We start from the raw sequence: 120,313 nt of genomic DNA, 5'->3' as shown, positions 1-120,313 counted from the left end.
GTATTGCGTGTACGTACACGAAAATATTGAGGTTAAATTTTGTACCGTCCAGCAAAACAAATGGCGTGCTAGTGTGCGTGAGAACGGGCTTAGATAACTCTATAGAGTTATCTAAGCCCGTTCTCACGCACACTAGCGGACCATTTGTTTTGCTAGAAGGTACACAATTTAACCTCAATCTTTTTCGTGTACGTACACGCAATACATGCGCGCATAGATAACTCCATACGCACCTCCCAAGAAAAGTGGCAATAAATGCCTTTGTGGACAGCAGCACAAAGGAGAGTCAATAGGTCTATTCCCGTACTGCAGAATTCTGCAATTCTGCACGAAATTGGCAGCAGAGCGTTCCCGTATTTTTCTGCAACAAAAGTAACTTTTCTCTCAGACAGAACTTCTGCAATGAGAGAGGTAGAAGTTGCAGCAAAACCGTTCCCGTACTTTTCTGCAAGCTCTCTCTTCTCTTTCGTGTTGAAAAGTAACTGCAAGTTGGTGTGAGTACACGCTTACATAAAATTTGCAAGTTGGGTTAAATCAAGCATCCTATTATTATGTAGTTGCAATAAATTTGATGTTGTATTATTACTAAATTTAGGTAGTCTTTTGAAGGGACGTTTGTATATTTGAAATTGATGGTTTTGGGATATTTTTTTAATGTCTGGTTTTATTGAGTACGATATTTTATGTTAACAATTTCAGGCTTAGTTCATGAATGTAATGGTATAGCAAATTTATTACTTTTTCAGTGTTAGTATTTTTACCTGATCAAAAGTTGTTAAGTTAATCCAGTATTACAGCACGGCTAATAACTCATCAAACAATTTGTTTCATAAAAACAAATTGTTTTTAAAAACTATTAAAAGACACATTGCTTTTGAGTTGAATAAATTCCAAATAAATATTTGTTTAAGGATTGATTATTGATCTTCAGTTGTTTTAGAACAGACTAAATATGTGTGTTAAAATAATAGGTAAATCTAATTGACAAATTATAAATTGTACCTGTGACGGTGCTACTAAACCAAAATATTAAAAGTATTTTGTTGAACTTTCAATGAAGGAATCAAAAAAAAAGGTATAAGACTATACCAAACAAATAATCAATATAATTGAATATATAATTGATGACCATAAAATTATTGCTGGAACATAAGTTACGTTGTTAACACATCATATTTTATATTATTTAAAATTGATATAAATTTTATTAAAAATTATACGGTAAACTCTACACCACAATTCTTAAATTCTTAAATGCCGCCATCTTAAATCATAAAAAATACACATATCAGTCATATTCTAGGTTAGAAACGCATATTTAGAAGATTTAGAGATTAGAAATTTTGAAGAGGTCGTCGGATAATAGAGTACAAACTGTTTCTATTTTATATAATTGAAACTCAATTATAATATTTTTTTTATTCACTATTTTTTAAATTTTACGTTTTTTAAATTATAATTTCTTTGAAATTTTTAACTGTGGATTTTGAGTTTTTGAAGTTCAAACTTTTGATTTTTTTTATTTCGAATTCCAAATATTTGAATTTTTGGGTCTGAGCTTTTGTATTTTTCAACCTTAATTTTTTTAATTTTAAGTTTTGATATTAAGTTTATTTAAACTTTAAACATTTTGAATTACTTAATTTTTAATTATTTGAAGTTTTGAAGCGTTGAATTTATGTTTTTTTATTTTTCTATAAATATTTGCATTTTAAATTTCTCAAGTACCTGATTTTTTTTAGTTACTCAATTTAAAAATATTAGTTTTTTTTTAATATATTTTTAGTTATGATTTCGTAATCTATGTGTTACCATATTTTTGAGCTTTGATTCAATTACTTTCTAATATTTTTCAATTTTGCTGCGTCACCATTGTTCTTCCATGTGACATCCATAATTTTGTTATGTTATGTCCTGAATTTAAAAACAACCTTCAAATGCTCTACTATCAAAACAAGTATTTATGATCTCTTCTAAATTAAACCTTTGTTTGTCATTTTTGCCACTCTCATTTCTATTTTTAACCTGATGTAAAAAAAATAATTGTTTGTAATGTTAAATGTCTACCTAATCATAAGCATCTTTAAAATAAAATGTTGAGTTGCATAAAAAATAAGTCACCGTTCTAGAGGTACACTTATTTCCATTACAAATTACAATTTTTGTCAATCCCTTTTTTTAAATAATAAAAAAACTTTAATACCCAATTGGAGTAAATCCACTCAACTGTGTACAATATTGCAGAAAAAGTACTGGAACGCGCTACCCAGGCAAAAGTTTTGTGGCTTCTCTCCTTGCAGAACTTCTGCAAAAGAGAGAGATGAAGAGAGCGAGCTGAAAAGTACGGGAACGTGCTGCTAAAAATGACTTATGCTGGCTGCAGAATTCTGCAGAAGTTGCAGAAATTCTGCAATTCTGCAGGTACGGGAATAGACCTAATGATTTCTTCGGGCTTTTCTTCACTCTCTCTCTGGCTTGCTTTCGCTACCGCTGCTGCCCATTTGAATTTTTTCTAGAGTTATCTACGTGCGCATGTATTGCGTGTACGTACACAAAAAAGATTGAGGTTAAATTTTGTCCGGCCAGCAAAATCAAATGGTGCGCTAGTGTGTGTACGCGAAACGTCATAAAGCTCTCTTGACCGGTTCCTTCCGATGTGTTTATAACGCTTTAACCCTTTCAAGCCTGAATTTTCAAAAAAATATTTTTTAAGTTAGTGATGGGAAAATGGTTCTGAGGACCATACGAAAATTATAGGCAACTTTTGAAAATTTTGATTTTTGGGTCATATATGACCCATCAGGCTTGAAAGGGTTAAGGGGTTACATACATGTAAATCGGCAAAAGAGTCATAGGTCGGTATGAGCACACACTTCAAAATTTTTTGTTAAATCTGTTTTGAAGACATTAAAATAAACATTTTCATCTATTGACAAAACAAATTTGAAGACATTTGGTTGTATCATTGTCTTTTTCAAGCAGAACATAACCAAACTTTTCCGCACCCTCAGCAAACGTCAAATCAATACAAATAGCTGCCGGATGGGTGTTATTGTGCCTCTCACAATTATGGAACACCTGAATTTAACTGATATTTTCACACAAAAAATTATCAGACTATTCATAAAACATATCTTAGCTTGAATTTCATTGGTTTCAGCGCGTGAAGTCATTATTTTGTAAAAAATATGTACTCATGGAGAGAACCAAAGTTTGTTTACATCCGTAAGAAAAAGTGTTCCGAATTTGTGGATTTCAAGGGTCAAAGTATTTTTTCAAAAAACGTGATAAAAAGTTAAAATTTGCAGATGTTCGATACAGCATTCGAAAGATCTCAAGAAAAGCTTTCACATGAAGGTAAAAGCAAATCATTATGTTCAATTATCGATTTGATATGATTTTTTGAACACTGACCGATCTGTAAACTGTTCCGAATATGAGGGATGGCTGTATATGAAATTTTGTGATTTTCTACGTGTATGTAACCCCTTAAGATGAAAACGGAATCCAAATTTGAAAAAAAATCTGTGGATGTGCATTATATTTTTTTTCTTGAAATTTCTTTTATGTTCCATCAACAACAAAATAACCGCTTCGATATTCATCAGACAAGATTTATTTCAATTCTTGAGCATAGGCTTTTTCCCTTACATTTCTCTTCGTGTGTTAAATTCTGCTGGGTTTCAATAAATTACGATTATTCGGACTATTTTCTACACGTTACACTACAATAATTCGCATTTTTGTTTATTTCTCTGTGTAACTTTTCTGTGTTTTGCTCTCTAGTTTAAGCATGAGTTGTAATTTACTTATCGGAAAGACACAAACAAAATAATCTGGTTTGACCATCAACAGCAGCTTTTCGTTGCAATCATATACGCGTGTGTGTGCACTCCTACAGTATTAAATGTCTTTTTTCTCTGTTTAAATTGTAAATAGAAGTGTTGTTTGCCTATATAGGTATACTGTGTTCTGCAAGTGCGATAAAGAGTAGGACCGTCGCCGCGCAGTTTCAAAAAGTGTAGGACCTTTCGAGGCGGAAAGTCAGCGTTCTGCGAAGATTGTTCAGAGTTTTATTTTCTTATGTTACTTTCTATGTATTGTTTTGCGTTTCCTATATTATAGTGTAGCGTTATTTTTCCTCAATTTTCGTTTTATGTCATGTGATAATTTGGTATCAATCCGTTAGCTTTTGCATCAATCCGCGTCTGATTAAAAGGCACTCTAATTACTTGGGTTTTTTAAGTAGTGTTATCAAAAATGTTATTTTATCTGTTCTGTATTGTTAGTCTAAGTTTTGTTTTTTTATCGACGATCTAACTATCTATGCCTGTTATCTTGTAGTGTGTTTAAACAAATAGTCTTTACTTACGAAGTTTACGCGACTATTTTAAGCTCCCGAGTAAGAGGGGTGACTTCTGAGTTCGGAATTTATTGTAGTTAATCATTTAAAACGTTTACGAATTCTATTAGGAGTAGGTAGGTTTGCTAAAGATTAATTAACGATATGTTGCATTTATTGTTACTACAAAGATAAAGGGGAGACACTCTGTTGGCGCGAGTCACGTGTTTGTTAGAAGAAATTTTGGATATGTACGATGAAAAAGACTGATGTTTGTGCTGCTTTATGTGTTGGAATTTCTTATATAAATTTTGGTAAAGTAAAATAGCTCATCTTTTAACTCAAAATTTGACGTTTAATGATAAATTCATATTTGGCTTTGGTTTATCCTCAATGATCTAAATTCGTTGGAGTTTAATAAAAAACTTCAAATAACTTCTATGGAAATAGATTGAATGCACATTATTCCCGTGTTACAGTGAATAATAACAAAATAAATAAAGGAAAACTAAATTGATAAGATAAGAAGTGTAAACTATACAAGGAACACTTCAAGTGTTGCTTCCACCATGAAAAAAGTGAGGTGCACTTAGGCTTCGCAAGTCGCAGGTCAGCCTATAGGCAGACCTGGCCACGTAATATTCTAGAAGTAATACTTTGTGGTACCAAATCTGATTGGACCATGTATTGTATGACGGGTGGCAAAATTGCACGACGTTCTTAACGTTTTCATTGTAAATAACCGGATTTAAATCGAGTTGTGCGAAGGTCAAAAGGTTGTTCAAAATGGCGTCAAAATTCAGCCCAAAATGCACGTGCGATTTGATAGCACGATCAGGTTGATTTGCTATTTCAACAGCATTTTTTGTCAAAAGAAAAAGAGCAGCACAAACTGAACGCGAAGTGTGCAAACTGACATGGGCGGGGAACAACCAACTTTTGCGTTTGCAACGTGCGAAATTGATTTGATCTAGTGGTGCCAGAGAAAGCGATCTGGAAAGGGGTTTGATTTTTGAGAGAGCTTCTGAAGAATTGCGTAGTATTTTCAAACTTGTGTTGGCTACTATCCAGGTTTCGGAACAAATTAATAATTAACACATTCTACAACCAATCGGTTTTCTAGTGACATCAGCAAGTGTAAAATCCACTACTAATCCGTTACCCTATTTAGTGAAGGAGTAACAAAGGACAGAGGACCGTTCTTCGAACACGTACGATAAATATTTATGTAATGATTAATAGTTATTTAATGCAGTACAGTAAAGCCCACATTACACTCATATTCACACAAACACACTATTCGATATTAGTTTTTACCTAGTTCATCACAGATGCTCTTGTTCTATATTACAAATTGTAGTCACACGGTTCGCACTTGTGTGTGTGTGTGTTCTCCGTTCACAACGAAGTACCAAGTACCATATTTATCCCCGGTCTTCCGGATTTACGATTTAAGCCGCTTCTTAGCCCGATCAGCTGAGCCGCCCGTCGTCGGCCGGCTTTCACGACAAATCGAACGTCATCAGCGGGTTAAAGTTGAGCAGATCCTGCTCGCTGGACGCGTTCCGGTAGCCCCAGGACTTCATCGCCGTCACGCAGCTGTCCTGGATGACTTTCACCTGGGTTTAAAAAGAAAGTTTTTGTTAGGTTTGTTTAGAAACTCCCCACAACGATTCATCACACCTCCTCGAAGGTAAGGTCCTTGGTCCAGTGGAACGGAGTCGACTTGGAGTCTCGGAATGTCGAGCTGACCCCGCCAATGTCCAGCTTCGTGTGCGTGTCCAGGAACTCCTCGACGGCGGGATCGAACGGCAGCCCGTAGAACTTGAGTATCTCTTTGGTGGTTTTGTACGGGTTCATCGACAGATCTTCGTAGCGGATCGCTCTGGAAATGGAATGAAAAAAAGATAAGAAATCTAATTTTCAAATTATCAAGGATCCAAACAGTTGTTTTTAATTGATTGCAATGGAGCTATTCTTAATTAAACTTAAATCGGACTGTTCCACGGTAATTTTACAATAGGGCGTAACATTGGGCGATTTCAAGTCAGGTTACGTCCTTTTGAAAAATTACTTTTGCTTCATCATGCATACGGGACATGTCTTGAGAGTCTTCACCCCGAATTTCATCCAATTTGGTTATTCCAATCTTGAGATACCGTGGCACCCGTAAATGAACTCGGTTTTTTTTTCAGAAAAACGCTCAAAAAGTTTGACAGATTGCTTTGCGCAAAAATTCAAGACCTTTTTCATATTTTTTTTTTCGAAAAATTCTATTTTTAAAATTGAAAATGAAGACTAACATTACAAAAAGTCAAATATAAGCAGTTCTCTCAGATTTCGGTCATTCGACTTTTTTTGTAATTTTTAATCCGACTGAAACTTTTTTGGTGCCTTCGGTATGCCCAAAGAAACCATTTTGCATCGTTAGTTTGTCCATATAATTTTCCATACAAATTTGGCAGCTGTCCATACAAAAATGATGTATGAAAATTCAAAAATCGATTTGGTGTCTTCGGCAAAGTTGTAGGTATAGATATGGACTACACTGAAAAAAATGATTTTTGGTAAAAACAATTTTGGTGATTTTTTATTTTACTTTTTGTCACTAAAATTTGATTTGCAAAAAACACTGTTTTTATTTTTTTTTCATTTTTTGATATGTTTTAGAGGACATTAAATGCCAGTTTTTCTGAAATTTCCAGGTTGTGTAAAAAATCATTGACCGAGTTATGATTTTTTAATCAATACTGATTTTTTCAAAAAATCGAAATATTGGTCGCAACAAGTTTTCAACTTCATTTTTCAATGTAAAATTTGATTTGCAATCATAAAATACTTTTAAGTGAAATTTTGATAAAGTGCAGCGTTTTCAAGTTAAACCCGAGCAGACGGAAAAAAACTTGGGAATAACATTTTTTGATATTTGAAAATACTAGGCCAATAACATTTTACGTTATTTATAACAAGATTTGTTATTCGTCGTTATGATTTTTTTGTTATTGGAATGTTATTGTAATAACAGACTAATAACATTTTTAGTTATTCTTCGAACAAATCTTTGTTATTAATTTTTGTTATTTTAACAACTAATCCGATCATCCCAATAACAGGTTGGAGTTATTCTTCCATAACAAAAAATGTTATTCCAAAGTTGTTTTGGCTTTCAACCAATACCAGACCAATAACAAATTTTGTTATGATAACATAAACCGTTATTAAACCATTATGCAGAAATGGATTTTACAGGAAGATTCCATAACACTTTTTGTTATTTTAACAGAATTTGTTATTGAAATGGCATGAATTTTGTTATTACCGTCTGCCCGGGAAGCCATTTTTAGGTAACTTTTTTGAAAATAGTCGCAGTTTTTATTTTTTTTATATATTAGTGCACATGTTTGCCTATTTTTGACAAAAATCTTTTGAATAGCTGAGAAAATTCTCTGTATTTTGCTTTTTTTAAATTTGTTGATACGACCCTTGGTTTCCAACTTGCCATGCAAGTGTTTAAAAACAAGAAAATTGATGTTTTCTAAGTCTCACCCAAACAACCCACCGTTTTCTAATGTCAATATCTCAATATCTAATGTTTCTATTTACAATGTTGGAATATGAAACATTCGTGAAATTTTCCGATCTCTTCGAAAAAAATATTTTAATTTTAAACCAAGACTTATATTTTAAAAGGGCATAATATTGAATGTTTGGCCCTTTTGAAATGTTAGCCTTGATTTAACAATTTTGAAAAAAGTTCAAGTTCTTACACTAAAACCCCCGATTACGCTCAGGCGTTACGCTTTGTATTTCGTCGATTTCTCTGAAACGACGCAACATTTTTGCAATCTTTTTAAAGCAATTTATACGTCTTGTGCAGATCTACAAATTGATTTTAAAAGATTGTAGAAACATTACACTGTTTTCGAGAAATCAACCTAACAAAAAGCGTAACGCCTGAGCGTAATCGGGGGTTTTAGTGTATCAAAATTTCACTAAAGTACTTTTTGAGTGAAAATTTGATTATACATCGAAAAATGAAATTGAAAAATTGTTGCGACCAATATTTCGATTTTTTTTGAAAAATCAGTATTGATTAAAAAATTCATAACTTGGTCAAAGGTTTTTTGCACAACCTGGACATTTTTGAAAAGTTGGCATTTGATATCCTCTAAAACATATCAAAAAACTTAAAAATTAAAAATAGTGTTTTTTTTGCAAATCATGTTTTAGGGACAAAAAGTAAATTAAAAAATCACCAAAAAAATTTTACCGTGTATCATTTTTTTCTCGGTGTAGTCCGTATTCATACCTACAACTTTGCCCAAGACACCAATCGATCAAAAAATTCCTTCACAAGATACAGATTTTTAAATTTTCATACATCGTTTATGTATGGGCAGCTGCCAAATTTGCATGGAAAATTATATTGACAAACTAATGATGTAAAATGGCTTCTTTGGGCATACCGGAGGCACCAAAAAAGTTTCAGTTGGATTAAAAAACACAAAAATTAAAATTCCGAAATTTACAAAAAAACGATTTCGTAGAGAATTGCTCATATTCAATATAACACCTTTTTAAAATGTGAGTCTTGATCCCAACAGAAATAAAAAGATTTAGAAAGGACCAGAACATTACACAAGTGATTCAGTTTTTAACATTGAAAATAAGACCATTGGTTGTGAGATATTGGCACTAGAAAATAAAAAGCTGTTTGCATGAGACTTACAGAATTTAAATTTTCGTGTTTCTTTTTCTTTATTCGCTGTATTTCAGAAACCAGAGGTCCAATGTTCAATACCGTTTTGGCAATTTTATTGAAAATTTCTCAACTTTTCGATAAAAATTATATTCAGGACTGGACAATCATGGACACAATTAATAAAAAAAAACATAGAAAATGTAACTTTTCAATTATTCAAAGTGGCTATAGGTATTTTGATAAAATCTGCAAAGTTGCAAATTTATTTTTTTGCAATTCCGGCGTGACATTGAAAACTGAAATACAAAATAGTAGTTTATGCAACAAGTTGCAAAAAGAGGATTTTTTCAGCACGAGTCGTACATTTATCCAACGAGGTTCACCGAGTTGGATAAATACGAAGAGTGCTGAAAAAATCAACTTTTGCAACGAGTTCCATACAACATTTTTTGCAATTCCAAAAAACACACACTGAGTGAAATTTTATGTAAAATTTTCATGTATTTTGTCTTTAAATCGTTTAAATAAAAAAAATGTTGAAAAGTGTTACTTTTCGAAACAAGTGCTGAAAAGTTCAACTTTTCAGCACCCATTTGAGTGCTGAAAAGTAGAACTTTTCGGCATTTATTTTGAAAAGTGTTGCTATTCGATTCTGTTATTTTTGGTACAGAAAAGTAGGCTATTTCGTCGTTCAAGAATGACAGGAAAAGTAAGTAGTTTCACGACGGAATTGCAAAAAAAAACAATTCGAGTTTTCTATTTATCCAAAAAACATTTTATTCTTAAAAAAATGTTCAAAAATTGTGTTTTTCCCTTTAACATAAATAACAAAGAACCTAAAAAAAACGGATTTTGGGAAATTTTATGTATGGGGCCATCCATAAACCACGTGGACACTTTAGGAGGGGGGGGTATGGCGATTGTCCACGCTCCATACAAAACATTTTTTTTGTATGGACAATTGTCCACGAAGGGGGAAGGGGCGGGGGGTTGAGATTTCCAAAAAAGTGTCTACGTGGTTTATGGATGGTCCCTATGTGATTTTTTTTGTATGGACAGCTGCCAAAAAAAAATGCACAAAAACGGCCGATTTCGTAGATAATTGTTCATTGGCTAAATTAACTGGAAATAACACAAATAGCAAGGGCAAATCTGTACTTAATTTTCACTTAAAAAAAAAAAACAAAAGAAAAACACATTTTCGATTTGCCAAGACATAACCAATTTTTCATTTTCGGGTAGATGCAATTCTCAACATTTTCTGTTAATTGTGCCTTTTAAACAGAGCAAAAATTACCCCCAATCGTCGATCATTCACATATGATGATCTTTTTTTGCGCAGCTTCCGCAAACATTTTTTTTCCTACATCAAATCCATCGCCAATAATTGAAGCTAGAAACGAATTTCCTAATCATTTGGCAGCTGCATTATTAGTGCGGTGTGCTGATGAGCCGAGAGTGGTATCCGACTTAGGCACGCCTTTTTCCACGTTGGTTAGCGTCGGCAGCGTCTAACTCTTTCGTATGGGGTTAGGGGAGACTGAGTTGAAAGTTGAAGTGTTCACTAGTAATAAAAAGTAGTCATAATTCAAGTCACTTCAGCTGCTCTCCCCTAGACCAAGTGGGTACCACTTACTGCCCTGTTAATAGCTTGGCGTGTCAGTAAGAAATTGGATGGTGATGGAGGTTGTCGAACTTTCCAGCCCCGCAGGTTAAGAATGTTGTTTTGCATTAGCTTTCAAGCCTGAACTGAGCTATCCATCAAACTTTAAACTGTTTTAAAATTTTACCTTGTAGTTGCAAGAGGATTTTGAAAATGTAGAAAAAAAAGTTTGTTTGGAAAATTGTAAAACAAAATTGCAGAAAATTCTAGAACGAACCGATACTTCCGTCTAATTGTCCAAACAGAGTGGAACGTGTAATTGCGTCGAAAGATCACGGGCATTGATTGATTCGCCCTTATACGTTGTTGGGTTAGTACCGCAGTTCCGCATGGATTGTGCACTTAACCTGCAAGCACCCGATAATTCAACAAAATTTATGCCCGCATTTCATGGCTAACCTCATCGCGTGGTTTCGATTTTACGAACAAAAAAAAAGTCTGCGTATTGTGTGAAGTAATCGAAAGGGGAAAGGTATTTCAAAAGCCTTAATCGATTCCCTCACTCGGCATTGAAAATTGAAGAATTACTATCAATTTTCCTGATGACCAATAAGGTCTGAAACATTTTAAACTGAGATTTTCTTTTCTGATTTCTACTTATTTGATTACGGTGACTTCGTTGCAGATTAAGAAAAAGCATTGGAACATACCAATTAAAATTAAGTATTAAGTATTAACCAAAGTATGAAATATTTTTGGGCGTCGATGTTGGGCTAAATTGAGTTCATGACTCCACATTGTGCCCCCTAACCTTTTGACCTTCACAGATCAACAAAAATCGTAAAAACTCCGTGCATTGTTGTCACTCTTCATATGAAAGAAGTTTTGATCTGTATGTGCGACAACTGGCCAAAGGCATTTCAGGTCAGAACGCGAGTGATTTTAATTTTAATTAATCCGCAATCGTCTGTCTTGATTTGACAAAGAAGACGATAAAAAACAAGTTAAATAATTTTTAACAAAGTCCATACCAATAAAAATGTATAAAATTTGAAACTCTTATTGAAATTATAAAAGAGCAATTCCAGCCCAAAACAGGAATTTTGTAGGTACTTTTTTCTCGACCCTCTCCGATTTCAGTGAAACTTTGTAGACATGTTATCACTCGATAATGACATTTGAGAAGGGCGTAAGTGTTTTAAATATGTTTGTATTAAGTAATTTAAATATAGCTGTATCTCGAAGCCGTTGCATCGCATCAAAAAGTGGTCAAAGACAAATTTGTAGGAAATTTGACGGGCTTCCCGAAAAAATACACTGAAAGAAAAAAACACTCCAAAAAATGCAGGATGGAACAACTCACCTAAAAAATACAAAAATCATTTACTGAAACATAAAAAGCCCTAAACATCAAAATTTTCAAAAACCGAACACAGGAGTCGATTCTCGCTAGACAATTTTACATAAAAGTCTCCATATTGACTATTGTCCTAAGTCCAATCCTTGTGAAGTTACAGCGGGTTTAAAAATAAAAATATTGAAAAATAGGTTTTTCGATGGTTTTTGACTTGATTTTTCAGTCTCAAAAATATTTTTAAGGGAAAGCTCGTCCAATTTTCTATTTGTCTTTGACCACATTTCGATTGGATGTTTGGGCTTACAGATATAAGCTAATTTACTATCCAAGTTACTATACTACACTGAAAAAATATATTATGTTTTCAGTTATGAGCAATGTAATTAGCATCCGATTGAAATGTGGTCAAAGACAACATATGGGAAATTGGACGAGCTTTCCGGTAAAAATATTTTCGAGACTGAAAAATCAAGTCTGTCTTATAGAAATTGCCAAAAACCATCAAAAACCCTATTTTTTCAACATTTTTATTTTTTAAACCGCTGTAACTTCACAAGGATTGGATTTAGGACAATGGTCAATATGGAGACTTTTATGTAAAATTGTCTGGAGAATCGACTCTCGTTAAGAGATGTTAAGGGAACTTTTGAAAAAAAAAACCGTTTCAATAAATGATTTTTGTATTTTTTAGGTAAGTTGCTCCATCCTGACTGGCTCCATATACACAAAAAAGGCTTATATATGCCTAGGATAACATGTCTACAAAGTTTCATTGAAATCGGAGAGGGTCGGGTACAACCGATTCCCTATTTGACATGGAATTGCTCAAAAAAGTTTAGGAAACATTTTCGCAATTATTTTAATTTTTCTATATTTGACCTTACACCTTTCGTAAATGTGAACGTAAAAAGGAAAAATAAATACAAGAATTCATAGATTTTTTGTGATGAATTGATAGAAGCAATATTTTAATTCTGTCTTAAGACACATGCTTAGAATATTTCCCTTCTTAATTTTATGGATTGCTTAATTTATTGATTTCGAAAGATATTTCGGTCATTACAACTCACACGAAATCATAACAAAATTTCCCGACTTCGATTTGCGTGAAACTTTATCCTAAGGGGTAATTTTGGTCCCAGATCCGAAGTTAAACATTTGAAAAAGACGTGTTTTTCAATAACTTTCAGCCTGAAATGGTGATGCTTGAAAATTGGGGACTTATATGTTAAATCGCCCGATTTAGTAGCGTACTCAAAATTCCGGAAAACGTATTTTTTATTGAAAAAAATAATTTAAAAAATGGTTTGAAACCCCTTGCCTTTTTTGTTAATTGACTGTAAAATTGGTCATGTAAAAGTAAATCTTTCCCAGTTCATGAGGGGAACACCCTTGAAGAGTATCGGGTCCGGCATTTACAAAGCGGATTCAGTGGCGATTTCTTTCTCAACTTAATGTTAACATGTTAAGGTTAATGTTAACATTCCAAAGGTCGCCTTCCCAAGGTGTCGTAATAAGGTCCAGTTTGTGACGATACACTACCTTCCTTTTACTAAGCAATCGAATCCAGAAGAGAAACGATCCCCAGTTGTGTTGGTCCGAGCCGGGATTTTAACCCCGATCTACCGCTTGCTAGGCGGGAGCGTTACCACTAGGCTACGTGGTTCGGTCATTAGAAGGGAAATTAAATTATCTTTCCGAATCGACAATAAACCAGAAAGGTATATTTTCAATTTAAAAATTATAAAATTGTATTCTATATGAAAAATATAATACCTAAAGATAAGGTATGGAGAGCATTATAAATACAGAAATTCCATTTGAAAAGAGCCTAAACCGGAAAAAAGTTCTCCGATCGGGCTCAAATTTATTCTGGGGGTTCCTTGGCCAAAATAATTAGATCCGTATTTTTTTGTTTGGCCATTAGGGTGACCTACATCGTGCTACACAGAAAAAAAATGATGGTAATATTCATCAGGAAATGGTGACAGATTTTGTGGCAAAAAAGTGATTAATTTGACCCCAGAAAATTATGAATTTTCATCAGTTTTTGATGAATATTCATCCGGGTCACATTTTTACACATTTGTTATGTAATATTACTCAAAAAAAGAGGTAATATTCAACCTACCAAATTTTCAACATTCCAAAATTCAACTTTTTTTCTGTGTAGGATGGTTCGAAAAATTGCAATTTTCGTCATTTTTCGCAAAAACCACTTTTTTTTCAAAAAATCATATCTTCACGTCAGTTCTTCCGATTTCAGCTGTCTTAGACGCAAAAGAATGGTGATTAGTTTGGATGTTTGCAAATGGTTGAGAAAAATAGTAAGCAGTTTCAAAAATCTAGCTCACTATTTGAAAAAGTCGTATGAAAACTTAAAATGGCGTTTTGGCCGTGCCTGGACTAAAGAGCCTATGTCTAAAATATTTTTATCGGATTCCTCGGAAAATTTCACAGTTTTAGTGAAAAAAGTTTACTTTTTGGCGATTTCGTCATCTCCTGTTTTTCCGCGTGGCGCGTCGAAAAACTCAGTTTTTATTTTCAAAAAATCATATCTCAGAAATTTACGGTTTGACATCGCCATTTTTTTTGTTATGATATGTGAAATTTTCCGAGGAATCCGATAAAAATATTTTCAGACATAGGCTCTTTGGTCCAGACACGGTCAAAACGCCATTTCAAAGTTATCATACGAATTTTTCAAATGTTAAGCTAGATTTTTGAAACTTCTTACTATTTTTCTCAAATAGCCCACACAGCTCAAAAAGTAGTAATCCAGCTGCGTGTAAAAGGCCTAAGTGTAAAATAAATATTGCATTATTTTATGCAATTTAATGTGATTTTACACCCTGAAATATGTAGCCCATCAGTATGGGAAACCTACTTGACCGAAATGTCGAGCTCATATATGCGTTAATCCTTACAGCTTTTCATTGGTCTGATGACCGAGTGGGCTAAGGCGCCAGTCCTTACTGTTAGTGCTGGGTTTGAATACCGTCGGTTGCAACTTTTTTTTGTGTTTGCAAAAAATGTACATGCAGTGTGTAATATTAAGTGTTTATTTTGACGAAGGTGATGTGCATGCTTTTGCATGCGATTTTACCATCGGATTTTTTGCAGTGCAACTAATCACCTTTCTTTTGCATCTAAGACAGCTGAAATCGGATGAATTGACGCCGGGATATGATTTTTTGAAAAAGTTTTTTTTTGCGAAAATTGACGAAAATTGCCATTTTTTGAACTACCCTAGCACAAAGTAGGTCACCCTAATGGCCAAACAAGAAAAAATTGGATCTTATTATTTTGCCCAAGGAACCCCCAGAAAAAGTTTGAGCCCGATCGGAGAACTTTTTTTTGGTTTAGGCTGTTTTCAAATGGAATTGCTTAATAATAACGGTGTTATGTTCGCCTGATTCAATGTCACACAAAGAATTAACAACTTAAATATGGTTTTTAACCATCATTTTAAAAATCCTGATAATCGAGGCAACACTATCAAATCTTCAAAGAGCCCGAGGCGAAATTCCTCTCCAGCACTCATAGTCATTAGTTATGCCAGATGGCAATGCACAAAAAAATCTACCAACAATGCCATTCCAACGCCGGACCTAGCAAAACACATTCGAACACGGAGAAAGATTGTCGAACTCCGATTGATATACCTTTCACTTTCGCTTCGCGTTGCGGTTGTTGAGTTTAGCAGGTAAGGCAGCTCTATTAGTAATTTAAATGCGTGCTGAGAATGGGTAAAAAAGATTTGACTTGAGGCACGCCCCCTCCCTTTTGGGCATGAGGCGTTGAGTTTTTTTGCCTTAGGGAAAAGCAAGAAATAGTGTGTTGATTGGGGTGGTTCTTGTATTTTCTTGTTAGTTTCTAAATAATTTTTTTCTACACATTTTCAAAAACTTTTCCCTAAAATAAAGGATTTTTTGAAGAAGTTTTGACATACTTACAAAAAACTGTTGTTAAGTGTCTGGATTTTTAATAGTGAGTTAAATTTAACAATAAAAAAAAAAAGATTGAAACAAGCCACCCAAGGCATCATCCCCAGGCGTCATTCGCACTTACTTACTATGCAGCGCGTGGAGAATAGCCCACGGGGAGCATGTTTAAGTTTGAAGCGTTTCCTATGCTATTTATGTTCGCAATTTTAATGATAGACAGAGTGGGCGAGTCATGAATACTAATGCAATGGCACTTTTCCTTCTTTTAGTTTCGGTTTCACTCTCCACCGAGAGAGTAGGAGCTCCGGGTTTGGACGACGCTGGGACAAGGAATTTCCATACTTGGCAATCTGGGATGCTGTGATATAATGTATAGCCATATAAATTTGTGTTATGCTTGCTGCCCCGAGAGGAGAAAATATGTTGCACACTTTGTGCTCAAGCATGTCGGAAAATGTTAAATGATTGGCACTGTGGTGGCTTGGCTTGTTGATGAAGATGTTGATTTGGCCCGGTGAAAAGTAATGGACCATGTGACTTGAATTTCAATCACATCAAGCTATTGGAAGTGTTTAAGCTGCGACTTTTTATTGAGAGAAATTGCTTCAAAATACATTCAATAGTGAAAGTCATACGGATTATGTGAAGTTACGCAGTTACGACAGTTGTTTTTTAAAGCCTCTGTTTTCAAATGGCCAAATCTTGAAAAAATATAATTTTTTTTTTGGCAAGCCGAAGCCGCTAACCACCGCGCCACGAGGCCCTCCCTCTTTTGTGGGTATTTGGGGTAAGAAGACTCTTACGCGGAATTGCATACAGTCATCCCTCATATTCGGAACAGTTTACAGATCGACCAATGTTCGAAAAATCATAGAAAATCGATAATTGAACATAATGACTTGCAAATACCTGCATGTGAAAGCTTTTCTTGCGATCTTTCGATTGATGTATTGACCGGCTGTAAATGTTTACGTTTTATATCAAGTTTTCAAAGAAAAACATTGACCCTTGAAATCCACAAATTCGGAACACATTTTTCTTATGGATGTACACAAATTTTGATTCTCTTTTGGCCATGAAATGAGGTCCTTAGGCTGAAATTATTCTGAAAAGTTGAAAATTTTGAAAGTTGATTTTTTAAATTATTTGATATACCCCCTAAAGGACTTTGTTTAAAATGGTTATAACTATGGGATAATTTTGACCAATTTCGTCAGGGTAATTATTTTGGCCATGAAATGGGGTCCTTAAGCTAAAATTATTCTGAAAAGATGAAATTTTGAAAGTTGATTTTTTTAATTATTTGATATACCCCCTAAAGGACTTTGTTTAAATGGTTGGAACTATGGGATAATTTTGACCAATTTCGTCAGGTTCATTATTTTGGCCATGAAATGGGGTCCTTAAGCAAAAATTATTCTAAAAAGTTGAAATTTTGAAAGTTGATATTTTTAATTATTTGATATACCTCCTAAGGGACTTTGCTAAAATTGGCTAGAACTATGGGAGAATTTTGACCAATTTCATCGGGGTCATTTATTTTACCATGAAATGGGGTTTCAAGCTAAAATTAATCCGATAAAATTAACTTTTGAGAGTTAATTTTTTTTAATTTTATTATATTCCCTAACGGAATTGATTTATTTATTGAGAATTTTTGAAGTGTGAATAACAAAAACTGTTATTATTTTCACAGAGCCAGGAAGTTGGAGCTGACGTTGAAGTTCGAGCTGGATACCTCGGAGACTGCATCGGATTCAGCAAATTTTCAGCAACTTTTACTTGGAGTCGGAATCTGTGAAGTCGGGTATTTTTGGAGAGCTGAAGTCGTCGTTGACGTCATATCCTGCATCCGGAGTTGTCTTCAAAGTATGGATTCAAAGTCGCTTGGAGGTACCCGACTCTGCAGCCCTGACTAGTACAGAGGAGTTATGGCAACTGCAGGTTTATTTGAAAATTACAAATAAACCAAAACAATAACTTTTTTTGTTATGGAGACAGACCAGTTCAATAACATTTTTTGTTATTATGTTGCTCCACCTCTCCGCACAAAATAACAAATCTTGTTATTCCTTCATGATTCCTTCTGTGTTATTGGTTTGTTATTGCAATAACAACATAATAACAGTTTAAGTTATTCTTCGAACAAATCTTTGTTATTGATTTTTGTTATTTTAACAACTAATCCGATCATCCCAATAACATATTTCGATCTTCTCACAATATCAAAAACTGACCTTCCCAAGTTATTTCCGTCTGCTCGGGATGAGCATTTTCGCTCATAAAATAAATGAGCAAACACGAGCACGAGCAAACGTGAGCGAGCTCGCGTCGCGCTCCTCCTCACGAATGAGCGAAAAATGCTTGCTCATGAGCGGATGAGCGCTCAAAATCGCAACACTGCACTCAGAGAAATTCATTTTCATCGATTTGGTTTTTGTGAGGCAGTAGATCTTATTGTTTTATAAAGTTCTCACGAGAAAATTGTAGGATTTTTTTTTTAATTTTCAAACATATTTTTTCTTGTGTGATTTTCTTTTAAGAAGTATTTTTAAAATACAAAAAAAAAATCGAAATTACCATCCAAAAGTGGCACTTATCTAAAACCAATTGTAAAGTAATTCTCGGTTGCAAATTCAATTTCTCTATAAAAATGATTTTTAAGTAAATACAAATACACTCAGACCCCGATGGTTTGACACCAACTGTTGTCAAACAACGGGGTCACTTTTTAGTTTGACACCTCTTTTACACGGAGTTCACACACACTATCAAACGTTTGTTTTGATAGTGTGCGTGAGTGCCGTGTAAAAAGTGACAGTTCGTCACTTTTTCGTTTGACTTTGACAAACCAACGCGGTACAAACTAAAAAAGTGTCCAACGAAAAAGTGACCAACCACCGGGGGTTGAGTGTAGCAGATTTTGCACCATGTCCATCACGCACTATTGATCAAAAGATGGCTTTTTAGCCTCCTAAAACAGATAAAAAACCAAAAATTAGGAAATATGTATTTTGGGCATTAAACTTTTAGTTATAACAATATCATAACCTACAACTTTGCCATAGAAACCGATCACAATAATTCTTCTCAATGTACAGAATTTCATACATTTTGTATGGCCAACCTCCAAATTTTTGTGGAGACCTGTATGAAAAAATAAAATAAATAATGGCAACTACGAGTAGACACCAACACTATGCTTCGCTAGACTTGTAAGGAATAACTAATGATACAAAATGATTTCTTTAGACTTAGGGAATGCAAATCAGAAATTGAACATTTGAAAATCGCGTAAAAATTGTGAAATCGCATAGAACTCCTCAATACTAGTGTTTTGGTTTGAATAACTTATTTGAATAAAGTTTAAGGAATCTATAAAGACCGCTGGATCATTTTTTTACTTAATTCAATTTAGCTCAACATCTATATGCGCCAACAAAGCACACGACATTGCTATAGGGGAGAGTGGGGAGACTTGATCCCCGGGGAGACTTGATCCCAAGCCTGTATCTCGTCAGCATGTGGGTAAAACAATTAGCTTTGTTCTAGAAAGTTGTGCGAAATTGACTAAAACTCATTGTAGAAAACATAGAAAAAAAATTAAAAATGTTCAAATTGAGTTACACACATTTTTCTAAAAAGTGCTGCAAAAAACTTCCAAGAGATCTTTTTTCTTTGTTTTGATAAGTATAGAAAACACTCAAAAATTATTCAAAAAAATATTTTTTATACATGAATTGTTTGATAAACATATCAACTCCAAAACCCTTACGCATTTGACGTTAAATTTATCGTCATACTATTTTTACAATCAATTGTTTAAAAAAGTGCGTTGAGGGAGACATGATCCCTGCATTTTTACAGTCACTGGAATCAGCCTCAAGATTAATTAATTGAGCTGGATTTTCATACATAGTTTCCTTTAGTATAGTTGTACATAACTAACTGCAGTTTGAACCATTTTTCAAATGTTTTGTAAACAAAAATTACCAGCTTTTGTAAACATGCTCAATTTTGGTTTAAAAAAGAAAATTTTAAGTTTTTAAATATTTTACATGCTAAACTTGTTATATTTTGAACACAAACGTACAGGTTTAATGTGAAATTGCTGTATCTTATAGAAAATTAAAAGTTTGGATTGATAAGAAACATTTTGCTTAAGATTTCTTCAAAATGTTGAAAGGGGGATCAAATTACCCCCAACATTTTAAAATTGCCGGTTTAAAATATTTTTTTAAAACGCTTGGCATTATTCTAAGAGTTTATCTGATGAAATACCCTTATCAGCCAAACAAAGTTGAATGTTTAAGCTTTCAATTCATGCAAAAAGATCATAGTTTTGTGAGAAATTGACAGAGTTATGTGCGATACAAAAAAAGGGGATCAAGTCTCCCCACTCTCCCCTAACACTGATTCTTAGCAACAAGTAGTATCATAGCTTAAAGTACTCCTCTCACCTGAACTTGTTGGGATACTGCTTGGTCAGCTCGACAGCCGCCTCGTAGTCGGCCTGCATGTCGTTGCACACGGTCGGCGGGTGGTCACAGTCGGGCCGGCCGGGGCACCACACCCGATGCTTGCGGGACTGCAGAGACCCCCGCGGGTCCCGAATGAGCAGGATGACGCGCACGTTTAGACTGTGGAAGAGGGGATAAAAAAACAGGTAAGAAGATATGTTATTATTGTCGGTGGAGCGTAAAATATTAACACTCAACAGTCATTTGCGGTAATGAGCATCGACAACGACAACCACGGTCAACAATGACAGGACGGAATGGGTCACCCACGCCAATCCATGATTCGATTGCCGGAATTTGTGGTCGATATTGCTGATGTAATGGAATGGAATGGAACCATAACAATCAGATACGCTAAATATGCAAAATGTCCTCAGTTTCTATGCGTCGCAACCCAACACAGCTGGATTGTCTCACCGGGGTCGGATCCCCAATCGACGGTAGGACAACGGTCCACCACAAAGTATGACCACAGAGATAATCATCTAATTGGTCATCAGGACTGTGCTTTATGTACACAGTAAAAAATTGTGTAAATTTGGAAGGTGTAATTTTGGAATATTACCTCATTTATGATGTAATTTTACCTCAATTTAGACTGAAAAAGTGACATTACCACAAAAAAGTGGAAAATTACAATTTTTTAGAGGTAAAATTAAAATTTGTTTACATAAAAGATGTACCCCTTCCCAGATGTGGCACGCCAGGGTGTCCTTATACTGTGAGATAATTTTCATAATTTGTTGAATTTACCGTAATTCAACACAAAAGTTGCTAAACGATGCAATTTCTCAGCCGAGTTGTAAGAATACGTCAAGAGCTAAACAAGCTGAAAATATTTTTAAAATTATTTTCAGTATATTACTATTAACGTTTTATGATATTTTTCTGAAATTTATTGTGACTCTTTTGAATATTGGCCCGATTAATAGCGAAAAAATTTAAATTTTTGTTTTATTTAATGTTTGAACACAAGGACAAGTTTTTTTCGACATCACAACATAACTAGTATAGATCAGTTTGGACTTAACAAAAAAAGACGTTTTGACGATTATGAAACAACAGTTCGTTTAACGATCTTGTATTCTGGACATTCTAATGCACACATCGTGCGGTTCAGGTGTTTGGTTATAAGCCAAACCCCACGGTAAATAAATCATTTGAACACAATGTCCACCACCGCTGCTGCTGCTGTCCTACATATCACAGATTAATCACATTATTACTCGCGGCGTGTGTGGAGGGCGTGAGAGCTAATGTGATTACTGGGTATAGAATATTGGATGTGTAATCCCGTATCGGTTGGGCATTGGCCTCCGACACCACAGCTGGGTCACGATGGAATCTGTGTGGCGTAATCCACCGTTGACACCAATACCGGCCACAGGTGACATTTTTATTTAATAATGCTCTTGCGTATTGGCCTATTGTTACACCCCGTCTCACGTGTAGATCAATCGGAGCTCTTTTGTCGGTTTGTATGCTAATATGCGCGACACCATCCCCACGGAGTGTCACATCACTTAATTGCCATTTATTGCGCTCTGGTAGTGTGTGACACACACACGAATGCACCTATTCGCTTTAGTGCATCAGATTATCGGCAGTGGCGGTAGAGAATTGAAGGGTGAAACTACCCACCAATCCAGTTATGTGTGATTACATCGGTCAGACAGGAAATTACGTTACGACTAGCTCTGGAATCTGTCAATCAGACGGCGGACCGATTGGCAAGCCCGGGTAGTATTTCCGAAACTATATTGATTGCTGTACACTATAAGTGATTACATAACCCTGTACAACCAACCACCGCACCACTAAACGGACTTAAGCTCAAAATTCGATAAAAATCATTTGTTCACCAAATATATTTTTATTTAAATCAACTTGTCCCTGTCAAGGAAATTATTTGGATAAAACCTGTTCTGAAATTGCTAAGGGGGTGTCCATAAACGTCGAAATTTTCAAAACGCTCATATTATTGCCTTCCTTGAGGATCTGAGTATGCTAATGCTAGCTCGTTTAGAAATATTCTCAAAGATATACCTTGAGAGCCGTCTGCGTAAAAACGGCCCTTTTCGGATGATAATAACTTTTCAGCAAAAAATCCTAAAAAATATGGTGTCTTCGGGAAAGTTGTTCAAAATTTAGTGAAGGTTCTACATCTTAGAATTCATAAAGATTAAACGACTATGTATTGTGCCCTCCGCAGGTAAAAAACTGAAATATTTTGACGATTTTTCCCATACAAACTTCAAGCGAGGGAGGGGTTCCCGTGGTCAGAATGAGCTCAAATTTGGAATTTAGCCTAGCTGATTTCAGGGTGTAGCCCCGAGAAAGCCCGGATTTGGACCACCCTAATGTAAAATGATAACTTTTCCCTTTTAAATCACGCATCCTTATGAGTTTTTTTTTAATATTTTGGATTGCGGTGACTTTCATAGTCACTGTAAAAGTGTAAAAAATTAATTGATTACCGTCGGTGAAGGTGACTATGGGTCAAAAAATGATACACCTCTCGTAATTTCCTGATAACAAAAACAATTTAAATAATATCAAAAATATTTCAACGTAGATTTGTTCTTAGATAGTTTACTAACATTTTCCCAAAATATAGAGGATTTTGATGAACACTACCTTAAATGCCAATAGTTTGAAAATTGACCCAATCTCACCCCTTAGAAAGAGTGACATTGGGTCAAATGAAACTAAAATGATGTTCAAATACAACGATATGGTAACAACAAGTCATCCAACAGAGTTTCTTGTTCGAGGGAATCGTATTGACACGCTACAATGTTTGAAGTGGAGATTTTCGAACATTTGGGTAGTTTTCGAGCAATTCTAACAAAAATATTAGAAAAATGATTTTTCGAGAAGTTAATTTTGGCCAAAAACGTATCCAAATTTCAGACATCTGCCAAAATAACAGGATTTGTTCTAGGAACGAGATTTTTTCAGCGAAGTCATTTTAAGATGTCTCCTACACAACCCTTTTAACAAAATTCAGTTTCATTGAGAATAACCTGAGGAATGATAAAATCCGTAATAAATCACTTTCACCCAATCTCACCCCCCCAGACCCAATGTCACCCCCACTGACGGTGCGTCAAAATATTGTACGTTTCTCTCAAAAATACACGCCGCGCGGCATTTCTGACTGTGCCGTAGACTTTGTTGCCAGCGATTTTCTGCACTTTTGGTGCAATAAAAAATATACCTGGCAACAATTCCATCCAATTCGAAGAAGAAGATCAACAAAAACAAAATGCGCAGTATGTTTGACAGCGAGCATTTGGCGAAAGTGCGACGCGTCGTTTCGAGGCTGATATGCCGCGTGTCTTTTCTGGGAATACGCGCAATAACCATCAGCAAGGTAACTTTAAATGTTTAAAAAAACTATTAAATGATTGTTTGAGTGTAAGTTTATTACTTTTTTATAAAGAAACATAAAAATTTAAAATTAAAACTTGTAACTCAGAAACATATTTGAACTGTTATTAGTGTAACTTATTTTCATTGTGAAAAATATGAAACCTTCAGATTTTTTAAATAATCCTATTCGACAATCTTGTCATTATTAAAGTTAACTAAGTTTTTAAACTTTTTAAAATTTGTTGAAAACTACTTCTTGAGGTACTTAGAACACATCTTTACCAAGCTCAGTATGGTTCCATACCATTCTTATTTCGTATTTTTGAGCTATCAACCTGACCCCGGTTTTCGGTACTTTTAATTCAATGCCATGAAACTTTCCAACAACTTTAGTGGCGCTAATTCAGTTGATGTTATATTCATAAAATACTTGATAACAATCATATTTACATTGCACATTTTGTCTATCAAACGCCATAAAGTTAAACTATACAGCAGAGCGTATGGAAATGATAACAATTATCCTACACAGAGTTGAATTGTAAACAAAAAAAAAAACAGCGGCCCTTATCTACCGCAGCAACATCGCGCCTTGTTGGACTTTTCACAATTATCTTAACAGCAGGCAGGTTCAGTCAACTGTTGCCGGGGATTGAATAGTAATTGTGTAGCATTGAATGCAACAAAATTTCAAACAAATAAAATAAATTTAGGGTAATTCTCTGCCAACTCACACAGCAGTTGCCCCGACCCCTCTTCGATTTGCGTGAAACTTGATCACGAATCCTAGGTCCGTTTTTTGATATCTCGTGACAGAGGGGTGGTACGATCCCTTTCATTTTTGAACATGCGAAAAAAGAGGTGTTTTTCAATAATTTGCAGCCTGAAACGGTGATGAGATAGAAATTTGGTGTCAAAGGGACTTTTATGTAAAATTATATGCCCAATTTGATGGCGTACTCAAAATTCCGAAAAAAATATTTTTCAGAAAAAAACGTATATTTCAAAAAAACACTTTAAAACTAAAACTCTCCCATTTTTCGTTACTCGACTGCAAAAAAATTTGGAACAGGTCATTTTATGGGAAATTTAATGTTCTTTTAGAATCTACATTGTCCCAGAAGAATCTTTTTTTTTTCATTGAGAACAAAATTTTTCATTTTAAAATTTAAAATTTTAAACCAATTTTTTCATTTTATTTTCGTAAAACCGCAATCACGAGTTGTTTACATGCAAACCCCTTATGTTTATATATCATTTTTTTTTGTAATTGTCTGCTCTACAACTTTGTAGAACATTATTACACTCTAAAAATAACCCTGCAAAGTTAGAAAAAACTCGAAATTTTAAATTAAAAATTTTGTTCTAAATGAAAAAATGACCTTTCTGGGTCAATGTTCACTCTAAAAAATAACCCTGCAAAGTTAGAAAAAACACGAAATTTTAAAATGAAAAATTTTGTTCTAAATGAAAAAATGACCCTTCTGGGTCAATGTAGATTCGAAAAGTACATTAAATTTCCCATAAAATGACATGTTCCAAAAATTTTCACAGTCGAGTAACGGAAAACGGGAGAATTAAAAAAAAATTAGTGTTTTTTTCGATTAAAAATACGTTTTTTCGGAATTCTGAGTACGCCATTAAATCGGGCGTCTAATTTTACATAAAAGCCCCTTTGACATCAAATTTCTATCTCATCACTAGGCTTAGTGATTTTTCACGCTTGAAAATAGCAAATTTCACGGAGACCTCAATTTCAAAACATAAAATTTCACGCAAATTTCGCGGAACGTGAAAAATGTTAAAATAATTCTGGAAATCTGTATTTTAATCACAGAAAACACTTTTTATGCTTCATACATAATGAAGCATAAAAATAAACAAAAAAAATCTTCACCAGGTGGAAACTTGTTTGAAAATTGAGAGATTTTTTTGTGTCACGTTCAAACACAATTTTCAAAAAAGTTTCCACTTGGTTGATAGATGGGCTCTATTTATATTTTGAAACAAAATGTAGGGCATGCGTGTTCTCATTTATTGAACTGCTTTTTTAATATTCGACTAATAAAGCTTAACAATTTTCCCTAACTTGCTTCTGTTTTATCAGTTTCCATTTTATTGAATTTCATATCAAAGCAACATTTAACAATATTGTCCAGCAAAAATGAGTAAAATAGTTTGAATTTTCTGCGATATTTAGTCCATTTAAAAAAAAATGTTTTTCACCCCTCTTTTCAAAAAATAAATTTATAATCAATAGACAAAAATAATAAAATTTGTAACGAAATTTAAATTTTTATTCAAAATTAGAACAGAAAACAAAAAATGTGGTATTTTTTAACATTTACGAGAATCATCAACCCAAATTATCAAAAGTCGTAAAAATTATACAGGCCTCAGAAAAAAAAAATCTGAAATGTTTTTAAAAGGTGATTTGAAAAACAAAAATATTCTTCTTTTTATTTTGATTAAAACAATGCTTGTTTTTTTATTTTTTACTTTTATTATACCTTACAAATAAAAAAGTTATAAATGTTTTATAACAGCGAATGAAAATATTATTAAATTTAGTTACTTTCCAAAAAAAATGAAAAATCTGAACAATTCTTCAAATGGTTCATATCAAACTTTTCAATTGAATACTACTTAAAAAGTATTGATGGATGAGAGGTTAAGAGAAAATTTGTAAATTTCAAAAATTTCACGAAATCGTAAAAATTCACTAACCCTATATTAGTAATATAGGGCTCGCTCGCTTAATTTTACAGTAGTTTCATTCACTCGCTTAACTCTACAGTAGTTCTTTAGATTATTTTTAGCCCTATTCAAATTTGATAAAATATTTTGAGAATAATCATAACAGTCTCATTTAAACATTAAATTTCACGGGATTTCGCGGAAAAAGCCAAATTTCGCGGATTTCACGCTGTCCGCAAAATCGTGAAATTTCACTAACCCTACTCATCACCGTTTCAGGTTGCAAATTATTGAAAAACACCAATTTTTTCGCAAAAAACGGACCTCGAATTCGTGATCAGGGACAAAATTTACCCCTTAAGACAAAGTCGGGGCAATTCAAATTAAGGCTTGCATTCGAATTAGTTAATTCCGGCCAAAATTATAGCCCGCTACCTTAAGTAAACCTAAGCTAGTCATCAGATCCGCTTTGCAATCAACTTCGGCTACCCGGCTTCTGTGATTTGCAATTTTAAACAGAGTGCCTATACCTACGGGTGTGCTTAGCTTTGCGCGCGGTTAATTTCGCTGAAGCGTTGAAAATTGGGGATAAATACCCTGCGCCTCATTGCGCTCACACACCGTTTCATCCTCCATTTCTACCAAGTCCCCTTTAAGACGTTTCACCAAGCGGGAAATAAGGGGAAAGTTAATCTCAACAAACTAGATTTGTATTCGAAGTAATTGTTAATAATTAGAAAAAAATTAGGAAAAATAAAACAATTCTATTTTTAAGAATATAAGCAAAGAATGTTATATGCCATTTAAATTCAACGTAAAATAAGACACCTTATCCTGGTCTCCCCTATTCTCCACCATCAACGCCGGCGGCAAAAGGAGATTCATTTAGCTGTCCGGGGCCCCGTTATCATTTTATAGAGCATGGCGGCACCCGGCGGCCGATTCAAGCCAGGGTAAGAGTAAGCTTCTGCTGCAGTCAAGTCACTATGAGTAGTGAGAGCTGCTATTAGCGCAAAGCAGAGTGAGTAGAGTAAATAAAAAACAAGCCTCAGTAACGGACCTAGAGTAAATAAATTTTATAGCACAATGACATGCAAGCTAGTTTTAATTTTCATTTTCATAAAAAAAGAATTTACCAAGGGTGGAAAAATTTATTTTCATGTTTGTAAAATAGCTTCTTTTTTTTTAATAGTTCGAAATTTTATGGTACGAGTAGTACACTGTATAAAAGATTTTGTAATACTAAAATTATACAAGTATATAAATAGTGTTTTTAACTTTTTTTTGTAACATTTTCTATTGGTAATGAGTTTCTTTAATCTTACACTAAAAAACACATTACCAGCCAATAATGCAAAACCTTTAATTCCAGTTGCAGTGTAGGATAATATCGCCACTGGAAGATCTGATAATTTAGTGAATTATAATTGAAAATCATATTTTTTCTTAATTTATTGTTTTGTATGAAAGTAACCAATATCTTGCTGCTCTCTCTTTATTGTGGCTAATATAATTTTGCATAATAGAACGCCGATTGCGGCACTCTTTCCCATAGTGTATAGGTACAATAATGTCAGCCCCAACTCGTTTGTTATTGCAGTCGGCCGCTGTCAGCAACAGTCAGTCACCAGTGCTGCAGGCTGGTGTGTTGTGTGAACTGGACCAGTTCCGCTGGGTAAGGTCATGCGCCGGGGACCGGACAGCAGCCAGCAAAAGACCACCACCAACATTTCTGCACATTTTTAGTATACTAGTAGACAATAGTGCCGGCGACGAATTAATGAAATGGTTTTGGCTAGCATTTTTTTTTTCGCGTAAAATATTAAAAACAAATCTAGGGTAAACTGTTGATAATGGATTTCTATAAAACAAACTGATTTATATCAAAAAATTATAAAATTTATAAAACTTTAAATCATTTTCAATTATAACAATGGGTTTCCACCTAAGTTCAAACATCTTGATCAACTGTATGTCAACAAACCTTAAGTCAAAAGCATCGCACGACGGTTCGTTGCACTGCCGGTGAATGTCACCACCACTGTGCACCATTGTATTGTTTGTTGCTGTAAAATGCGCTTGAATTTATATTGTTTTCCAAGCGTTGCTGCGGCCTGTCAGCCAAAGCAATGAATGCTGTTTGCACTCTGCGTCAACTGTTCGCACCTGCACAACAATGTCGACAAAATAAAAGATGATCGTGACATGATTTTGTCAACTCCATTTGACCCTTTCAATGGTCGCATTTACCTTCGTAATCAATATAAACAGAGCTGATTTTTTTTTAATTTCATTTTAACTGCTATAAACCATCTTTTTCTTTCATTTTGACTAAATAAAACCTCCCAAAAACCACACACCAAATTATTCATCGAGCGGACTTTAGCACCTCATGAATATGCACGGCATTCCATGAAATTCGCATAAACGAATTCAAACTTTTAAATAATTAAACACTTGACAGCAACTCTCACCAACATTTGGCGCAGAGGAAATTAATCTTTGCTTGTGAACGAGCGTGAGCTCGGCCGGTCCAGCGCACGAAAAAAAAGTGTTTGTGTCTTTTCTGACAAGTAGTTACTCCACTGCTTCTTCCAGAGCTCAGAGTGGTGACAAGGCATGAAAAAGGAAAAGCTTTCTTGATGCCATTTAAAATTAGTCAACCATGCGCCACTTGTCGCGCGTCAAACCACAAGATACTTTGCTCCTTGTGGTTGTCTCTCACTGCTTTTCTTTTTTTGTTATTTTTTTTGTTTATGGGGAGGCATTCATGACAAACGTGGTTTGAGAATAATTCGAGCCAAACATTTCATTAGGGCACAAAACCAAAATTCGAGATTCGAGAAAATCGCTTGCAAAAAGTGGACAACTTGTTTCAATTCCTATTTAAAAAAGAAGCTTGACTGATGGTATTTTTACTGATGATACGATAAAACACATCATTATCCTCAACTCTGCTTAAATGCTTCTTTATTTTTGTTGTTTTTCGCAATAAAACTCATAATTTAAAAAAAAAATAATTGGGCCCTTTTAACTTTCCAACTGTTGTTCATAATGGGCCCTTTCTAAATGCAATTTCGAAGAGAGCTGAAAGGGCTCTAAAGCGCTGTCACCGGATTGTTGTTTTGAGTGATGTTTACGGGCCCTTTTGTTTAGTAAGAAAAAATGAGGAATTCAGTAGAAATTTTGATTATTGGTGAAGTTTTGTGATTGAATAGTGTAGATAAGGTATGTGATACATAAATTTTCTTCAAAAGTTTACTGAACAGCAGCCGCGGGACTGTATTAAATATTGTTTTTTGACTAAGTTTTTCTCTGCAGAAATCCTTGGTGAAAAGTAAACCAAACTTTTTTTAAAGTGAATTAGTGTTAAAATGTATGAAAAGTTCACTTTACAACACAAAAAGTTCCTTAAGTACGAGAACCTAAAGAAAAATAAAAGGGCACATTTGAACATTTTTTTTGGTTTGCAGTGAACATGATTTTGTGCCCTTTTGTGTTTTTGATTTTTTCAATAGGAAATTGTTTGTTATCAATCTAATTCTTGGAGGGCATGTAGGGAGTGTACTAATGAATGGAATAGTGGAATAATCCCGAATGTTTACGTTTTGGTTTTGTGCCCTAATGAAATGTTTGGCTCGAATTGAAAGAGAAATACAAATATAGTTTTGATATTTTTAAAATATCAGGAATATTTTAAACGTTTAATAATTTTCAAAACGTAAATCCAATTGCGTGAAGTCATTTAAAATGGGGGTTCAATAATAAAAAAAAACTTTAGTTAAGAAACGATACCTTAACACTGGAATGCTCAACGCATGTCCAACTTACACGGACGCCCTAGCCTCCCAAAAAAGGTGGAACGGTAACTTCAACTCGCTGGTTCTCAGGCATTGCTCAAACAAACGGGACGATTCTTGTTTCCAGTAATTTGTAAGGATGTCTAGTTTGATCAAATTAAGTTCTGCAAAGTTCTAGAATCATCTAGACATCCTAACAAATCACTGGAAAGAAGAATCATCTTGATTGGTTTAGCTATGCCACTTCGATTTTTCTTCATTAAACTTTTCAAAATCTATGGAAATCTTTCAAAACATGAATTGAAAGTGATTTTTGGAATATTTATAGAGTTTGAACCTCATTTAACCAAAAATACAATGTTATTTGGTATTATTGTATGGATTTTACAAAATTTAATTACTTTTTAGTATAACTTTTGTTTATTAAACTTTCATGTTAGAAAAATTGCTCTAAAATGTGCAAGGCAAGTCTCCTGCTATGGAACAATACAAAACCATAATGTTTTACTAGAAAAGTATTGATTTTCATAGATTGTCTCATTGTTCCCCAGCTGTCTCATTTTTTCTGCCAAGTGCGTCTACAATGAGACAGTTGAATAACTCTGGTTGTAGATGTCGGATCGATCTCATATTTTGGTCAATGTTAGTACACATTAAAAGAACGGAAAGGTAACAAAAAGTTCATTACAACAATCAGATTTAAGAAATATGCTGATCGGTATTTTTACTAAGAAAACGCATTTCTAGAAAAAAAATGACCTATAGACATATGAAACCTAATAGCTTAAAGGAATTTCTCAGAAAAAAAACTCTAGATTTAAACTGTGACAAATTTATTGAAATATTGTTAAAATGATTTTTTTTAAGCCACACTAAATAATGAAAATAAGTGAGAATATGATGTAGGTCCGCTAAAAATTAGTCAATTCTGGATCAACATTTGAAAGCTTTGAAAGCTGAAACTAATATGCAAACTCCTTGACAACAGGTAACTATTCTATAAAGCTTGCATTGTAGATGGAAAGGTCAGCTTTTGTTTTAAACTTTAAGATTTGATGTAAATTAATCAATTTTCAAATCATAATTTCAAACAATTCATCAGAACATAACCCATCAGGAACTGTGACCAAATGAGTCTCAATTTCAAACAAAAAAAAGCAATCATATATTGAAATTTACTCAAAAAATAACATTGAAGTGGTCGAAAATGTCAAAAGTACCCGTATTTAAGGGGTTACATACCTGCAAATCGGCAAAAATGTCAGAGGTTGGTATGAGCACAGACTTAAACTTTTTTTAAATCTGTTTTCAGGGCATTAAAGTATACATTTAATTTTGTTAACACAACAAATTTGAAAACATGTGATTATATTATTGCCGAGATAAAGCTATTTGAAGTTAGCAGTTTCAAAAAACGTGTGCCACAATATCTCAACACTCTCTTATTTACAACAAACCGGTTCCGTATGCATGACAAATGCCGATTTTCAAAAAGTTTATTTTAAAAAGAGATTAAAATATATTTTTTTCATATAAAAAATCGCATGGTTTTAATTTTTTATTTACAATTTGGTCCATCCAATCTTGAGATATCGTGGCATCCGTGAATCAACTCGGTGTTTGGAGAAATACGCTCACTAAGTTTGACAGTTAGTTTTGCGCACAACAATTGTTTAAGCTTGAATCGTTTCTTACTCAGTTCAATCATGAAATATCTTCATGAAACTTTCAAGGGTGGTTGAAAATCATGTATATGGTGGATTTAATAAATTTTCTGTGATATGAAATTTTGTGATTTGCTACATGCATGTAACCCCTTAATTGTTTTTATAAGTTCTGAGCGAAATATTAGATTATTTATAAATCTGGATTTTTTTAAGCGTCCAATAAAAAATCATCTTTTGCTTTTCTGGTGTTTTTGAAACCGCGTTGAGTCAAAGGTATTGAAAAATACCAACAAGCAGAATAAAAAAATAAACGTGGGCAGTCTCTAGAATTACATGTCATATTTTAAACACATATAACTTCCTTCCTTTACATGGTAATGTTTGCTCCATTTTTTATGGTTTTTAATGGAAAATCAAAGAATATTATTTTTTAATACATCTTCGACATTTCTAACCATCTATGAACGACCCCCAGCAGTATCGCCGCTTGGAGGCCACCAAACTCCAGCGGACATATTGTATGTGACGGCGCGACGCGACACGGCACGGCACAAGCGTTGTGTTCCATTATTATGCCCGATGGCACAGTTTGGCCAACTTTTCGAACACAATGGCCGACGACGACGGAACAACCACCCGCCAAGAAAGCTGCCTGCCTGCGCAAGATGACTATAAGAAGAAGCAAAAGAAGAGTTTGACTTGGTTCGCTTAAAAGTTGATAGATGCGGAAAATAGAATGGTGCTGATAAAGCACGAAATTTTGCATAAAACCGAGAAATTGTGAAAGGAAGTCAAAGCGACGACGCGGTCGAGAGATGAGGAGAAGAAAAGGAGAAGGAACTTTCGAAAAAGTGCTTTGAGCTTGAACGATATTGGCCATTGTGTTGTGGTGACACTGGATTGAGGAAGTTTGCACTGCATCCGATCTGAAAACATTTCAACAGAATGGATGGATTACACAGTGAAAGTGATGCAGTTGTAAGAGATTAAAGTTAAAATAATGTTTTCTCAAGTAATGCTACCAACTTACAGTTAATCTTGAATTCAACGTTTTTCCTTATAACTTTTAACTGTATGGACCAATTTAGATGAAACTTGAATTTTTATTAATAATCTTCACAAAACGGTTCATATAAACCAATTTAACAATTTAATTTTTTTTAACGATTTCTATTTAAAGTAATACATCGGATCCAGTGAAATCTTATCACTGAGTTGACTAAAAGTTGATATGCTAAGAGAGAATAATGCTAACGTTATCCTGTTAAGTTTTTATCTTCAAGGACAATCATCATCACGGCAAGAGCTTCTCGCAGGAAAAAACAAAACTGTAAACACGATTCAAAACCTTACTGCATTTGAGCCAGCCTGACACGGCTGGTTTGATCGATAACATGCTGCTTCCAGAATATGACTACGCAATTACCCAATAACTGGATTGAAACCTGTCACGACTGAGACCGTCGGCGGTGCGGTCTGTGTGGTGGTACAAACCGATGCTCTCTCGGCAAACACCAATCAATTTCCTCTCCAAGTACCCGCGCACTTCTCCATCTCGTGACCCCCCACCTCTCAAATCTACACCTTGACATCCAAATACGAATCCTCCCCATCTAGGCCATCATCATCCACCACCTCAAATGCCGGCGGCTAATGCCGATCGATGAGCTTAAAAAAAAGCAGAAGAACCAGCTGCTCAAGTCGAAAATTTAAAAAAAAACACCGGTCGTTCGGACAAGCAAACCAAGCTTCGCCGTATGTCCGGTACGTTCACTTCCATTGAACTTCATTCGTCGGCGCTGTATGCGATCGATAATGATTTTGACACATTGACGCTCAATTGTTAATTACTGTTTACTTAGTGCGGGTATATGCGCGCGGTGCAAACAATATTGTACATTTGATGCACGGAAACTTGAGTTCCAGCATCGATGACTATGAACAACACATACACAACATACACAACTTTAAAATGGTTGCCTTTCCGCAAAGCTTTTAAAATTTGTTCAAATTTTTATGAAGCTTACGAAACCACAGTTTTTTTTTAATTTAAATGTTTCAAGATATTTAAACCATTACAATTGGGTTGAAATTCAAACAATGTACCCAATTCTTATATGCACTATGTGCCCATGTTCGCATAAACAAATACAAAAAACAACAAGTTTAGAAAAACGCAAGGCAAGTTTGTCCCTCACATAAGGCTACGTGTTTTCACAAAAAAAAAACTGGATTGCCTCCAGATTTCTTTAACAAAGTACATGATATTTTTGGTGTATTATTCGGAAAGAGCACACCACTTTGAACCAAACTGCATTCGTAACAAAAAAGTGATGAAAATGCATATGGGACTTCTGAGATGTGAATGACAGCTGTCATTTCTGCAGCTACTCCTTACATTAGAATTTCTGACAGAGCAGTAGAGAACTACGCTGAAAACAGCGACAAATTGCGCTAAATTCGTTGCTGTCAGATCTCGTCACCGTCGTGCTAACTTGTCGTACGTGCCTTTTGACCCAAAGTGAGTTAAGAACGCCATTTTGTGCAGCTCACAATGCCTCATCTTTTGACCTTTACAGATCCCCAAAATTCGATTTCAATCCTGAGATATTCAACAAAAACCAAAAATGCTCCGTGCCTTTTTGTCACTCGTCATATGAAAGAAGTTTCAATCTTGTCGTGCTATCTTGACACAGTCTAGAAATTGATGTAAGTGCGACATTTGGCCAAAGGGATTTCAGGACAGAACGCGTTTGACAAGCTCGACTAGCGTAAACATTTTCAATTATAACTCGGAACTCCGGCAACCAAATTCAACCAACCTTCGGGGCAATGCTCAACCAAACAAAACGTGTTTGTTATAGTTTACATTGCGTGCTCTAGGGTATCTAATCCATTAGTTGACCCCTTTCCTATAGTGGAGGGTTTTTGATGAAAAAATCAATAAAATCACAATTTCAAGCGTGTTTTTGTCTGCAAATCTTTGAGTTGGCATGTTCAGCATCATTTAAAACAATGTTGACTGACATTGAATTGTCATTTTCGCCAAAATACTAAGTGTTTTGAATTTGACATCTGAAATCAGTCATGGCCGCTAGCATTTTCACAACAAAACAGCATTTCTATTTTATGATTGAATTAACTTTCCAATCATTTATTGACTGGTTATTTTTTGATTCAGTAAGTCGAAATAAGGAACAATACTTAAATAAAGCGAAGAACTGCTCATTTTCGAGCAAAAATTAGGGGGGTCCAATATAGAACAACGAAAATCCAAACTTTTCCAAAAGTGGACCCCTGTTAATTTAACCATTAAATATGAAGAAAACTGTGTATTTAAGCAAAAGTTTCTCTTAAACATACAATAAATGCTTGTTATAATCAACCTTATTGTATATTTTTTTTCAATTATGAGTATAAATATAGCTATTTCATGTTAAAAGTACCAAAAATGCTGAAGCCGTAAGAATATATAACTAATGAAAAACTATAGTAAATTGTATTTAACTGAAGCATCATAATTAAAGTTTGAAATGATATTTTATAATAATAAATCAATAACAAAACATTTTTTGAAAATAAACATGCCTAGTTTTATCAGCAATTGTAAACAAATCTATTGTTTTGTTTCGGTCAACTATTAATGTGATTAATATGGAGAAATGTTTTTTTCGGAAATATATGTGTTTAAATATCTGTTAGGTTTTTCGTTGTTTTAAGTCAAATTTGTTAACATTTGTTTATGATGAAAAACCCATCTTTTATTCATTATATCTATCATTAGACCTCTACCATGCATCAAAACACCAAATATCGGTTAAATTTGATATGAAAATAACAGTTTTCCTAAAGTGGACCCGGGTCCACAATCGGATTATGGACCCGGGTCCACTATAGGAAAAGGGGGTCCATAACAGGATTTTTTTTAAATGGCTATTTTTCTGCTCAAAAACAAATAACTGATGAAATAAATAGTCAATATTCAGGTCTCATTGTTTTGTACAAAGGGTTATGAAAAAGTGCTTAAAATATTGAAAAAAAAAATAAAAAGTGGCTCTACTAGAGTCTACACTGATGGTTCAAATACCCTAGTTTTTGTTTATTCATGGTCAAACATTAAAACGCATTTTTCTCGGAACGTCATGAAGCAACCTACAACATGATAGCATGACAGCGTCGAGATATTTTTGACAATGATTAGCGAAAACGAACCAGCAGAGCTAAGCTGGTGGATGTTTTTAGCTAATATCAGCAAAATCGAACCAGGAAAATTTCTCTGCTGATTCGGCGCCCCTTCCCCGTGCATCTTTGACTGATGAAAATTCATTATGGAAACTTATGCGAACATTGGCATTATCCTTCCTTGGAATATGTTTTAGAACATTTTGATTTTTTTTAATTTATTCAAATATTCAAATTCGTTGCAAATATTTTACAAATCTTTTAAAGGAATTTAGCAAAAGTACACAAACCATGGATGGTCAACCAGAGTGTATGTAAAATTTCAAACAATTACATATGGACTCGGAGGTTAGACTAGAATCGAGTTTACACCCAGTCCGTCAAACCAGTCATAGCAGTAGATGAGAAGACGAAATGCAATTTAATTGTATCTCCAAGCTCCACTTAAACTTGGTTTTGGCATCGATTGCCATTGTAATGGATAATCATGTTTAGCTACCCTCTCAATACAGCGCCGCTGAACATCATGTGAAATATCGTTAGATCGGTAATTGTAATTCATATCTAACAAGATTAGATGATTCTTTAAAATCCGCAAATTAATATCAAACTTATCAAACTCTTTTAAAGGCGGATAAAATCGTATTTTAAATTTTATTCAGGTTTGATGAAACGTCTGTTCTCGTAGCTTTTCAAAATACACTCTTAAATAAAATGTTTTCATTTGTCAAAACATAAATTCAGTACGAATCTGAAATACTTTTTTTTCATGATTTACGTTAGACCAAAAAGCTGCATCATCTGCACCGAACACGTTTCCGGGCCGCAGCTCTGAGTTATATTGGATCGAGTGAGGCACGTTGGACGAGATTTATGACGACTCGCTGGCAAGTGGTTTCCCCCTGGAGGGCTCTAAAGAATAGGTTTTTCGTGGCAGGAATAGAAAGTGGATCAATGTGAGTTTGGGCTGCAAAGGCAAAAAAAGTTTCGCGAATATGGGTCGACTAAAAGAAATTTAAATCACTAAGTGCAAAACATTAAGTAATACCTTATTTTCCCAGATTTCAATACTATTAATGAGAACAAAGTTACTTTGTGTAAAAAGTGCAAGTAGTTACACAAGTTTTTGCGACCATCTGGTCATAATCACCAGACAAGATTCCTTCAAATGATCCATGCCCCAAGCTAGATAACGTTGAGGTGGATCCAAAGTTTACACTGCCCGTTTACGCTCAACTTCAGCCCCAAAATTCCTTCGATTTGGGCCGCGAAAGCATCAGAAGGCAAACTTTGCTCCGTTGGAGCAAACTTATAATGGCATTACAAAATATGGCCCAGCTATCTCTCCCTGGTGGACAATTTTACGACCTTTCACGGGAATCTACCCTTTGGCAACACTGGCTGGCATGGCAAAATCGTAAACGCAAAAGTGTGTGCTTTAACAGAGGGGCTACAAGACATGCGAAAGTCGTGTGCCTTCTCAGATGGAAGGTAGAGGGTAACTTAGGTCGAGAGAACCGGTTCGTCGTTTGCTATGCTTTTGACTCTGACTCAACTATGCATGCGGTCTTGGGTCGTTTCATATCTGAAGTGGGACGCGAGGTGTGCGCAGAACTTGCAGGAATATAACCAACGTTATAATCATAAAAGTATGATTCATTTTTGTTCAATGTTTTTGAGCCTAGTTGTCAGACGATCAAAATAAAAATTTGCTTTAAAAGACGGAATTAGGCAATTTTATGATGCTTTGTAGATAAAGGACTCGGTCCGAATTCTATCGAATGTGATGATTTTCACTAATTAACCTTTTTTTTATTTTTGCTAAACTATTGATAAACCCCTGCTTGCTCACTTCCTACTGAGCTATCTATCACTCGGTTTCAGTTAAACACTCCTTTTAGAAGCTGTAATTGAACGTCAAAGTGATGATATATCAACATTAGATGCACGATGGAGTTACATGCTGTTCCCCTACTAACAGGCTTAAAATTATCAAAATTAGCTAATCGTCCCTCAAGGATCCACTATTTCAACTAAACCACCTGCCGAAAAAAACATCTCTGCTGTCATCGCATGTGTTCAATGCATTAAAGGTAAGCTCTACTAATGCACCCCCAATATAAATGTTGCAATGCAGATACTGCACTTCTTTTTTTGCCTACCGATGACGTATGTTTTGTTGTTGAGTATAGGTAGTATGGGAGTCGCTACAATGGCAAGAGGAATTAAGATGATGTAGATAACTGCTGCAGCGTGAATTCATCAACAATTAGATGTTTAAAAAGTCAGGATTTCTTCACAAATTATGTGGTTAAATTTGACTTTCAAGTTTATGTGCAGTTTTTAATTTAAAAAGAAGAAAACTGCACTTTCAAAGAACCAAACATTAGAATTACCTTTCTATTTGTCTGTGGTGCATCTTTCTGTGCCATTTGGCTGGCACTTTGAATCCCGGTCACATCCCCTCCTCCCAGCGAATTTATTGCATTATTTAGCAGTCCAAGTGCACGGTGCGGAATTGCAGCGGAACGATCATCGTTTTGTTGTTGCTGTGTTTGAATGCATTCCAACTTTGTTGGGGTGGCCAAGGTGGGGTGAATCTAGGTGGGAGGATCACTGTCGTCGTTTGTAACGATCAATTAACAGTGCGCCAACTTGACTTGACTCGGGGGTTTGCCTGTATGACGGGGTGCACTCGTATCAGATTGAGATAAACGATAAAAAAAGCCAGCCACCGCATTCAACCTTTGCCATCCGAGCAGCGAGCAATATGGCTTGTTGATTGCGGTGTAGAACCTAAAATTATTGTATCCGTTTTACAACTTTTCCCATAATCGGGAAGAACATTAAAGCGAACGACTATTTGTTATTGTCAGCCGGCACGAAACGGCAGAAAGTCGATTTAAAGTTTTTTCTACGACTAGGGGAGAGTGGGGAGACTTGATCCCCGGGGACACTTGATCCCAAGCCTGTATCTTGTCAGCATGTGGGTAAAACAATTAGCTTTGTTCTAGAAAGTTGTGCGAAATTGACTAAAACTCATTGTAGAAAACAAAGAAAAAAATTAAAAAATGTTTGGATTGAGTTACACACATTTTTCTAAAAAGTACTGCAAAAAACTTCCAAGAGATCTTTTTTCTTTGTTTTGATAAGAATAGAAAACACTCAAACATTATTCAAAAAATATTTTTTACCCCCATCATTTTGGAAATACTGGTTTAAAATAGTTTTTTAAAACGTTTGGCATGATTCGAAGAGTTTATCTGATGAAATACCCTTATCAGCCAAACATAGTTGAATGTTTAAGCTTTCGATTCATGCAAAAAGATCATAGTTTTAGAAGAAATCGACAGAGATATGTGCGATACACAAAAAAGGGGATCAAGTCTCCCCACTCTCCCCTAAGTATAACCTTCTAAAAATACAACAAGAAATCAGAATGCTTTTCTTTTAATTAATTTTTTAATTTATTTCAATTCTTCGTGAAGTTTCATACAAATGGTACAATAAATTTTCAAACATCGATATCTTGAGAATGTTTTTACCTTTCTTACTGAGGAAAGACTATAAAATCACTCGAAAAATTAACTCTTTAATTCGACCTCCTTTAGGCCCACCTTCACGTATGCATATCGGCTTTGTTTAGAAAACCCGAAATGTTGATTTTATTTCGGGAGCGGTACCTTTCTATCGAGCTTCGAGTTTGAAGATCCGACAATCCTTTCGAAAGTTATGAGCATTCAAATATTAATGGCATACCTTTTTGAAGTTGGATCTCACTTTGATGAAAATGATCTATGGATTTATCACCTTTCAATTCAATTACATTTTTCGAGACAGCATTTTACAGTTTGGTTTTTGTTGTGCTTGTATGAAGATTTGGATTTTCCTTACAACTATGAATGATACAGATACCGACTTTGTACCTTTTTAGTTTCAAAATCTTAGATCTAGGAAAAGAATAGGGCGAAAACCATAACTGTTTTGTTTGGTTTACCTTATATCACAGCTCGCCCAGAACTTCAGGAACATTCGACGTCGTTTGGACCTATCCAATCTGCTTGAAATGTGTAGGGGTTGTTTGTACATTAGGGTGTTTCAACCAAACAAAAAAAGTTCTAAGATTACGAAAAACAGTGGTTCCCCTTGTAGAGGATACCCATAAGGACTCTCATGCCAAATATCAGCCCATTTGGTTGAGAATTGGCCTGTCCCCAGCATTTGAAGTTTACATGGAAATTACTATGGGATTTTTGTGCTTTTCGTTCAATCGTTCCTACAGGTCTGGGGACAACATGGATTCACTCGGAATAAAGACAGGTGTGTAGGGGATGGTCCAATGAACACATTCCAGAAGGAATCCGAGTGTCCGGTGTCTCCAAAATCAACGATTCATCCTTCAAAAGCATCGCATTGTCCTTAGTATGCTATGACGGCTAGGAAAAAAACCACGACGCCCCATGTCAGACCAAATTACGCATGATTACTCAAAATGTCTTATGCCATAATTAATTAAAATATTCAGCAATTTTACGGTACTAAAAACAGTCATCTTTTTTACTCAAATTTTTGCCCAATTTGATAAAGATTATTTATGATGAAATATTATTTCAATAAATGACCAGGTAGCAGTTGTTGATCAGTCCGCCTGTGTGCTTCTAGCAGATACGGCGAATGATTACATATTACACTACATCAGATGTAGGTAATCTCGAAAACATAAAACTTTAAAATTCGATATCTCTGGAGCGAAACATATTCATTTCTGTCAATAAGTGATTCTTATGTAAAATTGGCCGGGGAACACGATGGTGAGGTCAAATAAAAAAAATAAGTTGGGGTGTTTTGAGATACAGCCGTTTAAAGTTTTCAATTGCGCAATACAGGTAGAAAAAATAAATAAATCAACATTTTTATCACGGAAATGGATTCTACGTCCAATTTCCTTCAAAATTGATTCTAAGACCGACCTTCTAAGATTAGTGGTTCCTGAGCTATCGTCGTTTGAAACTAGGGAGTTGGTCAAAAATCGCCAAAAAGTCGATTTTTTGGGGAGGTACAAAAATGGAGGCGGTGGTCCGATTTGGATGAAATTCGGGATTCTTGCATGTTTTGACGGTATCAACAGCTCTGCCAAATTTGAGCAGGATCGGAGAGGGTAATTTTCAAATTTGCACTTTTTCGTGCACAGTTGAGATGGAATGACCCACAAGCGATCTCGCTTGCGCAGGTTTGCGCCAAGAAGAAATAAAAGCTTCACTTTTTGAAACCCCCTGTCATATCCGTTCGTTCGTGACTAAGGGTCGTATCAACAAAGTTTAATAAAGCAAAATGTAGAGAATTTTCTTAGCTTTTCAAAAATATTTTTTACAAAAGCATGAGCATGAGCATGAGCATGAGAGATCACCCATGGTTGCCCCTCCGTTGCTGAACAGAACCGTAATATCCTTTCAGCACTACTGATTATAGGCTTCGACGATCTAGTGGTGTTTCCCTTATCAACAGCATGTATGAATGCGCTGAAAAGATAAAACACCATGATTGCTAAAGCTAGATCAGTTGCGAATAGGTAACAGTCATTGGCCACCAACGGCGCCCGCCATGTCAGTTTGTAGACCTCGATTTTAAGGGACGGGAATGTTAGTTAGCGCAGGTTGCTACTAGGGCAGCTGATTTACTCTGTGCTTACACCCCACGAGCGCCAGGAACCTGAAAACTTGTTAGTAGGATAGGGTGTTTGGTCAGGATTCATCATAGAAGATGATGATGCGACCCAAAATCATAGTGTTTGGTGAAAGGTATTATATATTATTCTCAAGGCAAACAATCGGATGCTGCGGATGAGACATTTCCCGTTTATCGGTTGTTAAATTTTAAATGAAATGGTCTAGTCTTAGACAGCCGGCTGTGGAAAGATAGAACAAAAATCATTTGTAATTAAAGAATGAAGGATTAAACAATGTAACTTTTAACTTGAGATGATTTTACGAGTTTTAAATGATTGATGTTTAGTGAGGTACTGATTAACGGTGCGAACGACGAGTTTCGATGTGTATCGAGCTGAAATGGTATGATAGGGTGTTGATAGGGTCAAATCAAACTGGCTAGCTGTCATCGGGACAGCCAAAGCCAGCCGCACCTTCACACGCACACACGCACGCGAAAAAAACGAAAAACACACCGACGGCGGACGCGAAAATTCTTACGACCCTACGGAAAGGAATCGCAAATCTGACTGGCTCAACTGTCATCGAGACAGCCAAAGCCAGCCGCACCTTCACACGCACACACGCACGCCAAAGAAACGAAAAAACACACCGACGGCGGACGCGAAAAAATTTACGACCCTACGGAAAGGAATCGCAAATCCGACTGGCTCAACTGTCATCGAGACAGCCAAAGCCAGCCGCACCTTCACACGCACACACGCACGCCAAAAAACGAAAAACACGAAAAACACACCGACGGCGGACGCGAAAATTCTACGACCCTACGGAAAGGAATCGCAAATCTGACTGGCTCAACTGTCATCGGGACAGCCAAAGCCAGCCGCACCTTCACACGCACACACGCACGCCAAAAAAACGAAAAACACACCGACGGCGGACGCGAAAATTCTACGACCCTACGGAAAGGAATCGCAAATCTGACTCCTTTTCAAAAATATTTTTTACAAAAGTGGGCAAACAGTAATTTAAAAAAAATAACAACTGTGACTATTTTCAAGCGGGGTTCGACCCCCCGTCCTTTGGGACTCGTAAGGCGAATATTGAACATTCAACACACCAGAATTCACCAAAAAAGCTTGGTGAACCGATTTGGAAAGCTTTCAAGGTGAATCTAAGAACATACGAAGAATAAGGGACTTCAAATAACTATGACCGGCCGCATCACTTACCACGGTGAATCCTGGCTTCACACCCATCTTACTAACCCCCTCAAATCTCGCGTGATACTTTGTCGAAGACGCAGCCGATTTAGCGGTCTTCATCACTCAAGTATCGGACTAAAAATTCCCATCCACTTCCCCGTGTCTTACCACTGGTCGTGGCCGGCGCTGTGATTGACTAGCATGATAGGGACACTTGAAAGTTGCGAAGTGGTGATGATTGGTTCCTACTCTTCATCTGTGGTCCACGGAGCAATTCTTGGAGGTCCTGGTCAATAACAGAGTAACAACTACGGGTAGACACCAATGCTATGATATGCTATTCCACCAAAGTACTTTTTGATTGCAAATTCGATTTTAAATCGAAAAATGAAGTTGAAACATTTTTGCGACCAATACTCGATTTTTTGAAAAAATCAGTGTTGATTCAAAAATTCATAGCTCGGTTTAGGATTTTTTGCACATTCTGGAAATTTTTGAAAAGTTGGCATCCCCTAAAACGTATCAAAAAATAAAAAAATAAAAATAGTGTTTTTTTTTGCAAATCAAGTTTTAGTGACAAAAAGTGAAAGTAATAACTAACTTAAACCACCTATGTGGTTGATGCCTTCCTCACTTTTTACCAACAATGGGTAATATGAGTTGTTTGGACACATATTTCAGCATTTTTTTAAGATACAGAAAAATAAGTACACAGATATAACGGAAGTGGTCATAACTTGAGACAGGGTTGCCAGATTATCAATGTTTTGGACTCGTTGGAAATGTCTTTCAATTGCCTAACTAACGATGTATGTTTTGTTCAGTTTATTGCCATTTATTCGACTTTCGAAAATATGCGAAAACACATTTTTATACATAACTTTTGAACTACTTATCGAAACTTCAAACAATTCAATAGCACCGTATGGGACCCTAAACCAAGACGAATGCGACTGGTTTGGAAAATATCAGTGCTGAGAAAACTGAGTGACATTATTGGTCACTTACACACACATATACACACAGACATTTGTTCAGTTTTCGATTCTGAGTCGATATGTATACATCACAGTGGGTTTTCGAGCTTTAAATAAAAAGTTCAATTTTAGAGCAGGATTATAGCCTTACCTCAGTGAGGAAGGCAAAATCATCAATTTTTGTTTACCTTGTATCATTTTTTCAGTGTAGTCCTTATCCATACCTACAATTTTGCTGAAGACACGAAATTGATCAACAAAATTCTTCAGAAGATACAGATTTTTGAATTTTCATTATATGGACAAATTAATGATGCAAAATGGCTTCTTTAGGCATAACGGCCTACAAAAAAAATCGAATGACCGTAATCTCAGAGAATTGCTCAGAAGTCTTATTCTTTGGAATGTTTGTTCCCTTGATTAACAATAATCTTGTTTGATAAAAAATTTACTTGAAACTATTTTTTATGCACTTTAAAAACATCTGTTTTTTGACTGCCTTTCCATGGTGCGGTGCATAATGTTCCACTTTGAAAACAAGCCATTTCGTCTAATACAACGTTCAAGGGTGATAAGAAATGGCTCAAGGGCACTTTTTTTAATATCAAAAGATGTTTAATGTCACGCAACACAAAAGACATTGAACCCTGTTTCGTATTAGGCAAGCTTTGTTGCACGGGTTGTTTTGTCTAGCATAAACGTGCAGACCTCTATAATAAAAATTGAAGAATGTATTTTTGCACACCTAAAAAAAATCAAAAAAGGGTTGTTAAAATTAGGAAAACGTCTGCAATGAGATGTGTTATTGATAAATGTTTGTAATAGTTACATTTAAATATGTTATCCTTGCTGAAAACTTTCACAAAAACATTGTCCTTTGGAATTTATGAAATACATTTTAGCTAAACTCATGCATTCGTCGGAAGTTGCCCACTTTACTTTCTCCACAAACCACCATGAAGCGGGCATCATTTGAACTTTTTAGTCACTTCCTTTCGGTAACTTCCCGCCATATGAATTACGATGGGTGGTTGTGGAGTTCAAAAAACGGTTGAACCGGGCAAAAGTCAGAGCATGTGTTCCGTGGAGTGCAACCTTTCGAAAGCGCGAGGGTTATGAAACATTTAATCCAATTAAGGCCCCGCAATGACCCAAAAAAAACTGCCCGCCACGACGTCCCACTTTTCCTGCAAGCCGACTTGGCCAGTGCGAAGTCGTGGCTATAGGTTGCACACGTGTTACATACACACACACACCTCTTGGGAAAGTGTATCGATTTGGCAACTTCATGCCAAAACATGAGCTCCACGAAATGCACACAGTTCGTGAACACCTCAATCCGTCCTGCCTGACTTAAATTGTCGAGCTCCCTCGAAAAACAAAAAAAAAAAACAGAACAGCAAGTTGAAGCTTTGACTTACCTTTCATCCTCGAGCAGTGGCGTGACGAGCGATGCCCGGAGGCGGACCACCTTCATGCTCTGCATCGGGAACAGCTGGCAGAAAGGGCCGAGGAACTTGGGGTCGTAGCAAAAGTTCGGAAAGAGCCGGCAGTGTCGCCAGAGGCGCGTATTGTGGCTGAACAGATAGTTGTGCGTTTTGCCAAACTCGAGATAGTTCTCCATCTCGGTGTAATCGCACTTGAGCAGATTTCTCAGGTTGTGGATCGCGATCCGATCGTTCGGCGGACCCCGGATCTGCACGATGTCAAAGTCGAGCAGCGGTTCGTAGTGGTAGTAGTTGCCAGGCATCGAGTTCAGGATGTCCCCCAAAAATGTGGACCCCGATCTCCACGTCGTAATGATGATGCTCCGGATGGGCGTCCCGCCCGTTTCCGGCGTCATGTCAGCCAGCTTGGTCGCCTCGTTGCTGTACGCCCCGTTCGGGTACTCGAACTCGGCCATCTCGTCCGCTATCCGGGACCGCTGGTAGTTGAGGACATCCTCGATCGTTACGGTCGAGTTCTGCGGCGTCGGTACGGGCGGGTTCGTATCGTACGAGGGCCCGCTGAATGACTTTGAGCTGTTTGTGAAACGAAAACAAGAGAAAAGAAGAGAACGAGTTCAAAACACTATCCAAGTTCAAAGCAAGCAAACGGTCCAGCAGTTAGTTGTGCGATCTTATCGGCCGGCACCCACGCACGAAAAAGCGAAGTGGAATTAAGAACGGGTAAGATGCTCTACAACTCTCTCTCTCTATTAGATTCTTTTTGCAACAAAATTGTACTAGTTTTTGCCAGCTTAGATTGGTTGGCCTGAATAAATTTCGGTTTAAACCACACAGAAAGAGCAGTAATTAATACGCGTGCTAAGCAGCGGTGCGATGATTCGCTTTATCGGTTAATTCTATTGAGATACTGCGCAATAAAGAAAAGATGGAAGCCGAAATTAAAAAAAGTTGGTGAAATCTACCACCAGTGTTGGAATTCGAGCGAGAAGAAGGAAAGCATTTCTCGCTCGCTCGCGGGGTACAGAACTTGTAGTACTTTTCTCTTCTCGATCGCGCTCGCGTTTTCGTTCGCGTTCTCGCTCTAGCCGCGAGCGCTCGCGGGGGCAATCGATGAGTTTCTATCGGCAGCTCACGAGACTCACGGCGAGAACTTGAGAGAGAGGATTTTTTCTTGCGAGAGCGCGAGAATACCAATACTGTCTATCACAGATCGACTTTTTTGAAAATTTTAATGTTATTTACAAGAAAAACACAATTTTTATTCTCAAAAGTAAGATTCCCATTGTAAATTTTATGCTCCACAACATTGTAAAACACTCCAAAGGGACCATCCATAAACCAGGTAGTCGCTTTTTTGTATCTCCGACCCCCCTCCCCCCCTCGAGGACAATTTACATACAAATCAAATCTTTTTTTTATGGAGTATAGAGGTGGACAATCGCTGAACAGTCAATGTTTACCCAATGATACTCGAAGGTTTGAATGGAAAAAAAATCGGAAAAGTGTATGAAAACCACAATGTTCACTACATTCTACAACTTTTATTAAAATATTCCTAAAAGTGAGATTCTTTTTGGAATGTTAATGCTCTACAACTTTGTAGAACATACTAATGTTATAAATCTCGATCCTGAACAGTTATCAGCAATTTAAAAAAGTTAGTTTTGTATGAAAAATCTTTAGGGTCGAGTATCAATCCAATTTCGCTCAAAATTGGCACAGATGCTAAAAAAGTTTTTCGCTTGTGAAGCAGGCGATCATTTTTTTGGGCACCCTCTTCATTTGCAACAGAAATGATCCCTTACAACTCTAGTTAGAACCTAAAGAAACTTTTTTTTGTTAAACAAGAGAAATAAATCTAATTGAATTGAGTTGAATGATTGTCGATCCGACCTGTTTAAACTGAGATTTGAACTTTCAAAGAATGAAATTTATTTAAAAACGTTACTTAAGCCACCTTTAGGTGGTTGGTGCCTTCTTTGCAGTCATGAAAGTGAATACACTACACAGCTTCAAAAAAGATAATAAATAACACTTTGTTTTATCAAAATATCTGAGATCCGTCCTCAAAAAAGTGTATTGAAAACACTAAAGTTCTTATAACTTTTGATAGGGTTTTCAGATCTTCAATCTCTTGTGCACGTTGGAAAGGTATTTTGATTACCTATCCAAAGATGGGTCGTATGATAGATCCGGACAACTTTTTCATCAAAATATTTGAAATCCGGCCTCAAAAAAGTGTATAAATATCACTTAATTGCTCATAACTTGGGTTGTCAGATCATCAATATGTTGAATGCGTTGAAAAGGTCTTTCAAATACCTTTCTAATAATATATAGTATGACGGGGTTTCTTACAAAAACCACCCTTTTTACAATCGTCAGAAGTTTAGCCAAAAATCATTTTTTTAGCATAACTTTTGAAGTACTTTACTTAACTTCAAAATATTAACTAGGGTCTTGTGGGACCTCAAGACGTATCGAATAAGACCAAAACGGTCCAAATCGGTTCAGCCAGTCCGGAGATAATCGTGTGCATATTTTTGGGTGCACGGACTTACAGACATACACACGCACAGACATTTGTTCAGAATTTGATTCCGAGTCAATAGGTATACGTGAAGGTGGGTCTACGAGGTCAATTAAAGAAGTTCATTTTTCGAGTGATTTTAAAGCCTTTCCGCACTGAGGTGAGGAAGGCAAAAAAAAAGAGTATTTTAAAGTGCAACCCATTTAGTCTCATTATGCAATCGACGATATTTGATATCATGACTAATATTTCAAAAGAGCTTTAAATTTGTTATTTCGTCGTTTTTATTAGTCATGAAAAATAAGGAAATTTCAAAATGGTATTTTTTACTTTGAAAATCAGATCAATAGTTTCCAAGTCATCATTGACTGAAAAATTAGAGTTGATTGGGTAGCACCTAAAATAGTAGTTTATGCAACAAGTTGCAAAAAGAGGATTTTTTCAGCATGAGTCGTACATTTATCCTACGAGGTTCACCGAGTTGGATAAATACGAAGAGTGCTGAAAAAATCAAGTTTTGCAACGAGTTCCATACAACATTTTTTGCAATTCCAAAAAACACACACTGAGTGAAATTTTATGTCAAATTTTCATGTATTTTGTTGATAAATCGTTTAAATCAAAAAAATGTTGAAAAGTGTTACTTTTCGAAACAAGTGTTGAAAAGTTCAACTTTTCAGTACCCATTTGAGTGCTGAAAAGTAGAACTTTTCAGCATTTATTTTGAAAAGTGTTGCTATTCGATTCTGTTATTTTTGGTACAGAAAAGTAGGCTATTTCGTCGTTCAAGAATGACAGGAAAAGCAAGTAGTTTCAAGACGGAATTGCAAAAATATATTTTTTTCCTAATTTTTCATTTTTTGAATATCTCCGTTACAACAATGCGGACCGACAATTTAATATTGTAATGAATTTTCTCTGCCAATGTTTTACAGAGATAGTTTATTTTTGAATTTTTAAAAGCCAAATCATTCAAAAAAAAAATTACATATCTTCAAATGGTTAATAAAAATCAATCAAAATAAAAAAAACCAAAGACTTAAAACTTTTAATGCAAGACCAATTAACCATTAAACAAGTTTTCGTCAATACTTATAGTTTTTGAAGACCAATGATTGCAAAACAACTGGACTAGTTGTAAAATTTATTTTAAAACACTTTCTTCATCCACATTTTGAAACCGTGGCTTGTAATGTCATTTTTTTTGCTCGTGCTCGAATTTAAAAATATATCATGTTTGACAAAGTTAACAATGTTTTTATAAATTTTCATATTTCAGCTTGCCTATCCCCGGACAGCACTCACTGTCACGCGGAACAAGCCATTGCACTTCAATGCAGCTCGGTTACTTTCATATATGACCCAATTTGAAACTGATCCAGTGCACGGGCCCTTTGCCTTTCTCTTGTGAGTCTCTACACAGTCTGCCCAGCCCGGAGCCAAGTCAACTTTCGCCCTTTTTTCCTGTTACGCTTACGCCTAACTTACCCGTAGAACTTGTGCGCGTTCAGCAGCCGCAGGTTGGCGTTGCGTTCGCGCGGCTTAAAGTATTCGGTCGCGTAGTTGTTGGACGTAAACCGGTGACTCGCAAAGAGCAACAGGATGCACAACCCACTGACCGCACATACTCCGATCAAATTGATGCGACGCGACATGGTTTCTTGCTGCCTAGGTTTGCTGCTGGTGGGCAATACTTTCTCCATAAAAACAACCAGCACGTATTTTTGAAACACACACTTGACAATCCACAGCTGGGTGGCTCTTCTCTTCGGTAGGTATTCTTCTTCACTGTTTAGTTAGTTGCATCGAGCGATTGACTATCATTTATTCACCTGGCTTGATGGCCAAGATATTGGACAAGACCACCAGGTTGGATGTCCAGAACGTAACACGCCCTTTTCTGGACCGAGCAGAACTTCTTCATATCATCTTCGAAACTTTTTTCGACAACACCCGAGCTTAAGTGGCCCGATCGCCGTCATAGGTGGTCACTGGGCTGGGGACTCATTTGAACACGGACAGACACACGTTCACTTTTAGCAATGCCATTAGCATACGTACGGTGTATCCTTCACACGACGATCCACTCTAGAGACCACCCCACCAAATTGAAGTCCGTGGTCGTAGAGCCACGTACCAAGGGAATTTATTCAAGTAGCCCAGCTAACACCCCGTTTCAAAGACACTGGACACCATCATCGGACCATGTTCGGATACTTCCCGACAGACCCACAAAAAACCGCACAAAAACGAAACGCCACTTTCCAGCACTCGAACGACCCGAAATCACAGACAAAAAAGAAAAGAAAGAAACATTAATAGCACACAGGTTTAGCAAAAATTTATTCCGCGACCGCGATGTTGAAAGCGCGACGGATGGAAGTGAATTGTGTGACTTTCGATTCCGAGATGTTGTTATTTTTTCCGTCCGCTTTGACTTGAGTTGCATTTCTGACGTCCGGAGCAGAAACGTCAGTCAGTGGAACGCCCGCCCATCTAGAAACACTGAAAAGACTGAAAAGACCTTTTTGCGCTTGCCCGCTTTGTGCGAGGCACGAACATGTTTGAACAGACCGTTAACCTTTCAACAGCTGGTTAATTCTAAGTAGGTAACAGAGTAAGCGGGTGCGAATCGACTAAGTTTACTGAATTACAAAAAGTTACAAAATTACCATGGAGATTTAAAACCATGTTTTCGTTGAATTTTTAAAACCATGGCTTGTAAATTTAATTTTTATAATTTGCCTTCCCTCGACTTTGGCCTGAGTCATGGAAAATGTCAATGAAAACATTTATGTATACAGTCCAGACTCGATTATCCGAAGCCTCGATTATCCGAAGTTTCGATTATCCGAAGGTTTGTATGGGACTTTGGTTAATCGAATCACGAACAATTTTAAACATCAAATTCGAGTTCTGCAACCCCATTTTAGTCAAATTTGAATAGTTGATTGCCTATTAAATAATATAATGCATTTTTCCAATATTTCAACACCGCCATATTGGTCGCCATATTGGATTTAAAAGTTTTAAATCACTTTAACGTTGTTTAGGGGTCATACTTAAGCTCGACAATAAAAAATTAGGCAACGAAAAAAAAAATTTTTTTTTCGTGATTCGATTATCCGAAGTTTTGATTATCCAAAGTGAATTTTTCCGAGGCCTTCGGATAATCGAGTCTGGACTGACTGACTACTTTGAAAATATTTACACCTGCCCAGCAAAAATAAATTCGGGATCACATCTTTGGTATGACACTACACGGAAAGAAGGTTTATCGTGAATCTTACTAATTTTCGGTTAAAAACCCTAAAAAAATTGGTTGTTTTTCCAACCACGATTTTTTTTAGCTGGAAATCCTAAAAAAAATTCCTGGATTTGACAGCTGGATCCAGGTCCTAAAAATGATAAATCTAGCTAATTTTTTAGTAAATTTTACTAATTTGCTAGCTGGAAAAATGCTGTCAGTCTCAAAAGCTGTATGTTTTGAGAAGGTCTGTTAGCTATTTTAGCTAGATTTTATGGTATTCTAGGAAGTTTTATAGTTAGCCCAGCGAGTTTTTAGGCTGTTTCAACCAGTTTTTTTGGAATCATTCTCAAAATTTTCCATTGATGGCTGCGAAGCCAGGTATTTTCACACATCTTTTTAGCTAGTTTAGCCAACTTTGCCACTATTCTTGGTAGGTGTTTTGGTTGGTATAGCTAATTTTTCCACTATTTCTACAAGTTTTCTTTCAAAAGCCTCCGTTTCTGCCTGCAAAGCACGCATTATTCACCCAGCCTTTTGGCTGATTTAGCTCGTTTCTTTTTTGTTCTTGCTTCGTTTTTCGGTTAGTCCAGCTAATTTTTCGACTGTTTCAACTGGTAATTTCGAAATCATTTTTAAAAATCCCTTGCTGCCTGTAAAGTTGTTTTTTATTTTCAAAAAGACTTTTGCTGGTGTAGCATGATTTTCCGCTATTCTTGGTACGTTTTTTGGTAGTCCAGCAAGTTTTTTGGATGTTTCAATAGTTTCCAGGCTTTTAAACTATGTTATAGTTGATCATCCTAATTGTACGGCTTTGTTGCGATATTCTATTGACAAATAAAAAAAAATGAAATACAGTAATACAAAAATACAAAAATACAAAAATACAAAAATACAAAAATACAAAAATACAAAAATACAAAATTACAAAAATAAAAAAATACAAAAATACAAAAATAAAAAATACAAAAATACAAAAATACAAAAATACAAAAATACAAAAATACAAAAATACAAAAAAAAAACAAAAATACAAAAAAAACTTACAAAAAGTTATTTTGGTTAAATTATAGTAAATTCATGTTAAAATTAAACTATGTTTTGCATTTAACAAAGTTTAAATATAACATCAAATTACTTTCACTTAAACAAAATAACTTTACTTTATCCAACTTAATTTAACTAAATTTAACTTAATTTAACATACTTTAACATAATTTAACTAATTTAACTTAACTTGATTTAACTTAACTTAACCTAATTAAACTTAATTTAACTTAATTTAACTTAATTTAACATAATTTAACTTAATTTAACTTAATTTAACTTAATTTAACTTAATTAAACTTAACTAAACTTAATTTAACTTGATTCAACTTTATTTAGCTTAATTTAACTTTATTTAACTTTATTTGACTTTATTTAACTTTATTTAACTTAAGTTAACTTAATTTATCTTAATTTAGCTAAATTTAACTAAATTTAACTTAATTCAACATAATTTAACTTAATTTAACTAAATTTTACTAAATTTAACTTAATTTAACTCAATTTAACTCAATTTAGCTTAATATAACTTAATGAAACTAAATTTAACTTAATCAAACTTATTTTAGCTTAATTAAAGTTAACTTAATTTAATTTAACTTAATTTAACTCAATTTAACTTAATTTAACTTAATTCAACTTAATTTAACTTAATTCAATTGAATTTAACTTAATTTATTTTAGTTTAACCTAATTTAACTTAAATAAACTTATTTTAACTTAATTAAAGCTAACTTAACTTAATTAAACTCAATTTAACTGAATTTTACCAAATAAATTTAAATTTAACTAAATTCTACCAAATTACATTAAATTTAACTGAATTCTGCCAAATGTAATAACATTTGAATAAATGTACTTACATTTACCTATATTCATCTACATTTACCTAAATTCAACTACATTTTTCTAAATATAACCATTTTCAACTTAATTAAGCTCAATTTAACTGATTTAATTTAATTTTACTTAATTAAACTTGATTGAAATTAATTTGACATATATTCACTGAATTTAACATAATTTCATCTCAATTTTACTTAATTTAACTTTATTTTACTTAATTTTACATAAATTTACTTTATTTTACTTAATTTTACTTAATTTTACATAATTTACTTAATTATGCTTAATTTTATTTAATTTTGCTTAATTTTACTTAATTTTGCTTAATTCTACTTAATTTTGCTTAATGTTACTTAATTTTGCTATTTTTTTTAAATTTTACTAAATTTAACTTAACACAACTTAATTTAACCAAATTTGGGCAAATTCAACTAAATCACACAAAAAATAACTAATTTCAACTGAATGTATCTGAATTTAACTAAATTTTGCTTAATTTAACTATTTTTTTTTTAAATTCATCTTAATTCAACAAAATTTAATTGAACTTGTCTAAACTTTACTTTATTTTACTAATTTAAACTAAATTTAATCAATTTTAACGAAATTTTACTAATTTAAACTAAATTTAACTAATTTTAACTAAATTTTATCAATTTAACTGATTTTAACTGAATTCTACATTTTTATTTAAATTTTACCAAATGTAACTTAATTTAAGTAACCTTAAATTGATTAAACTTAATTTCACTTAATTTAACTTAATTGAACTTAATTTAACTTCATTTCTAACAATATTTAACAATATTTATGGATGTGCTTAAAAGGCATTAGGCACCCTATTTGTTCGGAGCTGTCAAACATTGGCCAATCTATGTCTAGACATTCTGTACCCGCCGCCCTCCAGGTGGACAGATGTCCATACAAAAAGTATACTGTGGACAATCGCCAGCCTCCCTTTCCCCTGCCAAAGTGTTCACGTGGTTTAGGGATGCTCCCACTTTATGTTAAGTACATGTTTTTACCTACGCATCATCCAAACAATAACGAGAGGCTCAACTTCTAACCACTTTCTCTCAACACAAAAACTTCTCACCTTATCTACTGAAACTTACCTTCAGGTGCCGATCCGCAGAAAACCTTCCAGGCTTTTGATTTATTCACTCACACAACACATTCTATCACCTTTTGCACTTGCACTTGCACTCAAACAGCACACATAACCATCAAAAACTTCGCGACCTGAGCGGCTCAAACAGGATCGAACACGATACAAGACGATGCTTTGTTTTGGTCTCGAACTGATGACCTGTCAAAAATCCATGCTGCCGGTTCCAGCTAATTTTTGGTAAAATTACGCAAAATTGTGCTGAAACACCATTATTTTTGGTAAAATCTCTCCTGTCATTTTGATTTGGGCTGTCAGTTTTGGAAAGCAAATCAGCAATCAGGGTTAGCTATTTCACCAATCACAGGTTGGTAAATTTAGCTGTAATTTTAGCTGATTCAACCAAAAAAATCACTGTTTCACCAATTTGAAGCCAGCTAATTTGAATTGTTAAATTTTGGATAGAACTCTTTTCCGTGTACAGAAATTCATTAAATTTATAGACATGGAAAAGGATTTTTCACTGATATTAAACTTCTAACATCGGAATTCGTTTCAAATATTTGTTTGTGTTATTAAAATGTGGTCAACGCGTTTGAATAATCGGGAACAGTTAAGCCTGGCTGCAATGCCATACGGTGGGCACCCCTAAATGAAACAAACCGATCCCCCAACAGTTACTAATGGAGCTTTCTCAACTTTCTACGTGCGCCAACTCACAACCGTAAATAATAAAGAAAACAACATTTATTTTGGGAATGTTGAATTGTCTATTTTTACAATGATTCTGCTTTAGTTTGTTTTTTAATTAAAATATTTTTGCTATATTTTTTCTGATTTTCGTGTTTTTTTTTTGTTTGTTTAATTTTTCTTCCGCTTTACTTGCTCTCGATCCAGAGAGCCTTTTCTCTGTTTAATTTTGTTCAAAAATTTGGAATCTGCGTACATATTGTTTCCTTTTTGCTTTTTTTTTTTGTTTCGTTTTGTGAGTCGAAAATGGCCAAAATTTGAGTAGGTGTTTGTTTGTCGTTTGAAACGTAAACCGATAATCCGAAACGGAAATTGTCGAGTGTTTTTAGTTTTCTAAATTTTGTGTGAGTGTGTTTGTGTGTGTGTGTTTGGGAAATAAAATGTAAAAAGTGTCTTTATATCTAAATAACCGACAAGTTAGATATTTACCTAGAAAGCTTGTGCTCAAACAGCGGAAAGGGGAAAAGAAGTCAAAGAATTTGAAAATTGAAAATGGGATTGGAATGTTTTGTTTTTGTTTTTCAATTGTTGGTTCGCATTTTGTGCAGTTTAATCGAAAACCGATTTTTGTTCGTGTGTTGACTATATTATCTAAATTAGGCACTTTACTATTATTACGAATTGATCGAAGCATATCTGTAGAGATCTATATAAATAGAAGTGAAATGGAAACTAGCATAAGAGTTTTGCAGCACATTGACTTTCTAGGGAATATATCAGCTTTCCAGACAAACTTTGTATGGGCGAGATCGGGGGGAAATAAAGCAATTTTGATATAAATATACAATGTTTAAACAATTGCACACTATTGCTGCTACCGTTCAATTACCTGCTAAAAATTGTTTTAACTTTTTCCTCAAGCTTTCGTGGATTTTGCTTCCTCATTTATACAGCTTCGTTTTTTTTTCAATTATCTGTCGGTGAACATTTGACAATGTTTTTGTTTGGTAATTATTACGATGCTTTCATGATTTCATATTTAACAATTCTATCTACATCGCTTGTTATGACAAAACCGTATTATGCTTAAATATTGAATTGGTTTCCTGTTTTTTTTTCTTCTATTTTAACTTCCACCTTCGCTTCTTCTAGTTAAATTACCGCGATTCGTTCTAGCCGGAAATGTGACCGATTTCCAGCAGCTCTTACAGTAGTTAATGTTCAAATCACATTTGAAACGGATTTTTTTTTCGATACCCTGTAAAATTATGGTATATAAAATGGAATTTACGCTTGTTTCATCTCTCTCGATTTCAAATTTTGATTACACTTTGTTTGGTTGAAATTAATATTTGATGTTTGGTTGGTTTACCATTCGACGATTTTTTTTCTTGTTGTATTTTTGTCTGATGTGTAGGTAATACAAAATGTGAAGAAAACGTTTTTTTTATCAAAGTCATGTTTGTGCTTAGAAGCGAATTGTGATAATTGAGTTTACACTCCTTTTTCGGATTTTGTTAACCTAATGCGTTTGAAATTAACAATTTTAAGAGAAGGTTTGTGTAGGTGTTTAGGATATAGGTTGCATTACATTTTTTTTTTGTCAAACAAAGGGAAAGTTTTACGAGTTTTGTTGATTCTTGCAAGTTTATCATTAAAGACGACACTATCGTTTCAGGATAATTCTTTGGCAGTAGTTCTCTCTATTTTATTGGTATGATACTATATGTTCTTTTGTTGTCATATAAATCTTTCTACAACCGTCTCCAAAACTATCTAAAAACTATATTTACACTCATACTGTTCGTGTTCAACGAAGTTTATCTGCCATTCAAGTTTTCTTTTTGTTGTATTTTGTTGCAGGTGGACATTCTACAAACTAGAATGTGCCGGTTGTTTTTTAAGTTCTAATTTTTTGTTTGTTTTGTCTAATATTTCACCACTTTCGTGAGTTAAAGCCATTAATTCTCTGTGTTGCTGATAATTAGTAACAAAAACGAAACATCACGTCTAATAGGAAAAGAACAAACATCAATAACTAAGAGTAGGATACAATGCTTTTTCAGGGCAATTTTGAACCGAATCAATCTTGTCAAAGTTTACCAACTATTGAGGTTACCTTGCATTAGTTTCGTGTGATCGTTGCAAGCAAAATGATCTTGCGGTGTTATTTTAAAAACGGAGTTTCTTTGTGCGTTTCAGAGGACGTTTCAACCCTATTCGAAAGCCGTCATTCCAATCTTGTCGATTTTTAGTTTGAACTAGTTTTAGTAATATTTTGTCACTAGTTGTCTCAGTAGTATGGAACATCGAACGAGAATTGTCTTCGCTCTGCGTTTCTAGTTTACTTATGTTTTGCTTTGAACACATATTCCTGAGGAATTTCGTCGATTCAATTAATTTGTTAGTTTTGCGGTCAACACTGTAAACTAGCGTGGTCCAAGAATTTTTGATTATTGCCTTGTGCATCATCCGGAATTTTGTTGTACAATGATCTCAGAATCTTGTCTCTTAAAATTTAAGCTTATTTAGATAAGAACGAGTGAAGATTTTCCACAATAAATTATTTCAAAATCTCACAAAAACTTTACCAAATGAGCTAAGATGTTCAAATTAGACCCTTAAATCACAGTAAGATGGAATTGTGGTTCATGCACAAGAATATACTTTCTTCTTTCTAGTGAAACTGTGGACCAAACCACTCTTAACGATTTTTTGCCAAAATCAGCTCAATAGTTGGTCAACTTTGCGCAATCGCCACCCAATAAATGCCATGGGGCCATGAGACGTGCGGTCCTAATGTGGTTTGTAGAGGGGTTAAGGTTGTTTTCTTTTGTAAAAGTAATACTTTTCGTTTGAACTAGGTAGAAACTCTGGTTCGGATCGCGATTAATACCGTTTTGGTTTTTGTTTCGTCAAATGAGGAATGAAAAATCGAAGGCAAAATTAAAAGTCTTCTAGCAGAACTCTGCCACTACTGTTGAGGGGAGTTGTTTCAAGGAAAGGAAGGGCTCAAGAAAAAACATGCTTTTAAAAAAGGCACAGTGGGCACGTGAAGCTGCATAGCGCGATCCCATTTGATTCGATCTATTTATTGTCTTCTAATGTTGTATTTGTGTAAACGTGTGTGTTTGCGTATGTGGGCATGTGTAAGTGTGTTCCTGTATGCACGTGCTAAATGATGTCGTCGTGTGCTAAATGATGTTCGTCGCAAAGCATTTGGAGCAAAACCATAATTATTGTCCTATCAATCGTTGTTCCAACAAACTTCTCCCGGAAACAACACAAGTGATAGAGAAAGTACAAACAAATAGACGTCACTTTGAAATGAATTCGAAAATTCACCACCGCCATTTCTTATTCACCACTGCTCATTTACCCTCGTTTGACAGTTGCTTGAAGCTTTGCACTCGTTCACAACTAGATGTTACTAGTGAGACTTGATTGACAGGTGTTTATTTTTTTTTTGTTTTTACGTCTATTTGTCTGTGGCGGAAGGTTTGCTAACAGTTCGTTATCCAATATGCTCGCTGTGTGTGTTTCTGTGTGTATGAAGTTTAGTTATGTGTGTTATCGTTTAAATATGGACGGCAGATAAGATAAATACTCCAAAAACTAACTCATTCCGCACTAATCCCTCACGCTACGTTACTGGAGAGATACTGATCAAATGTTAGATGAAAGTATCAACTAAATTGGAATAGATTTATAAAATAGTTCCATTGGGACGGATGTAGCGTACGTTATGCTATGATCGGGAAAATAGTTAAGCTGGTTTGTTCTCTACTAGGTTACATACATTACACTCTGTATGACTATTTTTTTTTTTAGAAAAATATCAACGCCACTTTGGATACTTCTCGAGCTGAGACGTTTCACTTACTACTTTGTGGAGATTGCTTTTCTGGCGCCATAATGCGGAATACCTACTGGTTCAACCTAAGCCAGGCCAACATGCCGGAGAATCCAGGAATCTAGTTCGCGCCTTACAAGCCCGGAATCACTTGAAACCAAGAAGTAAATCAAACAACATTAACAAACTTATTAGCTTCTTTAGCCCACTGTGCTGTAGACGGGGTTAGTCGGGGGAATGTATGATCCTTGGATATTTGATAAACGGGTGTGAATAAGTTTGGAGAAGCTTACGGGTTTCAACAAGGATATGTTAACATGGGGACAAACAAAGCTGAGAATAAGAATCCAAGTGTGGTTTCGATTCTGTTCGATCACTTGCGGAATTGATTCCAAACGATTCACCACCACCACGATGTGTAGCCTTTCGTTGACCTGCCAACTTCTTAACCAGCCCAATAAAACTTCATGCGTAGCTGGATTCCACGATCTCTCCGCCTTTGCAAAACCTTGCTCGTACTATTAGTGATATCTACAATAATATCTTCCTGCACCATATTAAAAACCCGTTGACTAGAAGTTTTGCTATTTTAGTATAAATACGTTACGAAATTATACGCCTCTATATGTGTGTATGTGTCTGTGTGGCCTTTATACTTCACTGTAATTTGAAACAACTGCGTTTATCCAAAAATCAACGTCTTTCTCCTCGCCGCTGTACTGTACTCTGCTTACGGTTATTACTTTTAAGTTTTCTTTCAATTTATTACTGTACGAAATCTGTTTGTTGCTAAATTAATATAATTTATATATTATTGTTTCTCCTCCCACCGGTCGCCCCTCTAGTCAGCTACTAAGCAAACCTCGCGGTTCCCTCAAAAAACCATAATCAATAGTTAATGCTCGGCGCGAAAGATGCAGCAAAGCATCGACGAGGATTGGAAAGATTTTGCATTATGTACAGGATGAAGGAGGTTGTTGGTAGAAGAGACTGCAAATGTTTGTGCCCAAGTGCACCAAGTCAGCAAATTAGTTCGCGCTCGTTCGTGCCATTCAGGATACAGTTCCCCACGCGTTGTGTTGTCCCCAGCGAACCCGGAACTCGACGAATCCAACTAATCCTACGTGGTGGCCCTATATGTGGTGTACGCTAATGCATTGATGTTTCCGATTTAGTATTTGGGGTTTGGTTTACGTGTCTGTACGTGTGTATTTGTGGGTGGAATTTGTTGATCCAGTTCAAAAGAGAGATTCCTTCAGCAGCATCTGCGCTGCGAGTTCTACCAGGTTCTGCGATGAGGTCGTCCACAGTACTATCCAGTAGAAGATCTTGCGGATTGCAGCACGTGCGGGGAGATTACCGAGCATCGCCGCCGCCGTCGAAGAGTGGCGCAGGACATAGACATACGGGTCATCCAGGTTCCGTGGCGCATTATCACGCACTAGAGTAGTCGAGCGGCGAGCGGTTCGAGGGTCCCGGGATGGCATCGTCGTCCAGCACGAACGTGGGACTCTGCCGGGACGTTGAGGCGATTGGTTGGTAGTGGTAGCCCTGGCGGTTACGATGATTTGCCGACTTTTGCAAGTTGCCAAGGGTTGGGCGCTGGTTGTACGCTTGGTCGGGACGTTTTACTGGAAAGAAGGATGGCAAATTAAGGGGCAAAGTCTTGAATATGTTAATACTTTTTATTTTTACATAATAACATTTTTTAACTTCGTTACATCCTGAGCAACCATGCGTCCCCTCAGAAATGTAATACCCATTGAGAAGATTATGGAGGCGCTTGGTACATTCCTATAATTATGCTCACGTTTTAACTTTTCTCAGAAATAGTGGGAATCGCCAATACAAATTAATTTAAATGTAGAGGCAAATCAATAGGTTGATGTTTGTTCGTTCATTTGAACAACCTTCACCTTCTTGATCATTCGCTGCATTTAAAAAGCTCATACTGCCAACTGGGGCGAATTGGGACATCAGTTTTAACCATATTAGAGCACAATATTTTGGCAAAAAATAAAAATAAATTAAACATTGAATTTACGAGCCAAGGTTTCAACATATGAATGAACAAAGTGTTTATAAATGCATTTTACACCTGCCCAGTTGTTTTGCAATCATTAGTTTCCAAAATACCTAACAAAAAAAAGCAGAAAAAAAAGTTTTTGCGGTGCTGTACATTGGAATTTTATTGAAATTCAAAATACTTTTAATCCAAAATCAGAAAAATGCGTTTTAGATTGTTTTAAGTTAATTTGACTTCAATTTTCATAAAATTTTTGAATAGTTTTGAAAAAAAAACTTTTTGCGTTCATGATTTTTCGGACCATTTTTGAAGGGGGGGGCTACGTAAACTTTGAAAAATATTTGCAACGGCCTTACGGAAAACTTATTAAATCAACTTAAAAGATGATATTCAATCACTCCTAAAAGTTTCATGAAGATATTTCTTGATTAAACTGAGTAAGAGACGATTTAAGCTGAAAATTTGTCAAACTTTGCGAGCGTTTTTCTCTGAACACCGAGTTGCTTTACGGGTGCCACGAAATCTTTAGATCGGATAGACCAAATTGGCTGAAATTTCGGGTGAAGACTTGCAAGATATATTCCATGTGCATGACGAAGCCTGTTTTGAAATTTCGCATTTTTAAAAAATACGACGATTGACGATTTTTAATATGAAAAACATAAAAATATTTTTAGCTTTTCTTTTCAAAAAATAAACTTTTTGAACATTTTGAGCCAATTTGGTCTAGGCTAAGGCTACCAACTCTTTCTGAGCAAAAATCCGTATACTTTACCGACATGACACCATGGTATAACAAAAAATGTCAAGGAATTATTTAGATAATTTTGGAATTTGGGAATTAGACATATTTTTGTTAAACGTTTAAAAGTTTACGAAATATCAAGTTTTTTCTAGAGTTTTTATTGGAAAGGTCCTATAAATACAAGCACATCACAAGGTTTTCACAAGCTTTAGAAAGCCTTTTGATCTTTTATTTGATAAATATGTTTAGTAAGGAATTTGAAAAGAACAATTATTGACAATCAAGTTTGAACTGAGGAAAACCCCAAACTGACAGTTAAATAAAAATATCTAATTAGCAAAAGCTTTGACCCAATCAAAAAAGCAATGGATTTTTTAAAAAGTTGTTAAAATTCCGTACAAATCCGTACTATGCGAAAAATTCCGTACAAAAATTCCGGCCTGTTTAAAATCCGTGGAGAGAGTCGAAAATCCGTACGGTAAGGAAAAAATCCGTACAGTTGGTAGCCTTAGTCTAGGCAGTGTTGAGATATCGAGGCACCCGTTATCATATAGCTGTATCTCGGCAATGATACAACCAAAAGTCTTCAAATTTATTTTGATGAAAGTTGAAAATGAATATTTTAATGTCCTAAAAACAGATTAAAAAAAAAGTTTAAGTTTGTGCTCAAACCAACCTCTGACATTTTTGCCGATTTACATATATGTAACCCCTTAAGACGTTTTTTTTATTGTACAGTAAATTGCCCATATGTATCAAGAAGAAGCGAAATCGATTTAGAAGGAACCTGGTGCCACTTGCGATAAATTTGATTAAACCAAATCATTATGAAACGTTATCATTAACGAAACCATTCACAAAATTAATAATTTACAATGATTTATATTACGCATTAAAATATTTTTTTGCAATTCCGAAACTTTTTACTTTTCCTGTCATTCTTGAACGACGAAATAGCCTACTTTTCTGTACCAAAAATAACAGAATCGAATAGCAACACTTTTCAAAATAAATGCTGAAAAGTTCTACTTTTCAGCACTCAAATGGGTGCTGAAAAGTTGAACTTTTCAGCACTTGTTTCGAAAAGTAACACTTTTCAACATTTGTTTGGTTTAAACGATTTATTGACAAAATACATGAAAATTTGAAATAAAATTTCACTCAGTGTTTGTTTTTTGGAATTGCAAAAAATGTTGTATGGAACTCGTAGCAAAACTTGATTTTTTCAGCACTCTTCGTATTTATCCAACTCGGTGAACCTCGTTGGATAAATGTACGACTCGTGCTGAAAAAATCATCTTTTTGCAACTTGTTGCATAAACTACTATTATCGGCCTGATGAAGGTCCTCTTACCCTAGCAAAACTATCCAAGAAACTTTCGTTCTCTTTTCAAAATTTTAATTCTTTTTGATCATCAAACGTACCTTGATAAACAATAACAAAAAATGGGCAAGCTGAAAGTTAATGTTTTGTACCAGTGTGAAGTCAAAAAATGTGGTGCGAACCCGATATTCTATACTATGCTATGCTATGTGATGTTATGCATCAAAATATTTTATTTTTTCAATTCTAAATAATAACTTCTAGAAAATGATTAAAATATGGGTGTTCAAGGCTGTTGCAACAAGATGTTAAGGTTTTAAACATATCAATTTTTACAGTAATTTGCATAAACCTACGAAGTGAAACCAATCCCGGATGTTTCCTTATATTCTGCCCATCCTTATATTCTGCCCATCATTGAAAAAACGGCTTATATCCACTTTTGGAAAAATCGAGATGGTAGAAGGGGGCAGAAGATGTTGAATTCTTGAATCTCTAGAATTCACTAAAATATTTTTTTAGATTTAGCTGCCGATCCGAAAAACCAAACCATTTAGCTATGAATTTGCCGTGGCGAAGATTTGGTGATGAACACGAAAATGCGATTTTCTCGGAATTCTTGATTAGACATAATAGCCAAATCTTCAATTATGGGCAGCATTGCTTAAGTTGAAATACTTTTTTCCAATAAAAATCATCGGTTTGAAAGTATTTTAGAAGCTGCTTGAAAAATACCGTTCAAAAAGAATCTTATCCAGAACTGCATTCTACGCTTTATTTAAAAAAAACTAACGCTGGTGAAAAATGACGTTTCTTTTTTATTAAGACACAATCCTAGTTCTTTAACATTGCCAGTGGTTTGACTTTGTATGTAAACAAATGCGAAAATGTAAAGGGGAAAACATTGCTTCAGGATTACTCCGGTAGGTGGCGCAGGTCCCACCAAAATTTGTCCAAGTGTAAGATTCTTGTTGGAAATTCAATTCCCTACAACTTTGTCGAGTGGTGCAAGAAGATCTGAGTTGGTGATTTAAATTTAGGAATCCTCGATTGGCTTTGTCCCAAAAAAAAAAAAACAAGTGATCCCTCACCTGGTATGTACGGTTTCTGGTTGCACATCGGTATCCCACCACCGGCACTGTCGTCGGTTTTGTTGCCACTACTGTTGTTGTAGTTCCGATGGTTCGTCAGCTCGCTGGCCGCGCCACCGTTCGCGTCCAGGGTGGTGTTGTTGACGTTGTTCGTGTGCTCGTTGCTACAGATGGGACTGAGTTCGCGCTCCTCCAGGCACATGTCGCTGTAGTCGTCGATCACGTGACGGTACGTCGAGGGACACTTGGTCAGCGCCGCCAGGACCACAGCCTCAATGGAGCACACGTACCCGATTATCTGGAATTGGGGAAATGTTTAGAGGGGGGTTGTTTTTTTTTTTTTTTGCTGCCCCAATTTGTCCGAAACGTCGACCTACCGCTGATATGAACAATGTGTCCTTGGTGTGCTTTGGCACCCACATAAATTCCTCAGCAAAAAACACCATGTGTATCAGCAGTGACGAGCCAACAAGAAATAATAAACCGATTGTCAGGTACATCCATGCATTCTGCAAAATAGAATAAAATAAAATAGAGAGCACACAACAATGTGGATCATCATCACACGGATTGATTGACATGGAAATCAGCCAACAATACTCACCAGTTTTCCCCAGTTGAAGGGAAACATCAGTGCTATGTGCGATATATCCAAAAACAGCATTAAACACGTTATTAACAGCGAAAACAGGGCGCAAAACACCTGGAAAATAAAACATTGGTTAAATGACCTGCACACATACAGAAGGACACAACAAAAAAAAACATCCGTTAAATCTTACCATTAACCTCAATCGACCAATCAGTGGCAGTAAAAACAACCCGACTTGCACGGTTCCGGCCGAACATTCACAGGCTAAACAGGCTGCTGACGATATCTGGAAGAAGCAAACAAAAACAAAAAAAGGGCATCAGCCTCAGGAACAAAACCTTGCACCGTGCAAAGAACCTACCACCAACAGAATCCGCACGATGCCGGTTGGGCTGGTCAGGTGTGAGGCGTCGCAGTGCAGCGCAACGCCCCACGGTAGCGGTGTGTTCCCTATCCTTTGACGGTAATGTACGTGCGAGTCCCAGGATGTGCACGTGCCCAGCGGCGATTCGAGCGATATTGAAAGCTCACCAGCTCTGCTGCCAGCTATCTCAAAGTCCTGCTCGCCAAACAAGTCGCCGCGGGGTTGGATGGGAAGATGGGAAGATTAATGATAGTTTTTAATCATGCAAAGTTTCCTTTTTGGTTAGTAAAAGTGGGAACCGTTATTGTTTCCTTGGCAATCATACAGCATTTTGACAACAAGTATTTTTTTTTTTTTAAATATTACAATCATTTACTTTTTATCTCAGAGCTTCTGAAGCGTCTCCAGAAAAAAATAATTAGAACTAATTTTCATGGAGACGCATGGTTATTTAAAAGAACATAACATGCTGATCCTTTGAAACAGTTGATTTATCAGCAATTCCCCACGAAAACAGCATGATTCGAAAAAAAAGTTCTCCGATCGAGCTCAATTTTTTTCTGGGGATCCTTGGCCAAAATAATTAGACCCGTATTTTTTGTTTGGCCATTAGGGTGACCTACGCCATGTTAGGGTGGTTCGAAAAATGGCAATTTTCGTCGATTTTCGCATAAACCAATTTTTCAAAAAGGCATATCTCCGCGCCATTTCATCCGATTTTTGCTGTCCTAGACGCAAAAGAAAGGTGATTAGTTTGGCTATTTGGGAAAAATAGTAAGAAGTTTCAAAAATCTAGCTTAACATTTGAAAAGGTCGTATGAAAATTTAAAATGCTGTTTGAAGGTCTCGGGACCAAAAAGCCTATGTCTGAAAATATTTTTATTTGATTCCTCGGAAAATTTCACATAACATATCAATAAATGGTGAAGTTATGTTTTCGATACTCTGAGATACGATTTTTTGAAAATAAAAACTGGATTTTTCGACGCGCCACGCGCAAAAATGGAAAAATGACGAAAACGGGAAAAAAGTCGACTTTTTTCACTAAAACTGCGATTCAGACATAGGCTCTTTGGTCCCGAGATCTTCAAAACAGCATTTTATGTTTTCATTCAACTTTTTCAAATATTAAGCTAGATTTTTGAAACTTCTTACTATTTTTTTCCAAATAGCCAAACTTATCACCTTTCTTTTGCGTCTAGGACAGCTAAAATCGGATGAAATGGCGCGGAGATATGATTTTTTGGAAAAAAAGGTGGTTTTTGCGAAAATCGACGAAAATTGCCATTTTTTGAACCACCCTAACACGGCGTAGGTCACCCTAATGGCCGAACAAAAAATACGGGTCTAATTATTTCGGCCAAGGATCCCCCAGAAAATTTTTTAGCCCGATCGGAGAACTTTTTTTTCGAATCATGCTGTTTTCGTGGGGAATTGCTGTTATGTTAACCATGTTTGGGTAGATTGCGTAAAACTTACTGAATTTTCTTTAAAAGAGATCTATTTGCAGTTGCAATTCCATAAATCTGAACCGTTGGGTTATGTTACTTGTATGTATGCTGCCGTTCTACGCATAATTGTCCCATGTCATTTCTGGACGATTTTGACTTTTTGACATTTTTAAGTTTAGTTTGTGGTATACTTATAGAAAACCACATGAAATCTAGTACTTTGTTCGGAAACTCATCAAAAACAACACCAAGTCTGTTTGTCCCATCGTTACACTTCCACGCATAATTGTCCCACCAAGTTTTTTCTCTCATAGAATCATTAGTTTAACGAAGCATTATGCCTTGTTTACCTATTGTATAGCAAGATAATCATAAATAAGAGTGATAAACTACTAACTGGGGTGATTAGGGACACAAGGACGGATAGGAACCCACGGGACAATTATGCGTAGAAACACAGAAATTGGTCGAAAAATTTCAATAGCGTTTTCTCAGTTGCACTTTTTTAAACATGGGACAATTATGCGTAGAACGGCAGTATGAGTTATTTAAATTGGCAATTATTTGTATCCAAAATTTAAATATGAAATCAATCTTGCTGTATATTCTAGCTAAAAGACATTCAAATCAACAAAAAAAGTTATGATTGGTCCTTTAGACCAAAACCAATAAAGCAAATTTCAAAGTGAGCTGAAATTGGTATTGTTCCTGTAGAAGTTAAATTTTCCCGAAATGTGCATTTTTTATGTGCTGTGCAAGTCATCATAATAAGCAGAGATGCCACATGATTTTCAAAAATGTATGTAAACAAATCTGTGCAAGTCTATGCGTTTGTCTAAAATTCAAATATTTCAATTTGCAGTCATGGAAAACCATCAGAAAGCATTTGAAGACTATCGGAATAAGTGTCGGTTGATATTTTTACAAAATATTAATTTAATGGGCCAAATATTCGATATTACGCCCTTTTGAAATGTTAGCCTTGGAAACTTTTTTTTTCGAAAAGATCGGAAAATTTCACGAATGTTTCATATTTTAACATTGTAAATCGAACCATTAGTTGCTGAGATATCGACGTTAGAAAACGGTGGGTTGATTGAGTGAGACTTGGAAAACATCAATTTTCATGTTTTCAAACATTTGCATGGCAATATCTCAGCGACTAAGGGTCTTATCAACAAAGTTCAAAAAAGCAAAATATAGAAAATTTTCTCAAATATTTTTTTCAAAATTGGGCAAACATGTGCACTAATTTAAAAAAAAAAATGAAAAACTGCGACTATTTTCAAAAAAGTAACCAAAAACTGGCCTTATCTTGAAAACGGTGCACTTTATCAAAATTTCACTAAAGTACTTTTTGATTGCAAATTTGATTTTACATCAAAAAATGAAGTTGAAAAATTTTTGTCACCAATATTTCGATTTATTGTAAAAATCAGTATTGATTCAAAAATTCATAATTCAGTCAAAGAATTTTTGCACAATCTGGAAATTTCTGAAAAGTTGGCATTTGATGTCCTCTAAAACATATCAAAAAATGAAAAATAAAATCAAAATAGTGTTTTTTTGCAAATCAAGTTTTAGTGGCAAAAAAAGAAATAAAAAATGTTTACCGTGTATTATTATTTTTCAGAGTCGTCCATATCCATACCTACAACTTTGTCGAAGACACCAAATCTATCAAAAAATTCCAGATTTTTGAATTTTCATACATCATTTTTGTATGTACAGCTGCCAAATTTGTATGGAAAATTATATGGACAAACTAATGATGCAAAATGGCTTCTTTGGGCATATCATAGGCACCAAAAAAGTTTCAGTCGGATTAAAAAATACAAAAAAAAATCGAATGACCGAAATCTGAGAGAACTGCTCATCTGGCATCCTTGATAATAAGGGGGCGTTTATGATGATTTTCATAGCAAATTAAAATGCACTTTTCGGGAATCACCCTTAAAATGACTAAAAAATTAAATTTTCCTACGTTGTCACAATTCGACATTTCACTGGATTTTTAATATGAAACTTTGTTCTTCGAATCCTTATATCCAAATAGTAAAATGAATAATCCACATTGATAGGTTTCTCACTACAAATTTGGGGGCTTTTATGCCAAAGTGCTATGAAAATATTCAAAAATCTATTTCTTAAGATATGAGGTCTGGTGTCTTCGACAATTGTAAGTTGTAAGTTATGAACTGGGCCACAATCTGATGGCATGACGCCTTTTATTTTTTAATCTTTTGAAAAAAAATACGTGTTTTCCAATACACTCAAACCCCGATGGTTTGACACCAACTGTTGTTTGATTTGACTAACCAACGGGGTACAAACTAAAAATGTGTCAAACCAAAAAGTGACCAACCACCGGGGGTTGAGGGTTTGCATCCTGGAATGGCAATGATTTAGAAATTTGACGTCAAAGTAACATTTAGATGATGTAATTGAAACAAAAACAAGTATTTTTCATCATAAAAACTTTACTTAATCCACCTTTAGGTGGTTGGTGCCTTCTTCATATACATACAAACAATACATTCAGTCAGAGTTTCATTATTCCCCCCCAACTTAAATGATCTTCAATATTTTGGACGCGTTGGAAAGGTCATTTGATTATCCATCCCACAATGGGACGCATGACAGATCTGGACAAGGTTTTTATCAAAATATGTGAGATCCGGCCTCTAAAAAGTGTTTAAATCATTGTTATCCGAGCATTCGTTGGTGAAGGTTGTCTGAATCAACATGACTCGTCGCGTCCCGGCGCAAAACGCCGGCAATATTGCCCTACCTGCGGCTCAAGCAGGCAAAAAAGTGGGAATTTCCAAAAGGAAGGTTGAGGCCTCAACTGATGGCCAAAAACCGGGAATTTCCAAAAGGAAGGTGCTTTTGGAAGTGACATCGAACAGCAAAAAGACGAAAAAGAGCGACGGTACTGTACCGATGGATGAGGAGGAGGAGAACTCTTCGTCGCACGAGGAGCAGCTATTGAAGAACAACAAGTTTGCTGGACTGCCTGACGAGGACCAGGTAGCGGAAGCAAAGGAGAATGAAGTGAAACAGCGAAAGGAGAAACTGCCTCCTTTTTATGAGGCAATCAGCAGCAACGATCGACTTTCGTGCGGGGCTGGTTGAACTCATCAAGTCTGGGAAAGTCCAAGGCAACATTCGTCTGTGTCAGGACGGATTTAAGGTGCTGGTGCAATCCAGGCAGCACTATCAACTGGTCAAGGATTACTTGACCGAAAACGAGGCGGAGTACTTTACCCATGATGTCGTCATGGATAAGCCGTACAAAATCGTCGTCAGAGGTCTGTACGACATGCCAGTGGAGGAATTAGCTGCCGAGCTAAAAGTTTTGAAACTGGATGTGTTGGCCGTGCACAAAATGAGCCGACGCAACAAAGACATCAAGTACCGTGACCAGCTCTACCTGCTGCATTTGGCTAAGGGATCGACGACGCTTCCTGAGCTGAAGGCAATCCGAGCGGTTTTCAACATTATCGTGTCGTGGGAGCGATACCGACCAGTGCACCGTGACGTCACACAATGCTTCAACTGCCTGGGTTTCGGGCACGGAGGTAAGAACTGCCACCTAAAGCGTCGTTGCGCCAAATGTGGTACCGATGCGCACATCACATCCCAGTGCATCCAAGATTCGCTGGTGAAGTGCCTCAACTGCAACGGTGAGCACTCGTCAACCGACCGAAAGTGCCCCAAGAGAGCTGAGTTCGTGAAAATTCGGCAGCAAGCATCGACGAAGAATCAGCCTCAGCGTCGTAGAACTCCTCCAGCCCTGGTGGAGCAAAATTTTCCACCTCTTCAACCGCGACGCCAGGTCCCGAACTTGGCACCGTTGCCGTTGGATCCCAGGAAGAGAGCTGAGATGAATCATCCACGGCCGGGTTCCAGCCAGGAGCCGAGACCGCCACCACCGGGCTTCAGCCAGGAGCCAAGACCAACCCAAGAACCAGCAGTTGAGGAAAATGGTAATGATCTTTACACCTCAACCGAACTCCTCAATATTTTCAAACAGATGTCCGCTGCACTGCGTGGATGCAAAACCAAGACCCAGCAGATTGAAGTGCTGACCTCGTTCGTCATCCAGTATGGATCGTAGGTCCCTCAAGCTGCTGAATTGGAACGCTTGCTCCATTAGGAGGAAGAACTTAGAGCTGGTGGATTTTCTTCGCGAGAAGGAGATCGACGTAGCTGCCATCACGGAAACTCATCTGAAGCCCGGTGAAAAAGTTTATCTGCAAAACTACAAGATCGCGACGCAGCTCGATAGGACCACCTCTGGAGGAGGAGGTGTGCTTGTCGCTGTTCATCGTGATCTCAAGCCACGCCGGCTGCCACACTTCAAGCTGGACATCATCGAGGCCGTTGGGGTGGAAATTCCCACTTCTGTTGGCCCAGTACTCTTCATTGCTGCATACTGCCCACGTCAGGTGAATTCCAGAGATGGTTCAGCAGCAAAACTGAAGAGCGATATCCAGAAGCTGACACGGCGGAGCGCAAAGTACATCATCGCTGGTGACCTCAACGCGAAGCATGAAGTTTGGGGCAACAGCAGGAGGAATCGGAACGGAGTGATTCTGCACAACGATCTGCAAAACGGATACTACAACGTTGTGAGTCCGGATCGTCCAACGAGGGTGGCTCGGTCTGGGAATCACTCAATCATCGACTTCTTCATTACCAATATGGCTGAGAACGTGGCTCATCCTGAGGTGTTTGAAGAGTTGAGTTCTGATCACTATCCGGTGGTTGTGGAGGTTGGAGCTTCCGTTACTCCGCAGCGGCAACCAACCCGGAAAGATTACCACAACGTTGACTGGCAGCAGTTTCAGCAAGTGGTCGACAGCAACATCGACTATGATCAACACCCGGAAACTTCTGCTGATATTGATCGTTCGCTGGAGGTGATCCAGCAGGCTATCAACCAAGCAGAGGCTGCCAACGTTCGGGAGGTTCCTGTTAATTTTAAGGTAACTGATATTGACGTAGATACTAAACACTTGATTAGACTTAGGAATGTTTATAGGAGACAATATCAACGGACTGGGGACTATGACAAAAGATTTCAGTGAACAATTTGAACAAAATCATACAAGACCGACTTGACAATATCAGAAATCAAGAATTTTCAAAACATGTAAGCCAGCTTGGGAATTATTCAAAACCATTTTGGAAACTTTCAAAAGTTCTTAAAAACAAACCAAAGCCTATTCCTCCTCTTATTGTTGAGGATTCTCGTTTGATTACATCCGAGGAAAAGGCAAATGCACTTGGGCTTCATTTTGTTAGTTCACATAATCTTGGCGCTTCCATGACCAGCCGTAAAGAAACATCAGTTGCCAATAGTATTTCAACAATCAATGACTCTACCTTTGAATTTCCTGCAGATTCCCATGTTTCTGGTGAGGAAGTCAAAGTTGCAGTTAAACAAATGAAAAATATGAAAGCTCCAGGCTTTGATAACATTTTAATCTAGTGTTGAAAAAACAGAGTGATCAGTTCTTTCAACATCTAGCCAATATTTTCAATAAATGTTTGCAACTTGGTTACTTCCCTACCAATTGGAAGCTGGGCAAAGTCATACCAATTTTGAAGCCTCAAAAGATCCAACATCGCCAACAAGTTATCGTCCCATTAGTCTTTTGAGTAGTCTGTCCAAACTCTTTGAGAAGGTCATCTATTCAAGGCTTTTGGATTTTACCAACGATAATAATATAATTTTGAATGAGCAGTTTGGCTTCCGAAAGGGACATAATACTGCTCATCAGCTTACGAGAGTAACTAAAATCATCAAGCAGAACAAGCTTGAGTCTAAATCAACTGCTATGGCTTTGTTGGATGTTGAGAAGGCTTTTGACAATGTTTGGCATGATGGTTTGATACATAAACTGTATTTATACGGTTTTCCAATGTATCTTATCAAAATTATCCAGCACTATCTTTCGGAGAGATCGTTCAAGGTTTTTCTGAATGGGATTGCTTCTGGATTATTCAACATTGATGCTGGGGTTCCCCAAGGAAGTATTCTTGGCCCACTTCTGTACAATATTTTTACATCTGATTTGCCTACTCTTCCTGGTAATGGTGTGTTGTCACTTTTTGCTGATGACACTGCCGTTATTTATAAGGGTAAAATAACCAGATATTTAGTTGGCCGTCTTCAGAAGGGTCTTGACGTTCTTTCCGAATACTTTGGCGACTGGAAAATTCGCATAAATGCAGCCAAAACTCAAACCATCATTTTTCCACTTTCCAAATCGGCCCGATTTGCGCCAAAGGATGATGTTTTGATTAAAATGAATGATGTTTCAATACCTTGGTCAAAGGAAGTTGTCTACTTAGGTCTCATACTTGACTCGACTTTTGTTTCGGCAGCATGTAGATAAAATATTGAACAAGTGCAGCATTCTCATCAGGTGTTTGTATCCTTTAATTAACAGAAAATCAAAGCTATCTTTGAAAAATAAGCTAGCAGTTTACAAACAAATAATTTACCCCGTTATTGAGTATGCAGTACCTGTTTGGGAGTGTTGCGCTAGAACTCATAAATTGAAGCTCCAGCGTGTCCAAAACAAGGTACTCAAAATGGTTTTGAATGTTCCTGGCTGGACAAGATCAAGTGAGGTTCATGAATTAGCAGAAGTAAAAATGTTGGATCAGAAGATTCAAGAAAAATGTTTGAAATTCAGGGAAAAATGTGCTATATCTGAATACCCCTTGATTCAAGGATTGGTTTAGTTTATTGTAAGTTTAAGTTAGTTTTAGGTTAGGTTATGTTTTCTTAACATTTTTTTTCCTCATTGTACCTAGTGTTACAAAAATGATAAATCATATACTTTTAAAGTTAAGAAAATGAACAGTGTTTAAATCACGAAAAGCAAACTAAAGCTGAAGAGCTACAGCTGACCACTTATTATGTAAACCAAATGTAATTATTATAAGAAAGATTCAATAAAGTATATTTAATTCAAAAAAAGTGTTTAAATAACACTTGAGTGCTAATCACTTTTGAAAGGGTTGTCAGATCTTTTGGATTTCGTCAAAAAGGTCTTTTAAATATCTTTCTGGAAATGTATAACATTGTGGGTTTTCTGACAAAAACCACCCAAGGTTAGCCAAATTCGTTGTTTAGCATAATTTTTGAAGTACTTTGAAGGACCTACCTCAAGACCCTAAACAAACGAATGAGACCAAAACGGTTGAAATCGGTTCAGCCAGTGCTGAAATAATCGAGTGCATCAAACGATATGTATACGTAAAGGTGTGCCTAGGAGGTCGAATCAGGAAGTTAATTTTTCGAGTGATTTTTTGCACTTTCTGTAAGATTTTTTTCCTACTCTTGTCCTACTCTTGTGTATTCCGTAATAATGTTTGCGTTTAAATTACGATGTAACACACAGCTGAAAGGAACACAAAAACACCTTTGTATACCTGAATAAAATTTTTGTAACTTGATTATTCACAAATATAATCGAATTGAATTGAATTGAATTAAAGCCTTTCCTCAGCAAGGTGATTTAGGCAAAAATTACAAAAAAAAGTTTTTAAACAGATAGTTTTTTATTTCATGTTTTTGTTACTGCTACCCACTACACTTCAAAGCGCATTGCCTTGTTTTATCTAGTCAATCTTTTTTTTGTGGTACCTAAATAGTAATTGATAATCAAAGTTACACTGCGGCAAACCCGGAAAACTACCCAAAAATATCCTTTTAAAATTAAACTGACAGTCAAGCATGAAATTTCAAATTTTATTTTATTGTCGTTATCAAATTTCGAACATTACGAAAAATCCATAAAAAATTCTGGCCTTTTAAAATCTGTAAAGATGGCAAGGAAAAAACCAAGGAGCAAGGAGGAACCTACATTTTTGCTAAAGTTTGTTTCGTGAACAATCCTCAAATAGTTTTAGCTAATTAAAAAAAAACACACAAATTGAAGCAAGTTCAACAATTAGATAATTTTTGATTTGACTTCTTAGTTTCACCTACTAATAAACATTAGCTGTCAACATTTTCGCGGAGTTCAAAAACAGTTTTAGTTGATTTAGTCAATCCAAGAAAAGTATTAGATAGAATGAAAACTGACCCATTGATTGTTAGATTTCTCCATGAATTGGCCTTATTCAGACTGAAATAACCCCAAAACTATTTCTCAAAATGTATACTTATACAGTACACACCATCATTGCAAGCTTTCCCAGCTCTGGTACCCTTTCCAGACGATTTGCTACCTTATTCATAAAATTCCTCAAAATTCCCAGCGCGCAGACAACCCGCTCGCAACATCGATCCGTGCGGGGACACCTCGCCATCCGAAATCTATATCCCATCGAAACCATATCCCAGTGCCAAAACGGGCTGCCGTCAGTCCAGAATTGTTGGCCCCTCTCGAAACTTTTCGCCTTATTATACGACACCCAAGCCGGTTCGGTTTCACTTATTTAGTACGTATCCGAGCTCTGGCCATGGGTCCCGGTATCCGGTCAAACTATTTAAAGTTTCTCTTTGGTGCCACTGTGTGTGTGTTTGTATGAATATCCAATTTCCGCTCTCTTCATCAATGATACATGAGATGCTGTGTGGTGTTTTCGGTCCACTTTTCTTTTTTTTTCGGGGGTAATTTTACACGACACTCTGTTTTCTTGTTCTTCTTTATTCGTTGTCACCTTGCTTCTGCTCTTGTTGTTGTTTTCCGTGTCACATTTACACAGTCACTCTGTATCACACATATTGCCATGTGCTCGCTTCACACGTGTCCGTTGGCCATCCCCAAATATATGCATTTTATTGAATCGAATGCATCATGGTGTTTATTGATTTTATGTATGACAAACACATGAGAACGGTATGACTGCACTTGCCCTCTGTACAATAAATAATTATTATCGTTGTTGGCCGAAAACAATTACGGTGCACCACTATCAAAGTTTTTCCGAAGAAAAAGGTAAACCAGGTTATACGTACTTGAATGTCCTCTAGCTGACAGCAGGCCGGTTCGAGATCCCGTATTTCGTCCAGGAGGAACTCTATTTCGTCTGTACCGTATAAATCAGAAACTGACGGTATGTAACGTTGGGGTGGTTGCATTTCCCGTCAGGGGGTACACCCCCATCACCGTGTGCGAAACTGGTCCGGGTTCCGAAACTGAAATCGAGAGGGAGGGGGTTGTCCCGTTTAGTATACCCTGTGGTGGCGGACCTGGCAGGGTGAATTTGTAGTGCCGGGTGGGACGAAGACGTTGGTACACACTCTCCACTGAATGATTTTCGATTGAACTCACACTCGGGGACGGAAAATAAGAGGTAATGTTAAATGTCTCTATTATCACGTTTCAAAATAAAATAAAATAAAACAAGCAATTGATCTGTTGAAACTTTTTGACTTTCGCTTTAAAAAAATGCTGTAATTAATGTTTCCTGGCGAACAATCATGGAGACGCATGGTGTTTTTACTTTCGATTTAAGTTTCCAATTTACCTAAATAGAGCAATACCAGCTCAAATCAGGACTTTTCAAAAAAACAGTTTTAGTAAATGATTTTTGTATTTTTTTAGGAGAGACATACCATCCTGCATTTTTCGTCAGTCTTTTAGTAACATTTTAGGCTATTTTCCCAAAAATTTTGAACGAAAAAAAAATCGTGACATCACCTTTAAATTTAAGTTTTAGACTTAAAAACCAAAAAATCTCATAGATGTGGCGTGTATTTTTGTTTCAGTGTATTTTTTCAGAAAGTCCGTCCAATTTCCTACAAGTTTGTCTTTGACCACTTTTTGATACGACGCAACGGCTTCGAGATACAGTAATTTTTAAATAACAAAATACAAAAATATTTAAATACCTTACGCCCTCCTTAAATGTTATTTTCGAGTACTATTGGAGCCATATACACAAAAATGGCTTATATAGGCCTAGGATAACATGTCTACAAAGTTTCATTGAAATCGGAGAGGGTCGAGTACGAAAGTACCAGAAAAATTCCTGATTTGAATTGGAATCGCTCAATAAGTTAAAAAATCGTATTAGGTTTTGGTGAGGAGAAACAATTCAACATTCAAATAGAATTTTAACTCGAGTTTTTGAATGCCCAAGTAAAATATTCTGAACCAGGACTGTGCAGAAATTATCAGCACGAAAAGTTAAAATTTCAAATTTCAGACTAGGGACTCGTAATCGGGCTGTACTGTACGAAATTAGATGCTCCCCCTCTCCCCCGAGGGTTAAACCGGTTCCGGATAATCCGGATTGTTTAACGGTATTGTTCCGAAACAGTATTTTTGGTCGAAAAATTTCAATAAAAAAGATGAAAACAATGTATATTTTGAACAAATATTGTTAAAACTTGTTCAATAGAGACTCATACAACATCAAATAGCAATTTTATAAAAATAGTTGTTTATAAACTTATGTTTCGATAAGTTTTACTTAAAAAAAAACTAAATTTTAACCATTTTTTTAATATATACCACTGGCGTGCCCAGATCCTCAAGGAAGGTGGGGCAACAATATGAGCGTTTTGAAAATTTCGTCGTTTATGGACACCCCCTTAGCCATTTTAGAGCAAATTTCTGAGGATGGTGGGGCAACTGCCCCATGTTGCCCCACCCTGTGCACGCTAGTGATATAATCTAACTAAACAAAGTTATCAGAAGTTCAAAGTTGTCACAAACTGGCTAGAGGTACCTACTATTATTTGACACAGAAACAACATTTCATAAATGAACTCACTTAAATCGATCAGATTTTGTACTTTTCTTAGGGGTACGGACAATTATTTGACATCTTTTTTTGACTTTTTTCAGTAAACTATTTTTTGTGTACTTTTATATCACAAACATTTTCCGTACGTACGGACAAATATTTGACTCACTGTATGTAGAACATGGCGAGACGATTAGAGATGTTCTTGAATATTTCGTGTTTTTTTGTGAGAGCTTTCCATTATTATTATCAAATAACTCTTTCATTTCGAAATCGGTCTTTTTTCTTAAATTTTAATTTTTGTATTTTTTAATCCGACTGAAACTTTTTTGGTGCCTTTGGTATGCCCAAAGAAGCCATTTTGCATCATTAGTTTGTCCGTATAATTTTCCATACAAATTTGGCAGCTGACCATACAAAAATGATGTATGAAAATTCAAAAATCTGTATCTTTTGAAGGAATTTTTTGATCGATTTGGTGTCTTCGGCAAAGTTGTAGGTATGGATATAAACTACACTGAAAAAATGATGCACGGTAAAAAAATTTGGTGATTTTTTATTTAACTTTTTGTCGCTAAAACTTGCAAGGAAACACTATTTTTAATTTTTCAAAAGGGCCAAACATTCAATATTACGCCTTTTTAAAATGTAAGTCTTGGTTTGAAAATTTTGAAAATATTTTTTTCGAAAAGATCGGAAAATTTCACGAATGTTTTGCCTTCCTCACTGAGGTAAGGCTATAATCCTGCTCTAAAAATGAACTTCGTATAAAAACGTCGTAGACCCACCTTCATGTATACATATCGACTCAGAATCGAAAACTGAACAAATGTCTGTGTGTATGTGTGTGTGTATGTGTGTGTGTATGTGTGTGTGTATGTGTGTGTGTATGTATGTATGTGACCAACAAACTAGCTTATGTTTCTCGGCACTGGCTGAACCGATTTGACCCGAACTTGTTGCATTCGACTTGGTTTAGGGTCCCATAGATCGAGTTTTATACAGATTGAAGTTTCGATAAGTAGTTCAAAAGTTATGTATAAAAATGTGTTTTCACATATATTTGGATCTCACTTAACTGTATGTAAACTATGTCCGGGTCCATTATCCGACCCATCGTTGATTAGATTATCAAAAGACCTTTCCAACGAGTGCAAAACATTGAAGATCTGGCAACCCTGTCTCGAGATATGGCCACTTAAGTGATATTGATGTACTTTTTTGAAGCCGGATCTCACTTAAATGTATGTAAACTACGTCCGGGTCCATCATCCGACCCATCGTTGGTTAGATTATCAAAAGACCTTTCCAACGAGTCTAAAACATTGAAGATCTGTCAACCCTGTCTCGAGATATGGCCCCTTAAGTGATATTGATGTACTTTTTTGAAGCCGGATCTCACTTAAATGTATGTAAACGATGTCCGGATCCACCATCCGACCTATTGTTGGTTAACTTATCAAAAGAACTTTCCAATGAGTCGAAAACATTGAAGATCTGGCAACCCTGTCTCGAGATATGGCCACTTAAGTGATATTGATGTACTTTTTGAAGCCGGATCTCACTTAAATGTATGTAAACTATGTCCGGATCCACCATCCAACCCATTGTTGGTTAGGTTATCAAAAGACCTTTCCAACGAGTCTAAAACATTGAAGATCTGGCAGCCCTGTCTCGAGATATGGCCACTTAAGTGATATTGATGTACTTTTTTGAAGTCGGATCTCACTTAAATGTATGTAAACTATGTCCGGATCCACCATCCAACCCAACGTTGGTTAGGTTATCAAAATACCTTTCCAACGAGTCTAAAACATTGAAGATCTGGCAACCCTGTTTCGAGATATGGCCTCTTAAGTGATATTGATGTACTTTTTTGAAGCCGGATCTCACTTAAATGTATGTAAACTATGTCCGGATCCACTATCCGACCTATTGTTGGTTAGGTTATCAAAAGACCTTTCCAACGAGTGCAAAACATTGAAGATCTGGCAACCCTGTCTCGAGTTATGGCCTCTTAAGTGATATTGATGTACTTTTTTGAAGCCGGATCTCACTTAAATGTATGTAAACTATGTCCGGATCCACCATCCAACCCAACGTTGGTTAGGTTATCAAAAGACCTTTCCAACGAGTCCAAAACATTGAAGATCTGGCAACCCTGTCTCGAGATATGGCCACTTAAGTGATATCGATGTACTTTTTGGATTTAAAAAATAGATGAAACTTGTGTACAGCCATTGTTGTGAGGAAGGCTCCAACCACATAGGTGGATTAAGTTAGTTTCATATTTTAACATTGAAAATCGGACCATTAGTTGCTGAGATATCGACATTAGAAAATGGGGTGTTGTTTGGGTGAGACTTAAAAAACATCAATTTTCCTGTTTTTAAACCTTTGCATTGCAATATCTTAGCAACTAAGGGTCGTATCAACAAATTTCAAAAATGCAAAATATAGAGAATTTTCTCAGCTTTTCAAAAATATTTTTTTCAAAGGTGGGCAAACATGTGCACTAATTTTAAAAAATGAAAAACTGCCTATTTTCAAAAAAGTCACCTGAATATGGATTTAACTTGAAAACGGTGCACTTTATCAAAATTTCACTAAAGTACATTTTGATTGCAAATTTGATTTTACATCGAAAATTGAAGTTGAAAAATTTTTGCGACCAATTTTTCGATTTTTTGAAAAAATGAGTATTGATTCAAAAATTCATAAATCGCTCAAAGATTTTCTGCATAACCTGCGCTTGGGGAGGGAAGAGGGATACCATTTTGATCTATGCGTCGGTATTTGTAGCTCTAAAATTTGTGCAAAAAAACTTATGCACGTGGGTGTACAGATTACAGATTAAAAGATGATCGAATTGTTCACCTAGCGCTCACATGTGTTACAGGACCAAGTTGCCTGTGGGTATGGGGATCATACATACATACATACATACGGTGTAATCCAGGCCCGTATCCAGGATTCTTCAATGGGGGGTGTTTTCCCCCATAAGGCGTTAGGGGTGTGTGTGTTATAGGAAGGGCGTATACAGTCAACAAATGCGAACCAAACAAAAACATGAAATTTGCTTTATATATTCTAGCAGTATTGCTAAAAAAATATCTAAACATCAATAAGTTCATGAAAATATTGTTATTCTTGCATATATTATTGATGTGATAGAAAATATTGAAATAACGTTATTGAATCCTTGATAGTTTAGATTGTTTTGTTTTCAATTATTTTTTTTCTCTTCAGTAATTTGTTTTGCCCCTAAATTTTTGGAGAAAATTTTACAGGACGGCATTTTTTTATCTTTACACAGCCAGATTGGTAACGAACTCGAGCATCTCAAGCCAAATCAATTCAAAATGGAAATCAACTCGTTTTATCTATGCGTTTTGGTTTTCACCGTTTTTTTTTATTCTTCAAACATATCATGAGCTTATAGTTTGTGTTTTAAGGAACAAGTTTGCCGCAGACATCAGCGAGATTTGCTTTGGCACAAACAATAATCCCTTAGTTTGATTTTAGTTTGAAAAAAAATTAAGGCGATGTAGACGTATCTCTTCGATGTTTTCAGCAAAGTTGTTCTTTAAAACCCAAACTATATGCTCATAAAGTTTTTGGAAAATCAAAATCAACAAAAAGTTTTCGTACCAAACTTACCACATTTCTAGCATTCTTTGATATAACACAAACCTCAAAGCTGACGGATTTTTTTTTCTTGTTAAATGTAACATACCAACCAACAACTTTTATTTTCAATCCTCGGTCATATCACACAATAACATTTTTAAACATTTTCGAGTCAATCACATTTCAGAGATCAGTTTGTAGATAATTGCTTACGAGGCCATTTCACGCCACTCGAAATTGACTTTTTCTGAACATGCCTAAAATTTAGCGGAGCTGTTTATCCTATCGAAACATGCAAAATCCCTTCTTTTTGGCACCGCCCCAAAGTTTAACGATTTTCATCTATTTTTTTAAATTATAGTTTTCAAATGGCCATGTCGTAGATACAAAAAAAAAAGCAAAAATCGACTACTTTTAAAAAAAAAAAAACGCTGAATTATATGGCGTCATCAAATTGTTTATTCGAATCGAACTTTACTTGTTAGGGCAAGTTGAAATCTCTTGAGAATTTCAAATTTATAAGCTTAAAGTAGCAGAATTTACCTACATCCATCCCTGCATCATTTATTCTAATTGCTCAAAATGCTGCCATGTTTGATATTAATCAAAATGATGACGCTGAATTGAATCAGCGTCAAGTTTCTTTCAAAAATTGCAGTTGAATATTCGTTGTCGAATATATCATTTTTTCCAAAATATTTGACAATGTTTTTTTTTAACTGGCGAAAATCGCCAGTGCCAAAAAATAGAAGATTTTTTCATGTTTCGATATGATAAACAGTTTCGCCAAATTTCAGCAGGATAAGAAAATGTAGATTTCGAATTTGTACTTTTTTGTTTCCAGTTGGGGAGAAATGACCCTATATAAAAAAAAACTTTGGCGTACATAGTCAAAGTTGGATTTGGATCTGGCTGATAACGATCTAAGTATTTTACTAACAAAATCAAGGAGGGCCTATCCAGTTCGTCAAAGGCTTTATAATAAAAATAGCTGGCCGATTTTAGTGCGATTTCGATTTTTCGAGATTATAATGAGGCCTTATTAAGCTAAACTTCAGTTTTTTTCAAGGTGTCAACGATCAAGGTTTTTATTTTTTAAATAATTCTTATGAAGTCGTATTAAGCGAGAGTTTAGTTTTTTTCAAGGGGTCAGCGATCAACAGTGTTGGTATTATTGCGCTCTCGCGAGAAAATTTTCTCTCTCTCGAGTTCTCGCCGCGAGTCTCGAGCTGCCGAGAGAAACTCACCGATTGCCCGTGCTCTCCTCCGCTCGCGAACGGGCTTTCTCGCGAGCCAGAATTGCCCGTTCGCGAGAAGTTGAACGTGTTAGAAACGAACAAAAAACAACACAGCGATTGAAGTTACACCTCTATACCATCGCCTGGTTCGTATTCATAAGCCTGATAAACAAATTGCTAGCTTGGGACGAACGGCTAGCACGAGGCGCTCGCGAGCGCTCGCGGCGAGAGCGAGAACGTGAACGAAAATGCGAGCGCGAGCGAGAAGAGAAAAGAACCTACAAGTTCTCTCCCTCGTTCGCGAGCGAGAAATGCTTTCCTTCTTCTCGCTCGAATTCCAACAATGGCGATCAAAGCTTTTTGCCTTTCTTACAAAAGAAAGGTTTAAGGTTTGCTTTTGGAAAAACGCTTTTCTCAGAAATCTTAAAAAAATCGTGCACGGCGATCCCTCGTCCCAAAAAAAATGCTATGTCTAGTTTGAAGGTTTAGATGCGTTCTTTTTGAATTTTGGCCCGAAACCCGGAACTCAAAGTCTGATTTTTTAGAGCTCTTTTTCTGAAATACTTGAGCGATGTCTGTATCCGCTCTTAAAAATTTGTGTCTTCCATCATTGGAAAACCGCTCGTAAAACCCACAATTTTTATATTTCAGATTTGTAGCCGTGGGGTCGGAGACGAACATTTTATTTTTCGATTTACAATTTTCGACCAGTAAATGTGGTCAAAGCAATTTTAAGAGGTATTTTTTGGACTATTTTACAGATAACACTATCAAATTAAAAGAATTCAGTTTCAAATAAAAATCCATTCGAAAACATGCGCCATAAACTGCTTGGGCCTAAAATTTGAAGCTTTTCCAAAATGTATTTCCAGAGATATAGCCATATTAGTGTTTTACGTCTAATGTTTACCCTATTTTTTCCTATTACATTTTTGGTTTTATACGGAATCATAAACTGAACATAAAGTTTGAAGTCCCGGCTCGTTCTCGCTCAAAAGATCGACAAGTCGTCAAATCGAAGCATAAACGCCAGCACATTTACGCTTGCGCGTTTTACGCTGCGCGTTTTACGCTGCGCGTAAAGTTGTTCTTTCTGGCTTCTCATAATAGATCGACAAAGTGCAATAACGATACATATTTTTTAAGTTAATCATAGACTAACATTAAAGACTGAGTACCCTTTATTTTTTTCTAATAATGTCATAATGTTATTTTTTTCTAATAATGTCAGTCAAATAAGTTTTTCTTAATTAAATATAATTAGGACCCATAATGTACCTCTGAAACAAAAAATGCATTCGAGGTTTAGTCTAAAAAGATTCGAAGCTTTAGGTCAAATTCTCACTGGGTGGTGGTTTCTGAAAACTTAATTGCACCAATATATTTTTCGGAAATTCATCATTTTGCAAGAAAGGCTCTATTTCACCTCTGGTGATATTAAATGGGATTTTTTATATTTTCTTGAGGGGGTATTTAGTGACAGTTGAATTTTTTTCAAGCTGTCAACGATCAGAGTTTTTTTGAAATAGTTTCTTGGGGCGAATATAGTGAAAAAAAATTCAAGGCGTCAACGATCAAAGTTTTTTTAAAATATTTTTTATGAAGGCGTATTAAGCGAGAGTTTAGTTTTTTTTTTTTCAAGGCGTCAGCGATCAAAGCTTTTTTTTATATATTTTCTTGAGGGCGTATTTAGTGACAGTTGAATTTTTTCAAGGCGTCAACGATCAAAGTTTGTTTTAAATATTTTCTTGAGGGCGTATTTAGTGAAAGTTTTTTTTTTAAGGCGTCAACGATCAAAGTTTTTTTTTATTATTTTTATGAAGGCGTATTAAGCGAGAGTAGTTTTTTTCAAGGCGTCAGCGATCAAAGCTTTTTTATATTTTCTTGTTGGCGTATTTAGTGAAAGTTTTTTTTTGCAAGGTGACAACGATCAAAGTTTTTTTTAAATTATTTTAATGAAGGCGTACTAAGCCAGAGTTTAGTTTTTTTCAAGGCGTCAACGATCAAAGCTTTTGTTATATATTTTCTTGGGGGCGTATTTAGTGACAGTTGAATTTTTTTCAAACCGTCAACGATCAAAGTTTTTTTTTAATATTTTCTTGAGGGCCTATTAAGTGAAAGTTTTTTTTTTCAAGGCGTCAACAATCAAAGTCAAAGAGGGCGTATTTAGTGACAGTTGATTTTTTTTCAAGCCGTCAACGATCAAAGTTATTTTTTTTTAAATATTTTCTTGAGGGCCTTTTTAGTGAAAGTTTTTTTTTTTCAAGGCGTCAACAATCAAAGTTTTTTTGAAATAATTTCTTGGGGGCGTATTTAGTGAAAAAAAAAATTGCAAGGCGTCAACGATCAAAGTTTTTTTAAATTATTTTGATGAAGGCGTATTAAGCGAGAGTTTAGTTTTTTTCAAGGCGTCAGCGATCAAAGCTTTATTTTATATTTTCTTGAGGGCGTATTTAGTGACAGTTGAATTTTTTTCAAGGCTTCAGCGATCAAAGTTTGTTTTACATATTTTCTTGAGGGCGTATTTAGTGGAGATTTTTTGCAAGGCGTCAACGATCAAAGTTTTAATTTAAATAATTTCTTGAGGGCGTATTTAGTGAAAGATTTTTTTTATTTTTTTATGTAGGTAAATACGCCTTTATAAAATAATTAAGAGTATAGTTTTGTTTGAAGGCATCAACGATACAAGTTTTTTCAAAATGTATTCTTGAGGGCGTATTTAGAGCAAGTTGAATTTTTTTTTCAAGGCGTCAATGATAAAAGATTTTTTAAATAATTTTTATTAAGGCGTATTAAGCGAGACTTTAGTTTTTCTCAAGGCGTCAACGATCAAAGTTTTTTTTTTTAATTTTCTTGAGGGCGTATTTAGTTAATGTTGGGGTTTTTTGCAAATATTTTCATGAGGGCGTATTTAGTAAGAGTTTAGTTTTTCTCTTGGCGTCAACGAACATAGTTATTTTAAATATTTTTAGAAGGGCGTGTTTTGTGAAAGTGGAGTTTTTTCTTAGCGTCAAATGTTTTTATGAGGGCGTATATACTGAAAGTTGAGTTTTCACTTGATGAAGTATCTAGTGAGAGTGAAGTTTTTCCCTGGTTTTCAAACTTTGATAGTCATAAAAAATGGCGGCCCTTCGGGCCGTGTCTTGATCGGGGCGTTAGGGGTGTAAGCCATTTTTTTCCATCGGGGGTGTTGAACACCCATAACACCCCCCTTAGATACGGCCCTGGTGTAATCTGTATTTTGAAAAGAGATTTTCTGATGAACTTTTTTAAAAAAAAATCATATCATATATTACTAGTAAAATGTGAAATAGAAAAAAAAACTGCTTTCACAATGTACAAAATTTTATAAATTTAAATACCCACCACCCCCAAAATTGTATGTAGGCATGTATGAAAGATATAAAGAAGCTATTAGACTATGGCAAACAAACAAACAAACTCGCACTTTCTTCTGTTTGACAGTTTACCAAACTCGTAAACTTGTTTGCGGCAAACTCGCAAACAAAGCCAAATGTATACAGGCTGACGTTTCTGCAAATTTTTTTCTTGTTTGCGAGGTTGACAACAGTCAAACGCGAAAAAGTGCGTTTGTTTGTTTGTTAGTCATAGTCTAATACCACCTTAATACATACTTCCAATGATGCAAAATGACTTCTTTTGACGTAGGGAATGAACCACTTAGCCACCCACGCCAATGCAATGATGTAGAGCAAACAATTGAAAAAAAACGATTTTATATCACCAGAGGTGAAATAGAGCCTTTCTTACAAAATGATGAAACTCCGACAAATAAATTGGTGCAATTAATTTTCCAGAAAAATAATGATACCACCCAGTGAGAATTTGACCTAAAGCTTCGAATCTTTTTAGACTAAACCTCGAATGCCATTTTTTTTAATTTCAGAGGCACATTATGGTCGCAAGATAATATTCAATTCAGAAAAACATATTGGATTGACATTATTAGAAAAAAATAAAGGGTACTCAGTCTTTTATGTAAGTCTATGATCAACTTAAAAAAAATATGTATCGATATTGCACTTTGTCGATCTATTATGAGAAGCCAGAAAGAACACTTTCACGCGCCGCGTAAAACGCGCAAGCGTAAATGTGCTGGCGTTTATGCTTCGACTTGTCAATCTTTCTAGCGAGAACGAGTCGGGACTTCGAATTTGATGGTCAGTACAGTGGAATCACTCGTTGTCGATATTGAAGGGACCGCCGAGAACGGGAGGTATCAAATTATAAGCATAAGCATAAGCACAGGTGCCCACCCGCAGTTGCTACTCCGTTATTGACCAGGACCTCTAGAAGTTACATCCACGAGCCGTGGAAGATAAGTGGGAGCTATCTTTCCTCGCTTCGCAACTTCTCAAAGGCCCCTATCATGCTGATCAATACCGGCGCCGGCCACGACCAGTGGTAGGGTCACGGGGAAGTAGATGGGAATGTTAGTCCGATACTTGAGTGATAGAGACCGCCCAATCGACTGCATCTCCGACAAAGTATCACATGAGTTTTGAGGGGGTTAGTAGATGGGTATGAGGATTCACGAGTGGCAGTGATGTGACCATGAGCATTTTGTTTATCGGTTGAAAATTTTAAATCTTATGCAGCCGGCTGCGGAAAGATAGCTAATTGATCATTTAAAAAGTTTTTTTCATCGAACGCGTGCCAGCCGAGCAGTAGTGCTATGGGCTAGACTTATCAGTATATTTTTACTATTTTCAATTTAGATAACGCGAGCAAATTTCAAAAATAGTAAATAAATGACGCTTTACTCTTCATAAAATCGATCGATGCCAGTTGGAATACATTTTTACGATCATTTACGATGAAAATTATCGCGAAAAAACAGGACTGCGCGTCCGCAGAAGCACTGCACTTATCCGAACGGGAGGTATCAAATTATAGAACAAAAAATCAAAGCGTGTTTCTCGAAGGAACTGAAAAATTTATTGACAACTGGAGCAATATTGATAGCGAGAAAATCGACAGTGAGAGAGTCGACTGTATATGATTCTGTATAAAACCAAAAATTTAATAGGAAAAAATAGGGTAGAAATAAGACGTAAAATACTAATATGGCTATATCTCTGAAATTAAATTTTGGAAAAGCTTCAAATTTTGGGCCCAAGCAATTTATGGCGCATGTTTTCGAATGGCATTTTGTTTGAAACTGAATTCATTCATTTTGATAGTGTTATCTGTAAAATAGTCCAAAAAATACCTCTAAAAATGGCTTTGACCACATTTAATGGTCGAAAATTGTAAATCGATAAATAGAATGTTCGTCTCCGACCACACGACTACAAAATTGAAACATAAAAATTGTGGGTTTAACGAGCAGTTTTCCAATGATGGAAGACACAAATTTTTAGCGTTTTTCCAAAAGCAAACCTTAAACCTTTCTTTAGTAAGAAAGGCAAAAATATTGAGATAAAATTAACGTTAACTTATTTCAACGGCAAACAAAGAGCACCGTCAACTGGGGCGAATTCGGACTACAGTCTGAGTAGAGACAGACACGTAAAAGTTACTCTGAATCTGGGCTAACCGAAACCACTCAAAAACATCAAACTATTTGGCTGCAACATCGCTAAAACTGCTGTCTAAATTCACCCCATGTGTCCCGATCCGCCCCAGATGAAGGCTCCTCAAAATATTTTGTTTGATAAGGTTTACTATCCCCGAAGGTCCCGGTGGCATTTTTCGAGACGAGATTTGTCTGATCACGCCTTCCGTCGGACAGGGAAGTTAATGTTGGCCCCGATCTAACCTAGAGGGTTAGGTCGTTAGCTCAATCCAGGCGTAGGAGTCGTCTCCCTGGGTCCTGTATCGGTGGAGTCGCTGGTAGACAGTTGGACTTGGAATCCCGAGGTGGGTGGAAGCTAAAGTGTAGGTTAGGTAAAGAGGTTACAATTGCCTCAACAATCAAGCCTCCGAACACCTAGTTTCGAGTAGGAATCTCGCAGTCGAGAACGCCAAGGCATTGCTGTAGAGCGAATAATTTGATTTTATTATTATTATATTATTATTTATTATATATATTGTGTTTTAGTATGTTCAATGAAGTTAAAAAATGTTGACTTTAAAATATTCTAGCATTTTTAAGTTGGTGCATAACGGTCACCAAATCACTTATTTTTACACTTATTCAAAGTACCACATATCCATCTGGTCACGTACCACCCCAAACATCCCACTGACGGTGACGCTAACACATGGTTCCCATACTTTTCAATGGAGCAAAGCAAAGCAAAAAACACACAAGGATGCACGAACCAGAAAGGACCTCCACGGGAGATGCGAACGATGCTGCGCTCGTTTACTACTATATGCTTCACACACTGTGCCTGCGATGATGTTAATATGATTCGAACTCTGCCCCCACTTCGTCCTTGTCCGCCGTGTCCATCCATTCAAAGTTGAACAATAATCGCAGCAGCAGGAGCAGCCTCGGCGCGTCCTGGCCAATGTCAATTAGAATCCTATCGGTGCCCCCACTCCCCCTCTACTCATTTCCACCAGTTTTCCTCGAAATTTTTCCTTCCTTTTTCCACGCGACCGTTTTCTCGCGCGCGCCGTGGATAAGGATACTCGCGGAAGCACGCGGAGAAAAACACCACAACTGGAAAACGAAAAAAAAAGAAAAACTGGGAGAGGGAAAAACGAAGTTATGATGATGATGGTGATAGCGATGAGGTCCTTGCGCGGAGTTGAAGGGAGGGTTTTACATAACAAAAACGGGTCCCCACTGGCAATGCTGGATTCTTCTGACTATGCTCCTTATGCTGCCTGCTGATGCTGATGGCAAGCGTTGGGAGCTTATTGTGGCATGTCCTAGTCCTGGCCTGTAGCACTGCCACTCACAGAAGAAGTGAAATAAAAAAAATCACGAGACGAGACACTATTCCACCACCACGAGTTTTCCCCCTCCCTCCCCCACCCCACAAATGCACACACACACACACACAAACACTTCAATTTTTCCCTGACCTGGACTCCTCGAACCGGTGCACGTTCAGATCCCGCCCCGGATCGAAACACGGTGGCCACAACTCCAAAACTGGTCACATATCGCCTGCACAGGCCGTAAACACTCACGCACGCACGCACGCACTTTCACACACGAAGCACAAGGGGCTACATGCCACAATTAAGAGGCAGCAGCAGCAGCAGCAGGCCCGAATAATCGATACCCGAACCCCAACAAGAGGCTAAAACACACACAGTTCTTTGATGGGGTCCAAGAGTGTAATATCCTGGCCGCTGCCAGCCCGTTGCTCCTGCGAGTCCTCCCGATGGTGCTGATGGCAGAATCAGCAGAAGCTATCGTAGCTATGGTTTAGTGGAAGCCGCAGGGATGCCAGAGTGTAGAGTTTGGAAATTTTAAAATATTTTGAGAATAACTTGAAATTAAACAAGTTTTTCAATTAAAATAAAGGGGAAATAACACCATTCTATTCTCAGCTTGTCAGAAATTTGATCATGAATTTCAGCTTTCATAAAGTATTTTTGACTATTTCAAAGAAATATAATGTTTAAAGATAGAAAACTCTCTTACTAGAATTCTGCGAGGACTTTCCTATGACTTTCTACTGTCAGACAACTATCCGTACAAAAAAGGATACGTAATCATTCGAAAATCGAAAATTTGTTCACAGAAAATAGAAGATCCCAAGATACCAAAACTTCATTCAAAAATGAGTTCACAATGTTTTTCAATTTTGCTAGGAAATTATTGTAAATCTGCAACGTTTCAAAGTATTTTTTTAATATCATTAAATGAACATAAATTGATCTCATTAGTTTTTTCCTGCCATTTTTTCTAATCTACATACTTTCAAATGCATATATACAAAACATTTCAACGGTTTTGTTCGAACGCGAATCAATTCAACACGGAACGTCGGATCGAAGGGCTCTTTGTTGCGTTGGGTTTGTATAAGTCTTACGCCAAAAAGTTACAACTTTGGTCACTCTGGAATCGATTCCGGAAAATCTGCAGATTGTATGGGAAAAGTTACGTAAAATCAAATATTGATCACAGGAGGCTGAATAAACGAACAAGCTATACGTCAAGACGAAGTTTGTCGGGTTAGGCTTGTGTTTGATGAATTACTTTACAAAAAACCCTATAACCTCAAGCTTTAAATGAAAATACAAAAAAATTAGGAATCTAAATCTCTGTTAACCAGCCGTAAAATTGTTATTTTGGTCATTAGAATGAATTGAATTGAAACATAAAATTTGAACATTAAATTTAAAGTTGTTTTGAAGCTAGAAAAAGTACGAAATATTTTTTTTTGCAATTCCGTCGTGAAACTACTTACTTTTCCTGTCATTCTTGAACGACGAAATAGCCTACTTTTCTGTACCAAAAATAACAGAATCGAATAGCAACACTTTTAAAAATAAACTCAAATGGGTGCTGAAAAGTTGAACTTTTCAGCACTTGTTTTGAAAAGTAACATTTTTCAACATTTTTTTTATTTAAACGATTTATTGACAAAAAAAAAAGAAAATTGACATAAAATTGCACTCAGTGTGTGTTTTTTGGAATTGCAAAAAATGTTGTATGGAAATCGTTGCAAAACTTGATTTTTTCAGCACTCTTCGTATTTATCCTACTCGGTGAACCTCGTTGGATAAATGTACGACTCGTGCTGAAAAAATTCTCTTTTTGCAACTTGTTGCATAAACTACTATTAGGTTAAAAGCAACGTGAAATTAGTTCACAAAATTAATTGTATTGAATTAAATTTCACATCTCGAGAACAAGATCAAAATACTATATATTCCATATTAATTTTTTGAAGTAAAATCATTTACCAAAACTTCCGAAAAACAAAAAAAAATCTCACTTTGTTTTTTTTTTTCTTTTTTTATGGCCCACCACAATCCCCCACACCAAAAAGCTCATTATTCCAGAGCCCCCTGGTTATGGACGCAAACTAATTTCAGCTCGAATTCAAAATGATAATAAAGCAATGTAATAAAAAAAATGAGCTGACTTTACTAGGATGTGCGGTAGTTTAACTAGGGGAAATTCTCGTATGTTTGGCAGGTTAAGCACTCGCTCCTAACTCCATCCAATTTGCTGATTTTCACTATTTAAACAACTAATTTTGCGAAACTTTTGATAGAAACTTGCTTGCTCACTTCTTATTGAGCTATTTATCACACGAGTTCAGTTGAAAACTCTTTTAATTAGCTTTAATTGAATGTCAAAGTTCTGACCTGCCAACATTAGAGGCACGCTGGAATTAGATGCTGTTCCCCTACTATTAACTTTTAGGATGGTATCCAAGTGGAAGCTACTTCCTTTTAAGGGAACCACAACAATGTAATGATTTGTTAACGCTATTGACGGGTTAATAAAATTAAATGACGATTAGTTGAAAGTTTCGTTTAATTTTTGTTTATAATGTTGTTTGATTCTAGCATTAAAGATGGAGCGGTTTTATAATAACTTTAGATTATCTGGCAGCAGATTATAAAGTGTAGGTCCTATGAAACTTAATCTATTTTGACCTCGTGTTGTATGTGCTCTAATGCGTTGAAGGTTGTTCCTCTGACGAGTGCTGCGGGAGCTATTTGTAGTTATTAACTGAATTGTATGATGGAATTTTGGGTTTTTAATAACATCATGAACAAACAGCGTAGTTTGGATGTCACAGAGATTGGTTAATGGTAAAACTGAGTGACATGCATCCGAATACAAAGTTAAAGTTGAATATAACAAAGGTTTGTTGAAAATTATTTTTAAACAACGGTTTTGCAGTGTTTGTAATTTTACTAGGTGAGAGCTTGCAGTACGTCCCCACACCGAAATTAGATAATTTAATTGTGAATGGATATAGGCGAAATAATATTTTAAGAGAATTTTCCTCGGAACGAACAATCTCACCCTCCACAGAATGCCTAAGTAGGACGAAACACGTTTTTCTACCACTTTAATGTGATTGATCCAGGACAAAATGGGATCCAATTGTATGCCCAGATACTTAAAACAATTTACTTTTTCTATAACAGTGGGTCCAAGTCTAGGATCATCATGCTCTGGCTCAAGTCTCCTGATGGACCTGAAAATCATATATTTAGTTTTCGAGGGATTTAAGGACAACAAATTTGCATTAAAATATTGATTTAAAGTTTGTAAATCTTTCTCCATTAAAGTGATAATACTGTGAATGTCTTTGTTGGGGTAGAAAAGAGCAGTATCGTCTGCGAAAAGTCTAGCTTTACCATTCAAGTTGAGTCTGGGTAAATCATTGATGAATAAGATAAATAGCAAAGGTCCAATATTACTGCCTTGTGGGACACCAACATTGATGGGAGCTAGACTACTACGCTTATCTTCAATTTGGACAAGTTGTTTTCTGTTGGTTAAATAACTTTTAATTACTGTATTTGCAACACCTCTTATTCCATAACATTCAAGTTTCCTCAACAAAATTTCATGATTTAAAGTATCGAATGCTTTTTTCAAATCTAAAAAAAGGCCACCCATAAATTTCCCTGAGTCAAACACTGTTATACAGTGGCTAAATAGGATGCTGAAAAGTACTTTTCGGTACAGTTATTTTTGGCAACAAAAAACAACAAACCATCCACATTAACGACCCCCGGGTCTTTTGTGGTCTCTAATGCAAGTTTCTGCTCGAACCTAGGAGTCCGAAGGCTTGAATGGGGAGAGCACCCAAACCTCTTTCTACTCCAAGGAACCTTCCACCCCAGTGTTTGAACTGACGACCTTTGGATTGCGAGTCCAACCGCCGCCAGCGATTCCACCGGAGTAGGCTTGGTTTGGTGTGTTGTTTGTACTTATGGCATGGAGACAACTCCTACACCTGGAATGACTTAACGGACTAACAACCAAGGCCAGGACCAACATTTTACTTCCTCATCCGATGGAAGGTTTTTTTGACAATAAATCATAAAAAATACGGATTAAACACGATGGTATGGAATAGCCCTGAATACGGTACACAAGCCTCAAGAACAGTTTTCAACAAATTTTGAAAAGCTTTCGAAGAAAGTAAATTATTCACTCAAAATGTCAGGAATTCTCGATGAAAAAGGATCGAATCGAAAACGGATTTTTATCGAATAATTATTTTTTCCCTTAGAACAGATCAAAATAGTTTCATAAACATTTTCAGAAGAACTATTTTTTAGTGAATCGATTACTCTGTGCTCTATTGTGCTAAGCATGCTAGATTCTTATAAAGTTAGTATAAGAGAGTATAAAAGCATCGTAATGTGCAAATTTGTATGAAGTCACCACAAAATATCAGTTTTTAAAGCACTTTAAAAATATTCATTGGGTCGGTTCTCCCCCGGGTCAAGCTGATGTTACCGGTGATGATCTCTTCTCGCTTCCTGTGTTTTTCGCCCTTGCTGGAGAGATGCTCACGCGCTTTCGTGCCTGCCGAAACAAGGCAGAACAATGCCAAGCTCTCATGATGAAGTACATTTACAACGGATAAGCTGTCCTGTGCAGCGAAAGTTTTCCACGTCAATAGACAAAACATACTGTAGTTTAAAGCTTTTTTATTTCTATCCTTTTCCTTGGCAAATCTAAAAGGATTTCTTTTTAAATCTTCCTTCTCTTGCCAAATCCATTGTTAGAATATCCAGTTACATCAAAATGAATTATAGTACAAATCATAATTGAAAGGAATTCCAAAACACTATTAGGTTATAAAAAATACGGAATTGTAAATTGATTATTTACTTATAAAATAAATTGAATTGAATTGAAAAATATTTCTTTGTTACAGTTTGATTTTTTACATTATTCCAAAAGTATGCTCGAGAATCAATTTTCAACATGAATAATTTTAAATCAATAAAAGAGTTTATCCGCCAACTCACACAACAGTTGCCGCGACTCCTCTTCGTTTTGCATGAAACTTGTTCTTAAGGGGTAATTTTTAACCCTGATAATAAATCCAAATTCTTGCCGGATTCCGTTTTTGATATCTCCTGACGGAGGGGCAGTACGACCCCTAAATTCGAAAAATACGTGTTTTTCAATAATCTGTAAAATGGTGATGATTTGAAAAATTTGAGTCGAAGAGACTTTTTTATAAATTGGATACCCGATTTGAAGGCGTCCTCAAAATTTAGAAGAAAAAAAACTTATTTAATCCACCCTTAGGTGGTTGGCGCCTTCCTTACATTTAAAGAGTGCTATCCAAAATAGACACAAAATGGCGGTGTTTTTCAGTGTTTTATCAATTTGACTCATTATTCATACAGATCTTCATATTGCAGGGCACTTATGTGCTTACAACTTATGATAGGGTAGTCAGACCTTCAATTCAATTCATGATTGATCTGAGCTCCGGCCTCCAAAAAGTGCGTAAATAACACTTAAGTGCTTATAACTTTTAATAGGGTTGTCAAATCTTCAATGGACCCGTTGGAAAGGTCTTTTAAATACCTTTCTGAAAATGTATAGCATGACGGGTTTTCTTACAAAAACCACCCTTTTTACAATCTTCCGGACTTTTGTTAAAATCGTTTTTTAGCATAACTTAACTAAACTGCATAATTTTTAATAGCGACTTATGGGACCCCAAGACGGATTGAATGACGCCAAAACGGAAAAAATCGGTTTAGCCTATGTCGAGATAATCGAGTGACAATTTTTTGATCAACATCCCACCACACACACAGACATTTGCTCAGAATTTGATTCTGAGTATAGGTATACATGAGGGTGGGTCCAGGAGGTTTAATCGAGAAGTTCATTTTTCTAGTGATTTTATAGCCTTTCCTCAGTAACGTGAGGAAGGCAAAAAACGTGATTTTTATTGAATACAATAATACAATAATACAAAACATTTTTTCGTAAAATCGCGCTAATTCGTTAAGGTTACAAGCAAACCCCTTTATATTACCGTAATCTGGGGTGAATCGGGACTACGGTCTGAATAGGGACAGCAGTTTTTAGAGCACTTAAAGCTATTAAATTTGGAAATGGATGTACACATTTTGTTGACCTGAGTCTGTTCTAACCGAAACCAACCAGAAAAATCAAAATATTTTGCTCCAACATGGTTAAAACTGTTGTCCCAATTCGCCCCATGTGTCCCGATTGACCCCAGTTTACGGTATGTTTTAACATCAGCATTTTTGTAGGTTATTATCTATTCTTTGTGGAACATTGATACACTCCAAAAAATAACTCTGCAAAGTTACACAAACATTAAATTTTAAAATGTTAAATGAAATAATGACTCTTCTGGGTTGTTGCAGATTCATAAAGTATATTAAACTTCCCGAAAAAAAAGTGCCAAAAAACTATATTAACATTTTTTTTTTTTTGACTTGTTCATCCGATGGAAAGCGTGATCAATTTCGTCTCGCCAACTAGGACTTTATCAAAGTTAGGAAATGAGGGCCAAAAAATTCTAAAAACTAAATATCTATTTTCAATGCAATAATGAAAATATATTTTTCCTTTAACTATTACATCTATTTCCAATCTGTGGTTAACCCATGGAGCATGTCGTCGGAGATGTAAAATAACCTAGCGCAATTTAGTTTTGCTGGTGCCGTTATTCAACAACAACAAAATTTGATTTTTCACTTTGCCACAGAAAGCTTCATATTTATCAATTGACGTTGAAATCAATCGCAAAATGGCCAAAGTACTAAAGAGGTTACATTTTTGTATTATTATTTTTTATTTATTTTTTGTTAACCCGATAAAAGGTCCACTCTCAATTTGAGGTTTGGACTCAGTTTCGTCAACTGGGGCAAATCAGGACTACAGACTGAACACAGACGTTTTAGAGAACCTAATAAATGGTTTAACTTTGGAAATCGATGTATTTTTTTTTGTGTTCTGATTCTCTTCTTGTCGAAACAACTCAAATAATTCAAAATATTGTACAAAAACATGGTTGTAACGGATGTCCTAATTTGCCCATGTACCAAATCAATCACCTAATCAACTTTTTTTTTGCATATTGTTGGTTTGTGTTATTCAAGATAAGTAAGATTAATTAAGATCAAAATAAAATTAAAATCATTCAAAATGGTACCAGCTTTTTCCCTCAACCTGGCAACCCGTCCCTCGGCGCGAGTGTGAGACACAAGGAAAATCCACCACGACGAGCAAAAAGGAGCCCACCGGAGCCGTATGCCGAGGAGAGTGTGTGTATGAGAATGTGAGTGACCTATAATTTTTCCACCACTTGAGGTTTTCATCAATTTTCCTCAATCGGAAACACGGAGGGGTTGCTTCACACGGCGATTGATGTCTTTCCAGCGATTCTGCCCCCGCGGAATCCGCGTTTCCTCCAAGGCTTCCGGGAAGTTTCGCAGGGGGGGGGGACCTTTTCGTGGGGTGATACTATCGGCAGATAATCCTTGGCAGCAGCAGCAGTAGCAGCAGTAGTCCCGAGATCTCGAAGGACTGATGGACGGACGGACGGACGAGATAGACGGTCACACGCGAGACGCTATACGCAATACGCCTCAGCTGCACACAGCAAAAGCACGCACGCACGCACGCACGATCACGACGTTTTTTTGTAGTACGGAATCCACGACGGAGGAACACACGCGCGCTCGAGAGGAATCTACTGGCCGGCCATGGTTGGAGCTTTTCCCGATGCGTTGGAAAATCGTGTCCCGTTTGATCTATCCTCGTTTTTTTTTCTACCCTTCTTCTCACTTCTTATCACACTTTGGGACAACGATTCCTTCTGCCGTCGTCGTCGTCGCCGTGCTCCACCAACCAACCCATCAGAGTTCGAACCACTACCAGGACTGCCAGGACTCGATTTCACTCTACAATACAGATTCCCAACATATTAGGAAAATGGGAAAATCCTCTCCTTTTAAAATCCAAGAGAAAAAGAGAGAAATTTTCCTCCAAGAAACGCACACACACAAACGAGGCGTAAAACACCCCCTTGTTGGAATGCCGTCGCAGGATAACGAGGCTCGTTCTGGGGGGGTTGTAGTGTTGATTGGGCGTGTGTATTGGTGTGGTATGTTGCGCTTATGCGCAAATGTTAGATAAAACACCCACCGCTGCTCCTTTCATGCAGACCCCGCACACGAGGCACCATCAGACACCGCGCGTCAAACACGCCAGGATATCCGTCGATTGGGAAAACGGGGGGTTTTCAAGTGGTTTATTTGATATAACCTTACAATTTAAAGGGCAACATATTTTAAAATTCCAGATTTCAAATTATTAAACCGAAAAATGTGAATGTGCTTCTTTATACGTAAAAAGAAGTTGCCAGTGAGTGGATGATTACTCAATAGCTCTCAAGCATGAACTGATTATTGCGTTTGAAATGAAATTCAAATTAAACTGCAGGCCAAGGGTGGATGATACCTCTTTGATTGACGCCCAGGCGAGAAACATCCCGGAAGAAGCCGAACTACATCCGTAGTGCTTGGTCATCATCACCTTGGTCAAAACAGTTTGGTTCTGGTTCCTTGCAAAAGCCCTATTTTCTTACCTCCACGTTGGCTAGGTTTATCATGATGACAAGGTGTAATGTATCTGGTGGCCTGTAGAAACGTCTCATTAACCTTTGACCAGCGAGGGTCAGAGTCGAGAAGGCTAAAAGAAAGGGACGCGTCAATGTGGGAAAGGGAGTTAATTTGTGATTGTAGACGGTATTGTTTTGATTCGTAACGTAACTGTTGTGGATGTACCTGAACGTCGCAGAATGGAGTTTCTCTGCTTTTCATTTTTGGTTACCATCCATTTCCTGTTTTTATTTTGCTTTACTGTTTCTCACTTCTTCACCGATTTTCCTATTTATAATCCATCATTTCATTTTGATTTTATTAAATTTTGATTCATTTATCTCACAATGCTTTTCTATTTTTTACCAATTGATACTACTGTAATAAACTTTGTTTTTTTCCTTAAAAATATACTTTCCTTACACCCAAAATTCAGAATCGAGATAATCGTTCTCTCAAAATTTATTGAGGGCTCAGTGCCAAAATCGATAGAATAATGGTACCAACTCACACCATCATAACAAATGAGTTCATTCGTTAGTTGAATCAATAAATCTCCAACAAGTGTCATACATCGACTTCTGACTTCTCCTTGGTCACCAAGCTGTGGTGGCCGAGGCAGCTAAGCCATTGGATTGATTTGTCAAAGGTCTCTGGTTCGATTCCCGTTTTCGACACTTTTGGTTTTTTGTTTGACGGATGAACTTTTTTTGCAAATGAACCTCGAGAGAATAGTTCTATCGCCCATCTCGAGCTGTGTTCTCTGCGTCCGTGAATGGTACCACTATTCTCTCGACTCGAGACCATCATTCTCTCGTACTAGCGCTGCCAGTTTTGGGTGTAAATGTACTACTAATATCAAGTCTATTTATCATTTGCCTATTCTTTGGTGATTCAATTCTTTATTCTTTTATTTTATTAATTCTTTATCTGCCCTATAAGTTATCATTACTATAATCTTAGCTCGTTTGTTATTTCTATTTATAAACTATTACTACATCTACTACATCAAGCTTCTACTTTTAATTCTTTAACATTTAGGTATTATGGGTTGCAGGATTGAATATGTAATAAATTATTAATTGATTATTATTTATTATAAGATTGATATAATTCATAAATAAGATTTACGAGCCCAACAAAAAGTGCGCACCTTCATGAATATTGCCCTGTTAGCAGACAGATTGCGGATTGAGTGCGAGAGCGCGCTAGCGAGCTGCTAGAGAGAACAACGACCGAGAAAACAACGAGATGCGCGCGGCCGGCGAAAGAGATTATGAAGATTGTCAAATCAGTTTTGTGGTTAATTTGTGTGGAATAAGACGTGTTGTTTGTTAATTGCAAAATATCTGTATTTTTATAACAAAAGAAAGTCCCCGATCACGACATAACTTACAATTACCATTCTCTTTCTATTGATTCTTTATAAAGTATTTTCTCCTGTACTGACATTTTTTTTCAATCTATACCCTTTTCTTCAAACAAGTGTGGTTTGAGCTCAATTTATGTAAGGATTAAAGGATTAACACTTATATTAAATATTACTATTGCGCAAAAATAATCACTCAACAGCATGGCGCGAGTAGGATTGCGAGCATTTTACTCAAAACAAGGTGTCCAAAGGCTTGATTGTTGAGGCAATTGCAAACCTATTTTTACACCTAAGCATCCATCCACCCCAGGATTCTAACTGACGACCTTTGGATTGTGAGTCCAACTGTCGACCAGCGACTCCACCGAGACAAGACCCAGAGAGACGACTCCTACACCTGAACTGAACTAACGACCTAACCTCTAGGTTAAATCGAGGGCCAACATTTACTTCCCCGTCCGACGGAAGGCGTGATCAGACACATTTCTACCCGAAAAATGCCACCGGGACATTCTGGAATCGAACCCAGGCAGACGGGGTGAGAGACAACCAAGCTTGCCCCTACACCACGGGTTCTATTGTACCAATCGAGCAAAATCCTTTGTTTTTTGCTCGATTGGTACCTCCGTTTGACAATTCTCGTGCTTCGATTGGTACTTTTGGTTTGAGATGTCCGTTCGCTAATGAACTCCAGGCTCTCTATTACTACTCTAGTATTGTAGCAAACAAATTACGATTACAATCAAAATTGTAATTACTTATGGTAAACTTTTATAAGGTAAAGCCGTTGAGCATGTTTGAGCATGAGCATGAGCATGAGCATGGTTGACTGCCAATGAGCTGCTACTCCGTTATTGACAGATCAGCTGAAGTTAAACAATGAATCAAAAATGATCAGTGGGAGCCAACCATCCGTTCACTGTTTAACCCCTGAAGACCCCGACTTTATTAGTCAATACCGGCGCCCTCCCAAGAAGCCTGCAGTTCAACAAAAGGGAGGAATGTTAGTCCGATAGTTGAAGTTGCAGACTCATCAAGCACATAGTTTTTCGCTATATACTTGTTGATACCGCTTGAGACCGTTGAATCCACAGCATCTCCTTCAAGCATCACGTGATTTTTTTTTTTGGGTTAGTAGGATAAGGTATTGGCTTTTCGATGCCTCCCGAGCTACGATGCTATGGGGAGGACTTTCATAACAAACCCGTCGGCGAGCCTTCCGAGCAACGATGCTATGGGAAGTTCTTTCTAATTAGCACACCAAAACACTCGCGCACAGGTATTTAAATACTGAATAAATGTAATTTTTCATCACGATTACCCAGACGACATTGATGATATAGGAAGGACTTTTTTACAGTCATTTACAGTAATACTTAAACTTATTTTATTGCAACAATTCACATGACGTCGTGCCTCCCGATCAACGATGATGTAGGAAGGACTTGAGCAAGTCAATCAGGATGAAACACGAAATAAAATTCTCTTCTTTTCACACACAATGCCACATAATTGACCGCGCGTCACCACCCAACCAAGGTAAAGCCGTTGAGCATGTTTGAAGAAAAACATGCTTAGGTCGAAAAAAATGTGTATCAAAACACCGCGACAGAAGCAATTGCAACAGATAAACTCGACTCAACGTTCAGGAAGATTTCAGGAAAACAATGCAACTTGTTTTGTAATAGTATATCTTTTTTTACGAATATTTCAACCTTTTTCAAGATTTAAGATTCGGCAGCACACGAAACGAAATACACAACCCGGATTGACAGTTCTAGAGTTTTTGACAAGTTCGATGACAAGCAAATGGGAGGAACAACATGGAAAAGCAACTTTAGTACATAATGTTGTTTAGTACTGACACTACACGCTCAAAAGTATTTTTTTTTTCTCATATCGGGTGTATTGCACTCACGGTTACGACACGACTGTCATCCACATACAAAGCGAGTGAAGTCAAAATCGAACCAAGATCGAACCAAGCGTAATTCATTTTAATACAACGGAAATTAAATATCAAATAAATTTTATTTTGTTTCAAGGAAACTGAAGATATACAATTTTTAGTTCAGTTTAGTGTGTTGTGTTGTTTTTCTTAAATGGCCAAGTAGAACTTTGTTTTATTGATCTAATAAATGTTAAATGTAAAAAATAACGTAATGCTTGTAAAAAGTAAAAACTGAGGTAGAAATCAACAAAAACATAATTTGAGGAAAAAATTATGTATTTATTTCATACGACCTTTTCAAAAATCATACGTAAACAATATTGACAGCTCCTCTGGTGGGGACTTCAGAAAACTGCATGCGTGTCAGATCCCTGATTGCACTGCCTCAAGCGAACTCTGTAAATGGTCCACAGCTCCGACTCGCTGTACAGCTTCCGTTCACCTTGTTGCTCCCTCGGGGTTGCAACGCTCAAAAGTAAGCAGAGAAACGTCTATGGGAGCGTTTTTGCCTTCCTCAGCTACTGAGGAAAGGCTATAAAATCACTCGAAAACTGAACTTCTCAATTAGACCTCCTAGACCCACCTTCATGTATACCTATCGACTCAGAATCGAATTCTGAGCAAATGTCTGTGTGTGTGTGTGTGTGTGTGTGTGTGTGTGTGTGTGTAGGGATGTGGGTCTGTGCACCAAAAAATATGCACTCGATTATCTCAACACTGGCTTAACCCATTTGGACCGTTTTGGTTTCATTCGATTCGTCTTGGGGTCCCATAAGTCCCTATTGAAAATTATGAAGTTTGGTAAAGTACTTCAAAAGTTATGCTTAAAAAACAATTTTGACTAAAGTCCGGAAGATTGTAAAAAGGGTGGTTTTTGCAAGAAACCCCAGCTTCCCGCATAGTCATGAACTATATAACTACTTTATGACAAATAGTTACACAACTATTTATCAAATGGTCTCTACTATTCATTAAATTGTAACCCAACTATATATGTACGATATATCAAACCATTAATTCCATTCCCAAAATAGTTTTGGTCGATTTTACTATATGAGAAATTAGTTGTTAGGCAGAAAACTATATGAGGTTTTCATACATATGTAAATATTTTTATAAACTTGGATTTTACGTCAAATAGTCATTGCCCAAAAATTGACTATTCCTATATAGTTTCTGAAAAACTACTTTACCGAAACTACTTTGCCGACACTTTAAAAAGACCGCAAAAATGAACCCTACAATTGTTGTGATAACTACTTCGGATATAATCAAATTTGATTTTTAAGTTCTATCGATAGTTGGTGAATGTTTACCGCCATTATATGTGATGTTATTTACGTTGCTGCCGAACTGCTGCCGCCTTATCCGATTGATCTATATCTGTTGGTGGTTTTTCAGTGGTTTTGGTGACATGTTGTGTTAGAAGGGAGCAAGCTCGGGGGCAAGTATTTTTCGATAAGTCCAAGTAGTCCAAACAATTGACTCATTTTATAGTGAACAATAATAGTCCACCATGTAGTACACATATTTTTGGTGTATGGTAAGAACAGCATGCCTACTTTTTCTGGAATAGTGAAAGTCAATTTCATGAGCCCTCGTAACATTTTTCTTCTTTTGGGGAGTTTTCTGATAATCTGAGGAGAAGTGGGGTGTTGAAGGTTCTCTATCATCCAGAGGAATCGACTGTGATCAATTTACTTGATAAAAGTTGAAATTTTTGTACCAATCGTTTAACATATAGTTGGATTATATAACAAACTGTAATTGTACTCCATACTGTTGAAATATTGTTTGAACTATTTGGACTTATAGAAATTTTTAATTCAAAATAGTATGGTGTATAGTAATTTTACTTCATGTAAGTTGACAAATTATTTGGATTATACAAACTTATCGAAAAAAATGTGGCCGCCATCAATTGTGTTCTACTATAGCATTTATAGTAGGTTTTTAGATCTTACAGGTTCTGACTATAAAAATCTAAAATCTGTGGAATTTTGCTATATTGTTCTCAATAAAGTTGATAAATTGTTTGAACTTTTTGGACTTGTACATTTTTTCGTTGAGTCACGTTGTCTAAACAATCCGAACTGTTTAGTGTAAGGTTATTGTACCCCAAATAGTTCAAAAATAGTTAGAATCATTAGATTTACTTCAATAAAAACGTCATCATTTGACGATCAGTTTCGTTATGGTTTTGTATACTGCCGTAACTATATGATAATGGTTAAGTATGTGGTAACTACATCTCTTTTAGTAGTAATATAGTTTGGACTATTCCCCCGATGGTTTTTGATTATGCGGGTTGTTATACATTTTTAGAAAGGTATTTAAAAGACCTTTCCAACGCGACCAATACATTGAAGATCTGACAACCCTATCAAAAGTTATTAGCAATTAAGTGTTATTTATGCACTTTTTGGAAGCCGGATCTCAGATATCACGATGAAAACGTTGTCCAGATCTATCATGGAACCCGTCGTTGAACAGGTAATCAAAAAACCTTTCCAACGCTTCCAAAACATTGAAGATCTGACAATCCTATCAAAAGTTATAAGCACTTAAGAGTTATTTATACACTTTTTGGAGGCTAGTTCTCAGATATTTAGATGAAAACGTATTCCAAATATATCATGCGACCTATCTTTGGATAGGTAATTTAAAGACCTTCCCACGAGCGTGTCTATTTAGGATAGCATTACCCTTTGAATGAGAGGAAGGCACCAACCACCTAAGGGTGGATTAAGTAACGTTTTTTATTACGTAACGCAGTTGGGGAGAGGGGGGAGGGTGGTCGAAGGCCATGTTACGCTCCATAAAATATTAAACCAACCAACCACCAGGGGTTGAGTATCGAGAAATTAAAAAGAGAGATGTGAGCCGGTAAAATGGAGTGAAACTTTCGCAGCTGTCATGGAAAACTTCACAGCAGCTTGACAAAAAGTTTAACTCCATGTTGCACTTTTAATTTCTCGATACTTAGGGTGTTTCATCCAAAAAATAAAGTTCTCAGAATCAAGCAGACCGAGGTTCCCCTAGTAGAGGATACCCATAGGGACTCTCATGCCAAATATCAGCCCATTTGGTTGAGAATTGGCCTGTCCCCAGCGGTTTAAAGTTTACATGGAAATTACTATGGGATTTTTGTGCTTTTCGTTCAATCGTTCCTACAGGTCTGGGGATAACATGGATTCACTCGGAATAAAGACAGGTGTGTAGGGGATGGTCCAATGAACAAACTCCAGAAGGAATTAGGGTTGTCCATTCTGTCCCCAAGGTGCGCATTGGATCGACGTCCGGTGTCTCCAGAATCAACGATTCACCCTTCAAATGTACGCATTGTCCCTAGTATGCTATGACGGCTAGCTGAAAATTACGACGCCCCAGGTCAGACGGTTTGCTTGATTCTGAGAACTTTTTTGTTTGGATAAAACACCCTAATGTATACATTTATCTGACACGAGATCTGACAGGTTGACAGAACTGTACTGCCCATGTTCCCATAAATGCCCCATTAGGGTGTAATATGGTTGTATGGAAAAATATTAAGTTGTCCAAATTTAGTGAGCACAGCACTTTATCAGTTCCTTTTGGGGTCCTAAACAACTCCTATTCTTGTTAGATGAATGGGCGTACGACATGCTCTGTCCATGTAGTGTTTTGGAGGTGCTTGAAAAAGTGCGAATCGGAGCGAATCAGATTTGTGTTTTGTAAAATCTATTTTTCGAAACGGTTGCCGTGGTGGAATGGAAGTATAAAAGAAAAGGTCGTGATTTTATGTAAAAAGTGCGTGACAGCGATTTCTGGTGAATTAATTTGATAACATGAGTGATTTGTGAGAGCGAAAAATTGATCCTGAACTGGGGTTTGACTAAGTCAAATATCTGGTCTAATTGGTGAATTTAGGAATTATTTGCTACAATGTTGTAGATGATAGCAAAACAAGCACCGGTGACATTTTTTCGGGTGAGTTCGTTCCATGTCGTGTGTGTGTGTGTGTGTGTGTGTGTGTGTGTGTGTGTGTGTGAGAGAGAGAGAGAGAAGAGTGTGTGTGTGTATGCGCGTTTTGATTTCTGTTGAATAATTCGATATCGCTGGTTCATGTCGCGGCCGTCGCGCTTGATGATTTTTTTGCTGTTCTTGAGTACGATGCGCGGGTAATTTTGTAAGAAAACCGCTGCATTTGAATCGTCTAGTTAATTTCGGGCAAGATCATTTCATGTAAAATTTCGAGTATTTTGCAGTTAAAATTCTCTAAGTTTAAAATCTTAATCGCGGCGTTATTGATTCTGAGTCCGATTCGCGATGCCTTTCCGTCGGGTCGCAAGATTTTTCGCGTTCGTCGTCGGTGTGCAACATCAACAAAACCTTGTCATACAATTTTAGCTCGATAAACATCGTAACTCGTCGTTTCTTCGTTAATCAGTACCTCACTAAACATCAACCATTTAAAACTCGTAAAATCATCTCAAGTTAAAAGTTACATTGTTTAATCCTTCATTCTTTAATTACAAATGATTTTGGTTCTATCTTTCCACAGCCGGCTGTCTAAGATTAAACCATTTTATTTAAAATTTAACAACCGATAAACGGGAAATGTCTCATCCGCAGCATCCGATTGCTTGCCTTGAGAATAAAATATAATACCTTTCAACAAACACTATGATTTTGGGTCGCATCATCATCTTCTATGATGAATCCTGACCAAATACCCTACCCTACTAACAAGTTTTCAGGTTCCTGGCGCTCGTGGGGTGTAAGCACAGAGTAAATCAGCTGCCCTAGTAGCAACCTGCGCTAACTAACATTCCCGTCCCTTAAAATCGAGGTCTACAAACTGACATGGCGGGCGCCGTTGGTGGCCAATGACTGTTACCTATTCGCAACTGATCTAGCTTTAGCAATCATGGTGTTTTATCTTTTCAGCGCATTCATACATGCTGTTGATAAGGGAAACACCACTAGATCGTCGAAGCCTATAATCAGTAGTGCTGAAAGGATATTACGGTTCTGTTCAGCAACGGAGGGGCAACCATGGGTGATCTCTCATGCTCATGCTCATGCTCCTTTTGGGGTCCTAAACAACTCCTCAAAGTTTGGGACCGATTGGTGTAGTCCTCACTTTGCGCAAAAGCGATTCAATTTTCCATATAAATTTGTATGGAGAAAACCATTTTTTGGATATTGATATTTATCAAATCCACGTTTCATGCTATATCAAAACCAGATTCATATTCGGATGCTCTGGAATGTCCTCTACAACATTCCCGAAGAGAGTATGGTGCTAGCTTGCCCCTAAAAAAAGATACAACGTGTTCAAAACTCGTCTAAAACGTGTTTTTTGCTCTAAAATCACGTTTTAGACGAGTTTTGAGGGCGCTATATCTTCCCGTCCGTGTGGATCAATCGGACCGCGCACTGGACTCACAATCCAGAGGTTGCCGGTTCGAATCACGTGGCGGGCGCTCTAAAATTCTTTGTGTAAATATGGGTATTCGGCGCCGTCGCTCCGTGCCATACTCACTTAGGAGCCCAGGGCGGCGAAGTCCTTGTAGATAAAAGGAAGACACTAGTGGTTGGTACTAGCAATAGTGGCTGACAGCTAGCAGTTTACAAACAAATAATTTACCCCGTTATTGAGTATGCAGTACCTGTTTGGGAGTGTTGCGCTAGAACTCATAAATTGAAGCTCCAGCGTGTCCAAAACAAGGTACTCAAAATGGTTTTGAATGTTCCTGGCTGGACTAGATCAAGTGAGGTTCATGAATTAGCAGAAGTAAAAATGTTGGATCAGAAGATTCAAGAAAAATGTTTGAAATTCAGGGAAAAATGTGCTATATCTGAATACCCCTTGATTCAAGGATTGGTTTAGTTTATGGTAAGATTAAGTTAGTTTTAGGTTAGGTTATGTTTTCTTAATTTTTTTTTACTTCATTGTACCTAGTGTTACAAAAATGATAAATCATATACTTTTAAAGTTATGAATATGAACAGTGTTTAAATCACGAAAAGCAAACTAAAGCTGAAGAGCCACAGCTGACCACTTATTATGTAAACCAAATGTAATTATTATAAGAAAGATTCAATAAAGTATATTTAATTAATTAAAAAATAGTGGCTGACAGCTATAAAGTCAACTTCGTTTCATATCTTCTTATAGGAGCAAGTTAGCCCCATACTCTCATACTCGGCAAAGTTGTAGAGCACATTCCAGAGCATCCGAATAAGAGTTCGGTTTTGATATAGCATGAAACGTGGATTTGATGAATATCAATATCCAAAAAATGGTTTTTTCCATACAAATTTATATGGAAAATTGAATCGCTTTGCGCAAAGTGAGGACTAAACCAATCGGTCCCAAACTTTGGGGAGTTGTTTAGGACCCCAAAAGGAACTGAAAAAGTGCTGTGCTGGAAAATCGATTTTGATATTACACCCTAATGCCCTATATGCAACAACAGAAAGCTAAGTTTGTCCCACACATAAGACTACTGATACTGAAAAATGCCTCATATGTATTTTCATCGATTTTGAATACTAGTGAAATAGCAAGAGCTTGTTAGGTAAAGAAATTTATCCAAAATAACTAATTTCATTAAATAGGTAATGAAAAATAGCAAGGGAAATGCTAACCTTTCCCCTTGCTTGGTAACTAATTAGTTGTGCATGGCGTGAGTTACATTTACTTTACTTCTGTCTTCTGTTTGGTTAACAACAAATTCACGTGACTATTCTAATTACAATCAGTAACTGATACATACAACTGTTGTATGATGAAAAAAAATTTAAATCTCATTTCGAATGTCCTAACTACTTTTTCCGTTTATTTTACTTTTCTACAGGATCTCTAGTCCCATGAATTAACAGTGTTCCTTAAATTGTACTAAAAGAGATGCGAGCAGTGCGATTGTTTACATCAATAAAACAGCGGTCGTGAAATTGCCATCAAACTGGAAATTGATTTCGCTTTAATTTTAAAGATAATCAATTAAAATTGATCAAATACAATAGTAATTTGCTTATAAATAATCGCCATGAGTTCAATTCAGTGTCAACTATGGATGGGAAGTGTAAGTACATCAAGATTTACATCAACAATCGTTGAATTTTATCCCAACAAACACCTTTTCATTCCAGCTGGAATCGTACATGACGGAGGCCTTCATCCTCGCGGCGTTCCGAAAGATGGGCGAAGATCCGTCGACGGTCAAGTTGATGCGAAACAAGTACACCGGTGATCCGGCCGGATACTGCTTCGTGAGTTTCAAAACCGATGATGCCGCACTCGATGCGATGCACAAGCTTAATGGAAAGCCCATTCCGGGAACAAATCCTTTGGTGCGTTTCCGACTGAACAGTGCGACGAATAATCAGCACCGGGCGCTGCTGGCCGACCGAGAGTTTAGCGTTTGGGTGGGTGACCTCAGCTCGGACGTGGACGATTACAGTTTGTACCGGGTGTTCTCCACCAAGTACACGTCGATTAAGACTGCCAAGGTGATCCTCGATAGCTCTGGCTTTTCAAAGGGTTATGGATTTGTTAAATTTGGGCTGGAAGACGAGCAGAAGAATGCGCTGTACGACATGAACGGCTTCATCGGGTTGGGCAGCAAACCTTTGAAGATTTGTAACGCAGTTCCAAAGCCGAAATCAGAACTTGGACCAGGATCGGGAACTTCAACGCCGAGCGCCGCCAATCTGCTGGGATACGGAACGGCGGCCGCGACCGACTATTCCCAGTACTACGATCCGACTGCGTACTGGCAGAGTTACGCTTGGCAGGGTTATTACGACGCAACGGCCACGCAGGACACAGGGTACTCCTCGGGTTATCCGTCGACGGCGCAGATGGTCGCGGATGCCGCTGTTTACGCCCAACAGTACGAGGCGCAACAGCAAATGGCCCAGCAGCAACAGCACCACCATCACCATGCGGAAGACGAGGAGCTCACGTTGGTCGATCACAAGTTTACCCTGGACGTGGACAAGCTGAACAGAGACCTGGCCGAACGGGACCGGAATCTTTACGATGCGTTGGAAAGTTCCAAGTGGATGCCGGTGGAGCAGCTGGAAATTTTCTAAACTGAGTGTTGTGTGTGTATGGGCACTTTTTGCGAGACTTTCTCTCGATTTCTATCAATAAATACACTTCAAACATATTTTGCGTTTTTTTGTCATTTTTTTGGAAAGTACGCTGCCGTTCTACGCATAATTGTCCCATGTTCAAAAAAGTGGAACTGAGAAAAACGCGATTGAAATTTTTCGATCGATTTCTGTATTTCTACGCATAATAGTCCCGTGGGTTCCTATTCGCCCTATGTGTCCCTAATCGCCCCAGTTAGCAGTTTATCACCCTTATTTGTGATTATCTTGCTATACAACTGGTAAACAAGACATAATGCTTAGTAAAACTTATGATTCCGTGTAAGAAAATACTTGGTGGGACAATTATGCGTAGAAGTTCAACGATGGGACAAACAGACTCAGTGTTGTTTTTAATGAGTTTGCGAACAAAGTACCAGATTTTATGTGTTTTTCTTAAAGTACACATAAAACTAAACTTAAAAATGTCATAAAGTCAAAATCGTCCAAAATTGACATGGGACAATTATGCGTAGAACGGCAGTACGTGACACTTAAAAAAATTGAAACATATAGAATTTTGATATTTTGAGCTTCTTTTATTAAAATACGTACCGTATTTTTGAAAATACTAAAACCTGTGCGTAGTGTTAGTTTTGAAATCATGAAAATATTTTTATTCGACAGATCACATAAAATAAATCAGAATTCTTTCATTCGCAATTCGCAATTTTCAGTATAAGAACGGGCTTTGACCTACCTTATGCACCAGGTTCCGACGAACACGCACTGCCTTTACACCTACATTTCACCCTTGCTCTGAGTCAGTACGAGCAACACGCTAGAACACGCTTTGGGTGCTCGTGCCAGGCATGCATACTTTCTTTTTCGGTTCAAATCAAAATCAAATCAAATTATTCGCTCTACAGCATTGCCTTGGCGTTCTCGATTGCGAGATTCCTACTCGAAACTAGGTGTCCGAAGGTTTGATTGTTGAGGCAATTGCAAACCTCTTTTTACACCTAAGCTTCCGTCCACCCCGGGATTCGAACTGACGACCTTTGGATTGTTAATCCAACTGCCTACCAGCGACTCCACCGAGGCAGGACCCAGGGAGACGACTCCTACACCTGGATTGAGCTAACGACCTAACTCTCTAGGTTAGACCGGGGCCAACATTTACTTCCCCGTCCGACGGAAGGCGTGGTCTAACAAATCTCGTCTCGAAAAATGCCACCGGGACCGTCTGGGATCGAACCCAAGCCGACTGGGTGAGAGGCAACCACGCTTACCCCAACACCACGGTCCCCGGTTTATAGCATTTAATGGTTTTAAATTTTAGTCTGCGATTAGCAGAGCAGCGAGTCAGACGTGCGTCCCTCCAACACCAAAATTTGTGCTTGTGTGGTGTGATACACCCTGTTGCGGTGAATGCGAACGCACTCCATTGGATGTAGTCGAATAGGCCCCTCGTACGCTGGGCTCGACGCAGCCATGCGCTGACAGCGCATGGACGCAGCCACACGAACGGTTCGGTGACAGCTGAGATGGGATAAACAGAGAGAAAAAAACCTATTGTCAAACTAAACCACTTTCAACATGGCCGCTTCTGTCAACCTAAACCAGTCCTTTCTTATTAGGAGAAAATGAGAAGTATTGTAATTTGAGTTGAGAAAAATTTAAAAAAAAATTAAATCAATTTCACAAATAATTGTAAATTGCATTAATAGATTGTTTAAAATATTTTCAATTGAAAGGCATTTATTTCTATCATACACCAAATGTTGACTTATCAGCATTTTCATTTTCAAAAACAATACATTTCATGAACTGACTATTCTTTTGCCCATTTAAAACTATTGTTATTTTTTTCGCGTTACATAGAAATGTCATCTAGATTGAACAATATTAAACCTGTGATTCCCATGAAATTAAAATGTGGCGTGAAGAAACAACATCGTACTGGATTTAAAAAGCAAACAAAAATAATGGCCACAGTTTAGCCTATTTGATTTTTTCGCACTTTTTATTTCAACTCATTGCCACAAATTGAAAAACAAACTTTTTTGCTCTTTGAAGTGAATGAATTGGTACAAATTTGAATTCTTGCCAGCCATTTCTTTCAATTCTGACACCTTAGGGCGTGCGACCCATGGAATGTTAACTTTCTTCAAAGTTGAGTAAAAATTGCCGTTGAATTCGACGTGCTCCTCTCCCACGTCCAACCGCAAATTTTAACAGTCAAATTCAAAAAAAATCTGCGAGGAAAAACTAAACAACATTTCAACCAAAGAAAAAGTCATCCGCATGCTTGAGCACTGAGTTGAAAAACATCATCAAGAAAATTTGAATTGTCAAGCTATCTGAATCACAGATTGCTTGATATTTGTTTTCGAACACAAATTTTCTTGCAAAAAACAGAAGAAGAATACAAACGTAAACACTCAAAAAGAAGACTCTATCCAGCCGTCCCGTCCCAGGGTGACAGCTGGCAAAGCAGGTTCAGCTCTCGTCCTCTTTCCTCGGATGACGCTCGGCCAGATCGGATGTCAGTCCGCACTGGTCATCCTCGGCAGACGATTTCCCTGACGGAATCGGGACCTACACATTGGCGACCGTGACGGAGTTGCATTTTTATTTGCAATTTAAAAGAATCTGCGGGAAATCGTCTGCCAAGGAAAGTGGAAAAGTAGGAAAGTGTGTGAGGAAAATCGTCGGAAGAAGGTTTTGGCAAGTTTGTTTTCATCGTAAGTAGAGTGTGGCAAGTGGACAAGAATCGGTGAGATAAAGATTTGTGTATGTGTGCGGATGTTGGAGGCAAGTTTTTGGTGGAATTGAATTTGACAGAAAGTCGAATCATTTTCGAAAATCGCGTTGGGCACGGTGGGTCCGATGGGCCTGCCGTGGTAAATTGCCTGGAAGGCCGCGATTAGTGGAACATGTTATCGCGTTGGGCACGGTGGTTCTGATTGACCCGCCGTGGTAAATAGCCTGGAAGGCCGCGATTGTTCCAAGAAAAAAATGAATCGCGTTGGGCACGGAGGTCATATGGGCCTGCCGTGGTAAGTAGCCTGGAAGGCCGCGATTAGTGGAACATGTTATCGCGTTGGGCACGGTGGTTCTGATTGACCCGCCGTGGTAAATAGCCTGGAAGGCCGCGATTGTTCCAAGAAAAAAATGAATCGCGTTGGGCACGGAGGTCATATGGGCCTGCCGTGGTAAGTAGCCTGGAAGGCCGCGATTAGCGGAACATTTAATCGCGTTGGGCACGGTGGTTCTGATTGACCCGCCGTGGTAAATAGCCTGGAAGGCCGCGATTGTTCCAAGAAAAAAATGAATCGCGTTGGGCACGGAGGTCAGATGGGCCTGCCGTGGTAAGTAGCCTGGAAGGCCGCGATTAGCGGAACATTTAATCGCGTCGGGCACGGTGGTTCTGATTGACCCGCCGTGGTAAATAGCCTGGAAGGCCGCGATTGTTCCAAGAAAAAAATGAATCGCGTTGGGCACGGAGGTCAGATGGGCCTGCCGTGGTAAGTAGCCTGGAAGGCCGCGATTAGCGGAACATTTAATCGCGTCGGGCACGGTGGTTCTGATTGACCCGCCGTGGTAAATAGCCTGGAAGGCCGCGATTGTTCCAAGAAAAAAATGAATCGCGTTGGGCACGGAGGTCAGATGGGCCTGCCGTGGTAAGTAGCCTGGAAGGCCGCGATTAGTGGAACATGTTATCGCGTTGGGCACGGTGGTTCTGATTGACCCGCCGTGGTAAATAGCCTGGAAGGCCGCGATTGTTCCAAGAAAAAAATGAATCGCGTTGGGCACGGAGGTCATATGGGCCTGCCGTGGTAAGTAGCCTGGAAGGCCGCGATTAGCGGAACATTTAATCGCGTTGGGCACGGTGGTTCTGATTGACCCGCCGTGGTAAATAGCCTGGAAGGCCGCGATTGTTCCAAGAAAAAAATGAATCGCGTTGGGCACGGAGGTCAGATGGGCCTGCCGTGGTAAGTAGCCTGGAAGGCCGCGATTAGCGGAACATTTAATCGCGTCGGGCACGGTGGTTCTGATTGACCCGCCGTGGTAAATAGCCTGGAAGGCCGCGATTGTTCAAGAAAAAATGAATCGCGTTGGGCACGGAGGTCAGATGGGCCTGCCGTGGTAAGTAGCCTGGAAGGCCGCGATTAGCGGAACATTTAATCGCGTCGGGCACGGTGGTTCTGATTGACCCGCCGTGGTAAATAGCCTGGAAGGCCGCGATTGTTCCAAGAAAAAAATGAATCGCGTTGGGCACGGAGGTCAGATGGGCCTGCCGTGGTAAGTAGCCTGGAAGGCCGCGATTAGTGGAACATGTTATCGCGTTGGGCACGGTGGTTCTGATTGACCCGCCGTGGTAAATAGCCTGGAAGGCCGCGATTGTTCCAAGAAAAAAATTAATCGCGTTGGGCACGGAGGTCAGATGGGCCTGCCGTGGTAAGTAGCCTGGAAGGCCGCGATTAGCGGAACATTTAATCGCGTCGGGCACGGTGGTTCTGATTGACCCGCCGTGGTAAATAGCCTGGAAGGCCGCGATTGTTCCAAGAAAAAAATGAATCGCGTTGGGCACGGAGGTCAGATGGGCCTGCCGTGGTAAGTAGCCTGGAAGGCCGCGATTAGTGGAACATGTTATCGCGTTGGGCACGGTGGTTCTGATTGACCCGCCGTGGTAAATAGCCTGGAAGGCCGCGATTGTTCCAAGAAAAAAGAATCGCGTTGGGCACGGAGGTCAGATGGGCCTGCCGTGGTAAGTAGCCTGGAAGGCCGCGATTAGCGGAACATTTAATCGCGTTGGGCACGGTGGTTCTGATTGACCCGCCGTGGTAAATAGCCTGGAAGGCCGCGATTGTTCCAAGAAAAAAATGAATCGCGTTGGGCACGGAGGTCAGATGGGCCTGCCGTGGTAAGTAGCCTGGAAGGCCGCGATTGTTCCAAGAGTCCATTCACAGTGGACGCTAAAAGTCGCTACGAGTGGGATAATGGTGGGCCTAATCTTCGTCCAGGCTCTGTTGTGTTCTACACGGACGGTTCCAAAATGAACAACAAGACGGGAGCAGGAGTTTTTGGCCCAGGAATTGAAACATTTGTTTCAATGGGACAATATCCAACAGTTTTCCAAGCCGAAGTTTATGCAATAATTGAATGTTTGCACATTTGCTTTAAAAGGAATTATAGATTTGCTAATATTTGTATCTTTTCTGACAGCTTGGCAGCACTGAATGCTCTGAAAGGGTATACCTGCCAGTCAAGACTAGTATGGGAAGGAATCTATTTACTAAGGCAATTATCCCAAAATAACGCGGTTAATCTTTACTGGGTTCCTGGGCATTGTGGAATTCTAGGAAACGAAATAGCGGACAGCCTGGCAAGGAAAGGATCTGATGCCGACTTCATTGGCCCAGAACCTTTCTTTGGTGTTCCAGACTGTTCTCTAAAAATGGAGCTCAAACGGTGGGAAATATCAACAATACAATCTATTTGGAATTCTACCGATTCTTCTAGACAGGCAAAAAGATTTATCTTTCCAAAGAGAAACTTTCTCGAGAATTACTAAAACTAGACAAAAAGAATTTAAGGGTGATCGCTGGTTTATTAACTGGTCACTGTCCATGTAAATATCACTTATTCAATATGAGGAAAATCCCAAACGCAATTTGTAGATTTTGTAATATTGAAAATGAAACATCAGAGCACCTGCTTTGCAATTGCGGTGCCCTGACCCAAAGTAGAATTTCATTTTTCGGAAAAGGGTCTTACAGCCCTCCAATATCAATATATTCCGTCCTAGTAGGGTGATAGACTTTATAAAACAAGTCGTACCTAACTGGGACAACACGCAGTAAACAGGAGCTGCCTCTCATCGTTCCATGATGTTGGGTTAACCTGATTTGCTATAAAAAAAGGGTCACACCACAATATTCCTCTAATTGGTCGCAGTGGTATCAAGGCTCAACAAAAAAAAAAAAAAAAAAATTGTTCCAAGATAAGATTGAGTCGCGTGGGCACGGTAGGCCGGTTTGACGTGGTAATAATCTGAAATGCCGTTATTGTTGTTACTATATTAGAAAATGGTGATCCAGACTGACTCACTGGGGCTGAATAGTCTGAAACAAACATAAGGCTAAATTGTTCGTAACTGAGGTTGTTTTGTGAAGAAGGCTATATTGTCTCGAATGCTCTCGTGAAGAATTGATGGCAAAGCTGTGATAGGATGTTAATGATACGCTAAGCAGTGACATTTAAGCGTAAACTTGGGCTAGAAGATAGCGAAGAATTGCGTTTCGAAAACAAGTGGAGGAAATGTGTTAGAATGATGAGGACAAGCATAGTTGTATAAAGAAGGAACTGTTAAAAACAGGGAAATAGAGAGGAAGACGGAGAGAAATGTAGAGAGAGAGAAAGGTAGAGAGAGAGAAAAGGTAGAGAGAGAGAGAAAGGTAGAGAGAGAGAAAGGTAGAGAGAGAGAAAGGTAGAGAGAGAAAGGTAGAGAGAGATAGAGAGGGAGAGAGATAGAGAGAGAGAGATAAAGGTAGATAGAGAGAGAGAGAGATAAAGGTAGATAGAGAGAGAGAGAGAGATAAAGGTAGATAGAGAGAGAGATAAAGGTAGATAGAGAGAGAGTGAAAGATAGATAAAGGCAGAAAGGCAGTAATATCTAGGTGTCTGATTATGTATGTTCCCATTTCCATAGCAGTTATATATATTTTTTAATCTTTTCAGAGTTTGATGATGTTTATCTGACCCTAATTTAATCTTTTATAACTGAGTGTTTTAGAGAAATATTAAATAGGTTTGAATATCGTGACTACGACAGCTTTAATGCCGAGATGAAAAAAAAACAGTTGACCGAGTCATGGGCTAGCAGCTAAAGATCGAGCTGATTGTGGACCAAAAGAAGTATATGGCTTAAAACATGGAAGATTTTGTTTTTTTTTTTATGGAGGAGAGGAGAGATGTGTGGTGTGATACACCCTGTTGCGGTGAATGCGAACGCACTCCATTGGATGTAGTCGAATAGGCCCCTCGTACGCTGGGCTCGACGCAGCCATGCGCTGACAGCGCATGGACGCAGCCACACGAATGGTTCGGTGACAGCTGGCAAAGCAGGTTCAGCTCTCGTCCTCTTTCCTCGGATGACGCTCGGCCAGATCGGATGTCAGTCCGCACTGGTCATCCTCGGCAGACGATTTCCCTGACGGAATCGGGACCTAAACAGTGCTAAAAAGTGCAATAAATGCCTAACGGCAAGAAAAGGAGGCGGTCCTCACCAGCAGGCTCGGTAGATTTGAAAAAGTTAAAGACTGCCGATGCGCTACCTGTAAAGACAGGCAGTTTGAGCAAGGACGCTCAAAAATTGTCTGGAAACCAGTTCGCTACCCTCCCTGTGGACGTGAGCGAGAAGGAAGAATTTAAAGGACGGGAAAAGTTGCCACCCATTTTTGTGAAAACATCGTCATCGGATTCGGTGCGAAAGTGGCTGACCGGATTTATCAAATCTGGTGCTTTACGAGCATGCATTCGTTTGTGTGCTGATGGACTCAAAATTCTGCTACCTACCAGAAAGGATTACAACTAGGGGAACGGCATCTAATTCCAGCGTGCCTCTAATGTTGGCAGGTCAGAACTTTGACATTCAATTAAAGCTAATTAAAAGCGTTTTCAACTGAAATCGAGTAATAAATAGCTCAATGAGAAGTGTTTAAATAGTGAAAATCAGCAAATTGGATGGAGTTAGGAGCGAGTGCTTAACCTGCCAAACATACGAGAATTTCCCCTACGTTCGGGATTTCCTGAACAACACAAAGATTGAATACTACAGCCATGACGATCCAGCCCCATGAAACAGGTCCTCCGTGGCTTGTACGACATGGATGTGAGTGTGCTGAAAGCTCTCTTCTCTGAAGTTGAACGTGATCGAAGTCTTCAAGATGACGAGACACAACAAGGACATCAAGTATCGTGATCAACTGTACTTGGTTCATTTCGAGAAAGGATCGACAACGCCGTATGAGCTGAAGGCAGTTCGGGCAATTTTCAACATCATCGTGACTTGGGAACGTTATCGTCCAGTGCACCGTGACGTGACGCAATATTCGAATTGCTTGCAGTTTAGGCATGGTGGAAGGAACTGTTTCATTAAGAGTCGTTTTGCAACCTGCGGAGGTGAGCACAAAACTCAAGCTTGCAACACAATCAACGAGAACATCGAAGCCAAATGCTTCAATTGCGGTGGTGATCATTCGACCAAGAATCGGAGCTGCCCAAAACTAGCTGAGTTTGTAAAAAATCGGCAGCAAGCGACAACGAGGTATCAACCAAATTCACGGACGTGGATTTTCCTACTTTGGCGTCACCAGGAGCGGGATCTGCTCGAGTGGTACCAAATCTGCAGCCATTACCGTTGAATCAGCAGTAAAAAGTTGCAGAGAATTCAACACCTCCAGGCTTCAGGAGCAAAACTCGTCAGGAACAAGTAAGAACCCTTGGAGCATTCATCTTAAGAGCGAGTCCACGAGCAAAGCATACCCATCTCGCATCGACCTTATCAATCTGCCTGAAATTTTCAAGGGTAGTTTGTACATATGAAACTAGCATCTGGCCAAAATATGAGCACTCTAGGTCAACAGGAAGTGGGGCAAATCGGGACACAAAGTTTGAAGGTTCAAAAACGTCAAAAATCATAAAAATGCTATAACTTAGGCAAAATTTCTATTTAATTTCAAAATTCAAAATGCACCTGAAAAGGCTTAAAAAATACAACAAAATGCATGGAGATTGGATAAATCTAAAGGGAGTTATTGGCATTTTAGTGAAAAATAGCATAGTTTTCAAACTCAAATAAAAAAGTGTTCCATCCAGATATCTACTCGGTTCGACCTACAGCTTGTAGGGGACATCTGGGGACATCTGAGACTGAGAACGCTTTGGGTAAGGCAGTTTAACATATTAAATAAACACTTTTACTTTTAGTGTTTTTTTTTGGTTGTAAATTTTTGCTCGGGGGACCCCTTAGATCCCATTTCTTGGTTACAATTTTATCATATTCGTGTTCCTGGGACAATTTCACAATAGAATCATGCATAAACATAAAAAATGAAACTTAAAAGAAAATCTTCGATTCACATTTATTTAAAATCAAGTTCGTTTCCAAGGATACTAGATGACACCAGAAAAAAAGCAGCTTCTTAATTTTTTTAAGTTTCATTTTTAAGGGTTAAAATGGATGAAAATAAACATGTTTATTACAAGGGGTTGGAAACTCTTAGATCTATAATTATTATGTTAACCAATATATCAAAATATATGTTAGTATACTTCTTATTTCCTTTACCAATCGCCAGTATACTTACCAATATACTGAGAGTATCTTAATATACTAACAGTTTATTGCTGTTTGGTAAGTATACTAACAAGTATACTGGAATATCGTTAGTATACTCAGTATTCTTAAGCAATATTAGAGTTTCCAGCCCCTTGATTTATTAGCTCGGGTCAAAAAAATTAAAGTTGCTCAAATCAAAAATTATATGAGATTGCCCGAAAGAGTACTCAAAATGGAGGCTCAGGCTAAAATTTCAGCCCATTTGGTTGAAAACTGGCTTGCCTTGAGCAGGAACAAGTTTAAATGGGAATTTACCCGTAAAACTGGAGCATTTGGGTAAATTGGCTTGTGCAAGTCAGCCGTTAACAAATGACGACTTTTGCATACCATGGGGTCCTAGGGGATGGTCTGGGGAACAATTCCTCCGAAGGGTGTAAGACGATCCGAGGCCCCTGGTCTTGCCTTGAACCGGATTCATTCCGGCGTCGCAGAAATTCTCATGCATGGTCCCAGCAAAATGTATCGATAAATTAAAAGTGAGAGTGTGTGCGTGCAACATGGAGTTAAACTTTTTGAAAAGCCTTGGTAAGCTTCACAGCAACTGCACAGAAAGTTTAACTCCATGTTGCGATTTGACAGCTCGATAGGGAAAAATCAAAGCACACTAAGAAGGCTGTCTCAATTAGAGGACGCCACATGGCAATTCGCCACCACGTGGCCGGTAAATAACTTCAAATTTCGGCTTCAAAAATAATTTAGCGTTTTTAAGGTGTTTTTGATCAAATATCTGGCTGAAAAAAGTGTTCTTGGAATAACAAAACTACTTAAAAAGCAAAAATTTATGATACCCTCTTGCCACGTGGTGGCTGATTGCCATGTGGCGTCCTCTGATCGAGGCAGCCTTCTTAGTGTGCTTTGATTTTTCCCTATACATTTTGCTGGGACCATGAGAATTTCTGCGACGCCGGAATGAATCCGGTTCAATGCAAGATCAGGGACCTCGGATCGTCTTGCACCCTTCGGAGGAATTATTCCCAAGACCATCCTCTAGGACCCCATGGTATGCAAAAGTCGTCATTTGTTAACGGCTGACTTGTACAGAGCAGTTTACCTAAATGCTCCATTTTTAAGGGTTAATTCCCATTTAAACTTGTTCCTGCTCAAGGCAAGCCAGTTTTCAACCAAATGGGCTGAAATTTTGGCCTGAGCCTCCATTTTTAATGCTTTTTCGGACAATCTCATATAATTTTTGATTTGGGCAACTTTAATTTTTTTGACCCGGGCTAATGTTTATGCATGTTTCTATTGTGAAATTGTCTCAGGAACACGTATAAAAAACGTGATAAAATTGTAACCAAAAAATGGGATCTAAGCGGTCCCCCGAGCAAAAATTTACAGCGAAAAAATTCACTAAAAGTAAAATGGTCTATTTGATGTGTTAAACTGCCTAACCCAAAGCGTTCTCATTCTCAGATGGTAGTCCCAGATATCCCCTACAAGCTGCAGGTCGAACCGAGTTGATTATCTGGATGGAAAACTTTTTTATTTGAGTTTGAAAATTATGCTATTTTTTCACTAAAATGCCAATAACTCCCTTTAGATTTAACCAATTCCGATGCTTCTCCCTGCATTTTGTTGCATTCAAGCCCTTTAAGATGCATTTTGAATTTTGAAATTAAATAGAATTTTGCCTAAGTTATAGCCTTTTTAAGATTTTTGACGTTTTTGAGCCTTCAAACTCTGTGTTCCGATTGGGGGTAATTTGATCCCCCATTCAACATTTTGAAGAAATCTTAAACAAAATGTTTCTTATTCATCCAAACTTTTAATTTTCTATAAGTTACAGCAATTTCACATTAAACCTGTACGTTTGTGTTCAAAATATAACAAGTTTAGCATGCAAAATATTTAAAAACTTAAAATTTTCTTTTTTGGACCAAAATTGAGCATGTTTACAAAAGCTGGTAATTTTTGTTTACAAAACTTTTGAAAAAATGGTTCAAACTGCAGTAAGTTATGTTCAACTATACTGAAGGAAACTTTGTACG

At 37.0% G+C, this 120,313-nt stretch overlaps 3 protein-coding genes across 4 annotated transcripts; 1 reads left to right on the top strand and 2 right to left on the bottom strand.

The window, feature by feature from the left end:
- Positions 1-3,593: 3,593 nt before the first annotated feature.
- LOC6031792 (carbohydrate sulfotransferase 1) lies at positions 3,594-50,458 on the bottom strand. The gene is made up of 5 exons (XM_001842448.2): positions 49,507-50,458; positions 45,462-46,061; positions 20,412-20,591; positions 6,026-6,227; positions 3,594-5,961 (listed from the first exon to the last, which is right to left on the bottom strand). The coding sequence occupies exons 1-5, from the start codon at positions 49,719-49,721 to the stop codon at positions 5,845-5,847; spliced, it is 1,314 nt and encodes a 437-aa protein (XP_001842500.2). The 5' UTR covers positions 49,722-50,458; the 3' UTR covers positions 3,594-5,844.
- A 4,554-nt stretch (positions 50,459-55,012) lies between these two features.
- LOC6031793 lies at positions 55,013-96,836 on the bottom strand. Of its 2 annotated transcripts, none has more exons than XM_038253699.1 (8): positions 96,194-96,836; positions 75,389-75,568; positions 64,949-65,146; positions 64,778-64,873; positions 64,600-64,698; positions 64,373-64,504; positions 63,996-64,293; positions 55,013-60,440 (listed from the first exon to the last, which is right to left on the bottom strand). In XM_038253699.1, the coding sequence occupies exons 2-8, from the start codon at positions 75,509-75,511 to the stop codon at positions 60,244-60,246; spliced, it is 1,143 nt and encodes a 380-aa protein (XP_038109627.1). In that variant the 5' UTR covers positions 75,512-75,568; positions 96,194-96,836; the 3' UTR covers positions 55,013-60,243. The 2 variants fall into 2 exon arrangements, with proteins under 2 accessions (XP_038109627.1, XP_038109625.1); XM_038253697.1 differs by lacking the exon at positions 96,194-96,836 and adding an exon at positions 88,995-89,329 and having other exon boundaries at positions 60,244-60,440.
- A 10,913-nt stretch (positions 96,837-107,749) lies between these two features.
- On the top strand, positions 107,750-108,993 carry LOC6031795 (tRNA selenocysteine 1-associated protein 1). The gene is made up of 2 exons (XM_001842451.2): positions 107,750-107,904; positions 107,972-108,993. The coding sequence occupies exons 1-2, from the start codon at positions 107,869-107,871 to the stop codon at positions 108,914-108,916; spliced, it is 981 nt and encodes a 326-aa protein (XP_001842503.2). The 5' UTR covers positions 107,750-107,868; the 3' UTR covers positions 108,917-108,993.
- The last annotated feature ends 11,320 nt before the right edge of the window (positions 108,994-120,313 follow it).

Source organism: Culex quinquefasciatus, chromosome 2 (genome assembly GCF_015732765.1).
Source record: "Culex quinquefasciatus strain JHB chromosome 2, VPISU_Cqui_1.0_pri_paternal, whole genome shotgun sequence".
Classification (NCBI taxonomy): domain Eukaryota; kingdom Metazoa; phylum Arthropoda; class Insecta; order Diptera; family Culicidae; genus Culex; species Culex quinquefasciatus.
This window is presented reverse-complemented; position numbering and strand designations above follow the sequence as displayed.

Excerpts from the sequence above, each read along its gene's own strand:
- LOC6031792 (XM_001842448.2), bottom strand. The coding sequence starts at position 49,721 with ATGGAGAAAGTATTGCCCACCAGCAGCAAACCTAGGCAGCAAGAAACC. Across the intron at positions 46,062-49,506 it reads AACGCGCACAAGTTCTACGG|CTCAAAGTCATTCAGCGGGC; the intron begins GTAAGTTAGGCG and ends TTTCACAAACAG. Across the intron at positions 5,962-6,025 it reads AGGACCTTACCTTCGAGGAG|GTGAAAGTCATCCAGGACAG; the intron begins GTGTGATGAATC and ends TTTTAAACCCAG.
- LOC6031793 (XM_038253699.1), bottom strand. The coding sequence starts at position 75,511 with ATGCAACCACCCCAACGTTACATACCGTCAGTTTCTGATTTATACGGT. Across the intron at positions 64,699-64,777 it reads TTGGTCGATTGAGGTTAATG|GTGTTTTGCGCCCTGTTTTC; the intron begins GTAAGATTTAAC and ends TTTATTTTCCAG. Across the intron at positions 64,294-64,372 it reads ACACATTGTTCATATCAGCG|ATAATCGGGTACGTGTGCTC; the intron begins GTAGGTCGACGT and ends CCCCAATTCCAG.
- LOC6031795 (XM_001842451.2), top strand. The coding sequence starts at position 107,869 with ATGAGTTCAATTCAGTGTCAACTATGGATGGGAAGT. Across the intron at positions 107,905-107,971 it reads GTCAACTATGGATGGGAAGT|CTGGAATCGTACATGACGGA; the intron begins GTAAGTACATCA and ends TTTTCATTCCAG.